We start from the raw sequence: 144,179 nt of genomic DNA, 5'->3' as shown, positions 1-144,179 counted from the left end.
TTCAGAAGAACAAAAGATGTCTTCTTGTCTCTTGTATCCTTTCGATTAAGGATTTTAAGAAGCTCTTTCGTAAAAGTTCTTGAAGAATGATAAACTTGCTTGAATAGAATTAGAACTTTATTCAGTGGCGCGAAAGTCTGATAGGCCTATAGTTTACGAAAACGTAAGTTATTTATATAAATATTTTACGTTAGTTATTTATATAAATATTTATTCATATAATATTTATTCATATTTTAATAAAATCCAAGCGCATCTCTCTGCCCAAACCCCTTTCACAAAGGAAAAAGAAAATAGGAGAAGAAATTCTATCCTAAGTTTGTTCTTTACGCAATTCCGCCAATACTTTCAGGGAGGGGTCCAAAGTTTGATGGCTAATATCCACGTCTTTGTTAAAGGCACTGGACACTATTGGTAAATGTCAAAGACCAGTGTTCTCACTTGCTGTATCTCAACATATATGCACAAAATAACAAACCTGTGAAAATTTGAGCTCGATTGGTCGTCGGAGTTACGAGATAACTATGACAGAAAAAACACCCTTGTCACATGAAGTTGTGTGCTTTCAGATGCTTGATTTCGATACCTCAAATTCTAAACTTGAGGTCTCGAAATCAAATTCGTGGAAAATTACTTCTTTCTCGAATACTACTCCACTTCAGAGGGAGCCGTTTCTCACAATGTTTTATACTACCAACCTCTCCCCATTACTCGTTACCAAGTAAGGTTTTTTGCTAATAATTATTTTGAGTAATTACCAATAGTGTCCACCGCCTTTAATTAGAAATTACAAAATTGTAAGTACTGTTTCGAGGCTTTGCATGGTGTGGAGAAGTAAGAAGAAACTATAAATAAATAGTAAACTTGCGGGTACAACCATGTGTAAATCTCTTATGAGTGAGTGTTGGCTCTGAAAAAGACCAGGAGTGGTCCCGACGTTTCGAACAGTATGCTCTGCTCGTCTTCAGGAAAAGGGAATAGTCTTCGTCTGAGTCGTTTTCTCGTTTCGATTCACGCGGCTCTTGCCCCCAATAAAACAAAGCTATCACATACACATACAAAGGGCGGGGATTAAAACATTAGTATAAACAATCTTTCCCTTCGAATCAAAGTGTACCAAATATCTGTCAGTATTAATCCAAGAAGCTTCGACTTCAATAACGTGTTGTTTATATTTCAGGAAATGCTTTTTATTACATGCTTTCCACAAACTCATAACTTTAAATCAAGATGGCAGCCGGTTGTATATAATAGTTTTATGTGTTTTCGATTTGTGTGTAAGTCATCTCGCTGTGCAATCAATGACAACCTAGATTAAGCCGAGCCCAGAATAAACCACTCGAACTGACAACTGAGAATCATGGCCAAAGAACCCAACACGAAGCCGCGATACTAGTTTTTCCCTTAAACGATGTGGACAGCCTAGGGTGGTGGAAACACTAATAATGACGAATTAGCATCATTCCAATTTAACACTCCAACCCTGTCATTTTATCTGAATGGCATAATATAAAAAAAAAATCACACGCGTTAAATTGTTATCCACCAACGGGCTCGAGTCCGAGGAGGAGTCACTAAATACCGCGCAACCAGCGCTGTTGTCACGGGTGCTTCCAACGCAGACAGCCCGGTCTCCCCCAAGGGTTTTGAGACCCGAGAATGAAAATCTTCGCTCTCTGCAGCTGGGGCGAGTATATTATATTAACTGTTAAGTGTTTAGTGTAACCGTTTCATAGCTTGTGGGGTGATTTTGACACCCTCGGAGCGCTCCAAATGAAATTACTAACAGTCGATGGTTTTAGAGTAGTAAGAGGAATTCTTTGGGATGGTTCGGATCAGGAATAAGTGTTATCACAACGATCATGTGTGTCATCTTCAGTTAGGTTGGCAACCATGTCAAGAGTGAACAGAAGAAATAAGACAAATAAATGCATTGGATCGCATTCGTTCTCCCGCCTTTTCTTGTTTCTGGGTCATGCTGTCAAATGTTTTCGGAAACGCAGAGAGACAAACCCTATAGGCCTTTGGCATATGCCTTGCATGGTCGTGGTTCTGCAAGTTGTAATAGTTTGGTATCTCGGTGTTGAACCATCTCTTTAGACAGCGTGCTCGTATTGATGAGGACAACACTTAAAGACAGTGGACACTATTGGTAATTGTCAAAGACTAGCCTTCACAGTTGGTGTATCTCAACATCTGCATAAAATAACAAACCTGTGAAAATTTGAGCTCAATCGGTCGTCGAAGTTGCGAGATAATAATGAAAGAAAAAACACCCATGCCACACGAAGTTGTGTGCTTTCTGATGCTTGATTTCGAGACCTCAAATTCTAAACTTGGGGTCTCGAACTCGAAAACTACGTCACTTTAGAGGGAGCTGTTTCTCACAATGTTTTATACTATCAACCTCTCCCCCTTACTCGTTACCAAGAAAGGTTATATGATGATACTTATTTTGAGTAATCACCAACAGTGTCCACTGCCTTTAAAGGGAAAGAACATCATCGGTTTTTGAAAGTTGTTTTATCACAAAATGATTAAAACCCAAGAGAGAAAACTATTGTTCTCTTCTTTTGATTATATGGATCTGAGAACAAACCTTTATGTCTTGGAAAAAAACTTGTCTGCCATGTCGGTTGTTTATGTGTGGGTGGCCAAAATTGTCACATGTTTATGTCAGAATTCAACGCGTTTAAACACTCTTTACAAGGTGCGGTAGACTTTCTCAATCTGTTAAATATGTATTTGTTCTTCGAGAGAAATAAAGCAACCGTAATTCTTTAATCTGGCGTTTTGGACAAATCCACGGAGTTGTATTCCCCAATTGTTCCCGAAGCTTTGCCGGTGTCCTCCAACGGTAAAACCCTGCGGGTAGGGGAGAGTCAAATAGCCCTTTGAACTATCGCCGTTATGCTCCTGTAATGTCCGGGGAACTGGCCTTGCACCGTGCACGGCTAACAAATCGCCCCTAACAAGAGAACACCTGGTTGGGGCTGGTATTCGCGCTGAGGGGGAAACCACGGCGGACCCGGCCTAGGGTCATTTACACGGGCCGTTTAAAACCTGTTACGTCAGTATCGTGTAACAAGGTTGTGGCAACATGGACAGGTAGCGCGAAAACATGCCGCGTTCAGGTGACTCTTTAAGAGTACAAAAGCAACCCCCAGTCCCCGGGCCTTTAACCACCCCTGCTTGGTTGAAACACACCGCAGAAGGCACGAGTTCTTTGTGTCAATCTCGTCAGAAAATGCTGTCTATTAATTTTTGTTGCGCAGTTTTGTGTTAGAATGTTGGGGAAATATGTGAAGAAATAAGCCTGGTTGAGTGTGGTACCGACCTACCGCAGGCCTGGCGCACAGATGTGAAGGAGTAACGGGAGGGGGTTGGGAGTTGGCGGTCGAACTCACACGATGAGCGTATTGACAATCAGATAAGGGCAGATTGGGATTCTTCTCAATTTTGAACAACACATATGAAATAACCACAAATTGTGGAAACTTGCACAAATATTTTCTTCCTTTTCCCCCATTTTTTTTTTAAATTCAAAAGTGTAGGCCTACTCATCACTGTATATACATCACATGTTCCATGGGAAACTTGAAAGACTGGTGCTGGTAACCAGGCGAAAGCACACAGTGATCGCTATGCACGAGGTAGGGGGTCAAACAAAATGGCCGCAGATGCACACGCTTCATATAAAGGCCTATATGGCACATGTCGTGTATTATCAATCGCTTTCTGATATAAATGTAGACTATGTGAAATTGTCCCTTCAAAAGGTGTTCACGTTTAAGATATCGCCGAAAATCTGGTGCGGCACATGCACAATCCGTAACTGGAATAAAACATCTGAGAAACATTACTGACAGTAACGCTTCTACTGACAGTAACTGTCGGTTTTTTCATAACCATTTGAATTGAGATGTTTTTCTCAAAAAGTTTGAACTGTCGAATACTGCTCTAGGCTTCTCACCAAACGTTTGTATTGCCATTCTTAAGAGTGATTGCCAAATGTATACCTTCCCTTTAAACTGAAAACACTTCAGTCCATACTTTTTAATTTCTAATTTTGTCAGAGTGCCTGTACGGTTCGCTGTCAAAGGGCTTTTCGAATGCAATTTGATAGAGCACTGTGAAAGATGGAGACCCTAATAACAATGGCTAACGAAGTGATTATCTTACACGTTCATCCAAAGTCTCTGTTCATAAAACAAAGAGACTTCTCAAGTAATGACCTTCTCCAAGTCTCAAACACAATATAAGCCGCTGTCAATTTGGACTTCCATGTAAAATGGGCCGGCTGGCGAGTTCGAGATTCCACCGGCGAGCGGCTGGGCTCAGACGGGGCTGAGTTCAGACGGGGCGATATCGCCCACATCCCCCACTGCCCCTTGTCGCTACACAACACCAATCACCCGATTGCACCGTTGTTTATAACAGCAACCTCATAATTCGCTTAATCATGTATATGCAACTTCTCGGTGTTTACGTGAGGTTTATTAACGGGGATTGTTGATGAACGAGTATCAAGGACTGTTAGTGAAATTTATGTGTTTTTGTAAAACATTACGAGTTTTATGGATGGACAATTACGCCGTCAGGATTTCTTCGCGAGTAGCCCTTTTCCCCAAGCCATATTGCGTAAACTTTAAAGGCAGTGGACACTATTGGTAATTGTCAAAGACTAGCCTTCACAGTTGGTGTATCTCAACATATGCATAAAATAACAAACCTGTGAAAATTTGAGCTCAATCGGTCGTCGAAGTTTCAAGATAACAATGAAAGAAAAAACACCCTTGTCAAAGGAAGTTGATTTCGAGACTAAACTTGAGGTCTCGAAATCAAATTTGTGGAAAATTACTTCTTTCTCGAAAACTATGGCACTTCAGAGGGAGCCATTTCTCACAATGTTTTATACCATCAACCTCTCCCCATTACTCGTCACCAAGAAAGGTTTCACGCTAATAATTATTTTGAGTAATTACCAATAGTGTCCACTGCCTTTAAGCGAGCCACGGTGTACTGGTACATATCTATTTTTTCGAACGTCACACTAATGAACATATTTAAAGGTGTGGAACGTAATTCAAGTTTGGTAAGAAGAACCTATCCCATGTTCTCTATAGTTTTCAATAAACCAGGCACGATATTTGTTCTTTGGAAAAAAGTAGGAGTATTTTGCAGAGTACAGGGTCAGCCCTGTCTACACATGGTGTATGCTTTCGATAGACGTGTCATGCTATTTCAACACAGATTTTTTAAAAAGATTTTTGCATGCGCAAAAACTCTCTGAAATCAGACTGAAGTATGACGTATATCATGCGTGATAAACACACTTTCGGCAAACTTCCACAAGAAGAAAGAAGCACAAAGTTAGCACCAGCCGACCTCTTGTAACGTTTCTCTAACTGTAAATTTAAAATGAAACTTGATTGCTGTGCCGTATATTTCTGAATGAGTTTAAAGTAAACCATAAACCAATAAGACATAAACCGTACAAGGGGGGCAGTGCTTTGTCTAAACTTTCTTCTTCATTGTAAACACGTGGGTAAATCCACTGTTAATAAGGGACCAGATAGCAAGCAAGAACCCACCTGTTGGATTACTGCTTTCACAACAGTGAATGTCTCTGTTGGTTAAATACACAGCAACAAATGAATCTTTGCAAAATCCCTCTTAAAACCATACAGATCTTCGAATTCTTCCCTGGTTTAAACTTCTTGAACCTATAAGCTAAGCCCAAGATTTTGTGAAGATACCAGTTCCCATAGCGTCTGGGATGTACTATAAGATCACACCAAGAACCAGATGCTATAGGACCAACGGTCTTTGACTGCAACAGAGATTTAGCAAAAATGTAAGACACTAATCACGACTGGTATTATAATCAGTTTCTTCCATGGACATAAGTTGTGTCTCTTCATCATGAACACAATAGGCCACAATGAAAGAAATATCTTACGTAGATGGTGGTTTTCTTTAAACTTCCTTGTCCCCCGATTTGCGGAGAATAAGGAGGGCTTACAGAGCCGAACAAAACGGATTACATGCAGAGATTACAACCAACTCTATAGGGGAGGGATTTGGTGTTTCTTTTTTCAAGAAGAATTAAAATTTTGGAACGGTAAAGAGGATTTACAGATTGGAATACGGAGTGATTATTTTCTCTAGTTGTGATTTAGTTCTATGCTGTAGCTGTACACGCACGCCGTCAATGTCTATGTCCCAATTTGTGTTGGCTTCGTTCTGTGTTTCTATATACTGTCCCTTGGTTGATGATGTTCTTTACTTCTTCGCTCCTTTCAGGAGCAAATCGGATTCGCTCTTTTCTTCATCTGTTGCCCTGAAGGCAGACTGATACACCGTGCAACATGGGCGTAATCCTTGACTACGGATTACATCCTAGGCACAATGACAAGTATCAAAATGACCAAAGTACCAGAGAATGGAATGGTCTTCAGTTTAGATCATCCAACAGTAACGTTGCCCTGGAGTGTTTGGGGTTTGCGGGGAAAACTAGAGAGGGGTCTTTCTTTGTCCGGAGTTAAACCGCGTTCTTTTGGTTCGTCCACAAAACGAAGCTGCATTTAAGGGGTATATCTGAGAGAAGATGTTTTGGGGGAGTGTGTATGGATTCCTGGTCATGTCGGGAAACACCGAGCACAATGGCGTATCACAACATTAGTGGTGCTGGAACGCACGTAGTCTGAGAGAGAATGGTGACAGCAAGTACTATCAAATTGTGTAGTCAGCCTTATTTCAATGTTGCATATTGGTTTTGGTCTCTCACCCCTTCATTCATTTGGATAAATCATTAAAAATATTCCATGGCAGCCAAAGGCTGAATTCCAGATATTTTGCACCAGTTTGTAAAAAGATAAAAAGGGAAACTCGTCAAACATGCAGAAAAGGAACACACCAGGGCCCAATTTCATAGAGCTGCTTAGCACAAAAATTTGCTTAGCATGACATTTCTTCCTAGATTAAAACAGGATTACCAACCAAATTTCCACTTGTTGCATTTTGCTCGTTACTGGTATTCAGCTGTTGTTTGCTTATCCTGAAAATCACTGCGAAATTTGGTTGGTAATCCTGTTTTTATCAAGGAAGAAATTTCATGCTTAGCAAATTCGTGTGCTTAGCAGCTCTATGAAATTGGGCCCTGGACCCAACAAAAACAGGAAAAGTGTGCAAGGCAAACCCATGCATCTTACTGTTTCACTTGGCGGTCATGTTGGTGTAGTGGTGTTCTTGCCAGTACCTTCCACCTCTGGGACTCTTGGTTCGAATCCCTGCATTGGTTTTCCCTAGAATTATTTTCGGGGGTTTCCCTCCCACATCTAAAACCGACAATTTCTTGATTGTCTTCTCCCTTCTCGTTTTGGCTCTATATGATCCAGATCCATAACCACAGCTTTGAACAAAAACAATTTCACTTTGAAAATTTGGACTCAATTGGTCGACGAAGTTGCAAGAGAATAATGGAAGAAAAAACACCCATGTCGCACATGTTGTGTGCTTTGCAGATGCCTTGAATTCGAGACCTCAACTGAGGTCTCTTATTAAATTCAAATATTTTATTGAGAAATTACTTCTTTCTCAAAAACTACGTTACTTCAAAGGGAGCCGTTTCTCACAATGTTTTATACTATCAACAGCTCTCCATTACTCGTTACCAAGTAAGGTTTTATGATAACAATTATTTTGAGTAATTATCAATAGTGTCCAGTGCCTTTAAGGCCGACTTTGATTCATGAGATTTGAAAAGTTTCCTTCCAGCTGGCTTTCTGGGATCTGTCAAAATTTACGTTCGAGATTGTTTTCCAAAATCTGGTATAATAGACTAACACGACTTATGACCCAACATCACAACTTGTACCTCTTTTTTATTCATGGCACAAAACACACATTTGTTTCGAAGGTGATAAATTTCTTCGTAATACACAGTTTCACTCTTTGTTTACCTTCAAATTAAACCAAGCCTCGCTGTATAATTTGTGTCCAGTGTTAGTCTTTAATGAATATTACGGGTGGTCCCAACTTTATGATCTGGAAAACTGACAGCCGATTATTTCTTATATTTAAATCCCGGCAGGGCAAGATTTCAAAACGCCTGTCACTTGATACCGAAGTATACGACTGTTGCATGTTTCAAATCGCCTGTCACCGTATAATGTATGATCGACTGTTCGTGTATCGTTGGCACGAGGGAATTACCCGAGCCCCTGAGTTGTAATGTAGTGGCTACATTTTGGTTTTAATTCTATAAACGTTGAGTCGCGGGTGATGTTATAAAAGAGAGGAGGCGGAAACCAGACATTATGATACTTCAGGGCAATGAACAATTGTTACATATTTGAAAGTTCAATCTTGAAACAACAGACCCTTCCTATGAAATTTGAAAATTTCACGTAACGCGTGCGCACTAATATGCATTTTGGTTGGCAAAATGAGGAAACATGTCGGCTAGTTGCGGCTTGACGCGATTGTGTGTCTGCTGAGTGCACATGGCGTTTGCCAACCCGGCAGCAAGGTCTGTACGCGTGCGTGAATGTAATTAGCATATTCATAAGAAGGGTCTATTGTTTCACACCAGTCGTCTTGACAAATCGTTACAGGTTTGAGATAGACTGGAAATGGAAACTTGCTCATTAAAATTCATGTTTCAGCACCATTAGACCTAACAGTATACAGGACCCGGTTCGTTTTACCGAATTGTGCACAGTCTTCATTCCAAATTGCACCTCTTCTCACTCATGCCTTGAGTAGAAAAAAGGGACGAGTGGGTGGAGACTGGAGAGGCAAATGCAACGACCCCCCCCCCCCCACATCACTTTACTTATCATAGATAGACCGCGAAGTCAAAGACACGGACGGCTTCCAACGACCTCTCACGCCCCGTGTTGTAGTCACTGATACCCCGGGTCCTGTTTCACACTTGACGGGCCCTCTCGGAACTCCAAAACCGGAGGCCGTATCCACTCAGTGCGTCCTCAGAGACTGGGACCTTGCTCTGACCCCCATTTACCCATCAGGTTTTGTCCCCAAACATGAAGGAAATCTCCCCTTTTTTCTCTTCTTCTTCTTTGGTTTGAAACCCAATGCTTCGGCACTCATTTCCCTGCTTGAACACGAGTTGAATTTCATCACATTGTTTGTGGACAGTCATTCATGTTCGGCCTTTTACGGGTTCGTCCTTTTCGTACATTAAAAAGTCACCCAAAACATACTCAATTATTTTCTAGAAATCTAATAGAATTTCTTGATAATGATATTAACTTTGGTTTGACATCGATGTGTGTAAGTACTGTATACTCAGTACTTACCCGAGCTCTGTGAAAACAAATCACAGGCATATTACTCGGGTGGGATTCGAACCCACGACCTTTGCAATTCTAGAGCAGTGTTTTGACAATTCTTCAATTAATTTTTACTATTAAAGATCAGCTGTCTGTGCATTAACACCTCGGTGTTATTCTGAGCCAGCGTTCTGTTTATTTTACCCCAACAAAAATATTGTCAAAAACAATTTCTCTCAACATGTACTTCAAACCTCAATTGTTTCAAAACACAAAAACCACACGAACAACCATAAGACGTGACTGGGTGTAAAACCAACAAGAAATCCACCTCCCCGCCCTCTACGGCGTCAACCCGTAAGCTGTCACGTGATCTGTCCCTCTGAACTCTGATAGCTGTCAAGGCGTAAGTAGATACTTTAATGGCCCGCTGTCGTCTGTCAAGAGCTACTGCCTAATTTACACCCAGCTCCTTGGACCCTCTTCCGAGATTGCCCCATAAGGGTTCGTGCCGAGAGGTGAGAGGGGTTTTAATATCTCGTTCAAGCCGTCCACTCAAATCTTATTGGCCACATGTGCGGTATAAAAAAAAGACAGGTTAGACACAAGATGGTAGAGTTTCTTATCAACTTGGGTTGTATTTTTTTTTATCGGGAGCATGATGGCACATGTCGACAGTGTTGTGTTTTATTGAATGCAAGTGTTGTACATGATTCTGTTTTTTTTTTTATCTCTCTTTGGGTGGGTGGATGATGGCGCGGCTGTTAGGGACTGCTGTGTATTTACATTGGGAGATAATTGAAGAGGAACATAATGATCCTGATAATGATGAGGATGAGGAGGAGGGAGATGATAAAGATGAGGAGAAATGAATACATTAAGGAGGGGATGAGGGTGTGGGAGGGAAGGATGGGGTGCTGGGGAGGATGGGTGCTACGGAGGTTTAGGTGCTACGAAGAGGAACATAATGATCCTGATAATGATGAGGATGAGGAGGAGGGAGATGATAAAGATGAGGAGAAATGAATACATTAAGGAGGGGATGAGGTTGTGGGAGGGAAGGATGGGGTGCTGGGGAGGATGGGTGCTACGGAGGTTTAGGTGCTACGAAGAGGAACATAATGATCCTGATAAGGGGGAGGATGAGGAGGAGGGAGATGAGGAGAAATGAATACATTAAGGAGGGGATGAGGGTGTGGAAGATGAGGACGGGATGCCAGGGTATCGAAGATGGGGAGGATGGGGGTGCTGTAAGAAATGTTCCGTAAAGTGAAATGTTCCGTAAATCTCGCCGTTATTTTACAGAATTTCCGTAAATGCAAATCGACCACGTTTGCCCAAACACCTACACAATATAAAGTACATGTAAGTACATATTTTGTTTCAGCCACAACCGTGTACACATGTACAAACCCACGTTAAGGGACTTTATATTTTACGGGATAAAAAACTTGTTCCTTGTAATTTTGCTGCAGGAATACGGAATTGCTTTTCCCGTCAGCAAAATTACGTTTCGACCATTAGTGCTCAGTGTCGTCAGGAAACCGAAGGATATGAAGTGGAGTGTTTTGGACATCTAAATATGTTTGAAGTACTGCTTCTGGGGGGGGGGGGGAACCGAGAAGGGGAGGGGGTAAGGTTTGCCACTGGAGGAGGTACAATTTTACCTAACCCAGACCTCCAAACATTACCAAGGGGGCATTCTTTTGCCCCTCCCATCAAAGACACATCCTAGGTATACCCTTAGATGTCACCAGATGCGATAAAATGACGTCGATGCTGACGTCATTTACCATAAAAATGATATTAAAACTCGCATGAAAAGCCTCTGTTTGACAAGCAAATCCTTCAAAGCATCGACGCTGCACTTTTCACCTCATAATAACAGCCCCGAGTCTCTCTGTCCATATTGTGACATTTTCTAAAAAATGAAAACCCGACCACCAAATAAGAGACCCAAAATGGGGAAACAGAATACTAAATAAAAACCGATCTACGTTTGGGTTCACTGACCATCCATTCACTGGTCCCCCACCCTGGGGGTAACGAGTGCCCTCTCCAAGGTGACAGACAGACTGTCTTCAAGTTTGAGAGAGTATAGGACCCTTGAAACATCTCAACGGCAAAATCACCAAGGGACCGTCAAGAACTTGAAGTTCCTGGGGCCTTCCCCTTTTCCCCCTTCGCGCCCACCAAGGTCTGTTTGCACCGGGGACGCACCGGGCACGTACTTCGTCATGTTCTTGATGAAAATTTTGGCAAATTGTGGGCCAAGCTTTTCGGTATAGAGTTACAGCCCTTTTCTCGCTAAGCCAAATAAAACCGGTGGTTTGACAAACAAGCTCCTCATCAATACAGTCCCAGCCTGTTTTGTTCTGAAATGGCACGCCTGTGAACTCCAACTATATTAAAGGGTGCAGTGTTGTTATTTGGAAGAGCATACTTATAAAAACCATCCTCTTTGTTTCCAACAAGCACACCATGAAAAGAAAGGTGACCCTTTTTACAATTATTAATTAATTAATTACCAGAATGCATTTTTAATATATTTGTTTTTAAAGGTTAGCCTGTTGCCAGGTTTCGGCGGAAAAGGTTTTTATTCTACCAGGAACTTTTTATACATTTGGGGGACTTATTTCGAATGCAACATCGAAATAAAGCAGTGGTGATTTCGGGGTCTTCAAATGTTATTTCCTCAACGTTGAAAGAGTATTTGAGACGGAACTATTTCACATCAGGAGAATTGGTACTGATGTGAATGCTTGTGCCTAATCAGTCAACTTTCAGATTTAAATTAATATAGTTAGGGCCCACAATATCTTTATATTTAAGCAATGGTAAGTTTCAACTCTATCAGCGTCTTCGTTTTGTAACTGGTTTTTTTAAAACTTAAATGCAGGGTAGACTTTTGGTAATTGTCAAAGACCAGTATTCTTACTTGGTGTATCATCAAATTTCTCCAACGTTGCTATAAATTTTACTACGCCACCTATCGTGACTTTTGTGACGCTGAGTTAATTCCTGGCGGCCATTTTGATTTCTGTGACCTCCCCGGACCTTTGGCTTTCGAAGGGTCACCTCACCGTGAAGGATTAGTGTCATAAATACAGGGGGGCACCTCAAGCAAGATTCGCTTGTAAGATTTCATGTGTAACCGTGAAGTGAAGCACTTGAAAGGTATTGGCTTGTTATGGAAATTAACCCCAAGCTCTGAAAGTAAGAAGAGATTTGCTCTTAAAAGTATTCCTGGAGAGATATTTGCAGACTCTGTCAGTAAACTGGAAAGTTGTTTAACACTGGGGGTAAGACTTACACGATTAAGTGTTCAATGACATTTCAAATGACGAATAGGATTACAACACTCTTTTCAATATAGTTTATGACTCATACTAAAAGCTGAAGAAACGAAACTGTAAACTCTGAGCATTGTAAACCTGACGCATCTATATGTGAACATTTTACTCTTTCAGGCACAATTTCTACCTCCATGATCAAACCTATGAGATGTTTTACCTTCATGGTCAAACCTAGAAACGCATCTATTTGAATAGTGTACTCTTTCAAGACACACACAAACCACGGGGATACTTCTACCTCAGTGGTAAAACGTAGTCAGTCAAGAACTTTCACACGAGAACTTGTGACCCAAATCCTTGTTCAATAAAATCACTGACCCCCAATAGTACTGAAAAGCAAATGGACGGTCTTTCCTGCATTCTCTTAATATAAGTGTGTTTTAACTGTTTAACCTTTAGCTCTTTTTAAGGAAATCTTTATACTGTAGGCTACATGTTCTAGTGCAATTCAAACATTTGTAATGTTTTTTACAAATTCTTTGTAATGTTTTTATGAAATAAACCAACAAATAAATATAAGTATGATCAAACCTTGTAAAATAAAATACTGACTCCAATAGTTGTGTGGTTCTCTCCCAAAAGAGTAAATGCCGCTCGTTCTTAGCCAAACTATGTTCTGAAGAACAATAAAAACATACGTTTTAATGGCGGATCCAGTGTATGTGACGTAAATTCTGATTCATTTGCATGACTCCTTGCACAAACTTTGTTCAGTTTGCCCTCAGGTAGTGATAGTTGGATGATGTAGACTTTCGTGACGTGTTTCTACCTCTCATGTATTGTATACAACATTTTTGCGTAGTTTCTGAACACCCTCGTTTCCAATGATTCCGGGAAACCCACTCCCGTGAACTTTATGAAGAGTAAAGAAACTGGGGCCGACTTCACAAAGATAGTCTCAACTCAGGGGTGGATTTCACAAAGAGTTAGGACTAGTCTTATCTCGAGTTAGAACCAGTTACTCGTCATAACTTAGGACTATCCATGCAATTTGTATACTCCTAGAACTAGTCCTAAGTTAGGACTAGTCCTAACTCTTTGTGAAATCGACCCCAGGACTCTTTGGAAATTGTTAAAGTTTAACTCGAGGTATTAAGACTATAGTTCTAACTCTTTTTGAAATCCACCCCAGAGATTTGTTTCTTTAACCATGACACCATTGCACCTTTAATGTTTTGCAGGCTTTAAAGACACTGGGCACGTTTGGTAATTGTCACAAAGCTCCTCACTTGGTGTATCTCAACTAAGCACAAAATAACACATGAGAAAATTTGAGCTCAATTGATCGTCGAATTTGCGAGAAAATGATGAAAGAAAAAACACCCTTGTTGGACGAATTTGTGTGCTATAAGAATAAAAGACTTCTGACTATAGAAGTATTTTAATTTTTCAATGAGAAACTACCTCTTTCTCAAAATCTACGTTACTTCAGAGGGAGCCGTTTCTCACAAGGTTTTATACTATCAACATCTCTCCAATGCTCGTCAATACCAAGTCAGTTTTTAAGTTAATGTTTGTTTTGAGTAATTACCAAACGTTAACATTCCCTTTAATGTTTCACAGTCTTTAATTCCATCATTAGATATCGGTGGGTGATTTTCCTTATACTGGTTTCACAACTGTGTAATGATGTTTATCTTAATTGCCTCTCAGAGTTTTTATAACAGACAGACATAGAGAGAGTATGTTTTCCTTGTGTAGATCTTCCCATTGACTTTCTTGTGTCGAATTATTGTTTATTTGTACATTGTTGCGATACAATGTACAACCCTGAGTGTTAGTTGGTATACTGTAATCCATGTTTTGTTGGCCATGATGGTAGGATAGACCCCCCCCCCCAACCAAGAAGAAGAAATCCTAAGACGAGCTCGTCGTAATCACCATTTCCAATTTGGCATTAATCTCTCCTTGTGAAACTCTAGTCATTAGATCTGGCTTTGTTTCTGGTATAACTGTAACCCCACTGACAGACAGCCGCTCAAAAAAAACCTTCCACTGCTAATCTTGGGCCCGAACACTTGTATATACAAACTCAATTCAGCAGACTATCACATTATATTGAGCGATTAGCCGAAGTGCAACAAAGACCCAATAAGCCGGTGGCGTTGATTGGCCTGTGCTGTGTTGCTGTCGCTTGGTTGCACCGCTTGTTTTGATTGGTCAGTTGCAAACTAAACTTCTTGTTGCACTGATGGGTGATCACCACACACACACATCGCATATACAACGCAAGTGAAGCCGTTGCGGTAGTAGATAGGTGTAGCACACATAAATAATTCTAACTTTCGCTGTGAGAACAACGGTGTGCAAGGCTCCCTCAGTGGTTGGTTCACGAAGGCAAGATTTCTCGTAGTTGAGAGTGAAAAACAAGACTGTACATCAATCTGAATGATTGCCTTCTATAGGACGGTCACAGAAGTGCAGTCATATAGGCGGATGGCTTACCGAAGGTGATACCGGTTGTTTGCCAATTTGTCAGGCGACTATAGTGAGTGTGACATCCCCGTCTCTGGATTAAGGTTTCCCCGTCCGTACGTTCTGCTCTACTAGTGAGTGGTGAGAGTTCATATTTACATCCTCATCAAACATGGTGAAGCTGGAGTGCATGCAGATGCGGGCTGAGACTGCTGATGAGATACGATCCACCAAGAAACCCTTCTCCATTGATCATATCATGCTGGGGAAGAGGGATCCATCTGAGCTGCCGTCCATCTCGCCTCCACTACCCGTGGTCAACTCGACGGTCAAGGGGGACCATGACCCGGACTCCGAAATGACCGAGGACAGAGAAGTTTCTGAAACCATGAAAGATGTGGAAGAGGAGGAACAAGGGAAGGACGGCAAGGAGGAAGAGAAAGGGAAGACCGAGTCTAAAGAAGGTGAAAAGAATTCACCACCAAAGAACAAATTCGGTGAGAAACCGCCCTTCAGTTATAACGCACTTATCATGATGGCGATTCGCTCCAGTCCAGAGAAACGTCTGACTCTGAACGGTATTTATGAGTACATCATGACCAACTTCCCCTATTACAGGGAGAATAAACAAGGTTGGCAGAACTCAATCCGGCACAATCTGAGTCTGAATAAGTGTTTTGTGAAGGTACCCCGGCATTATGACGACCCGGGGAAGGGGAACTACTGGATGTTGGACCCATCCAGCGATGATGTTTTCATCGGGGGCACAACGGGGAAGCTACGGCGGAGATCAACGGCTGCGTCACGGAACCGCATCGCTCAGCTAAAACGTGGAGTCGGACCCCTCACGAATGGGTTCTCCTTACCTATCCGGACTGATAAGCCTTATTCAATGTACTGGCCGCACGGGCATTTGCTACCGTACCCACACCACGGAGGAACACCGCTGAGATACGATGCAAGGTTACCCATGCATCATCCGGATTCCATGTCAGTCCCCGTATCGTCCCACCACTGCGCAGAGACACTTCTCAGCACTTGTCCAACTCTCCCCAAACCCATCCCTAGTGGACACGGCTTCTCAATGGATCGTCTGCTACGCCACGATTCGTCCTCGTACTCCATGTCGATGAGAGCCCGGGCTTTGAGTCTCCCCTCCCCACCACCACAGGGCTCCGGTGGGGTTGTCTGCGCCGGGGTGGGCTCGTGTATCCCCGGCGTGGGCAGCGAGACGACGCCCGCCTGTTGCATACCGCGTTTACCACCCCACTCCCCGCAGTCAGTTAGCAGCTCGCCGTACGATGTATACCACAGTCTGCACAGCTTACCTGTATTCCCTACTGCATTGTTCCCCTTGACTCTTGCCCAATCCAGGCCAATATCGGGGAAATGAGAAACACAAAAAACATTCAAGAAATCACTCACCAGTTGACTGTAGTACCGTCATTGCCACGGTTAGTAACTCACATGGATTTTTGTAACCATAAACCGCAGTGCAAAGTACCATATCAAATGCGGAGGGTGGTTTCCAGTGCTCAATGTTTGCAGCCTTTTTTTCTCTCAAAGACTTCTGTAAAAACCAGAGCGGACTGTTTCAGTAAATCCATGTGAATTTTGGCAAGTATGTGCAATATGTTTTCATAAATAAATAATAAGTAATTACAGTTTACTATAAAATATACAAAATTTAAGACAATCACTCTCTCCGAAATATTTGGTTTTTATTTATGATATTTTGTTTTTGTTTAGATAGCATGCTAAAGTAATTCTCTAAATAGAATAGATTCATGTAAATATATCTTAGAACTTAATTGAATGAGTTAGGAACATTAATTAAGGATGTGATAAAGGATGAAAATCTGGTAAGGTTTTAGAGAAGTAAAACTTCTCAACCATGAGTTATACAAATAACTTTCGGATGAGCTGGTTTATTGAAAATTGCCGACAATCATGTTTATATTTAACAGCACATTGGTTTATCTTTCTTCCCTGGTAACAATGTGGAGTGTTAACTATAGACGATTGTAATTACGTTATTGTATAAGAATCAAAAGACACAAGGATCCGTTGGAACTTTTTGTCATTTTGTTGACGCATTGAGGAAGGCAAACCCACCATGGTTGAAGCTAGAACTGAACAATTTTAAAAGAAGTTTGAGGTTATTTTTTGATACAGTGTTTGAATCGAGTAAAAGTTGCACTTCCTGGTCCAAAGTCGACAGTTCCCATACAAGTAAATATAATTCATTTTCACTGTGTTGGTTGAAGCATCCCCATGGGTGGAAGCAATTTATTTTTTTGAAAAGAAACTTGTTTTGCGTGTGTTTCCAATACGAGTTTCGAAAATCGAAAACCGAAAATATAACTTGAGAATTTTTTCACTTTTACATCATCTGAGACAGTTATTTTTTGATATTGATAATTTTAGGAAGAAGTTTGTTTGATCGAGTGTATTGCAAATACAAGTTTCGAAAATAGAAAACCGAAATTAATATCTGAGAAAAAAAAGTCACTTTGCACCATATGAGTTTTTCTTCCTTCTTGGGAATTTAGGAAGAAGTTTGTTTGATCGCATGTGTTGCAAATACGAGTTTCGAAAATCGAAAACCTACATTATTATGTGAGAAAAATGGTCACTTTTGCATCATCTGAAACAGCTTTTTTGCCTTGAAGAAGTTTGATGGATCGAAAAATGTGTTGCGAAAAATCGAAAACCAAAGTGATTATGTGAGAAAAAATAAAAGTCACCATCTAAGTTTTCCTTCTTCTTGAGAATTTAGGAAGAAGTTTGTTTGATCGCGTGTGTCACATCTAATGTCTGTTTGTGTCGGTGCGTGAATAACGCACGTTCACACTGCACCTCCTTCATTGCTTTTTATCAATCATCGAAGCGTGTTTGGGGGTTGCAAAGTCTTAAGTCTCGTTTCTCAAAACCTCCCCTGTCGGCCCCTCAAGATCCTGCTCTTGTTTGGTCAACTTTTGTAAGACAAACACATTCGGTTAAATGTAAACAGTCATTAAAATTGTAAAGATTCTTCAGTGGGTGCAATTTCTTGTCCTTTTTGTTGGTAACTGTCAGTGACACTGACCGCTAAAACTTAAAAGCAACCCTGCACCCTGAACTATGTGTAATATCTCTTACCGAGAGAGTGGCAGCTTTTAGTGGAGTACCAAACGCCGTCAACTGGGCCGTATTTCACGGCGTGGCTCGGGTGCCTTTTTGGGTCACACACTCTCGGTGTGTGTTAAATGGTCCCCAGTGCGGGGAATGCTGTTAGTTCTTTATTGGGTCACTTACAAACTGTGAAACCACAAATTGAATTATGTCGAAAGGTATTTGAGAACTTTTTCTCAGAATTATTTCATGCCGATGTGAAATTTTTATTTAGTTATAAATTGTATTAAATGCGCACGTTTTAATTTAAACAAAAGTTAAGACGCATGAACTCAGATTAAAGTCACTGATACTTATTATAAAGTAATTAAGGCCTTGTTTTAACGGAACAAACAGAGTGGGTGGTATACATACTATACAAATGACATGTTGAATTAGTTAATTAATGTTTGTTGTTTTATGGTTGATTTAGTGTCAACTAAAATTAACACACAATGCCTGCTGCTTGAGTTTTGGTTAAGGAGTCACATTTCCAAAACGATTATGACCGAATGAATGCACTTACTCGTTGTGTGGAATTGTTTCCCCTTTCTTTTTAAAACAAATTCCAGCGGTTGGCATTATTGTCCGGGGTGACTTAAAACCCGGTACGACCGACGAGCAAATAGCGTGTTTCCGCCCGTGGACCGCCGCAGGGAAAACGCGGTGTAATTCGCGGCCCTTCTCAAAGTATCTGATCAAACTGTAGAATGGCACCTTTGTATCACGGTCAATTGTTACATTCATAGCGAATGATTTGTGATTGAAAACAGTTAAAGGCAACACATAAATTTGAAAATCATGAATTCAAATTGGTTTATTGACTTGTAGGCCCTACTTTTCACTATGTTTAGTGACATTTTATTTGTCATCAAATAGTTTGAGTTGTTAAGAAAACCAGAATTTCTTAAGACGTTTATCATCTTCAAAACATATGCAAGAAATCCAAATTTCAAAGTTTAATTTGTAATATTAAGTAGGCACTATCAAAACTGGCATACAAAATAAATAGTTCCAGCCAATTTGTCAGCCGGAATTCCAAACGAAGGTGACCGAAGTTGCGATGTATTGAAAAACATGATGCCAACATTGCTCGCTTACAATTATTGTCAAACATTAAAAATAGTGCACTCCTAATACAGAAGGAGAACTTCTAAAAGAACCCAAACACAAGTGACATTGTCTCAGCAGTATTTATATTTATAATTACAAATAAACTAGGCATAGTTTTATTTATTCCAAAGTAGCCAGCGTGCTTTCATTCTAAAAGAGAGGCGTTGCATTGTCAATACTCAAAGCAAAACAAAAATGCTGACTTGGCAATTTTGTTGAATTTTTTGTCAACCCGGCATTAAAGAAACCCGGTACATTTACCGCATGATCTGAGGTGCTGACATGTTTCTTAATTCACAAGGAAAACATTTTAGCATATATTTAATGTCACAAATTATTTGAATGATTTTTTGTTGTTGAAGAACAAGCGTTATTATGACAATCAGTTTACTATTATTATAAATTAATTATTTGAAATGCACTATGCACATTTTATTATAATTAATAAAACTCGGAGAATTCACTACGTTCCCTACTTGTATATTATTTATATTTTTTATTTCTTCTCTTCGGGAATTCTTGGTATAACAAAACGATTTATTTAATTGGATTGTTTAATTAATTGCCCTGTATTTAAATTAAGGAAGTGCATTGTGACAAAGTGTCTGAAGTAATGATTCATTAATTGTAAATTGCAAAAAGCCCAGCACAATTTACGAAGGCTGTCTTGTACGGAAGCTTTAAGTGACCATCCGTCGATTTCACAAAGAGTTAGGACTCGTCTTATCTCGAGTTAGGACGAGTTACTCGTCCTAACTTAGGATTAATCTTAAAGTCTGCATGCTACAGTGCAGGGTTGGGACTCCTCCTAAGTCCTAAGATTAGTCTTAAGTTAGGAAGAGTTTTGTGAAATCGACGGCAGGTGTTTCCCAGCTACAATATTGCTTAAGAAAAACTGAATACTTGTCTCCTTTTCCCAAATCATTGAAGAGACTCAGAGTTTATAAACTCAGTATTATCTGGACTGCGGGTGGTCATTTTGAGTTTCCGTAGGCTTGTGTTGTTGCCGTGGGACAATTTTATGCGTAATGGTTAGCTTCACTTGTAATGTCATTTTGAGTTAATGGCGAATTTGATTTCATTAAAAGTGACCCAAAGTTGGGATTATTAAAATGAATAATAACAGAATGCTTGACAAGTTTATCTTGATTTATTTGTATTTGTACATCCAACACACTCTGGTCACTTGGCGTCTTGCATGTTTAAAAACACAGTTAAATATGACAACAGGATTAACTAATACCAGATTGACAGAGCTGACGAAATAGTTGCAGAAAGTGTTCATGTATTGTGTGATCCGGATTTTGTTTTCCAAATATCCAGGAGCCTTCAAGTTTTCTTGAAAGAAGTTAAAACCAGTCGCCATATGGACGAATAAATTGTTCATGTTGTTGCCAAACCTATCTGTATTTCTGGTGATGCACAGAGTCTTTAAAGGCAGTGGACACTATTAGTAATTGTCAAAGACTAGCCTTCACAGTTCGTGTATCTCAACATATGCATAAAATAACAAAACTGTGAAAATTTGAGCTCATCCGGCCATCTAAGTTGCGAGATAATAATGAAAGAAAAAACACCCTTGTCACACGAAGTTGTGTGCGTTTAGATGGTTGATTTCGAAACCTCAAACTCTAAATCTTAGGTCTCGAAATCGAATTCGTGGAAAATTACTTCTTTCTCGAAAACTATGGCACTTCAGAGGGAACCGTTTCTCACAATGTTTTGTACCTTCAACCTCTCCCCATTACTCGTCACCAAGAAAGGTTTTATGCTAATAATTATTTTGAGTAATTACCAATAGTGTCCACTGCCTTTAAAACCCATTGGATCTCAAAATGGAGGTTCCGGGTCTACAATAATAAACGGGAACTTATAGGCTCTTTAGTTCAGGAATTTTCAGTCATTCAGCATCCCTGCATTATTTGTTATTATTTTTTATTATAACCCGCATAAGTGTAAGGAATGTGGTCGAAAATTGTTCGTATAATGATCGCTCGTTTCACAGCGTGATCGTGAGTTTTCAAACACAAATATCCCAACTTCTCTTGCTCAACAAAGTCATCTGGAAGCGATCAATAGACAAAGTTCCATCACAAAGGTCACCAGTTAGCCTATATATCATAGCTCTGAATTTTTAAACAATCGGTCTGAACGATGAACAAACTTAGATTTGATCGTAAGACTAATTAGTTTTGCGTTATTATCTTTATGAAAAGAGCGAGAAAACAATATGCGATCTGAATTATCAACAAACTCTTTCGTTTATTGACTCATTACTGTTGCGTAATATCTTTTTGTTTTCCTTTAATGTGCCAAGAAATACACAAATCATTGAAGTGTTAACACAAACAGTTGATTCTTTTGTGCTAACCAATACTATACAATGACAACCCGCATCACTGAATTATGAGGTTTTGTTTTTAATAGTGATAGGCCCTAAATGAACGTTGTTAACTGTCTCGCCAACAAGTCTGAATAATTAATTACTCTGTGTGATTAAGATAACTAAAGATCCGTCTCCAAGCCTCATTAAAGGCATTGGACACGTTTGGTAATTGTCAAAGTCCAGTTTTCTCACTCCAACCATTAGGGTCCTAGCTCTATGCTCCAACATACGCACATAAAATAATAAACCTGTGGAAATTTGAGCTCAATTGGTCATCGAAGTTGCAAGAAAATAATTGTTGCACAAACATGCGTGCTTTCAGATGTCCGAAAACCACGGAAGTCTTTTAATATTTGAGTGAGAAATTACCTCGTTCTAAAAACCTACATTACTTCAGAGGGAGCCGTTTCTCTCAATGTTTCATACTATCAACAGCTCCCCATTGCTCTTTATTAGGTAAGTTTTGTTGTGCTAATGACAGCCATTGTTTCTCCAGAAGACGATCAGAGCATACTAAGCGAAACGTCGAGTTGAAACCAACGGTTCTTTTCAGAACCACCCCAAGTCATTAGAGATAGTCATTACATGGTGTTACCGCAAACCTTTTCGTATCTTACTTTTTTGAGTAATTACCAAATAGTGTCCAGTGTCTTTAACAATGATTGTTTGTATTGCTCTATGCACAGATGAAACAGTGCATTGTTTCTTGTAGTTCTCATTAACCTTTTGATGTCATCAAAGCAGCTGATAATCAGATTGTCTGCTAAGTCCCTGAATATTTACTGTGTTTACGGACGGGGCATGTAGACGTGATAATTAGCGATGTGGTTAGAAGGGGATTGAGGAAGTCCTGAGGAATGCTAAGTCCCTGATAACGCTTGATGTGTTATGAAAACACTGCAGAACATGTTTGGTGTTTCTCATAATTGGGGCCTTGGTTTCTGAGCCTATAAACGAAAGGGACTCACAAAATGTTAACACCCCTTTCAAATTAGAGCAATTTAGCAAGGATCCCTTGCTAATATGTAGCATGGTTGTGAAATTTAACAAAATGTACCTCGTGTGAAAGGACAACAAGTTTCACATAATTGGGACTTTGTTTCTGAGCCTTGTTGTAATAAATGAAAGGAAATCAAAATATAAAAGCCCCTTTCACATGAGAGCAATTTAGCAAGGTTCCCTTGCTAAATTATAGCATGGTTGTAAAATTTTACAAAAATGTACCTCCTGTGAAAGGACAACATATTTGTGTACTGTCCAAGTTCTCTTGCGAAATATTGTCAAACATTGCTGCATTTAATTTATTTCTCATCAATATGACATTTCATACAGAAACAATGAATGGATTGCTTACCAATTCTGTTATGTTCCCTTAACTGTATTACGTGATAAAGCTTACAACCCAAATCATGTTTTGTTTTTGTTCAACCCCAGCCTATGGTTGCTTAGGTTCGGACCATTTCGCCCTCAGGCTCTTCAACGATCGAAAAAGGAATAAAAGCCAATGGTGTTGTGTATAAACAACAATGACTCTTAACTGTAGATAGAGTGATAGGAAATAGTACACAGTAACTTGGCTGTAGTGAGGTAATGGGACTGACGGAGGAGGGATAGGGATATTCACTGTACAAACCTATGGGATTGCCAATAGCCATCTTAAAAGCAACATTGATATTTGCTGTACAAACCAATGTGAATGTCCAATATCCAATATCGATGCACAAGGTAGACATTTGCTGTATAAACCTATTTGAATGTCCAATATCCAATATCTAAAAAGCAAGATTGATATTCGCTGTGCAAACATTATGTAAATACCAAACATCTAATATCAAAACCTTGCTCTATGATCAAACCATGATCAAACTAAATTGACTGTCATGGTACGTCCATTGTGTGGCTGGGTGCCGCGTCCGAAAATTCTGATAAAAGAACTTGCCCTTCTAACATTTATCTTGTATTGGACGATGGATGCAAATTCCGTTAATTAAAAGACACTGGACACTATTGGTAATTACTCAAAATAATTGTAAGCACACAACCTTACTTGCAATTGGTAACGAGCAATGATAGTAGGCCTATATAAAACATTGTGAGAAACGGCTCCCTCTGAAGTAACTTAATATTTGAATTGAATTCGAGACATCAGCTGAGGTCTTGAATTCAAGCATCTGAAAGCACTCAACTTGTGCGACAAGTTTTTTTCTTCTTCCATTATTCTCTCGCAACATTGACGACCAATTGAGCTCCAGTTTTCACAGAATTTTTATTTTATGCATATGTTGGGATGCACCAAGTGAGAAGACTGATATTTGACAATTACCAATAGTGTCCAGTGCCTTCAAACATGGAAATGCCATATTTTGCGGTTCATCTTTCGGAACTTCCTTCTTGCGCCGTGGGAGATGAAGGACGCCATAGTGAGCCGTTCTGGTGTGGATAAAAAGTGACTTGTGTGGAAACATTCTATTGAGGAAGGAAACCTCCATGACAAGGCGTACGGTGGAAAATGATTGATGCATCTATCAGAACAGTAAATGGTAATTTTAGTTTGTAAGATCAAAAGTATGTGCAAGGGTACCGCGACCAATAAAGATTAGTATTGTAAATTTTGAGAACACAAATATAATTTATAACTCCGCGGTAGTACAGTTAATTACGATCCTATAAGCTAAAATAGTAGTCCCAGCCTATTTCTATAGGTATCAGAAAAAATGTTAAGTTGCATGCATACGCAACTTAATATTTTCACTGAAATTCGGTGCATGCACATAGTAAGCGGATAATGTTGATCGTAAGCAAAGAATCGGTAGTTAGCAGATCCATAAAATTGGGCCCATCAATCATGGTTATAGAAATGAAAGTCATAACCTTATATAGCTCCATTATATCGATTGAAACTGTTGCTTCTTTGTCAAAAGAGGATATTTTGAAGAGGGCTTCATAGTGGATGGGAACAGCACCCCCGGGGTAAAGCCCGCATGACCCCCACCCCTTGAGGCATCCCGGACTCCGGCACACGCAGGACCAGCATGTCTACAAACCTCGCCATTGATAATTATATTTTTATATTTTTAAGAGTCTCCCTAATTTGAAATTGATGAGGATCATAAATGTTGAGTATGCTTAGGAAACAAGTATGTAAGTGTCCACTTGAATCATGTGGGCCTTCCAGTTTTTTTTACCATTTGAGGCATGTATGCTTCGTTTATGAAAACGCAGCGACACCAAGGCATTTTCTCCTTGATAAAGGGCACCCTTTGAGGACATTGTAAATTACTACTGGAGCATTTTAAGGGCACCAAGGCAATGACCAAGCATTGGAGGCATGGAGGCAATCGCCTTCGTTGCCTCCGTGAAGTACCAGGTCTGCATTTATATTAAAACACAAAATTAATTCGTAAATCAATATGCCGATCTTATTTGGTGTTTATATAATGCGCAACTCTCGTTCTAGTGGCACTAGACACGATTGGTAATTACTCAAAATAATCGTAGCATAAATACTTACTTTGTATCGAGCAATGGAGAGAAATTGATAAATGATTGTATAAAACATTGTGAGAAACGGCTCCCTCTGAAGTAACGTAGTTTTTGAGAAAGAGGTAATTTCTCACTAAAATAAAATAATTTCCCACTTCAGCCTGATGCCTTTCTCAGGAATCTGAATGAAAGCACACAAATTGTGCAAAGGGTGTTATCTTCGAAAAAAAAAAATGCCATCTGCATTCCATGGCATTTCCTGACCGGCAAAATACTGCGGGTACAGCACTGTTGATTAGACTTAGAAGTCTGTTTTTTTATTCCTCAATTCCAACATAAAATTAAGTAGTTCGCAATATTGTGTACACAATTGTGCCTGCAAGATGTCTGAACTCTGTGGTTCTTTCGTAAAACATGTCATGGTCTTAAAATTTAGGAATTGCAAAAAAAAAGAACAGCCCAACAGTGTAACTACGCTTTATTATGTCAACAGTTCTCCAGTGCTCTTTACAAAACGAGTTTTATTGGTCATTAACTTGTGAAGTGATGACCAGAAGTACACTTGGCCTTGACGGGTCTGTCTACCTTTGGTAATGAATCTGATAATTAGTGGCAATACAAATTGACTTGATAAGAAGTGCAGCAGCTTTTGATATAGTAGGCCTATAAAGCATTTTCAGAATCATTTCACTTCAATGTCAAATACATCACTTTTTACTCCTCAACAATCTAAATCTGAGAAGCATTACTGACGGTAACGCTTCTCAGACTGTGTGATTCAACGAGGCTCTTTTAAAAATGTGGGCTGTTGTGCCCTTCTGACATTTCACAGGCTTTTTGCACGGAGTGAACGCAGAGGTAGGAAAAAAAACAGAACAGAATCTCCGTCAATAAAAAAAAAAGCTGACGCTCGTCAACGGAGGTGTGACAACTTTATTACCCATGCGGGAAAACAAAATGGAAAACACACACCTGAAAACGACCCCGGCCATAACCGCCTTATAGCAAAACAGATCAGGCTGTTTGGTACCCCCAACGACCGTAAATTTCCCCTCAATTGCCCAGTTTCTTTTGTCTTGTTTCTTACGGACTGCCAACAGTAATGTACGATGGTTGTCAGTTGGGGAGGCAGCGGCCATTACGGCATGTGGGTGATTTGTTGCTTGGGGGTAGATAATGAATAACTACGCTGCCTTCTTTTCGTCCCATTGCGCGGCCTACTTACGGACAGGCTTCGCCACTGATTTACCGTTATCGTATTGACAAATGTGTGAGTTTTAAATCTTAATTTTTTGGTGGATTCTTTCCACTGAATTCTTTCCACTGGGTTAGTTCTTATTTGCGTTAATTATGTTATGTGGGTTTTATCTATGTGTGCCCATAGACTAGCAAGTAACATGGTATGCCGAGCAAGGAACATGGTATGCCCATGATAAGCATGTATAGGCAGTTTGCTATAGCATGATGGTTTACCTTTTTCATATCGACAAAGGTGTGAGTTTAAAATCTTTATTTTTGAGTGGATTCTTTCCACTTGTTAGTTCTCATTCGTGTTATGTCATACGGGTATATGGCCCTTTTCGAAACCACGGCTTCGGCTTCAGACTAGCTAGGTTCCTCAGTTGTGTTGACTGTACGCGTGCATCTATGCGTTAGCTTCAGACGAAAGAACGGAGCCTGAGGCCGAATCCAGAGCCAAAGCCGTGGTTTCGAAAAGGGCCAATGTATGTACGTAACTTGCTCTAACGTACTATGCCTATGTACCCAGTTTGCTTTATTTTCGTGTAGACCCTATAATCACGATATACATGTAATTGTTTTTATAATTCCAGATTGCCATGCTCTGTTGCAAAATACCACTCATGATCGTGAGATAATATTAATCCCTCTGTTTAGTTCCAATTGCCCAGTTTTGTGTGGAGAATTAAATTTGATTTACTCATCAGCTCATTGGGGTCGTCCAAGTTTTATTTTGTCTGCTTACCTTAGTTCACTGCAAAAACATATAATTCACAAAGTTGTCACGAGAGAGAGAAAGGTGACCGTGGCGCAGGGGATATGACCATGGGTCTGGTTTACATCAGAAGCCCGTCCACTGCACTGTGGCCAAGCACTCAAGAAAGCTTGGTGTCTTGGGACACTGGGATATTTGTGACAGAACACCGCAACCTGGTATGTGTAGCTTGCAGTGGCAGACCCTCTCTCTCTCCCTATGCCCTACTTACGCGCCTCGAGAGACGACCCTGACTCTCACCTTCACGTTGTCCCAACATGGGCCAGACACGCCTCCTTGTCAAGCCATGTTTGTGAACTGGGTATTGTCACTGCGACTCTCTCCCTTGCGGCAAACGGGGCCCTAAACTCCATCTTTAAAGGCATGGATGACTTTGATAATTGTCAAAGACCAGTCTTCTCACTTGGTGTATCTCAACATGCATACATATAAACTGTGACAATTTGAGCTCAATTGGTCGTCGAAGTTGCGAGAGAATAATGGAAGACTAAACACCCTTGTCGCACAAGTTGTGTGCTTTGAGCTGCCTTGAATTCGAGACCTAAGCTGAGGTCTCGAATTCAATTCTTTAGTGAGAAACTACCTCTTTCTCAAAAACTACGTTACTTCAGAAGGAGCCGTTTCTCACAATGTTTTATACTATCCACGGCTCTCAATATTGCTCGTTACCAAGTAAGTTTTTATGCTAACAGTTATTTTGAGTAATTACCAATAGTGTCCAGTGCCTTTAAGAAGGATCCTCAAGCTGGAAAAGAACTCAATCCTGAACCCGCAAGGGATAAAACCAGAGAGCGAGTTCAGCAATCTAGTCACTAATAGTCCCTCTTCAGAGCTCTCGCCTGCTGCGAATGGTTTAATACCACTACATCACTCCTAATATCAGCGTCATTCCCGCCATTCCTCATTTTCCATTTTGTTACTTTCCAATTTCTGACACCGGAATCATCGAATCTGTTTTAGGATGTGTTTCATAGAAGAAGAGAAAAAAACTTGAAGATGCCCCGAACAGTTTCTCTCCATTCCTTTTTTAAAAACACTAGCCTTAAGTGATGGAATCTAGTGTTGCATGTAAGATCCTGTCATGGCACGCCAAATGCCGTAACTGAGCTATTTACCGAGGCGTGATCCACCCTACGGCCAGGTCCCGACCGTGCTAAGATGACAATCCACGGCGCAGATAGCTCCCGGTCCCTGGTAACGATAGTTTCTCTTTCCCTATAAAACAAGACATTCGCTCCAGAAAGAGCAGCACAGAGGCTATTTTGTCAGGACAAGCCCCGTTTGTTTTTAGCCTGGAGTTGTCACTTGTCAATAGTAAATAATACACGTGCGAATTGAAGTGTTTTCTAGAATTCGCAAGAAGTATAGAAGAACCTACGGGAAAGGCAGGCAAGGGATTGTTGAACTATAGGGCAATGGGGTTACTCACTGACAATCAAAAGGGACATCAACAACTGGAGCAGCCGAGAGCATTTTGCCTGTTCATGTTGCGATTGGTAACTTTTCATTCATGTTTTAACTACACTCAACATGTGTTCCCATTCGTAAGGCTAAGCCGAGATAACATTGACAATTACGAACGTAATCTGAAGTGCTTTGCCATCAACAACTAATAATGACATGGAAATAGTTGGCACCGCTAACATTGAAGCATGGTCACTTCAAATATTACAACAGGCAATTGCGCAAAGATAATCTGAATGAGAAAGATTTCCAACCTTTAGGTAAATTTAAATGGTTTCACTCAACAACAATAACCAGTTTCAATCTGAAGTTATTCAAACTCCTCCTTCTGAAAAGCAGTCAAAGACTAAAAACAATGTCGCTATAAATTTATTTGCAGCAATCATTCTATATAAGCCTTTAGGAACGTGCATAAAACCACTGACAACATTAACAACAAAAAACATTTCTATTCAGATAAAAGGTCTGCACACGTTTCTTAAAGACACTGGACACCTTCGGTATAATTGTCCAAGACCAGTCTTCTCACTTTGTGTATCTCAACATATGCAAAAATAACCAACCTGTGAAAATTTGAACTCAATTGGTCGTCGAAGTTGCGAGATAATAAAGAAAAAAAGAAAAAAACTTGTCATACGAACTTGTGTGCTTTCAGATGCTTGATTTCGAGACCTCAAAATCTAGTTCTGAGGTCTTGAAATCAAATTCGTGGAAAATTACTTCTTTCTCGAAAGTTACGTTACTTCAGAGAGAGCCGTTTCCCACAATCCCTTTATCAAATATATTTCAAAAGAGCACACTACCGTGTTGAAATGGGAAATAATATTGGAAATAACCAATTCAGGACATGGCATTTGCTTTGACCTTTTTGGTTGAGCGGAAGTAGGTCAAATGTTACGGCCGCTCATGGCCACCACGGGCATTTTGGTGTAATGGTTGTAGTCTGGTCGCTGTTTTATGTTGAAGACACTGGACACTATTGGTAATTGTCAAAGACCAGTCTTCTCACTTGGTGTATACAAACATATGCATAAAATAACAAACCTGTGAACATTTGGACTCGATTGGTCACCGAAGTTGACAGAGAATACTGACAGCAAAACACCCTTGTTGTTGTGTGCTTTCATATGCCGAAAAAGGGCCTGAAGTTTATTTGAGGTAGAAATTACCTTTTCCTCAAAAACTACTTTACTTCAGATGGAGCCGTTTGTCACAATGTTTTACACTATCCAACAGTTCTTCATTACTTGTTACCAAGTGTAAGTTTTTTTAAGCTAACAATTATCTTAAGTAATTAACAATAGTGTACAGTGTCTTTAAACTTTATAATTTCAGAAGATGGCATTGTTCGTGATCCTTCGATAATGCTTCGTAAAATACAAGAGTGTACTTTTGTAAAAATGAAAAAAAAAAAAAAAAAAAACAGAATCTGGAACCATAAGTCATATATCATCATTGCTTATTGTGGAACTTATACAGGAATTGAGAGCACGGGCGTTGTAAATGTTTCATAAACATTCCAAAAGCATGTCTCATTAAAAATTGAAACCAGAAGAAAAAAAATCTTCTTTTGAGACGAAGATAATCTTTTCTTATAATAAGTAGCACTCCTAAGGTGTGTTAGTTCTGAAAGTGAATAAATCGCCTAGTTTTGATTTGTCCTATCCACTTGTCCTTTGTGGTCTATTGTCTAGCTCCCCGTACCCTCAAGCAATGCAATAATACCCTTTCAATGGACCCTGCGCCACCAGCCTGCTGAATAGGATTAGGAATTTGGTGTCATGCAAAATTCAGCTGGTAATCGCCGCATTCTCTTGGAATCCGATCTCAGCATTGATGATCTGATTCGCTGACATTAAGACGGGGCTTCTATTTCGTCTCAAAAATTTCCTTTTCTTTCTTTCTTTCTTTCTTTTTCTGCAAACAACAGAGATCGCCTGAGGTGTCACAATCCTCAAGACGCTTAGAAGAGCTCCATTAGATTCAGATGAAGAGGACAAAAAATGACGTAGATTGATAAATAATTTCTTTTCCAGATTATTTTTTTCCTGCTCTGCAATATCACAGCCCCCCCCCCCCCCCCATTTCATAACCGTTTTTTATTTTTATTTTTTTTTGTGTACTAAGAAGCAGACTCAACTTTTGTCGTCACTGAAGTACCTTGTTCTAGATACATTTTAAAACAATTGGAGCGTGGAGTAAAAATAGGAGAAAATGAAAATGTGAAACTTGGTCAGTAGAGGGCAGTATTTATCCGAATCAAGGTGATGTTCTTTTTTTTTAAACAAAGAACTGATCAGTGCAGACAGCAAAAACACTTAAAGGCAGTGGACACTATTGGTAATTACTCAAAATATTTATTAGCATAAAAACTTACTCGGTAATGGGGAGAGGTTGGTGGTATAAAACATTGTGAGAAACGGCACCCTCTGAAGTGGAGTAGTTTTCGAGAAAGAAGTAAATTTCCACGAATTTGACCATTCAGGTTTAGAATTTGAGGTCTTGAAATCAAGCATCTGAACGCACACAACTTCGTGTGACAAGGGTGTTTTTTCCTTCATTATTATCTCGCAACTTCGACGACCGATTGAGCTCAAATTTTCACATGTTTGTTATTTACTGCATATGTTGAGATACACCAAGTGAGAAGATTGGTCTTTGACAATTATCAATAGTGTCCAGTGTCTTTAAGCGGATAGTTTTTGTTATAAATGAACCTTTCAAAAGAATTTGGGTGCGAACTCGCTCCTCGGTAATGATAATACCGAGAAAATCCCTCGATCCACTAAAGCTAAAGCAGTAGTCCCGGCCAATTTTCTCCCTTCTGCTCAGGCAAGCAGGACAGTTCTTTTTCAGCAGAATTGAGAAGTCTCCCGAATTCCTAAAATCTACTCCGTGGTATATAGTAAAAGTTCTCAAAAGAACATACTGGCAAGTAGATACACACATGGTGTTACCGCAAACCAAATGATATATTGATACCTTACCATGCAATGCCTCAAATCTCATAGTCTAGGGGTGCGTTCGTTTAGCTTCCCTGGGTCGACCCCGGTGTGTGGCGTTCTTTTTTTCTAGGACGAACGTGGGTAATTATCTGCACACATTCGTCCTAGAAAACGAAACCGCCACACACCGGGCTGACCCAGGGAAGCTAAACGAACGCACTCTAGAAATGCCTTCTCGTGTGTATTGACAAAGTGTCACTCAACTATTTACTAAAAGGGCGTTTTCAAAAGTAAATTTTGATTCTCGTAGTATTGAACTCTTAGACGTGTGAATTCCTTCAACAGTTACACCTTCTAAAAAAGTTCTATCAAACAAGTGTGCATCCAAGCTCGATATCAAAAAGGTATCTTGCTGTTTAGAAGGCAGAACATTGAAGTGTAAATCATTGCAATTAATTAAAGGCACATACACTATTGGTAATCTCCAAATAATTGTTTCCATAAAACTTACTTGGTAACGACCAATGGAGAGCTGTTGATAGTATAAAGCATTGTGAGAAACGGCCCCCTCAGTAAAGTATGGTAGTTTTCGAGAAAGAAGTAATGTCTAACTCTTATAAAAGGCTACAGGCCTGAAAATTGTTGTTTTTTGTGCATTTGAAAGCACACAAATTAATGTGCAGCAAGGGTGTTTTTCTTTAAAGCCATTGGACCCTTTCGGTAAACAGTATTGTCCAAGGCCCACACTTCGTGTATCACAACTTCTATATAAAATAACAAACCTGTGAAAATTTGGGCTTAATCGGTCATCGGAGTCGGAAGAAAATAACGGAAAAACCCACCCTTGTATCCGCGCGTTTCGCCGTGTCATGACATGTGTTTAAAATCAATCCGTAATTCTCGTTAACGAGAATTGATATTGTTTGACTGTTTTCTCAAAAAGTAAAGCATTTCATGGAATAATATTTCAAGAGAAGTATTTCACCACTACCTTCTGTAAACCCTGTAAGTTATTTGTAAATCTGTGAACTTTTTTCTTTTTTTTCTGTACCGAAAGGGTCCAATGGCTTTAATTGTTCTCTTTCAACTTCGATGACCAATTTGAGTCCACATTTACACATATTTATTATTTTAAGCATATTTTGGGATACATTATACTGGTCTTTGGTAATTACCAAAGTTGTCCAGTGCCTTTAAGGGTACCCATGAATCGAAATATTTCCCCAGCTTTTCAGCGGGTGGAATCGGCAAGGAGTTTTCGGTCACCGAACACCGAGGGACGTCCATTGTACATTGATATTTTCACTTGACGCATTTCTGCTTCTTTAGTTCCCCGGTATGCAGTGTGTATCAATGAAGGACTGCATCAACAAACAAATATGTAAATATTTGGGGCATATCCACACCCCAGGGGGAGAGTTGTTTGACCGTAAGTGATGGTTTGTTACCCAAGACTATAATAAACGCTATGAATTTGATACCCTTTGTTCCTTCAGCGGTTATTTTTGTAAAGTTCCAGTCTGTGCAATCAATGCACACACAGTGAGTAGCTGCTGAGGCAACTGCCACGAGCACGGAGTTAACAATAATTGGTTGTTAATAGAGAATTTTAGGCTTTAATTAGTTATTTATTTTAATGATCATATAAAGGTCTTTTACCCTGGAGGTGGTGATGGCTCCAGACTATAGGACCCGTTTTTGTTAATCCTCGACGTTTGGCTCCCAGTAGGTGTGATACAAAATTATCCTCGAACTCAAGCCATCCAATTCAAACAGGGTTTGCGCTTAAAAAGTGACTGGTCAGCAGGTCCCAGTTATGCTTGTCATTTGTTCTCCTTTTTTAATTATTACACTAGTCCGTATCTCAAAAGAAATATGGATGCTTTTCGACAATGACTGAACGAGCCAGCTGCACTAGAAGGAAATTATGACTGGTCATTAGTGTTCTAACGAGCATTTGACTAGCGGACCACTGATCCATTGGCAACCACGCAGTCGAAACTATGGGAGCAGGGGTCGATTTCACAAAGAGTTAGGACTAGTCCTAACTTAGGACTAGTCCTAGGAGATATACAAATTGCATGGATAGTCCTAAGTTAGGACGAGTAGCTGGTCCTAACTCGAGATAAGACTAGTCCTAACTCTTTGTAAAATCCACCCCAGGACAATGAGCTCCTTTTCCCAGCCACCACATCATCAACGAGCGATTGTATGGTTTAACTTGTGATATGAAAATAACATTACAGACCATGTACAAATTTTACAAGAATAGTGACCTTGTACATGCCATGACCTTTTTGGCAGGAAAGACACTGGTCACATGGGAAATTGTACATTTTGTGTCATCTCCACACAAATTCAACTGAACAGGTTGTGAGATGTGCCCCTTTCTTCGTATTCAAAATTGATAAAAACTCAACACTGCAATCTCCCAAAATATCAGGTTGGATGTTTCTTTCGTTGTTTGAGGTGTAAACATCAAGTCCAGCCGTCGATTTCACAAAGAGTTAGGACTCGTCTTATCTCGAGTTAGGACGAGTAACTCTTCCTAACTTAGGATTAACCTTAAGGTCTGCATGCTACAGTGCAGGGTTGGGACTCGTCCTAAGTCCTAAGATTAGTCTTAAGTTAGGAAGAGTTTTGTGAGCTCTGTGGCTCTTTTGCAGAAGTGTGGTGTCTTATGGTCCATACCTCGATCATGCAAAGCCATGGGCATAAATCACACTGTATCCAAATTCAACATCAAACTATGAACAACTGTAGTTTCATCACATGGAGCTAAATGAAACCAAATGACATAGCTCCCCGGTCTTTTTGCTCGATGAAAAATAATTGACAGCAACAAGTTGGATATGATTTGGCGGCTAGCCCGGATATTTAGCCAATAGAATAACCTAGAATCAGATATTAATAACACTGTATGCCTGCTATCCCAACGGACGTACCTGCCCCCAATAAGTCTGAAAGTTTTAGGCGGGTTTAATATTCAGCTGTAAATCATAAGAGGTTTAACCTGTCTCATGCGTGTGTCACGGTTTAGGCAATCGAAAATGGGCCTGGTTTACAATGGAACTGTTAGGTGCAATATACAAGTCTGAAACTTACATTTGCCTGTGACTGGTTGTGAATAAGTAATTAAGGATTGTGAATCAGTAACAACGGATTGTGAATCAGTAATAACGGATTGTGAATAAGTAATAATGGATTGTGAATCAGTAATAATGGATTGTGAATCTGTAATATCGCATTGTGAATCAGTAATAACGGATTGTGAATAAGTAATAATGGATTGTAAATCAGTAATAATGGATTGTGAATCAGTAATAATGGATTGTGAATCAGTAATAACGGATTGTGAATCAGTAATAACGGATTGTGAATAAGTAATAATGGATTGTGAATCAGTAATAATGGATTGTGAATCAGTAATAATGGATTGTGAATCAGTAATAATGGATTGTGAATAAGTATATTACGGATTGTGAATCTGTAATATCGTATTGTTAATCCGTAAATAAAGTATTGGAAATATAATTTTGTTGGCATTAATGTGCTGTATAAAAATAACCAACACAATTCAGTAAACCTCCACGTCCGTCCAGCCCTTTGTATAAATCTCCTTCACGATTTCAGAAAGATAACATTGAACTATAATACTTCCTTCTTATGTTATAGGACCCCAAATAAACGTCAAAACCCTATAAAGCAGAGTTGATTCCGTGAAAGTAATCTTAAAGGCACTGAACACCTCTATTAATTGTCAAAAACCAGTATTCCCACTATGGTGGGAATACATATGCATATACAATAAGTATACAATAAGTTGCAAGAGAATAATGACAGAACAATATTGTTTCACAAATTGGTGTACTTTCAGATGCCTAAAAAACTGGCTTCATGTCTGAAGTCTTTTAATAATGGGTGAGAAAGTACATCTTACTCAAAAACTATGTTACTAAAACTTCAAGTCAGTTTTCATGCTTACAATTATTTTGACTAATTACCAATAGTGTAGCTTTAAAAACTTTCACGTCCGTCCAGCCCTTTGTAAATCTCCTTCAAGATTTCAGGAAAGATAACATTGAACCAATACTTCCTTCTTTAGGTTAAGAATAGGACCCCAAATAAACGTCAAAACCCCATAAAGCAGGGTTGATTCAGATGAAAGCAATCTTAACCCCCAAGGCAATCAGAGGTCAAGTTGATATTCATGGTTTATTTCTCTTCATGGTTAATACTGAAGTCAGTCCAGCGCGAAATGGATTGTTGCAGGTTTCCATTCTCGCCTCTCTTCCCAGGATAAACACACGTTAGAGTCAACATCAACAACCATCATTAAAAAAACACGATCAATTGCTATACACGGTGTCACTTTCTTTCACCATACCCTCAAGTTTTGGAGGGGTTTTTATACACTCGAGTTGGCACAGTTTGAGGGTGCTTTTTGCCGGTTTTTTTTTTTTTCGTTTACTCCCCGGTGTTTGTTCAGACGGGAGATCACAATTCTCACCCCTATGGATTTCACGCTTCGTGTGATCAAACAACACATTGGCACAAAACACTGGGGTTGGGATTCAATTGTTGGAAGTAATTTTGCGCGTGAATGGTCTTTTTGGAGATTTTCTGTTGGGAGTGATGGAGAGACTACCTCTTGACCATGATGGGTATTAGATGGTTGGTTCTTGTTCGTCGTGGTATAGTTTGAGCAATGCAGCACTAGGAAGAAAATATACATAAATAGTAAACTTGTGGGTACAACCATGTGTAAATCTCTTTAGTTGGAGTGTTGTCTGGACGTTTCGAACAGTATGCTCTGATTTCTCCGGCAGCTTTCTCCTGAAGACGAGCAGAGTATACTGTTCGAAACGTCGAGACCACACCGCCTCTTTTCAGAGTTAACACTCCCACTAAAGAGATGTACACATGGTTGTACCCGCACGTCTACTATTTATTTATAGTTTCTTCTTATTTATCCACACCAAGTTTTTTTTTTTTACCCATATACACCGATGTATGTAGCACTGTAGCTGCCTCTAGCTACCGGGCAATCCGGTGGTCTAGTTGGTATGACACTGCTCTAGAATTGCAAAGGTCGTGGGTTCGAATCCCACCCGAGTATAATGCCTGTGATTTTTTTTTACAGGACTCGGGAAGGTACTGAGTATACAGTGCTACATACATCGGTGTATATGGGTAAAAACCAAAAATTAATAATACTCATTGCATTGCATCACTAGGAGGGTGGACACACCAGGTGAGGGGATGAGCGAGTTATGAACAAGGGACAGAGGTTACTGTCTAAACACATCTGGGAAGGGGAGCCGTACTCGCTTCTTGGCTTACCAACCAGTAAGAATGTTGTGTTCACTTCTTGACTGTCCCAAAAAACACCCTTGTCACACGAAGTTGTGTGCTTTCTGATGCTTGATTTCGAGACCTCAAATTCTAAACTTGAGGTCTCGAAATCAAATTCGTGGAAAATTACTTCTTTCTCGAAAACTACGTCACTTCAGAGGGAGCCGTTTCTCACACTGTTTTAAACATCCATCTCTCTGCCCGATATGCTGTGACATTTTCACTAAAAAAAACTTTAAATAAAGCCCTTTTCACACGACGGAATAAAACCAACATTCCTAGAGAAATGTTCTCAATGTTTGTGAAATATTACAAAATGAGCTTCGTGTGAAAGGACATCAGGTTATAATTCCTGTCATATGTGGGTTTCCTTCTCTCTGAAGCACCCGCTATTAATCAAGATTAATAGCACGTGCACAAAGCTCACTGACAAAACGAAAATTGTTTTCACTCAACGTAAAACGTGACCAACTAGGAGCGTGAAAATATTGTCCTAGATTCTTTGGATGGTGTACAAATGATAAGAAGGTAGTGAACTTCTTCTTCTTCGACCCCCAACGCACCTCCCAACCCCTCCCTCAAAAAAAAAACAAAAAAAAACAAAAAAACAACAACAATGCAAACAACAAACATAACATTCTCATTTTTGGTTTTACCCATACACCATGTATGTTAGCACTGTACACTCGGTGCTTTCCCGAGTCCTGTGAAACACAGACACGACTTGGATGGGATTAGAACCCACGACCTTTGCAATAAGAGTAGTGTCATACCAATTTCCAAGGTGCTATTCCATCAAGATCATAGCGCACTTGAAAGCAATTAAATGGAAAAAGCTATTCTTTGGAACTTCACGAAATGTAGATGGAGTAACAGACTTCCTAATGACAGTAGGAAGATTGTTCCAAATCATTGGCCCAGCTGCACTGACAGCTTTTTGACCCAGAACTTTGCTTACTCGGTGAACATTCAGCGAGTGAACAAACAAATAAACAAACAAACAAACAAAAATATAAATAAAAGAAGAAAAAAAAACACGTTGTCCCTTTAAATTCCAAGTTGCTCACATAGCTCCCCAGACTCAAAAAATTCTTGAAACATAACCTAGCTTTGTTTGCACGAAATAGATCCCCGCGGCCGAGTTTTAAATTCTTGCCAAAGAAAAGAAAAAGTTTTCCTTATTTTCCCATCAGTGTCTGCTTAACCTAAATATTGTATAAATAATTGAGCGTGCAGGTGTGTGTCGACCGGTCCATGCATAAACTATGGGGGGATCATGTGAACCTATTCACCAAGCTATTGGTATAAACCCGGCGTGTTTGCCGACAAAAACTTCACACTGAATGCTTCAAGTTGAACCGCTAGCGTAAACACTTTTTTAGAACGTCAAACCAAGCGAGAGTAACAAACTTGCTATTGGGCCCCTGTATTATACACAAAACCACAGGAGTTCTTTGCATTCAAAATAATGTCTCGGGTGAAATTTCGCCAAAAGCGGCGGATAAGTAAATATCAATAATAATTTAAAGAGTGCAAGTTTTGGGATAATGAACGAGTCGTTATCGATAGGGTAGGATCACTGGTGCCACACTCTTTCAGCTTTCTGCCAAATCACCTGAATATCAAAAGTAAATTGCACTGGGTGTATTTATTTAAGCTGTCGAAAGTTATTTTTCTCAGTACTCTTTTAGATGTCTATGTGTATAGTTATCCATGCGTTGTGGTGAGCTGAGTGATATGCTCCCCCTCTTTTTGCAAAATGTATAGCCACGCCTATTGAACGGCCAATTTGTTCATACTTACTCCATGTCTGTTAATAATAAAATCTCTTAGGGCAAGGGCCAAATTTCATAAAGCCATACACATAGCCAACAAATTGCTTACTTCAAAACAACTTTTTCTTTTAGCAAAATAGGTTTCCAGCCTAAACACCACATTGCTGCGACCGGTACCTCGGTATTTGCCGAGCCAAGAAATTCGCTAAGCAGACTAAGTCTGCATAACAGCTTTACGAATCTCAACAGTGTGTTATAACACAACCAGTCTCTGGTGACACCCCCCCCCCCTCCCGACTTTACATGGACATTTTTCAACAAGGACCCATGAAATCACTGATTTGTAGAATTTCTAATTCAAAACGAAAGTGTGGCCTTGAGAAGACGTCTAATCACCACGCCTATAACCGCAGATGTTTCCTGGAAACATATGGAACAGGTAAACCATAAACTGCTCAAAATAGCCTTCCAACAAGTCGTTCGGGACGGTGTAAATTTACACATGCAAGGGGATGTCAGTATACACTGAACAAATTGATCGAGTTCACAGTATTGCGGCAAATTGTGTTCCATGCTGTAGCGCCAAACTAGGTAACATTTTATGGGGCATAAGGGGATGCACCATTTTTTGTCTAAGGGGGCCAAACTTCCACTTGCCTGATGCAAACAAATATACAATGTCTGCGTGTAAATGGGGAAATGGTTTTTGAAACATTGATATAATCACACTTAAGCTGATGGAATTTAACATGCTCTGGTATAAATAGGGGGTACTAAAATCAATGGGCGACCCCCCCAGCCCCATGTGTCCCTAGGTACGCCACTTCATGGCAGCCCTTTTCATTTATGATTTAATAGAGTTAATGTAGTTATCCATGAGAGCAAACACCTTACAAATTCTCAGACACCCCTCTTTCCCGTGTTTTCTCGTGAGTGTTGCTTGCGGGACGTGATGTCCGAGCAAAACATCTCTATCATGGTTCAGACATGTTAACTCACATATAATCAGAAAAAATAGTCGGACTTCTTTTTGGGGTGTAATATAATCAGTATGCTTTACTCACATTGCAGACATGGAGCGCGACATGGCTTTTTATAGGCAAGGAAAAAGACAAGTATTCTTCATGAACCAGTTTGCCCTAAAACCCAATCTTAATTGTCCAAAAGGCAAAGTATACATTTGGTTCGATTGCTTTTATCCTGGGTGCTGTCTAACATGTGAAAATTTCATTTCAAAGGGTGGTAGCGTTTTCGAGAAATTGCCGAAAATCCGGAGCAGTTATGTCCACGCAGAAACAACATGAGAAACATTTCTGACAGTAACGTTTATCAGATTCAAACTTGGGGGATACAACTGATATTTTTTTCCCATAACTATACACTACTACGATGTGAAATGATTCTCAAAATATGTTTTACTATCGAAAGTTGTAGGCCTACTTCTGTTACCAAGTATATAAGTGTTTATTGGCAATAATTTATAGCAGTGATACCAAACGTATAGTCAATACCAGGCCATGAATATGAAATAGAAAAACTTCACATGTATGAATATGAAATATGAATCTAGCTTAACATGCCGCAAAAGGTTACTGGAACAGTCCATCCAGAATTGACACAGTTAATTAGACAGATTTCCTCTGTATATAATTACAAACTGAACTCCTAAAAACAATTTAGTACTGCGTCCCTACTCTGCTTTCTACAGGCAGGTTTTATTCAACAAGGAAGGGAGACCTCACTAACCCCCCTAAGAACCCCGACATATACATAGCGGTTGCATCATTAATACACTCAAGTACCATCCTAGCTATAAATTCAAAATGACACATGAAAGGAAACTCTGAAATTTGTTTGGCTTATAAGTGGGAGTATTACAACAACTCCGGACCGCCCCTTCCTAATTCACGGGATACGCTGTAAATGGGACCCAGATTCTGCTCGGCGTGTCGAGGGGGGATGATATAGTCCATATGGAGCTGAAATACCCGGTAGGCCTTGTACTGAGTCATGGCTCTTGTAAGAAGTGTGGCTGGAACTTCAGTGGTCTGGTCTGGATTTGGAGGTTTCTACTTTCATAGTCCATGGTTTCACCTTCAGGTATTGTTGTTACAGTTATGATATTTAGTAATGTACAGTAAAATTATACACTGTTGGCAAATGTATGTGCTCTAGAACAAGAATGTGTGTGTTTTATAAGCGCCAGGTTCATAAAAATGATGTTGTTTTGCGTGCCAATGTCCAAAATAGAATTTGTTTTTTTGCCAGATTCTGAAAGGTATGCACTGCCTTCAAATCTCTCAGAAGTGATCGGTGTGGAATAAGAACAATTCCTTATCCCGTTGAAGAGTTGCTAATGCTGTGCACAAACACACAGTGTGTTGTTAGGTCAATAGTGACATAAATGTTACTTAATTTTTTTTTTATACAAGTTAGAAATCACACAACAAACCACACCATTTCGAGGGATATTTATGTGAATCAATATATTTTACTTGTAAAATCTCTTTCCAACCACAATTATTTAAAAACATCAAAAAGCGATAAATATGGCGGAAATAGCCCCAAGCGCCATGTCAGAGAAGGCAACGTGTCCTTTTAACTCCTATCATTGCCTGGAACTGTGACACCAAGGCTTAATAAGAGGTTGAACTGGTTTGTGGTGGTACAGTCATTTATAAATGCCATCGTCATGGTCAACAAAGTTACACTTTACAGCAGGTCAGGCTTGTCGTGTGCCTGTCTCTTGTTGATCTGCTACAACTCAACGAACTACAGAAGGATGTGATTCAAAAACATATCTTACTTCAGGTTGGGTTTGCACGCGTTGTTAGGTAATTCAAGCAGCCAAAGTGGCGGCAAACTCTCAAATGAATCGCTAGACAACACTTGAATTCTTCAGCTGCCAGTCACGAGGGGGCGCTGTCATGACATAATATTGATATACTAAACAAAACAAAAACAACAACACGAAAACCATCGCGAAAACACAAGAAAATTTCTTTTACGGTGCTTCAAAAGTTTCCTCATCTTTCAATAAGGGACCGGCAGCCGATTTCACGAAACGCGATCCCATCTCGAGTTAGGAGGACGAGTAACTCATCCTAACTTAGGATGGGTTCAATGCGTCCTAACGTCTATGGACACGGAACTTAACTCGTCCTAAGTGTTAAGATTAATCCCAAGTTAGGAAGAGTTCTGTGAAATCGACGGCTGGACATAGGATTACTTCAAAGGTTCCGTAAGACTGCCAAATGGCGCCAAATATTACCTTCAAGTTTTACGAGTTAGCCACAAGTCACGAATTGTATGTTGCAAATAATGCATGTATTTTATACTATAGAATAATTGATTTCATTGTACATGTACATGTACATGAGATGACCTCACTTGGCTATGTACATGACCCATAATCTGACTGGGGAAGAGGGGGTGTATAAAATTGATAAAATCGAAACTTTGTTGATGTGCATTTCTGCCTGTTACCGAGAGGAAGTTTGATATAATCACAAAATAAATCGCAATAAGAAAAAGCTGCACTGAAAATAAAATGTGTGTACAATATTAGTCAATATTTTTTTTCATAACCTGACTCATCAAAATATAATCTAATTTAAAAAAAAGTGCGTTCTCGACAAGGTTTGCGTACGACAGTCTAATCTCCCTTAATGAGTTACCGGTGGTTCTGGAAAGAAACAGTGGTTTGACAACTCGACGTTTCATCAGAGGTGTGTAATGGTCTTCAAGGTACCTACATAGGGGTGCGTCATATCATGTTCATATGTAGGTTGATACTGTGTTTGAACTTCATCAGAAATGTTGTGGGTCATGTTGATTTGGTTTGAAATGGTTTATTAAAAGCAAAGACCATCGCCTTTTTGGCGAGAGTTATACTTTTAACCTTTATGCTCTCCTGGGCATCCCAGTGTTGTTTTACTTTTTTCTTTTAAAATATTTTTAATGTGTGTACATGTATACTTGTGAATGTTTTGCCCGAATAAATATTCTTCTTCTTATTATTATTATCGCAGCCAAAGGCTAACTTGCAGTCAAATTACAAAGAGATAAATATACAAAATTCACTAATATAAAAATATGTAAGACGATTAAAAAGAAAAAGGAAAAAAAAGAATATGACTATACATGTAAATTAATTTCGTTTCAGTCTGTTTGTTTAGATGATCATCAGGTTAACTTTGCAAACTCCCATCAAGGGGATATAAACACCAACCAACCAAGCTAGCAACAGCCAATCTCCCACACATACAAATACTGGTCCAACGTCTATAATGAATTGCACAAAAACCTGCGACAATAAAAAGACTTATGATAGTCAGTTCACGATTAAAATGTTCAACTCCATAAAAGAAAAACCCTCTCACTACACAAAAGCAAAAGGGAGGTGTGATTAATTGGTTCACCTCCATTTGAAAGCAAAAAGGTAGAGCAAATCTACCTGGAAAACCCGTCTGGCAAATGTCGCTGTAATTCGGCACAGATTTTCAACCGAAAAACACCCACCGTCAAAAAGAAGTGAGAGTTTGACCCTAACTTGGACTCCCATTAGCCAACGTGTGCGGTGTGTTTACCAATGTTTGCACTGAAGCAAGCCGACCAGAACATGCGAGATCTGTTTTGCCACAAACTTGAGAGGAGGTGGGGACGGTATAGCAACAGTTTGGACCGCGCTAATTTCAACAAACACTAACAAACACTCTCAACGGTGGAATCCCCACAGGGATTCAAATGTCCGTCAGCCACTGCCTTGACGGGAAACATCGGGTGTCAAAAGTAGGTCTGATTTATGGAACGGCTACAGGACAAGAATAATTATTTTTGTGGGAGGGGAGCGTGATTTGTTTTGACTGGCTATAGAGAGCGAGATCACTCATTTTACTAATCATGCAAAAAACTTTTGAGGGAAAGGAGATTTTGTGTATTTTTGTGTATTCTGTGAGTTTTGTGCAATAATCGTAGACGTAACAGGCACTGGACACGATTGTTAATTCCTCAAGACAATTGTTAGCATACCAAACTTACTTGGTAACGAGCAATGGAGAGCTGTTGATAGTATAAAACATTGTGATAAACAGCTCCTTCTGAAGTAACATAGTTTTTGAGAAACTTGGAAATTAATTTCTCTCTCAAATATTAAATATTTTGGGACACACCAAGCAGGAAGACTGGTCTTTGACATATACCAAACGTGTCCAGTTCCATTAAAGGCAGTGGACACTATTGGTAATTACTCAAAATAATTATCAGCATAAAACCTCACTTGGTAACGAGTAATGGGGAGAGGTTGATAGTATAAAACATTGTGAGAAACGGCTCACTCTGAAGGGACGTAGTTTTCGAGAAAGATGATGTAATTTTCCACGAATTTGATTTCGAGACCTCAAGTTTAGAACTTGAGGTCTCGAAATCAACTATCTAAACGCACACAACTTCGTGTGACAAGGGTGTTTTTTCTTTCATTATTATCTCGCAAGTTCGATGACCGATTGAGCTCAAATTTTCACAGGTTTGTTATTTCATGCATATGTTGAGATACACCAACTGTGAAGGCTAGTCTTTGACAATTACTAATAGTGTCCACTGTCTTTATACCAATTAATTTGTATGGGAGAGATTGTTTGATGGCAGCTTGTCGTTTATAATTATCCCCTTGTGTGAGCAAAGGAACGACTCTGTAAAAGAGAAGAACATCGCTGTTTGGGGGAAGTGAACTCACTTTTATCATCAATATTTTTTCATAAACACACCAATAACTTTTATTTTAATGAACGCAATCATACAACAAACGCATAAAATTGTCATTAAAATAGGGAACAATAACAATATGCTGCACACGTGTATTTTCTACGTGCGTGTTTTTACAGCATGTGGATTTTTATTAGCTTACCAAAAACGAATGCTCTCACAAGTTTATTTGTTCAAATAACAAATTCTAAACTATGCAAAACGAGAAAAAAAAACACAGTTAAAAATTAGACCAACTTACAGGGTGGCAAATTCATCATGTATTAATTCAACTTGTGTAGCAGACAGGTAATTGCCAATTACACGAACACCGTCATAAATACGTCACACACAAAGCGTTATTATTCTTTTTTTTTAATTTAAATTGATTAGTGCACGTGCGTGCCTTTTCGAAACTCCGGTGGTTTCAGGTCAGGCTGTACGCTCCAATACCGCACCCTTGGGGTTTTTTCAGACACTGGACACGTTTGGTAATTGTCAAAGACAAGTGTTCTCACTAGGTGTATCTCAACGCATTAAAAAACAAACCTGTGAAAAGTTGCTGCGCAGCCAAAGTTCCTGACAAATCACAATGGTACAGTATACATGTACAACATATATATGCACAAAATAACAAAACTGTGAAATTTGAACTCAATTGGTTCTCGAAGTTGCGAGAGAATAATGGAAGAAAAAACACCCCTGTCAGTTATTTTTATTTGACACATGATTGATGAGACGATGATAAAATTAATGAGCGCAAAATGAGACAGCTATAATTAATCTTCATGTAGCAATTATTGTTATGTCACCGGACAAAGGAGTAGTATTTCCTGGTACAGGCAATTAAATTATGATAAATGCTACAGTTGGGTTTGTGTTGCAAATAGTAAACAAGTTGTATAAAGCATTTTAAAAAAAAATTCGCTGTCTTTTTTCTTTCTTCTTCTCTTTATGCAAGAGTTCACCCACACCCAGAAGTCACTCTATTGTATGGGGCTACAAGAAGACAAATTATTAAAATATGTAAAAAGAACTCAGGGGAGCTGATGGTAGGAATGGATTTTTCTCTTAAAGCAGTCTAGATTGTAGGGTGGGGGAAACATGCGCCAGGCAGGGAGTTCAAAAGAGGTGCAGTACGTGGAATAAAGCTGTTGGAGTGGCTCATTGTTCTACAGCAAATCAAGAGTGTACGGGTGAGCATGTATGATACTTTACGAAGGCAACTGAGGCGAAATCCACAATGCCCCTTAGTCATTGCCTTGGTGCCCTTGAAATGCTACAGTAAAGATGTGCGATTTTCTCATAGGGGTGCCCTTCACAAAGGAAAAAAATGCCTTGGTGTCTTTGCCCTTTCAAAAACGAAACGTACCTGGCCTGCTGAGAAAAAGCAGAAAGTCTGGTTTCATGCTTGTGTTCTTGTGTCAGTTCAAAGTTTCTGTATCTGTTTTTAATAATATGCACAACGAAAGAATTTCAATTTCGTCTATCGAGCTTGTTGTACATTTTGCTTGCAAGAAAATCCATTACGTCATGGATAACAAGTATGTGGAAATAAATATGCAAAACATATTATACATATGCTACAACAATTCCATGAACAGTTCGAGGTAATGAATATTCCAAGAGGCCACGCACGTCTGAGCCATTGTATAATGGCACAAAGAAAAACAATTGTGGACTAACTTTGTACCTTCATCAAGTTTTGTTTCAACAGGCACACCATACCAATACCCCAATCTTCACAATGTTTTGAACTCGATCTCAATGTTTGGTTTTTGATCCCTCCCAGGATTACACCCGCTCGTTACGACCGAAACTAAACGGGTTATGTTCCACACAAAATCCGGGATTTATAAACCAGAGTATTTAAACTGACATGACGTGATGATGACCATATGGCCATGGAATCCCAGCACGTAGGGGGAAAAAGAGAGCGAGAACAAGGGTCTTTTTGAGCAGAAAATTATTCAATATATTGGTTGGTTTTTTATTTGCCGAAATTGCAATTTTGATGAGTGTAGTAGTAATGTCTTTGAAAACGCAGACGGTTGAGTGAGTGCAAGCTAATATTAATTGTATGCAGGGCAGAATGGTAACATGTTATAAGGTGGCTCACGGGATTGCTTATTTTCTGGGACACTTCTGGCATGTTATTGCTGTATTTTATACTGTTTATAATATACAAAATTATGAGAAACAAAACCCTCTGAAGTAACGTAGTTGTTGAAAAAGCGGTAATTTCTGACTCAAATCTTAAAAGACTTCAGGCGTAAAGCCCTTTTTCGGCATCTGAAAGAACCAAACACAATAGGCTTGTTTTTTCTCTTGCAAATTTCTTATTTTGTGCATATATGATGTTTGAATACACCTAGTGAGAATACTGGTCTTTGAGAAACGGTTCCCTCTGAAGTAACGTGGTTGTTGAGCGGTGATTTCTTCCTCAAATGTTAAAAGACTTCAGGCGTATAAAGCCTTTTTTCGGCATCTGAAAGAACAAAACGCAACAGGCTTGTTTTTTTTTTTTTTATTCTCTTGCAAATTTCTTATTTTGTGCATAATATGATGTTTGAATACACCTAGTGAGAATACTGGTCTTTGCGAAATGGTTCCCTCTGAATTTCTCCCTCTAAAAGAATTCAGACGTAAAGCCCTTTTTCGGCATCTGAAAGAACAAAACACAACAAGCCTGTTTTTCTTTCTTTCTTATTTTGTGCATAATAATTTTTTATTAGTTGAATACACCTAGTGAGAATACTGGTCTTTGAGAAACGGTTCCCTCTGACGTAATGTCGTTGTTGAGCTTTGGTTTCTCCCTCAAATAATTATTAACAGAATTCAGGCGTAAAGTCCCTTTTCGGCATCTGAAAGAACATAACACAACAAGCCTGTTTTTTCTTTCTTTATTCTCTTATCTCATTTTGTGCACAATGTTTGGTTACACCAAGTGATATTAGTAGTACTGGTCTTTGACAATTACCATACGTGTCCAGTGCCTTTAAGTGAAGATGTACGTTTGGTAATCTCAATGGCAAAAGAAACGGTTGGTTACAGGTTAGAAGCATTTTGAGAAACATTGCACTTCGAAAAAAGATATTCAGTTTTACAATTTTATGCCCCAAATTTTGGATCTGAGAAGCATTACTGTCAGTAATGTTTCTCAGAACTTGTACTCCAGGATTATTTTTTTCTGACATTTGCTCCTGATTTTCGGCGATATCTCAAACGCGACCATCTTTTTAAATGAAATGTCCACATCAGGGGTAAAGAATATAATAACATGTTTTGTTTTTGTCCTTTTTAGGCATAGGCCCTTTCGAAATAAGAAAGTTCGGACGCATGGCTGTTTTTACGGTGATGATATATTGCTGTATCAAGAATCGTTATTAGTTTTTCTGTGTCCATCTATTTCTATTTCGAATTCTATACATCCATGTTCATGAATGAATTCTTCCTCCAAGTGCCATGCTTTTATTGCACATTCATACTTGAAACCAAGTGCCAATAACCCTCACAAAAATATCAAAAATAATATGACAAGGAAATTAATTTACCCGGTGTAATTGTTGTTCAACCTTACTCGGCTCTGATAACAATGGGAATAGATTTTATGCAGGCTTGTAATTATAATAGCGATTAAACTTGTAGCTAGGGGTAATTAAAATCCCTCTCAATTCTAAATCAGTTAGGAATGTTTTTTAATTGCCCCGCACCATACATCGCTAAATGTAACACTGCATGCGTGACCAATTATTGTGGTGTTGCTGCCGATAGGCGGCGCTGTTCACTCTATTGACAGCAAGCTGCATGCACATCATGGCGACTGCTATACATCGTCCACGATTTAACATTTTGAAGGATTTTGATGTGGAAAGGAGCCAGATAACAAGGCAAAACATCAAAGGAACATGTTAGCCAGCTTACGTCCACAGCCCAGGGAGCTGAACAATTTCGGTGAGGCTTAATTTGTTTTCACTCGGCCATTACTACATGCTTTCACAACCCATACTCTGCTTACAGCACCTTGGGGCAAAATGGTCTCGTCTGATTGACCTCTAAAAGAAATCGGGCTGTGTTTACATTTAGACTGAAAACAAGCAAAGGTCAACCACTCCTGGCGGCTTCCCTATGGTTCCAGAGCTCTTATCGACTTATCCAATCAATTCATATAAAATATTTGGGGAACGAAACTTGAGAAAGTGGCTAGATTTTCACCATCCATGCAGGCCCAGAGGCCCACACACATGGTGAGGCAGCGAGCCGTGGTAATTTAGCCTACGGGGGTAGAGGCCTGGGAACACCGGCGAGAGAACCAGCTCTAAACACGGGGGACCGAAGACAGAACAATCGGACTGGTCAATAGAAGGTCTCGTGCATATCAAAGCACACATGCCATGTTGGCTTTCAACCAGATACATACAGTGTAGGCTTACATAAATAGCTCTGGGGCTGATGACTGCAACTCAAACAACCATGAGACGTTCTGATTGTGTGTGACGGGCCGAGAAATTAAGAGCCATTATGTTTCAAGATGTTTGATAGGGAGCAATTCCCCGTTTAGCGCGACCATTTATACCACGGTTGAAGAATACCCATGGAGAAAGAAAGCCTCCATGTTTATACTCGGCAGATTCACACGACAACAATTTAACTGGGGTTCTGAGCATGGTTGTAAAATGTAGCAATGTTTGATCAGATTTTGCAAGTTTGGACAGTAGAAAAAAATATTGTCCTTATACATATGAGGAACATTTTGTAAAATTGCACAACCACGCAACAATTTAGCAAGTGACCCTTGCTATATACCTCCTGTGTACACACGACAGCAATTTAACTGGGGTCCCTTGCTTAATTTGAACATGGTTGTAAAATGTAGCAATTATTTGATAAGATTTTTCAAGAGAACTTGGACAGTAGAACAAATATTGTCCCTTTTCACACGAGGTACATTTTGTAAAAACTGACAACCATGCTAAACAACTTAGCAAGGGACCCTTGCTAAGCTAATCTCGTGTGAATGGGGCATAGTAGTGAGGCCGTGCTTAGGGGACCGTATGGTAGTGTAGACGAGCATGATTTTTGAACATTTGTCTTTTAATTGCAGAAACCGACAAACAGTTAAGCAAAAGAAATGCACCATTAGGCCTATGTTATAATTGGCTGTGGTTTTCCATACATAATTTCGAGACCCAAGAACGGTCTCAACTGTGAATAACAGTTCAAAGAAAAACCATTATGTGCCGCATTCATTTGTACTTTGTCCATCTGTAACCATTGTGAAGTATGGTGCTTCTTACATAAGCCACTTTCAATCTGCTTAATTACAGAAATTGATTAGCTCAACAAAATTAAGCTTCCCAGAACAAGGAGACAGCCCAACATCCACATTCCACATTCCTGCTCATTTTATGCATTAAGCAGAACATTGTTAAAACATTAATATTGCTTGAGCAGCTGTGTGAAATCGGGCAGTGGCCCTCTGTCACCGGGCGTGCTCGGTGGTCTTTTTGGTGGGGACATCTGCTCTAAAACACGGGGAGCGTGGGGTCGAGTACCGCCCGATTAGTCGGTGATTAGTCCCTACACATGACTCTGAAAGCACAAGTTCATCCACCAATACACATCAGTGAAATTATGGAACAAAAGAGAGTATTCTTAAATCCCAAGGTCAAATAAAATCATTTGTAAGGAACTTATAATATAAGCAAAGAACTTTTAACATCTGCCTAGAACTTACAAAATGTTGTAAGAACTTATAAAATATGACAAGAACTTATAATGTGCTGGAAAAAGTTATACAATACGCAAATACCTTATAAAAGTGCTAAAGAACTTATAACACAAGCAAAGAACGTATACAGAACTTAGTGTAATATTTATAAGAACTTATAAAGAATGTGCTTATAGAACTTATAAACTAACTGATAACTTATAATGCTCTAAAATGTGCCAATGACATGCAATGTCCTAAGAACTTATAAAACGTGCTAAAGACTTATACAATTTGCAAAGAACTTTTACAAAATGCTAAGAACTTGTAAAACAACAGGATGTTATGATGCCAAGTAATTTATACTGGTAGCTGGTACTTTACAACCTGCTCGGTAAATGATTATCTGGACCCTAAAAACGATGTTCAAATTTTAATCTAGAATCAATAAAAAAGGGTAATAAAATACCACGTTAATCTAGTCAATTTAACGGTATGGTGGGAGGGACTGGGCTATGAGGGCCTAAGTGCAGAAAAACAATTTTATTGCCCCGTTTTCGCGCGTAAATTATGCGCCACTTTATTTGCTAATAATTTTGGTATGCTGCCATACTGAAGCTCAGAGTTAATTTATCAAGGATACAGGCTGTTGCCTGAGTATGCAAGCAAACCTCCCCCAGTTGTCAATTTGCAGACCATGTTTTTTCAAAATATATTGGCCCAGTTGTAGACGTGTATTCCCCTCGGACTTCACTTGGCCGCATTTGTTTATGATTTGCCGGGGCGCAGTTTCATAGAGTTGCTAAAGCAGAGGATGTTGCTTTATTTTCTGCTTAGCAGACACGAGCAGGATACCAGTCACAAATTGTAAATGTGACATGGTATTTTGGTAACCGTTTCTGGTAAGCATGATTGTTTTTGCTTAGCCGATGTTGTTCTTTAAGCAGCTCTAAGAAATTGGCAGAATGATGCCCTGTGCAAAAATGGCAAAATTGCAAAATTGTGTAATTTGTTTTCGCCAATAAACCTCTCGCCGAAACATTACACATTCTTTATCAAAACATGACTGTAAACAGAGCATTGTTGTGACGTTTTGTTTACATCTTCCAGACCTATGTTTTAAATAAAAATAAAAATTCTGTTTGGTTGTTCACTCTCTCCACAGACATGTCCAAAATCAGCCATGTGAGGGCGTGTGGCGGTAGCCAATAAGCCAAGGTTTCACAAGGGTCGGGGAGCAAATAAAAACCACATGTGAGTCGAGGTAGGTAAGCTATAATCTTAATAATATACATATCATTCAAAGTTCAAATAATGTTTTGAATAAATTTAAATGCACCCAGACAGATCAGGGCCCTACTTCATAATGACCATAATCACAAAATCTTGCTAAACACATACAAATCTTGCTTTGAAACAGGTTCCAGCGCCAGTCAAAATTCAATACTTCCAAGTGTGACAAATTCATCATTTTATTGTTTCCATAAGGGCTCTACAATTACACAAACTCGAGCCTTTATTGACAAGTAAATTGTATGGCAGCTCATTTGTTGTGCAGTCTACTTTCAGAAATATGTTCGAGAGGCTGAAGGACCTTTTAAAGCAATTGGACCCTTTCGGTAAACAGTAAGTCCCACACTTCGTATATCACAACTTTTGTATAAAATAACAAACCTGTGAAAATTTAGGCTCAATCGGTCATCGAGAAAAGTAAAGCATTTCATGGAATAATATTTCAAGAGAAGTCTTTCACCATTACCTTCTGTAAACCCTGTAAGTTGTTTGTAAATCTCCGAATTTTTTTTCTGTACCGAAAGGGTCCAATGGCTTTAAATGTATGATGATTTCGTCAAAGTTAATTACGGTTGCAAAAAATTAACTGGTATTCCTGGAAACTTGCTGTCTGTACACGTACTGGTAACTGTAGTCAAAGTATTTACTGTGTCGTCGGTTAAAGATGTATCGAACAACACTTTTATGCCCCTATCTAAATTAATTTAAATGTTAATTGCTATTATAAGTTTGGATACGGAGTAGGCCCTATATATGAAAAGCGATCGTTTGAAACCTTGAATGACTAAACCCACCAGTGCACTGCAATGGCAATTAATTAGGATTAGTGACGATAAACTATTACAAGAATTGTGGCGAATAAAACGTGAAGGTTAGGGCAGTGTAATTATATGAATATTCATTAAATAATTACTTTGAAAGTTAAACGATCCGATAAAAAAACGAAACCTGCAGCCGGATGAGTTGATTATACATTTAATTACTTGTCGTTTATTTCGAACGTCTGTATCCGGAATTAACATGTTGAACATGATAGAAAATTAATTTGTAATATTTGAATTGTGCTTTCCCGTCATCCCATAGCCTTGGGTAATCAAAGAACAATAGGACAATTATGACAAATGACAATATGGTTGTCCTATAGGAAGTACACAAATCAAATGGATTCTTGGCAATTAAAGGAACACGTTGCCTTGGATCGGTCGAGTTGGTCTTTGAAAAGCGTTTGTAACCGTTTTTTATAAAATGCATATGGGTAGAAAGATGTTGTAAAAGTAGAATACAAAGATCCACACAAACATGCCTCGAAATTGCGTGGTTTTCCTTTTACCTCGTCGACTAACACGTCGGCCATTTATGGGGGTCAAAATTTTGACTCCCATAAATGGCCGACCGTGTTAGTTCGCACAGTAGAAGGAAAACCACGCAATTTCGAAGCAAACTTGTGTGGATCATTGTATTCTACTTTTAAAACATCTTTCCAACCATATGCATTATATAAAAAACGGTTACAAACGCTTTTGTTTTGACCAACTCGTCCGATCCAAGGCAACGTGTTCCTTTAATGGTGGCCCAGATCGGCGTCTCAGAAATATGTACTTTGCAAGTTTAATTGAATACTAAAAACGTTATACCATTTCACCAGGCACAACATTATTGAGAAAGAAAAGAGCCTTTGAGCCTTTTTATTTTTAATTCAGTTGTTAAAGACACTGGACACCTTTGGTAACTGTCAAAGACCAGTCTTCTCACTTGGTGTATCTTAACAAAATGAGGCACAACATAACAAATTTGAACTCAATAAATTGGTTTTCAAAGTGGCGAGATAAAAATGAAAGAAAAAACACCCTTGTCACACGAAGTTGTGTGCTTTCAGATGCTTGATTTCGGGACCCTCAAAATCTCATTCGTTGAAAATTACTTCTTTCTCGAAAACAAGATTAACTAGATTCTCTCTTTTAACGATTTTGTATTTTTAATGCCAGTAGTGCTTTTATAGTTTTAACTGCTTGTATAGTTCTATATTTTTATACTTTATGCCATGTTTTAATAATGTCCATCTGTAATGTCCCTTTTTGTCTCTTCTTAAATTGTGGCATCAGGAGATTAAAACTCGATAGTAATTTAGTTTACTTTTTAAAAATCCTACAGGGGTGCTGCTTTTTCGTAATTTTAATGTAAAATGTTCATGTTTGTTTTCTTACTGTTCTTATTGTCTGTGCTTGTATTTTTGCCTGTGAAATTAATCAATGAAATGAAAATAAATGAATTTGTGAGATAATAATGACATAAAAAAACACCCTTGTCGAACAAAGTTGTGTGCTTTCAGATGCTTGATTTGTTCTAAATCTGAGGTCTCGAAATCAAATTCGTAGTAAATTACTTCTTTCTCGAAAACTACGTTACTTCAGAAGGAGCTGTTTCTCACAATGTTTTATACTATCAACCTCTCCTCATTACTCCAATCAAGAAAGGTTTTATGATAATAATTATTTTGAGTAATTACCAATAGTGTCCACTGCCTTTAACACAATTGAATCATTCTAAATAAAACCAAATGTATACTTTGCCTATAAACAATAGTTTTCCGTGGGAAGATAAATGTTGGACCAAGATCCTGTAGTTTGTCATGGAGGTGTTTATACTTTGGCAAAAAAGGGAAATAACAATATTGGAATCTAACCACAAAAACCGACTTAATGAGAAGTTGTGACAGGTCGCACTAAATAAAAAGAAGAAAATCAACACCTCCAATGGTTTAGAACAAAACGAAACCAAGACGAGGAAAACCAATGGGGAAATGAGGGGAGAGGAGAAAAACCACCAAAGGCCAAATGGAGGGGAAATAGTTCCCGATGATGTACGACTGACATCGGTCGATGTGGGTGGCTAGGAGTCGAGAATTGACGGTTCATGGAATCGTACGTTTACGCTGCCTCGTCACTAGCTTCTCGTACATTCCGAACACATGGGACTTGAGAAAATTCTTGGACTGGATGCGTTCCCATTCCTTTCTAGGTATTTGCTTTTAAATCATCTACTTTTAGAAGTGGAATAAATTTATCTCCCATTCTTTAACATTTGTTCAACAAACAAACCATAAATTGTGAATATTTCATGTGTTAAGACATGGAGCTTCAAGTTTTGTTTAGCTCAACGGTTTACAGACAATGTAACATTTAGCTATACCATGGTGATGGCTAAACACAAGGAGTGGCCTTGTACATTCCACAGCCTTTCTGGCAGGCAAGATACCACGCTGGTCCTATGGCTCTAATAAATCAGACGGGTGGTTTCGACGTTTCAATCGGCCTACTCAGTTAATTGTTCCATGGTATACTCTTCGTCTTCGTGAAGTCATTAGTACTATGTGACAATTATTTTTTCGCAAATGGAAATATCTCTCAATTGATACTGTGGCCGCCATGTTTTGAAGCCTTCAGAATAGAAATTATTCAACCCAATCTTGTTTCAATACCGTACCTTGTGGTCGATTTCACAGAGAGTTAAAAGACTATATATTTGGTTTGCGGTAACACCATGTGTGTATCTACTTGCCATGTAAAGTTTGTTCTTAGAGAACTGTCTTTCTTTATTCTACTACCGCGGAGTAGATTTATCGTATGTTCGGGATACTTCTCAGTTCTGAAAAGAAACTGTCCTGCTCTTTAACTACTACCCGGGTGGAAGGTATAGAAACATTTGCTTGGACTACGTACCACACAGTACTATACCGTAGCTTACAGGATCGTAATTTCACAAAGAGTTAGGACTAACTTTTTTGTGAAATCCACCCCTGAACAGGTATACTCCAACCACATGAATCCCACCGCTGAAAAATGACCTCCTCGTACATTCACAATAATCAATCAAAGGATTACACTATAAAAACAATACACACAAACGCCAATGTGCAAGTCATGAAAAGTGCACCGTACTTCTCTTGTCACATTTCAGGCCTCCGTCGTGGCATTTATTGTTGGTGTCAACACATGGCGGTAAATAATTCACCTCTCAGTTTCCTCCATAAATTAGTGACCCAATTCTGTTGGGTCTATAGAATGTCCTTATACACACTGATTTATTGGTGGTCAGTGCTGGACATTAATCTGAATTACTGATGGTGCTTTAGGTTTGGGGGTCGGTCATTCATTATACCTCTCACACACTTTAAAAGAAAGCCAAGGTCTGGGCCCGTTTTACGGTGATCTGGCTGGTGGGTGCACACCACACCGAAACATTCTGGTTCTGGTTGTGGTGAATACTGATCTCCACGTACAAGTGTACATGTACATGTATATGGATGTTCATGTACACATGCAGGTGACTGAGCCTCCCCCCCCCCCGAATCTGATGATGTTACCCATGTCCATAGCTTGAAGTTTTCACCTAAAAATACCAACGATTAGTGCTTGGGTAATATACTGTGGTTGTTTCATTCAGCAAATGATCTTGTACTCCTATACTAAACATTTTTTGTTTGCAGAGTTGCAGCCTGTTGTCTAGTTCAATTTCAAACCTTTTTGGTCTTGAATGTATCCAGTGCCGAGGTCCGGGTCCATTTTACGGTGACCTGTCTGGTGGGTGCACACCAGACCGAAGAAGGCCTCCATTTGCCCGTGGACTCCTCCTCAAATTGTACCCCGCTTGAATCACTGGTACTTTTCTACAAGTTGCTGATAAATAAGACTTGAATTGTGCCAGTAGTGCTAATACATGTACGTGTATACTGAACTATTGAGGAAGAAACCACTTTGGCCCGTAACTGCACGTGAGCAAACTAAAGTGAGTTATGACGTAAGAGTGCGTCATGATCGCTGATTGGTTTAAAGTTTCATGAATGGACAGCGTCATGCAATGACGTGTGATGAGCTTTTCTGCACGCTTCAAAATGGCATAAGGTTGGGTCTGGATTCTCTGGAAGAACGCTTCCAAAGTCAATAGTTGCTAAGCACGATTCTTATTAAGAGCATTCAAGAATATGTTTTGTTAGCCAAACTATAGAACGTGGTTTTTACTGCATTGTGACTGCCCCCCCCCCCCTCAGCTTGTTTGTCCAAAACAGCACATTTATTTAAGCAAAGTTTTCTACTTTTAAACCAAGTTAATTTTGAACCCACTTCATTGAGGGACCCTTTTTACTGGTGGGCTACGCAACAAACAAGGAGTGGCTTCAAGTCAAAGTAATTTGTGTGATGTACTCATTAATAAAAGATACGAGTCCGTTGAGAAAGTTGGGAAAACAAATCACAATTCTGTAACCTCATGTTATTGTAAAAGCGGTACAAAATACCATTGTATTCAACGCATTTCAAGTGTTGTTTTGGTATAAACATCTCTGTGATGTTGCCAGCAACCCACAACAACAAGAAACAATGTTCTTAAATTTCACCTCTGCCTAAACGTTGACTTTCATTGTTGTTCAAAAATCATGATGACACATTCAAGAAAGCAACATCTTGTATCTTACACTTGGAGTAAACATAAATCCATGACCCGGGGTCAAATAGTTCCAAAACATCCACACACGTCACGCCATAAGTGTGGTCTCCACCAACAAGGCACTTTAATCTAAAGACAGCAACTGTCACATAACTGTCACCACAACATCCAAGTTCAAAAAGGGGCTAAGTGCACCTTTTAATAGACCCGTGTGGTATTACTAAACGAAGTTCGTAGAAAGTAAAAAGGATGACACTAGTTGACCCCGGTGCTGTATTCCTCTGAGGGGTGTTATTCAGTCAGTGCTGGGGTCAGCCACCCCCTTGCTCCTGATTAAATAAACTAGTTGATTAGTCTGGTACGGGAAAACGTTGATCACCGTGTATAAGTCACTTCAAGCGAGACAGTTCTCACCTGGTGTACCGTTAATTGTTGCTAGTTCTCGGCGGAGCTTTGGGCCTGCTACTCGGCTCTGTGTCCCCCCTCTCTTCGCTGTCATGTAGTAGGGGGGTAATTGCGTGTATGATAGGAAGGGAAGATTAGATAAATTGTGATTTCCGTCTTGACAACTTGGTCGGGAGGGAGGCATCTGTGGAGCGGCTGTGTTCAGACATACGCCATCTGAGCTAATGACAGATTCAAACGGTCTGGAAGTTCAGTGAGAGTTCGTAAAGTGAGATGCACAACAAACCAGTTCCCAGTTCGTTATTCATGATACAAAAGATCATAGCCCCTCAATCTCAAACTAACACATTGACGTTCGCGAAAGGAACTGTGTGAATCCTTTGTGAATCCGTAATCACATGATTGTATATCCGTAGGCGTAATAACGAATTTGAATCCGTAATAACGATTTTGAAACCGTAATAATGGCTATAGCTTGTGGGTCATTACTATTAGTGATTGATGAAACGTCATAATAACGGATTTATATCCGTTTTAACGAATAGTGAATCCGTAATAACAGATTATGCATTCGTAGGCCTAAAGGACTGAAAAGAGGGTGGGAAAGATTTTTTCTTTTCTTTAAAACCACTGGATCACCTCTTTAACATGTATTAAACTAATCAGCGCCTAGCCGCAAATATTTGATGGTGAGTTTGGAAAAGTTTGGTAAACTACTCCTCCGTCAATTATTTGCCGGGCCCGGGTGTAAGTTTATTTGACGGGGGCGAGTGAAGCGATGTGCCCGTCAGTCCGCAGTCGTTTATGGCATGTTTGGAGTGGGGAGATAATTGGCTTGCTTTGGGGTTGATTTGTGTTTATGCCAGGGATGAGTTACGGGGGGCAGGAGGAAGGCAGGATGAGGCAGGAGATGTCAGATGGATGAGAAGAAAGGGTTAAAGGCACTGGACACTATCTCAAAATAACTGTTAGCATAAAAACCGTCCCTCTTTATGTAAAAGAGTGAAGAAAAACCACTCGTTTTGTCCACCGATACCACTCTTGCAACGAGCCATATGGCGGGCAACTCTTTTAAAGTGAAAGGCGGGTACTTTCAACTTGATTTAGAGTGAAGTTCTTTCAGATTTTACTTTTAAATAGTGACACCGATTGACTTTCACTCTCAAATGAGCCAGACTGACACAACTTGGACACTAGAGATATGTTTACTCTTTTACATTATGAGATTACAACAAGAACTGGAGAGCTGTTGACCATTATAAAACATTGTGAGAAACAGCTCCCTCTGAAGTAACATAGTTTTTGAGAATGAATGATTTCTCAGACACTCAAATATTAAAAGACTTCACCTGAAGCATTCTATTATGCATCTGAAAGCACACAAAGCTGTCCAACAAAGGTGTTGTTTTTTCTTTCATTATTGTCTTGCAATAATGAACAATTGAGCCCAAATTTTCGCAGGTTTGTTATTTTATGCATATGTTGGGATACACCAAGTGAGAATACTGGTATTTGACAATTACCAATAGTGTCTAGTGTCTTTAACGCTAGAGACAAATTACCCCGTGTGTGTATATCAGTTATCAACCACATCTCCTTGCAGAAAAGTACAGTCACCAACCAGTGTATTTTATCAACCTCCAATTAGTGGGTTTTGAAAACGTAATTAATGGTCGTAGCATTTGCGTCTACTGTTTAGAAACTTACTCTGACATGTTTGAAAAATGCTTGGAATTCGAGGTATTAGGTTTTTTCTTTTAATATCAAAGGGTGATGAGTTTACGTGTGGTGTCAAGAAGAGAATTGATAACGATAACATTTACTATAGCTGGAAAGGGTATACATTGTTGCCAGCAAATTGGTCGCATGTGATAGCAAGTATATAGCCTACATGTATGTATGATGTGTTGACCTACTAAGCTTCGGTATTGGAAAACAGGAGACTGGACTATGTGTGCATCCCGGCCTCTGTTTGAAATGAGCAATTTAAAAAAAAAAACCTGTTCACTTCAAGTAATGTGGTAATTTAATAAAATATCAGTTTTTATGCCCTAAAAGTTTAATCTGAGAAGCATTACTGCGGTAACTCTTCTCAGATTGTGTATTCCTTTGGGATTATTGTTTCTTCATGGACATATTCGCTCCGGATTGTCGTCGACATCTCAAAATGCGACCATCTTTTTGCACACATATAATAGTTTTATTGTGTGAACCTTGTTTACAATAAGTATGACCATGTACATTCTTTCAGTATTCTGGCAGGCAAGATACTACACTGGTCATATGGGAAAGCTGACATTTTCTGTCATAATTTCCACATAAAACTAAGAGTTATGAAAATAAAAGCTGGTTAAGTTTTGAGATGTGCCCCTTTCGTCATATCAAAAGTTGATAAGAATTAGACAATGCAGTCTCTATGAAATATAAGATTGTATGTTTTCTTCCATTGCGAGCTGTGTACAAATCATGCCTGCAGGAAGTCCAGGCTATGTGGCTCTTTTGTAAACATGTGATGTCACACGTCACATCGTCTATAATACAGGATTAAAACAGTCGAACTGTTTCATAAATCTAAGGTATATTTTGCCTTTAAAGTGACACACGGTCGTTGAGGCGCTTTTGCCTGTCCGAAATTCACTAATATTGCCACCTCAGGATTCACTGCTTACATTCCCACGTTAAATATTAATACATGTTGTCACTGTTGTCACTGTCATGTTTTCCCTGATTACACAAAGAGAAGGCAAAATCTAACACAGCCAACCTGACAGGAAAAAAACCCCATAAAATCAATTAACATGAGACCGTTTATTAAGTTCCCATGGAGGACAAAAAGGGACTACGTGGTGGGATTACATGGACAGGTTGAAAGAGGAACAATGGGTTTGAGTGGGATTAGTCAGATAGCCGATGAAAACACAATTAATAATTAATTTAAGTGGCTCGTAGTGATGTAAATAAACGGTTGAAGGACAGTACTGGGCGCAGGTGGGGTGCAGTTTCGGCAATTTGGAACTAGGTACGCACCCAGCAGGTACGTATAAATACAATGTGCCTTTTGAAGCCCAACTAGCCGACCATAGATGTACGAGAACTTTCGGAATGCCGAACTAGTAGCTGGCTCGTTCAAAGTACGTGTAGTAGTGGGGTACTCTGTGCGTTTTGGAAATAGGTACGACCCTGTGATCATGTGCCTTTTGAAGCCTATCTCTGTGACAAAACCGTAGCATTCGGGTATATGCATAGATGTACGAATACGATCTGAATACCGAACTAGTAGCCAGCTTGTTCAAAAAAAAAAAAAAAATCCAGATAATGAATGCGCCCGACCCGTTGACCACGTGACGGCGTAATTCATGTGACCGTTATATTCAGGTATACGCATAGATGTACGAACACGATCTGAATACCGAACTAGTAGCTGGCTTGTTCAAAGAAGAAAGAATTGTGAAAGAGTTTGCAATGATATTTAATTTTGCAAGTACCACTGGGAACTAAAATGTCTTTTTATAGTAACTGCTCATAGTTGTTAAAAATGTTTGTTTTCCTGGTAACACGACGTCATCAATTGTAACATGACGTCACTTTAAAGGTGCAGTTTTACCAGATCTTAAAACAGAGCAATAGCTGTTAGGTCAAGCTTAAACCAAGCTGACATGCCTTCAAAGTTTGTCACTATTTCCAAATTACTTTCATTTCATTTTCGCCTATTCTAAATTGTAGGTTTTGGAGACTAAAACTCCTGCCCTAATTTTCAACTCGATGCTCTCATCAATAAAGAAGCGTGTTTGTGCTTCCGGAATTAGGTGATTCGCATTTCGAAACCATGAAACTGTTACGAATTGTAAACAGAAAGTAGAATTCCAAAACACAATTACCCGCGAAATGGTCTCTCATTTATCATTTGTGACAAATTGCCCGAAACTTCGTGAAGGCCAAAGCTCTGAATCACGGCAGAGCGACGAAGCGGCGTCCGCTAACATTGTTTTGTTCTCCGTTGGGGAAATTGTAAACTGATGAAAAGAAACGTCTTCAATTATACAGTTTGTTTAAATTATTCAGTTTATGGATGACAATGAAAGTTATTAAAAAAGGTGTTCATGAGAAACTTAGGTACAATTTGTTACAAATAACCAGAAATAACGCGCTGACTAATAATTAATAATAATTTAAGCTATAGTTAACTTTGGTATACCTTCTAGGTGGTTTCAGCTTGATTATGTTAGCATTGGTAATTTAACGTTTAAAATAATTTATGTTAATATACCTTTGTCAAAACAAATTATAAACAAATTTTGAGTACAATTTAAAACAAAAGAGTCAACAGAAACTAAGCTGAATTGCTCCAAACAATACTTATATTAGCCAAAGTGCCCCATGCATTAGCAAGCTAATTACTATCAATTTGTCCAACAACAATAAAGTCAGTTGCTTCAGTATGATTCATTATGTTGTGAAACTCTCATGTCATTTTCATTATCTCCATTTGTTTAGACACTTCGCCATCGCATACTCCGTAAATATTTACTGCGAACTCAATCGAAGCGTGATTGTCTCCCCCTTCTTGCGGGGCAATCCAGACGGATAACACCCACTAAGCTTCGCCCGAATACACGCTGCAGGGTCCAAATCAAACTGATATTCATAGTTCCACACTAGATACATAAACACATCCTGGCCAGAAAGCGATTGGCAAAATACACAGCAGATTGTCTCCCCGTGTATAGAGCCCGTGGGCTCTTCATCAAAAAATGCCTGGAAAATAATTAGACTCCACGCGACAGAAAATTAGCCAATCATTCAAAGTAGCTGTGTATAAAAATTATCCCCTTGCTATATGTAACTGACACGAGGACGAGATAAACATACCAGTAACTTGTTTATAGAAGTGCCGATAGCACCACCCCAGTTGACGTCACATTAATATCAATCTTAAAGGCACTGGACACCTTTGGTAATTACTAAAAAAGAATTACCATAAAAACTTACTTCCACACAGAAAAATTGAATTTGAGAAAGTCTCCAGGCATGAAACATGGTTGGTGACCCATTTCTGTTGAAGGCTCAGGACACCTTTGGTAATTGTTCAAAAACCAGTGATCTCACTTGGTGTAGGCCTACCCCAACATTTGCAAAAAATAACAAACCTGTGAAAATTTGAACTCAATTGGTCATCGAAGTTGCAAGAGAATAATGAAAGGAAAGACACCCTTGTTGCACAAATTAATGTGCTGTCAGATGTTTTTTTTTTTTACTCAACTGGTCATCTAGGTTGTAAGAGAGTTATGAAAGAAAGAAACACAAGTGTTGCACAAATTTATGTGTTTAAAGGCTTCAGGCCGGAAGTCTTTTATTTTTATTTGAAAATTACCTCTTTCTCAAAAACTACGTTACTTCAGAGGGAGCCTGGTCTTGTTTTGGTGACATGTCCACATCACGGGAATAACAATCCCCAATATGAAAACACAATCTCAAAAAAACGTTACGCGGTAACGCTTCTCAGATTCACATGTTCGAGCGGAAACTTTTTTACATAACCACATTACTTCGTAGTGAAATGTTTTTTAAAACGCTGTTGTTTGCTTCTAACCAGTGGTTTGTATATTGCCATTAATTTTAAGGGTGATTATCAAACATATACCTTCCCCTCTAAAGGCACTGTACACGTTTGGTAATTGTCAAAGACCAGTGTTTTCACTTGGTGTATCCAGTCATAACCATAAAATAACAAACCTGTGGAAATTTGGGCTCAACTGGTCATCGAAGTTGAGAGAAAATGATGAAAGCAAAAAAACAACACCCGTGTTGGGCGAAGTTGTGTGCTTTCAGATAGGAATAAAAGACTTCTAGCTAGAATTCTTTTTATATTTCAGTAAAAAAAAACTACGTTACTTCAGGGGGAGTCGTTTCCCACAATGTTTTATACTATCAACAGCTCTACAATGCTCGTTACCAAGTCAGTTTTTAAGTTAATATTTGTTTGGAGTAATTACCAAACGTGTACCTTCCCTTAAAATTATCTCTGAAACCAGGTTGTCTGGCAAGCGAAAGCGCCCACTCCTTCTTTCATTGGACCAATTTTAAATATTTGCACCATTCAGTACGGATGTTTGTATCTTTTCATGGTGAAATATTTTAATTGCCAGTCCGGAAAGTAGATTTCACTTTTTAATATTGTGATGGATGGGGATGCTATATCAAAATGAAATGAAATTGAAATTGAAGGGAACATTCAGGGCTTACATTTATAGAGCTGCTTAAAGGCAGTGGACACTATTGGTAATTACTCAAAATAAATATTAGCATAAGACCATACTTGGTAACGATTAATGGGGAGAGGTTGATGGTATAAAACATTGTGAGAAACGGCTCCCTCTGAAGTGCCATAGTTTTCGAGAAAGAAGTAATTTTCCACGAATTTGATTTAGGGACCTCAAGTTTAGAATTTGAGGTCTCGAAATCAAGCATCTGAAAGCACACAACTTCGTGTGACCAGGGTGTTTTTTCTTTCATTACTATCTCGCAACTTAGAAGACCAATTGAGTTCAATTTTTCACAGGTTTGTTATTTTATGCATATGTTGAGATACACCAAGTGAGTAGACTGGTCTTTGACAATTACCAATAGTGTCCAGTGTCTTTAAGCAGCTAAAGCACAATTTTGTTGGAGCTACTGTTTGTGCTTAAGCAGCTAAGCTTGTGCTTAGCTATTTTTTGTGATAAAGCAGCTCTGAAATTTGACCCATATGTGACGAAATGAAGAAGTCACAAGGCACAATTATTTAGCTTGAATAACTTATTGCAAATGTTCTAGTACTTAGTGGCGATTTTCGCGATCATAACAGCTAATTTGTTTTAATTTGCATCGGGGACATAGAATATTAAGTTTGGTTTTACCCATAACATAGCTAATTAGTTTTTATTTTTTTATTATTTGCTTAAAAACATTATTCGTAAAAATCAGTTGACGAAACTTGGGTACTACTTGATGGGGTGAAGGGGGTGTGGTGCGGGGGGGGGGGCGGGGGGGGGGGGGAGGGAAGAGCAAAGAACTATTAAACCTCGTACTTTTCACCCAAGCCAGTGATTATAAAAATGACTGGCGAATGTAACAATTAATTGGCCTTTGAAGTTTGCAATCCCACAGCCCCGGAGGCAACGGAAAAGAAACCCGTGCCTGTAACGTCAAACTTCATTACGACCCCTCGTACACACAACCTTGAGGGTAATGGCCTCTGACAGTTCTTACGTCACGCAATTGACGCCCTCTTTGTCCCCCTTCCTCCAGCTGTCAGATCCGGTTGTGAAAATCATCCGTCAACAATTACTATATGAGTGTTTAGGACCGAAGATACAACAATAAATCAGAGACGTTTAAAACTCATTTTTCATGCTGTAAAACTGTCCCGTTGCTTTTTCAAGGAAAACACATGTTTGAAAAGCTGTTACCCATCCGGTAAAGCGACAATCAATCTGGTTAGTGATGGGTTGGGAAGTGATGGGTTTGGAAAGTATACCTCTGAATGCCCCCTGTCATGTCCTATGGTTATATTTTCACTTGAAAAAGTGACCTGAATCTTTAAAGCCATTGGACCCTTTCGGTACAGGAAAAAAAAAAGTTCACAGATTTACAAATAACTTACAGGGTTTACAGAAGGTAGTGGTGAAATACTTCTCTTGAAATATTATTCCATGAAATGCTTTACTTTTTGAGAAAACAGTAAAACAATATCAATTCTCGTTAACGAGAATTACGGATTTATTTTAAACACATGTCATGACACGGCGAAACGCGCGGATACAAGGGTGGGTTTTCTCGTTATTTTCTCCCGACTCCGATGACCGATTAAGCCCAAATTTTCACAGGTTTGTTATTTGATATAGAAGTTGTGATACACGAAGTGTGGGCCTTGGACAATACTGTTTACCGAAAGGGTCCAATGGCTTTAATGCTATGGAAATTTCGTTCGGGTTTATTATAGCTTTTGGTATTTGTTTCCATTTAAGTTTATAAGCTTGATTGAACAAACTATTTTTTGCCGACAAATTTAAAGTATCATTGTTATGTTTCGGATAAAGAAAGAAGATACACATACAAACAAAACCATCATCAACAAACAACAACATCCTTAACAAACAACAACGTCGTAAAAAAATAACTTCATTAACAACCACAACATCAATATACATCATTATCATCGTCATCTAACAACTCCATCAACAAACAACAACATTCTCGGTATACAACAACTTGAACAAACAACATGATCAACAAACAACATCATCATCCCCATTAACAAGCAACACTTTATCATTAAACAAACAATCACTATAATAAAAAAAAAAAACAAGTTCATCAACAACAAATTCCATCAACAAACAACATCATGCAATAAACAACAACAATATCATAAACAAACTTAAAACATCATCATTATCAAATCATTTATTTAACAAATCGAACAAAATGTTTTTCCAAAGTATCTGCTCCACAATACACTGGTGTGAATTCTCCACTTCAGAAATAATAAAAGAGAGAGAGAAAAAAAAATAGAGAGAAGGTTTTGGATTTTGATAAATCGATTGTGTGTCTACGGTTTGTCTCGTCATTCCACCGAGATCAGCCCGGTGAGTGATACGACGCGTCTCCCCCCAGCCCCGTTCAGACCTCGACTGACACGGTACAACTTTCTGCCTCAAGACGGAACCCACCTGGCGTAGTACGGTCACCCATAGAGCTCTTATGGTCCCTCCATGACGTGGGTGCTCACACGGCAAGTGCCCCCGTCTCCCCCCTCGTTGCTTCACCCCTTCGGAACCCCATCGACCGGTGATTGCCCTCCTTTTATAGGGTCACATCATCACACAGACTGTCTACAAAATAGTGTCAAGATAAGTCCTCACTGATATGATGGATGTGTTTTTGAAATGGGTTACGGAAATTTGGACTCAAAACTATTAGAACTCGTAAACTAGCCTAGTTTTTTTTCTAGTCTACTACTTCAACATTTAGTCAATTCAAAACACGTGTTGGGCATTCTGGAAAGGCTTGAGGGTCTATAGGTCTAATAGTGCATGGTCATTTTTGCTGCACACCGTCATTTTCGAGGACCTTGGCCAAGTTGAAATGGGGATAAACACTAGTCACTTATTCCGTTTTCCCAGTACATATAAAACTAGGCAGTGAATTTAAAGTGAAGTAAAGATGACTTTTTGTATAAGTTTGAAAAATCATTTACTGATGCAAAGCCAGCACATCATGTGCAAACAAAATTGTAATAAACCTAAATCCTCTTTTCACATCACCCAAAATACTAGGGGCTTTCCTTCCGCTACTTGACCCCCCCCCCCCCCCCGCATATCCCACCCTACCCCTACCTCACTCAAGCTTCCTCTCCACCTGAAACAATACTTTTCAATTAATGTTTTTCTTCCCTCTTCCTTGAAGGAATCCACATTTTGCAAAGACCCACCCCTTCCCTTCATGGAATGGGAAAGCACACACTGCAACGCAACCTTTGAAATTCCCCGATTCATCTCTCATCATTGAGGGCGCTATAACTCAGGAACGTGCAGCTGCACCAGGGAACGTTGTGAGTCATACAACAATGAGGCTAATGCGTTTCTGAAGGTTTTGAGATAGTTTTTCTCGAATGTGAATATATTTAAAAGGGACATATTTCACATAAACTGTTTTCTCTAGTAGTTTGAAATTATTACGATTACTAAGCTTTTAAACTAACTAACAATGATGTTTTATCCTTTCCAGTTCTGTATAACTATAATACTACCAATCTTCTTGAATGTTGCAAGGTTCTACAATACTCTGTACCGAATGTCAACCTTTCAGTTCACTGGAAAGCTTTTAGACTGCAAATTAAAATAATTACTGTTGTCAGTACGGTGCAATCCCATGCAATGTCTGCGCATTATAGTACCCTGTTTTATGTCATCCACATTTCAGTTTACAGACAAAGAGAACAAAAATGTCATTCAATAAACTGAGAACAACATATCGCGTGTAATATGACAGAATTCTGTTTACCCCCAACCCCCGGATATATTGAACTACGGAAGATTAATGACCAATCAGTCCCATTTATTTATTTCTCGTTCGACCTCGGAAACATTCCCTAGTTGTTTACAGCAATCTTTAGTTGACCCCCCCCCCCCCCCAACACCCTTCTACCCGACACACACATTCGTCATTAGACCTGTCAGGACTCCACACTTTCCCTGCGATAATTATAAACATTTCCCGTGTTTGAAATATCCAGATAAATTGTTGTTGCGATGACTTTGGGTTTGTTTGATATTTCGGGATGGGGACGTGTGAGGAATGCCTGCCACCCAATGATGAGGCGGGCAGATAGTAAACTTGTCAACAAGTCGTTATAGCGTTATACACTCGGTGTCTCCCACTTCGGCAACGCCACCTCCGGCCGGCCGCGACAAAAGATCTGCTCGCTCGCGAGAACACTGCTCTCGTGTGCGAGGCTCCTGGCTTCCCGACTGGGCCCAATTTCTTTGCTAAGCAAAAATTGAGTGGGGCACCAGTCACAACAATATAAATTTAATGTAATTTTAGCTGGCAAGAACGATCGCCAGTAACGCGAGAATCGTGGAGAGAATCGGCGAGCGCCATCACCGCAAACATTTAAACGACTTGTCATCAAGTCTAGGCAGATGAGATGAGTGGAGAAAACAAATAATATTCCCATCAGGCATAAACTGATGATTGATTGAACGTGTAAAATAAATTTAAATATTTCCCAAGCGGGCTGAGAAACCAAAACAAAGGAAGCCCTCGTTATGGGGAGGTAGACCCAGGGGGTTGGGGAGGGGGATGTCGTAGGTCATTTTAAAGTATATTTTCTTTATTAAGGTGCCTCCGTAAAACAAAAGACTAACTTATAGAAATGAAAGCACTATAATTGTCTCAACGTAAACTAATTTTCTTAATTTTTTCATTGAAAAAAACCCCGAGAGTATTGTTTGAGATTGGCAAATTAGTGTATGTTACTATTGAAACCTACGTGAATAATTACTTTTGTATCTTCCAGTTTATTCGGAATTTTTTTTATAGGGGTATTGTAACTTTGAACACTGTCCATAAATGAGAACGCCCTCTATGTGCAAATTAGTTTTTGGAAGCTCTGCGCTTGCGTAGCTCGATCACTCATGACGTAATCAGCTTTTTGCACAGCACCGCCATTTTTAAAGAGAATGAAATGACAGTCAACATGTCTCTACGCTTTTTGTCAAACAGATTCAAGATTTTACTGAGTATAATGGACACAACCATCAGAAAGGTGTGACGGTGAGTTACTGATTTGTTTGTGAAGATGATGATTTGGGTTTTAATAAATTTGCACACAAAGAATTAAACGAAACTTGAGGACATTTTCGACACTAGCCCAGCCAACTCCGTCCCGCGTGGTCGTCCAGCTCCCAGGGGCAGGCAGCGGCCGGCCAGGCCTATGCGGGCACCTGTGTACCGGTCAACTCGGTCCCAAGCCAACTCGGTCCCAGTCTGCATCTCCATCTCCATTGGTTCAGTCAGCAAAACATCCTGCCGGATACATCTACACTAACTTGCGTCAACTCGATCCCAAGCCAACTCGGTCCGAGTCAACTTGGTTCCAGTCAACTCAGTCCCAGCCCAGTCAACTCGGTTCCAGTCAACTCGGTCCCAAGTCAACTCGGTCCCAACTCCCAAGCCATCTCGGTCCCAAGCCATCTCGGTCCCAAGTCAACTCGGTCCCAAGTCAACTCGGTCCCAAGTCAACTTCCGTCCTTCGACCAACCTTAATGTTTTTAAAATTATTTTATTGGTACTATTTCGTGCGTGTAAGTGAACTTGATAATAATTTATTATGTTCGTGTAAGTTTACTTACTTTTTGTTTTGAACCAATCTTAATGGGTTTTTTTATTTTTAATTGGTAGGTCTTTATGTGTTTTAATTTTATTACGTGTTAGGTAACTGGAAAGTTTTGTTTATTACTATTTTTAACCAAACATTAAGTTTCCGTATGGCGCCACCACTTTTTCATTCGAAATAAAATAATATAGTATCTAATTTACCTGATTGATATATCCCTTTTTGTAAAAATGAGCGAAAAAGTGGTGGCGCAATACGGAAAGTTATCCATATCATTTATTGTATGTGTTTTTTGAGAAAATTTGTTGATTAAATAATAAAATAAACATCTCAAAGAGTATTCAATTTTAATGTTTGTCAATTAATGTTAATGGTTGAGAGCCATACAAAAAACAATAATGTGGTTAAAAGCAAAGAAACATTTGAACTCGTTGTTTTTCAGTTGAAATTTAATCGCCCAACATTATTTTTTTCCAATTCAAAGAAATTTCCGTCAACCATACGGACCGAGTTGACTTGGGACCAAGTTGACTTGGGACCGAGTTGACTTAGGAGCGAGTTAACTCATAGTTCAAGACGACAAGCTGTGAGAATTTTTCACGATTTTTTACACTTGCTAGGGTTTTTGAACAGAATGAAAACAATTTTCTGTATCCTGCCACCTCTTGTTCATGCGTTAGTAAATAAATTAATACATAATTTACTCAATCAAATACTCCTCTTGGATATGGAGTCTTTTACTCAGATGAGTGGTAGTACAAATTTGTGAAAAGTGGCAGGATACGGAGATCTGAATGCTAATTTTCCATTCTATGGACAAAGGGGTAATTACTCAAAATAATTGTTAGCATAAAAATTACTTGTTTACAATCAATGGAGAGCTGTTGCTAGTAGAAAACATTGTGAGAAACTACTCCCTATAAAGTATAACATAGTTTTCGAGAAAGAAGTAATTTTCCACTAAAGTATTTGAACTTGATTTTGAGACCTCAGAATTAGATTCTGAGGTCTTTAAATCAAGCATCTGAAAGCACACAACTTCGTGTGACAAGGGTGTTTTTTCTTCCATTATTATCTTGCAGCTTCGAGAACCAATTGAGTTCAAATTTCACAGTTTTGTTATTTTGTGCATGTTAACATACACCAAGTGAGAAGACTGGTCTTGGACAATTACCAAACGTGTTCCTTTAACCGAATCCCGTAACATCAATACACCCACAGTAGACATGCAAAAAAAAAAACCGTAATGTGACGCCTTTTTTGGTAACAATTATCGTTTAAATATAAGGCCTGTTTGGCACCCTCTTGTGTTAGAAGAATTGCTGCTGCTATCAAAGAAAAGTAACACCCTTTTTATAAAACATTGTCTTTGTTTGTTTGCATTTAGGCTAGCTACAGACGTGCCATAGTCGGATGAAATCTACCTACCCAAAAGAAGCATCATCCATGCTGCCCAGTGTCAAGGTTCAACGATGTCTTCTCCAGCAACAGGTAAGCAACAGTTCAACATGTGGGTGGAATAAGTAATACCCTCAAATGTTCCTTATTTAGACTAATTTACAATCTTGGTCTAACAAAAGCCACTGAAAAAAGGTAAAGCAAACATTCATGTTAAAGAATCAAGTCTGTCTTTATTAGGCCTTATAGCTAACCAATATTATTTTGTGATGTTAATTTCCAATTTCCTTATGTGAAAGGGGTAAATTACAAGCCAATGTTGCAAATTGACATTGTATTCACCATCCTTCCAGTACAAAATTGTAAACATCTAAAACATCTGATCACATCATTCTGGGACAATCTTTTTTTAATATGGTTATTGTTTCAACCACCTAAATATAAACAAGTGCTCTGAGATTGCCTGTAGTGCGCCCTCATATGGTCAAATTGAAACCACACACCCTTTTCACAACAATTTGTTCTCATTTGTTTACAGTTGGGCTCGCTACAGACATGCCAATGTCAGATGAAGTCTACCTCTCCAAAAGGAGATACATCATCCGTGCTACCCAGTGTCAAGGTACAACAATGCCTTCTTCAACAGGTTAGCAACAGTTACAGCTTGTGGGTTTAACAAATAATAGCCCAAAATGTTCCATGTTTGGACTCTTTACAATCTTTGCCCAACAAAAGCCATTATAAAAAAAGGTTTAAAAAACATTAACGCTCTTAAGAATAAAGGATGTCTTCATCATTATTTAAAGGCACTGGACACCTTTGGTAATTGTCAAAGACCAGTCTTCTTACTTGGTGTATCTCAATATATGCCTAAAATTACAAACCTGTGAAAATTTGAACTTAATTGGTCGTAGAAGCTGTGAGATAATAATGAAAGAAAAAACACCCCTGTCACACAAAATTGTGTGCTTACTGATGCTTTGTTTCGCTATCTCCAAATTTTATTCTGAGGTCTCAAAATCAAATTTAAATGTTTTAGTGGAAAATTACTTCTTTCTCGAACACAATGTTACTTCAGAGGGACCTGTTTCTCACAATGTTTGATACTATCAACAGCTCTAAAACTGCTTGTTACCAAGTAAGTTTTAATGCTAACAATTATTTTTAGTAAATACGAAAAGTGTCCAGTGCCTTTATAAAGGGAGTGTAATGACCAAAGTCCTCAAGTGAGTGGATAAAATACAAGTCTCTAACCTCTCGCTAAAGTGGTGCAAATTGTTATCGTATTCACCACCCTTCCAGTACAGAATCGTCAACATCCAGATCGCACCATTCTAGGACAATCTTTTTTGATATGGTTATTGTTTCAACCTCTTAAATAAAAATCAGTCGTGACACTTGTGTCTTAGAGCAAGACTCTTAACCATTGCTTCATTCTTCGGATGTGACATAAAGACGTTGGTCCCGTGTGTTGTTTAACACACGTAGAAGAACCAAATGCACTTATTGAAAATAGAAGGGGTTCGCCCCAGTATTTCTGGTTTGATTGGCTGCATATTGCCCCATAGCACCTTGTAAACCATAACAAGTGCTAGATCTTAAAGGAGTAGATCTCATAATTCAACAGTAGTCCCACAACCTTGCAGGAAATACTGTATGTTAAACCGCCTTGAGCATCACTGAGTGAAGGACAAGCGCGCTATATAAGAAGTCACTACACAACTGATTTTGAAATATTTTTTTCAGTTCTAGACTCCTTGGGCATTCAAGATTAGCTTTGGGAAACTGTGACCCCCCCCCCCCCCCAGTTACAACCCTTTGAGCTTTAAAGGTTAGGCAGGGGTAACCATGACCTGATGTTGACCTAGATTTATGTTTTACAATTTCATTTCGATTTATTATCAAAACCAGTTTCAGGTTTTGAGGCACACATATAAAAAGGGCCTGCCAAAGATCAGGAGTCTTCTTGAAATCTTGAAATCAGATCAACAATAAAGCTTTCAAGCACTTAATCTAAGCAAAACAACATGGATCAGCCTTGTGTTGTTCACACACACACCTAATGTTTAGTTTTTATTTGTTTTCATTTAGGTCAGCTACAGACACGCCATTTTAAGATGAAGTCTACCTCTTCAATAGAAGATACTTGATGTACGTGCTGCCCAGTGTTAAGATAAAACAATGTCTTCTCCAGCAACAGGTAAGCACCCAGGCCTGTATGCTTCGTTGTTGAAAGAGCAAGGGCACCAAGGCATCTTCTCCTTGGTAAAGGGCACACAATGAGGAAATTGTTTAGCTCTACTGGGGCATTTTTAAGGGCACCAAGGCAATGACTAGGGAGCATGGAGGCAATCGCCTTCAATGCCTCCATTAAGTATCCGGCCTGATCACCAGTTTCAACATGTGTGTTCAACAACTAATATCCCCAAATTTTACTTGCATCTTGGCCCAACAAAAGCCACGAAAAAGGGTGGTTTGAAAATTCTTCTGTGTCAACAGCCACTAGGTTATAAGTAGGCCTACTACAACATAGGGCTTGATAACTCAGTTGGTAGATCACAAGCACAAGCTTCAGTAGCTTATGGGTTTCAATGTTTAAAACAAAAAATGGTTTGTGTTTTACCCCAATATTGATGTGTCGTACACAAGTTCTGTGACCAAAATAGACCCATGACCTTTGTCATTCTACAGCAGATGTCCTACAAATAGACCACTTAGCTTGACAATGTAATTAAAACCGGGGCCCAGTTTCATGGCTCTGCTTACCGCCGAATTTTGCGCTCACAATCACGATTCCCCGCTTACGTGCAAGCGCCGAATTTCTCCCCTAGCCTTTCAAGCATAGAATGCCTAGTAATGTTGAGTACGCACGCGCAGGAGCCAAAACTCGGCGTTAAGCACAGAATTCCCTGCTTATGTAATGCCGATTCTGAGCCTCTCACCAAGGTGACCTCGGTTCGAAACCCGGCCAGGGCCATGTGTGAGTTGAGTTGTGCGTTGGTTCTCTACTGTGCCACGAGGGTTTTCCAGACCATCCAGCATTCCTCCCTAGGGAAAAATCAAACACTTTTGATCTCTGGCTGTGCTCCGTGGTCATAATGGGTTGATGTGGCTGGCAGCTGAAGGCGCCCTTGCATGCCTGCTTCTCGAACACGTTGTAGCTGCGTCCTTCGCAATTCAGCTTTAGCTGCGAGTAAGGATGATTAGCCCCCCCTCCCCCTCCCAAAAATTATTATATATGAGCACAGCATAGCTACAATTGTGAAACATCACCACACCCCTAGCCTTGCTCAAGGCAGTCGAATTATTCACTCTGAAAAAAGACCGCCGCTGTATAAAAACCCACCCGTATTCACTGTGCGTAACATCGCACGACACGATGCCCCCGTACACTATCCGCATGCGGAGGCCGTCAGACCGACAGCCTTGTAGGGTCTGTGTTGAAGCCACTGACCTCATTACTATAATAAGCAAAGAGTTCCCACGGTCAGTTCATTACCATAATGCCCGCGAAAGACGAGACATGTCTACATCAAACACCACCACCACCACGGACGCTCAGCGAGCATGATAGGCGTGCGTCATTGGACGTCAAAATGAATAATTCATTTGCCTCACATCCTGTGTTGTCTGATAGGTCTGACGAAAGATATACATATTCATGGCAATTTTTTCCACTTGTGGAAATTTTTCAATACAACACATTAAACCCGGAAGTTACAGACCCGAGAAGGCTGTCGGCCTGACGGCCTCCGCATGCGGTTAGTGGTACGAGTGCGGATGACTTGTGTGCACAGTAGGCGTACGATGTGACAGTTTGTATACGGGTGGGTCATGCGGTGTGATCGCACGCACCACGCACAGGGTATACGGGTGGGTTTACAGCGGCATCTTTTCGGAGCGAATAATGCGACTGCCTTGAGCAAGGCTACCACACCCCTGTCACACGATGTTGTTTTTAATTTGTTTTCTAGAATCATAATATTAAGTTTAGCAACAAACATGCCATGGTCAGAAGAAGTCTACCTATCCATACTACCCTTGTTATTATTTAAATATTAAATAAAACATTGTTGTATTTTCTTTTTGCATGATACAGCGAGTGTTGTGGTCTCCACAGAGATCTACTCATCAACCAAGTAGATGTCATGAGACCTGCAGTTGATGAGCTTCCTAACAATGTACAAAGAGTCCGGGAAATGAACTGCTCTCTCCTTGATAACAGGTAAGGGAAACTTCTGGGTCCTGAACTTTAGAACAGCTGTTAGTTCATAAGTCTATCATAGTTTCCTTAATTCCTTGGCAAACTTGCCACTTTTCGTCTATTGTACCTCCTACTGGCTACCAAAATGTAAAGTTGAATGACATTTGTTGTTGTTGGGGGGGGAGTGATACTGCTTGAAGAGGATCAAATGTTTAATTTCCCTTGCATCAAAATGTTAACGGCAAGAACGAAAGTTTGCTGTAAAAAAAACAAGTATAAAGCCAGAACTTGTTATATTACTTCATCCGTTCGGTTGTGTGGAATTTGGTCAACTTTTTACAGCTGTTTGTGGCCACTTTGGGCATTTTGGTACAAGCAGTTTCCAGCCACTATGGTCTCTAATAAATTAAAACACTTAAAAACCTGTGCCAATGTGTTGCATGTAGTACACAAATGGAAACTGTACGCTGTGGCAGACGGCAAGAAATCGGGGGATTTGTTCGATCTCGATCATCTTTATCTTTTCATTGAGTACCTGAAAAAACTAAAATTACATTTTTTTAAAGTCACATTCTAGTTATACCTTAATAACAAACATTTGTTTGTCTTAATTTGTAGATAATGTCTACCTGTCAGACAGAAGATCTCCAAGACCTGCAACTTCGTATAGTCAGCCCACTGTCTACATATTACCAGTTAAGATGTGTGAGGGTTGCGCAAGAGGAAGGTAAAATACCTGTGGTTGTTTTACACTAACATCAAAGGGTGGTCTGTTTTTGCAGCACTCATACCAACAGAATATCTCGTCACATGCCACAACATTTTTGGGGATGAATGCCGGCACCAGCCTAACCCGAAATGCGAGGTTCGTCCCTTCAGATTAATTACAGATTTAAAAAATAGGAAACATGTTTTTGATTAACAAAACCCCTTTACCTGTACAAAAATACAATTTCAAATAATTAAAAGGCTTTTTAGTACAAACCATTGACATTCATTCTCAATTTAAACCATGAACTAGAAATGAAATTAATTCCCATCGTATGATGACAAGTAAAAGATCTGGAATGTGCTTAACACCTTTCCTGACCTAAACAAAAAGTTTAAAAATTTAGTTCAGGTAATCAGAACCAATTTATTTAAGGTATACTTTGGAAAAATTGAAATGTATAAATTGAGTCGTCAATTGATGACAAGGGCAAATAAACGCCCCTAGTTAGGGCTAGTTCTTTTGAACTCCTTTTATGTGTCATGTTACATCTTAGGACATCTCAATGTTTCTTTTTTACAGCATGAAAAACTGATTTCCTAAAACTTAGTGTGTCGTAAATATCTTTCATTACGATCTTGAAAGAAAGTTTGAAAGAAAAACTAATATTATTGAAACCTCAAGGTCTTCAAGGCATTTTATGCAATGAAGGAATCATAAATTAGCAACAAGATTTGTTGATTTCATTTTTTTTAATTGTAGACATGTTAATTAATGATGTCAGACAACTCGTCAGATGTAATCTTACATTTAAGTAAATGTTCTTGTAAAAAGTAGGTGCACCATTTGCAAGCATGCACACAACGTGTGTATTTTGAAAAATTAACTGTTTCTCGGGGTGGCATATTTCAGAAGGAGTGGCCTTAAGATTTTAGAAAGATAGTTGTTTTTTTACGAGGAGGAAAAAAATATAGATTGCTTGCAAGGTACACTTATTTCACTCTACAAACTTAAAGCTTAAAAAAATTTAAAGTAAACATACAACTCGATAGTTATAAGTAGCCATATTCTTTGTATTTAATGTGGACTTAAAGGCACTGAAAACTCATATTATTTACTCAACATACAGTGTGGGTGTAACTGTTAGCAAAAAAACTTCCTTGATGAGGAGCTTGGGAGAGCTGCCGATAGAATACACTGTTTTGAGAAACGGCTCCCTCTGAAGTAACATAGTTTTTGAGAAAGAGGTCATTTTCTCACTCAAATATTACGCAAGGTGTAAGTGCCTTTAAGAGGTGTTATTTGCATATTGGACAAAGATCTTAGAGGCAATAATTATTTAATATTAATGAAAAGCTGGATATTAATGTCATTAACAAGTCTCATCTTATTTAAAGACACTGGACACTATTGGTAATTGTCAAAGACCAGTCTTCTTACTTGGTGTATCTCAACATATGCCTAAAATAACAAACCTGTAAAAATTTGAGCTTGATTGGTCGTCTAAGCTGCGAGATAACTATAAAAGAACAAAACACCCTTGTTACACTATATTGTGTGCTTTCAGATGCTTGATTTCGAGACCTCAAATTCTAAACCTGAGGTCTCGAAATAAAAATCGTGGAAATATTCTTCTTCCTTGAAAATTATGTCACTTCAAAGGGAGCTGTTTCTCACGATGTTTTATACTGCCAACCTCTCCCCATTACTCTTTACCAACTTAGGTTTTATGCTGATAATTATTTTGAGTAATTACCAATAGTGTCAACTGCCTTTAACGGCTGGCAAAACCCTAATCTTTAAGTCTCAGTGTTTTGATATTTTCTTGATATCAATGCAGATAAGTTTCAAGATGTGCTACATTGCAGATCTAATTTGAATTGACCAAATAAAAACCATGATTTAAGTAAAAGTAAAAAGTGTTACTAGCAAACAATCTAATGCAAAAGCTTTTTCTGTAATTTCTACTATTTGGATTTTAAATTGTGTCCAATTTCATATAGCTGCTTAAGCACAAAAAGTATCTAGGCACAACATAATTATGCTTACCAAAATATGGTTACCAGTCTAACTACCATGCTGTGTAAACACTTTGTGACTGGCATGGTAAACTGCTCATTTCTGCTAAGCAGAAAACTGCTATGTTTTGGTAAATAAAACAGTAACGGTTAATCTTTCAAAAGAAAATTAAAACTATTGTCTTAGGCTGATAATGTGAAGATTACTTTGTTGTGCTTAGCTACAAGAACTGTCATTACAGTGCATTAAGCATCACTCTGCAAAAGATTCAAAGTTTTTGAAAAAAAAACTAAATTAGGCGATAATGTTAAGATTTCTTTGTTTACATTGTAATATACTATTAGAAGTTTGAGTTGTCAAATAAAATGATTCTATAAATGAAACATGAAATCTCTCTCATTCCCTTACTTTAATGTGCTATTGTTTTACATATAATGTGTTGTAGATTATAAGTACTAAAAGTAAGACATAGAACCCTGTCCCTATCCTTCAATACAAATAAGTGATGACAATTAAATCTACATTGTGAAATGTACCTAACCTTTAATTCAAACAACCAGGCCCTACCTTTAAATTATATCTACATTGTGAAATGTCCCACACCTTTAAGCCAAACAAGGGGCCCTACCTTTAAATTATCTTAGAATAAAACCACTTTAAAACACAACATCTGATAGTCCTTCTCTAGTCCATAAATACTTTGACTAAAAAGTACCACACCTTTTATACGAAAAACCCCTACGAAAAAACCTTAATATGAAAAACCCCTACATTTAAGAACAACCACTTTAATAAAAAAATTCAACCCCGTTAAATACTTAAATTAAAAAGTATCATACCACATCTTTAATACGAAAAACCCCTACCGTCAAATTACATCTAAGAATAACCACTTTAATAGAAAAAATCCACCCCATTGAATACTTTAACTAAAAAGTACCATACCACACCTTTAATACGAAAACCCCTTCCATTTAACTACACCTATAAGAATAACCACTTTAATAACAAAAGTTCCACCCCATTATTACTTTAATCTAAAAAGTACAATACCACACCTTTAATATAAAAAACCCCTACCGTTAAGTTACATCTTAGAATATCCACTTTAATAGAAAGAAAACACCCCATTAAATACTTTATTAAAAAGTATCATACCACACCTTTAATATGAAAAACCCCCACCGTCAAGTTACATCTAAGAATAACCACTTTAATAAAAAAAGTTCCACCCCATTAAATCCTTTAAGTAAAAAGTACCATACCATACCTTTAATATAAAAAACCCCTGTCGTTAATTTACATCTTAGAATATCACTTTAATTAAAAATATATGTATATATATATATATATCTTTAAACCTAACCCACCGAATCTACACTCCAACAGATACCACCCCCTCCCCGGAATACCAACCATCTCATCCAAATGTACCCCCTAGTCCTCCCAAACTTTATCATGCCCATCTCAGCCCAACCCTCCTATCCTCAACCCAAGTCCTCATCTCAACAACTCATTCCATTACTCCTACCATCACCCAAGCCCTCATCCCAAACAGTCCATCCCACTCTCCTACCATCACCCCAAGTCCTCATCCCAAACAGTCCAGCCAAATACTCCTACACCATCACCCAAGTCCTCATCCCAAAGAGTTCATCCCATCATCACTCCTACCATCGCCCAAGCCCTTATCCCAACCAGCCCATCCCACTCTCCTACCATCACCCCAAGTCCTCATCCCAAACAGTCCAGCCAGTTACTCCTAACATCACCCCAAGCCCTCATCCCAAACAGTCCAGCCAAATACTCCTACACCATCACCCAAGCCCTCATCCCAACCAGCCCAGCCAGTTACTCCTAACATCACCCCAAGCCCTCATCTCAAGCAGCCCGTCCCATCACTCCTACCATCACCCCAAGCACTCATCCCAAAGAGTCAAGCCCATCATCACTCCTACCATCACCCAAGCCCTCATCCCAACCAACCAAGCCCACTGGCTGACCAGCAACCTCCCAGCCCCTTGCCCAGAACTCAGAGCTGAGGCAACTCTTACCCTAGCCCACTGAGCAACCTCCTTGGCCCCTCAGCACTTAGAAATTTTACTCCTCCAGCCAAGCTCCAAGGCCCTTGGTAGGCCCTTGTAGCCCCTTGGTCAGCTCTCAGATCAGCTAGAAATCCAAGGGTTGAGCCAGGGAAAATAAATTCTGAAATATTTTCTAAGTCAGCCATTTTTAACTTCATCACTCCAAAAACCGTTAGATTTTTATAACAGCTCAGTAGCACAGCAGTGAGAGAGAGTGCTTACAGAGTGGAAGGTCCCCGGTTCAAGCCCTGCACATTTTTGTTAGAATTGTAAAAAATTCTTTATTTAATGGTAAAAAGGGTCCCCGAAGGGATTTGAACCCACCCTGCTCACAGCTCCAGGATTCCTGGGGCTGTGAGCTAGCCCGCTGCGCCACGGTGGCTCTTGAAAAAAATTGCTCGGAACTAATATTTAAACCTTAGAATGGATAGGTCAAATAAAAAAAAGAAATGTGATGAACCCTATGACCTTTGACCTTAGCACGAGTCACAAGAAGAAAAATATAATAAAGACATGTATGTTGGTGTACGTTAAATGAAGGTTTATTTGTAGAACAAAAATAAACAACACAAATATAACCAGATGTGTTTAACAGGTAAAACTATAGACAATTAAGACTACATTACATATTAAGTAGTTTAACATTAGAAAGTTACATAAATAAACAATACAAATATTACCAAATGTGATTAACGAGTAAAACTATAGAACATTAAGATTACATCACATCTTAAGTAGTTTAACATTAGAAAGTTACAAAATAAACAATACATGTACAAATATTACCAAATGTGTTTAACGAGTAAGACTATAGACCATTAAGATAACATTACATACAATGTAGTTAAACATTAGAAAGTTACAGAGTAAATGATACAAAATACTTAACAGAATTATTTTAACTTTAATTTAGAGTGTACTTTAAACACAATAAACGCTTTATCTTTTTCTTAATACCAAATTGCTCACACAAATTTGTTTCGCAAGTAAATGTAAAGACAAAAAATAAAAGTACTTAAACATTTACAAACTAAATAGTACAACATATTAAACAGAATAATAGACCTTGTATCATTTAGTTCATAATTTTACCTAAAAATTGTATTGGTACTTTATTTTAATATTTTAAGTACTAACAAAATTTGCCCCCCCCCCCCATTTTACTCTGTCCGAGTTGAAACTACACTGAGTGTATGCAATGCAAGTTATTTTATACATACTCTAATATTCATAGCATAATGCATAGTTTTAAAGCTAATCTGGTTACTGTATAGAGGGTGCTCTGATATTTCTTAAAGTACAATACAATAAAAAGTTGTTTTATAATATCAAAGAATTACTTAAATTTTATTTATAAAGTCAAACGTATGATCATTCGCTGTCCTTTTAACGCATTGATTAAATATTCACAGATATTTATGTCAAAATTTATTTTCTCAACACTGCTCTTGTATTACACAATACCTTCCAGAAACGAGGCTGTTTTTTTCGTACGGCTTAATCAATCAATGCATCGACCCGTATATACGTATTTCCGATCTCGGCAGCGCTCATTCAAAAACACAAACAATATTTTCTTTGGCGACGTTACTCATAATTTTTAAGTACCATACAATAAAAGTTGTTTTATAATATCAAAGATTACTTAAACTTTATTTTTAATAGGATCATTCGCTGTCCTTTATTCACACTGATTAAATATTCACAAATAATCATGTCTTTATTTTATTAACACAGTTCTTGTATTACACAATACCTAACAGAAACGAGGCTGTCTTTTTCGCACGACTTAATCAATCGATGCATCGACCCCTATAAACGTATTTCCGAACTCGTCAGCATTCGTTCATAAAAAAAAACACCAATATTTACTTTGGCGACGTTACTCATAATTTTATGAACATGTAGTGCCTAGTTTGAGCCTATATTACGTGTTGTCAAACCCTTTCAGTTTTATTTTCATTACACTTGATGAATTGTTAATTACATGCCTCATTAATTTAACATTTCTTAAAGTACCATACAATAAAAGTTGTTTTATAATATCAAAGATTACCCAAGATTACTTAAACTTTATTTTTAAAGTCAAACGTAGGATCATTCGCTGTCCTTTATTCACACTGATTAAATATTCACAAATAATCATGTCTTTATTTTATTACCACAATTCTTGTATTACACAATACCTTACAGAAACGAGGCTGTCTTTTTCGCACGGCTTAATCAATCGATGCATCGACCCGTTTAAACGTATTTCAATTTCGTCAGCGTTCGTTCATAAAAAATACTTGTTTTATTTCATTTACTTTTCCATATAGTGGTGAGATTTAATCTAATATTAAAAAAAACAATCATAATTATTAATTTGGAAGACAGACTCAAGCCCCAACTACAAATCATTTATATATTGTTTTAATAAATATCATGGTTAATTCATGGTTAAAGCCTCAACTACAAATAATTTATATATTGTTTTAATAAATATCATGGTAAATATCATGGTTAATTCATGGTTAAAGCCCCAACTACAAATCATTTATATATTGTTTTAATAAATATCATAGTAAATATCATGGTTAATTCATGGTTAAAGCCTCAACTACAAATCATTTATATATTGTTTTAAGAAGACAGACTCTGTTGTTAACAAAGCCCCAACTACAAATCATTTATATATTGTTTTAATAAATATCATAGTAAATATCATGGTTAATTCATGGTTAAAGCCTCAACTACAAATCATTTATATATTGTTTTAATAAATATCATGGTTAATTCATGGTTAAAGCCTCAACTACAAATAATTTATATATTGTTTTAATAAATATCATGGTTAATTCATGGTTAAAGCCTCAACTACAAATAATTTATATATTGTTTTAATAAATATCATGGTAAATATCATGGTTAATTCATGGTTAAAGCCCCAACTACAAATCATTTATATATTGTTTTAATAAATATCATGGTTAATTCATGGTTAAAGCCTCAACTACAAATAATTTATATATTGTTTTAATAAATATCATGGTAAATATCATGGTTAATTCATGGTTAAAGCCCCAACTACAAATCATTTATATATTGTTTTAATAAATATCATGGTTATTTATTCATTGTGTGATTGCCTAACTCTGTAATTTGTTGTAACACCCTTGTTATTATGCCATTTGTCTGTAACAACCTTCAATACAATATAAGCCTCAACTACAAATCATTTATATATTGTTTAATAAATATCATGGTAAATATCATGGTTAATTCATGGTTAAAGCCCCAACTACAAATCATTTATATATTGTTTTAATAAATATCATAGTAAATATCATGGTTAATTCATGGTTAAAGCCCCAACTACAAATAATTTATATATTGTTTTAATAAATATCACGGTAAATATCATGGTTAATTCATGGTTAAAGCCCCAACTACAAATCATTTATATATTGTTTTAATAAATATCATGGTTATTTATTCCTCGTGTGATTGCCTAACTCTGTAATTTGTTGTAACACCCTTGTTATTATGCCTATTGTTTGTAACGACCTTCAATACAATATAAAAATGTTGATATTGGTCGCAATATCTTCAACGCGCGATGACTTTAAGTCCACCGACTCAAACTCTGACACCACCTTTTTAAAAATTTTCATGTATGTGGTGCACAGAAATAAATGTTAATTATTTTTAACGTTCTTATATTTAAGTTAGTTTTCGATTCAATGCAGTTAGTAATGTAAAACATAAAGTTTTAAGTAAGATTAATATTGGTTGTTAATTTGTTTACATTTTGAATTTTGTAATATAAATATTCATCAATTTATCAATTTGAACAATGTCATCAGTTGCAACATTTATATGATTTCTTAAAGGTTAAAAATGATTAAACAACTAATAATATAGAACTTGGGTTAGCATTTTTAAATTTTAAGAGTAAAATATTCACAACAAAATCATTGTAAGTTGTGTTTAAGGCAAAATACATTTAAAAACATTGATTAGTTTAATTAACTTATTATTTGTAATTTGTTTGTGGTTGTCCGTATTTTTGTATAAAACATGTTTGTGTATATATAAATATATTATTATTTAAATCGTGGAATTTACTTCAATTATTTTTATAAGTTAGTGGTGGGATTTAATTTAGTGTTAAAAATTCAATCATAATTATATGTTTTTGTAGACAGACTCTGTTGTCAACAAAACCCCAACTACAAATCATTTATATATTGTTTTTATAAATGTCACGATTAATTATTTCTAATTTGTTGTAAGACCCCTGTCCATTTGTCTGTAATGTCCTTCGATACAGTATAAAATTATAAAAACATTTATATACAGTATAAAAACTTTAAAATTAGTCACAAAATCTTCACCACACAATGACTTCCGCCCACTCACACTCTGAGACAACCTTTTTAACAAACTTCTTTGAAGTGATGAACAATAAAATAATAATCATATTTTTAACGTTCTTATGTTTAAGTTAGTTCTTATTTCAATGCAGTTAGTAGTGTAAAACATAAACTTAATTAAGTTAGATTAATATTGGTTGTTAATTGTTTTATATTTTGAATTTTGTTATATATTCATCAATGTGTCATTTGAACAATGTCATCAGTTGCAACATGCAGTAAAACATTTATATGATTTCTTAAAGGTTAAAAATGATTAAACAAATAATAATATAGCACTTGGGTTAGATCTAGCATTTTTAAATTTTAAGAATAAAATATTCACAACAAAATCATTGAAAGATGTGTTAAAGGCCTAATATATATTTAAAAAAACATTGATTATTACTAATAATTTATTATATGTCATTTTTTTCTTCTTTAGTATATTTGTTTAAAACTTATATTTTTTGCATAAATAATTGTATGTAATGTGTATAATTTTAGGGATTAATTTCTTTGTTGTTAGATTACACTCTTGCTATCTGTTAAATTTTGTTATATTTACATTTGTCTGTGAATTATGAAGAAAATCAATAACACGATCCAGTGCATTAAGTCTTTTACACAAACAAGACCCCTATACGAGGAAACATTTCCGCAACGATTTCAACGTGCTCGCTCGGCGCATATTCAAACCTATCAGCAGCAACCTCGTTTCTTTACCAAAAAATTTAACCAGTGAATACTTATTTGGGGTCTACAAACAAGAAGCCAAAGGTCTTGGCTTGGTAACGCCCACGTTAAACATAACAATTCACAAATAGTATTTCATACAGTTAAACATAAAGTTATGTAAACACCTGTGATAACGTTTAACATCACAATTCACAAATAGTATTTCATATAGTTAAACATAAACTTATGTAAACACCCATGATAAAGTTTAACATAACAATTCACAAATAGTAACGCATATAGTTTAACATAAATAAGTACACCACTGCCAGCATTTTATTTCAGTTTCAAACTTGGCTTATCTTTTGGGGGAAGTTATTCAACATAGTGCTATCTTTGCCTGAGCCTAAGGGAGTTTGACCGTAAAGAAGCAGCACACACTTCCGCACAAGGCAGAAGCGGCACACACCTCCGCATCAATGCAGAAGTGGCACGCACCTTTGCATGATAAGTGCAATCTCACAATGTCACCATTAAAGGAGCTGATACTCCCATGATAAGAGACAGACTATAATGGGATACACTGCAAGACATCATACTGGGGTGAGATGCCTTCAAAACGCTGTCGTCTCCCAAAGCTGATGTATTTTTTGTTGCAAGATTAGGGTAAGGGTTATTCTGTTCTATTCAATTTTAAATTTAATCTTTCTTTTGGGAGGGAGGGGGGGGGGAGGTTCTCCAACATAGTTTATTGATGTGCTTTTTTTGCCTGAGCCTATGGGAGTTTGACCGTGAAGAAGCAGCACGCACCTCCGCACAAGGCAGAAGCGGCACACACCTCCGCATCAATGCAGAAGTGGCACGCACCTTCGCATGATAAGTGCAATCTCACAATGTCACCATTTTAGGAGCTGATACTCCCATGATAAGAGACAGACTATAATGGAATACACTGCAAGACATCATACTGGGGTGAGATGCCTTCAAAACGCTGTCGTCTCCCAAAGCTGATGTATTCTTTGTTGCAAGATTAGGGTAAGGAATATTCTGTTCTATTCATTTTTCAATTTAACATTTCGTTTTAGGGGGAATTCTTCAACATAGTAAATTGATGTGCTATCTTTGCCTGAGCCTAAGGGAGTTTGACCGTGAAGAAGCAGCACACACCTCCGCACAAGGCAGAGGTGGCACACACCTCCGCATCAATGCAGAAGTGGCACGCACCTTCGCATGATAAGTGCAATCTCACAATGTCACCATTACAGGAGCTGATACTCCCATGATAAGAGACAGACTATAATGGGATACACTGCAAGACATCATACTGGGGTGACATGCCTTCAAAACGCTGTATAGTCTCCCACATTTTTTTGTTCCAAATCCTTGTTTGTGATGCACAACATATAATATAGATATATATTCCAGAACTAAACTTGTTTCACATTAAAGCTTATAATTATAAAACTATTTAAGTACAATATTATACATAAGTACCATCGCAATGATTTTTTGTCATCAGCTTTCTGAGATCGTAAGAGCCAATTGCACCGCCCCATAAGGGGACGGGTCCGGTCCAACTTCAGCGCCAGGATAGCCTCCTTTTTATTTGTAAGCATACCAATAAAAGAAAACAAATTTAAAAAGGGGAGAGGTTACCAGCACTTACACCCTTAGCCAAGATCCTCAGCATCTGGCCATAAAAAACCCAGAAATGATCCGCTAAATAAAGAATTGAAAGCACAAGAAGTGCATTATAAATTTGAAACATATTTAAAAAGGGGAGAGGTTACCAGCACTTACACCCTTAGCCAAGATCCTCAGCATCTGGCCATAAAAACAACATTAAATTGATCAGCTAAAACAAAAAATTAAAAGCACAACAAGTGCATCATGATTTTGAAAACAGATGAGTTTTCAGACGACTCTTGAAGGAAGTGACTGAAGTACATGTAGCTTGGCGAACAATAAAAGGAAGACTGTTTCATAAGGTTGGAGCAGCATCAAACCCCATAATGCGAAGTACAGACTCTGTGGGGGTTAGACACTGTGATGATGAGCGAAGACAACGAGGAGGTGTATACGAGTTTATAAGTTCAGGTTATAAGTTCAGAGATACATGCAGGAGCGAATTTGGCTTGAACTTGATCGGCAGCCAGTGGAGACAGCAAAGAATCGGGATGATTTCTTGGAGACCGTGCCAAATGGCTTTGCAGCAGGGTTCTGAATACATTTCAGTTAATAAACACATTTAAAATACCTTACTGTTGAAGACAACAAACGCGGTTGTTACATCCATAATTGCTTGCAGTTTAGATGTTTTGACGATAGCGATGTTTAATATGAGTTGCTCTCCCTTACTCTGAGTATACATGACGACATCAGTAGTGGTGATTCCATTCTTCTTTTCAGGAAACTATTCCCTTTATCTCCGTCTCTGAAAGGTCAAGTTTGAAGACCAGAAATTAAAATCTGCCATCAATTTTAAATGCACAATTGAACCAACAGCTACAAATTTGGCTTGATGATTTAAAATGAAGGTTGCCTAGGTATTTTCCCAAAATCTTTCTAAACCAAAAAGAAACTAAATACAATTCCAAAGACTTTTAACTCTAAATTGAGTGCCAAACAGCAGACATTTGTCCTTGAACAAATAGTAATATGCAGCAAAAAATGACACTTATTCAACTTATGTTTAAAACAGTGGACACTATTGGTACCGTTAATTACTCAAAATAATTATTAGCTTAAAATATTAGCTGCTGATAGTATTAAACAATGTAAGAATGGGCTCACTTTCTGAAATAATGTATTTTTTCAAGAAATTAAGTAATTTTCCAGATTGTGTGACAGAGGCCTGCACTCAAGAACTGACAGTGAATCGACATCGGCAACCAGTTGCATAGTAGGCCGTCATCAGCAACAAGTGGCTAAGAACCAGGGGCCTGCCGTTCAAGAAATGACAATGAACGGACATCAGCAACCTGTGGCATAGAACCAGAGGCCTGCCAGTCAAAAAACGACAGTATTAAATTGGACATCAGCAACCATTGGCATATAACCAACGGCTTTGGCTCAAAAACGACAGTGAGTCGTCATCAACAACCATTGGCATTGAACCAGAGGCCTGCACACAAAAAAAGCGGTGAGCCAACATCGGTAACCAGTGGCTTAGAACCAGAGGCCTGCACTCAAGAAACTACAGTGAGCTGACCTCAGCAACCAGTGGCGTAGAACCAGAGGCCTGCCGTTCAAAAAACGACAATGAGCAGACATCCACAACCTGTGGCATACAACCATAGGCCTGCTGCTTAAGAAACAACAGTGGAGCAGACATCAGCAACCTGTGGCGTAGAACCAGAGGCCTGCCGTTCAAGAAATGACAGTGAGCAGACGTTGGCAACCTGTGGCATACAACCATAGGCCTGCTATTTAAGACATGACAGTGAGCAGACATCAGCAACCTGTGGCGTAGAACCAGAGGCCTGCCGTTTAAGAAACGACAGTGAGCAGACATCAGCGACCTGTGGCATACAACCAGAGGCCTGCCGTTCAAGAAACGACAGTGAGCAGACATCGGCAAACTGTGGAATAGAAACAGAGGCTGCGCTCAAGAAATGACAGTGAGCAGACATCGCAACCTGTAGCATACAACCATAGGCTTGCTGTTTAAGAAACAACCGTGACCAGACATCAGCAACCTGTGGCGTAGAACCAGAGGCCTGCAGTTCAAGAAATGACAGTGAGCAGACATCTGCAACCTGTGGCATACAACCATAGGCCTGCCGTTTAAGAATCGTCAGTGAGCAGACATCAGCAACCTGTGGCATAGAACCATAGGCCTGCCGTTCGAGAAATTACAGTGTGACATAGAACCAGAGGCCTGCCGTTCAAGGAACGACAGTGAGCAGACATCGGCAACCTGTGGCATACAACCAGTGCCCTGCCGTTTAAGAAACGACAGTGAGCAGACATCAGCAACCTGTGGCGTAGAACCATAGGCCTGCCGTTTAAGAAACGACAGTGAGCAGACATCAGCAACCTGTGGCGTAGAACCAGAGGCCAGCCGTTTAAGAAACAACAGTGAGCAGACATCAGCGACCTGTGGCATAGAACCAGAGGCCTGCCGTTCAAGAAACGACAGTGAGCAGACATCGGCAAACTGTGGACTAGAAACAGAGGCAGCGCTCAAGAAATGACAGTGAGCAGACATCGGCAACCTGTGGCATACAACCATAGGCCTGCCATTTAAGAATCGCCAGTGAGCAGACAACAGCAACCTGTGGCATACAACCATAGGCCTGCCGTTCAAGAAACGACAGTGAGTCGTCATCAACAACCATTGGCATTGAACCAAAGGCCTGCCGTTCAAGAAATGACAGTGAGCAGACATTGGCAACCTGTGACATAGAACCAGAAGCCTGCCGTTCAAGAAACGACAGTCAGCAGACATTAGCAACCTGTGGCATACAACCAGAGGCCTGCCGTTCAAGAAACGACAGTGAGCAGACACCGGCAACCTGTGGCAAACAACCATAGGCCTGCCGTTCAAGAAATGACAGTGAGCAGACATTGGCAACCTGTGACATAGAACCAGAGGCCTGCCGTTCAAGAAACAACAGTGAGCAGACATTGGCAACCTGTGGAATAGAAACAGAGGCAGCGCTCAAGAAATGACAGTGGCATAGAACCAGAGGCCTGCCGTTCAAGAGACAACAGTGAACAGACATCTGCAACCTGTGGCAAACAACCATAGGCCTGCCGTTCAAGAAATGACAGTGAGCAGACATTGGCAACCTGTGACATAGAACCAGAGGCCTGCCGTTCAAGAAACAACAGTGAGCAGACATTGGCAACCTGTGGCATAGAACCATAGGCCTGCCGTTTAAGAAACGACAGTGAGCAGACATTAGCAACCTGTGGCATACAACCAGAGGCCTGCCGTTCAAGAAACGACAGTGAGCAGACACCGGCAACCTGTAGAATAGAAACAGAGGCAGCGCTCAAGAAATGACAGTGGCGTAGAACCAGAGGCCTGCCGTTCAAGAGACAACAGTGAACAGACATCTGCAACCTGTGGCATAGAGCCAGAGGCCTGCTGTTCAAGAAGCGACAGAGGCAGTGCTCAAGAAAAGACGGTGGCGTAGAACCAGAGGCCTGCCGTTCAAGAAACGACAGTGAGCAGACATCGGCAAACTGTGGATTAGAAACAGAGGCAGCGCTCATGAAATGACAGTGGCGTAGAACCAGAGGCCTGTGCTCAAGAAACAACAGTGAGCCGACATCAGTAACCCTTGGCTTAGAACCAGAGGCCTGCCCTCAAGAAACAATAGTGAGCCCACATAGGTAATGAGTTGCTTAAAACCAGAGGCTTGCACTCAAGAAACAATAGTGAGCCGACATCAGCAACCTGTGGCATAGAACCAGAGGCCTGCCGTTCAAGAAACGACAGTGAGCAGACATCAGCAACCTGTGGCATACAACCATAGGCCTGCCGTTTAAGAAATGACAGTGAGCAGACATCAGCAACCTGTGGCATACAACCATAGGCCTGCCGTTTAAGAAACGACAGTGAGCAGACATCGGCAAACTGTGGAATAGAAACAGAGGCAGCGCTCAAGTGAGCAGACATCGGCAAACTGTGGAATAGAAACAGAGGCAGCGCTCAAGAAATGACAGTGAGCAGACATCGCAACCTGTGGCATACAACCATAGGCTTGCTGTTTACATTACGTGTCCGGCCCTCTAAAACCCGACCCGACCAAACCTTGTATCTGGTCGGGTCGGGACGCATACTTTTGGAGGTTTTTAAAGTGAGAAAAATCAGCTGGGAGTTGGGGGATTAAGATCGTTATCACCACTAATCCGATAAGGTTTGACAAAGCCATCCTGCCTGAAGGAATCCATGTGGATTTATTTCAATTGAAGACTAAGATATTGATTGTTACAATATTTAAAATGATTAGAATTGTAAAAAGTTACTTGGTTTTCTTTTTTGAATGGTAAAAATCCATTCATGAATAGCAAAGAACGGTTATTGTTTGTGTCGACTTTCGTTCCGCCGGCTACGCCGTACGTGCGCACTAATACTGTTTATAGATAAAGTAGTGCTGCTAGGCCCTGTCCGTGACAAACATGCATGCGAACGTTTTTTAAAGGCAAACTTGTTCTTCCAATTAATTTTACAAAATAAAACATCTGGAAGAAGTTCTATGAGTGACAAATAACTTGTCTTTTTAACCGCTGCACTGGCCCTCGAACGTCAGCAAACACGAATAGAAATAGCACCAGATTTCACGCACAACAGCAGATTTCAAGCCCACTAGTCGTTGTTCTTTGCGTGCGACACAAAAATACAAGAAACTTTGAACGCTAGAGGGCGCTTCAGAACAATGCGATAGCGTGAGATTAAACGCCCTCTATTGGTAAATTTACGCGAACTAGAAACACACACGCCTTGAGAGAACGACTTGACGTGTCTGCACATGCTCCCCCACGATGCATGCATAATAGTATACCTTACATAACGTACATACATACATCATGTACAGCATAGTCGTCGCGCACATGGATATATATCTTTCTGTCAACATCGCCCAAAACCGAGCAGTTGCGTGGGAATTTTAGCGTCTCTACGACAAACTACACAACCAGCATGACCAATAGTAGCCGTATGAACAAAAATATTATTTCATTGTGTATTGTAAGATTTGTTCTTTATTTTGTTTATTTTGTTCAGTTAGATGAATGCTTTCTTTTTCTGTGGGTTAGTTTTTAGTGCATATTGGGTATAATAAATACGATAGTTAGGAGGCAATCGATTGAAAATTGAAATGGACAAATTGGAAGAACTGTTTTTTTGTCTTTTTTTTCCAAATTGCCGTCGGGCCCTTCGCAACTTTTTTTATGATTGCCTTGATGCCCTTTGAAATTTTTGAAAATTGCCTTGGTGCCCTAAATTTTTACACACAAAAAAGGCAAAAAAAACCAACTAAAGTTACTATAGGCTGTACTATCTTTGCCCTAACACTTTAGCCCGCTTCGCAAATTTATGTGTCTGCAGTTTAAGCGATTTTTAAAATTTTGCTGTTAGATACTAAATTTATGGACTGCTATGCAAAATTTTGATTTAGCTATACAAAAAAAAAAATGCGTAACGGTCCATGCAAAAATACTGGACGAAATCGTTCCCTGGTAAACTTAGAATGCTTTTAATAAAAGCTGGCCAAGAGCGCATGGGTCTTGTAACGTTGTTTTGCGTCATTTCCCTTTGAATATTAAATACTGTAAGTACAAAGTAGTCACAGTTTGCAAAGAAAGCTGCAATTATAGCATCCATACTGGGCTTTGAACTGCTTACAATACCTTTTGCCAAAAAAGAAAAGGAAAAAAAAACACTTTTGTACATGTTTATAATGTATAATGCCTGATCAAAATCTAGAAGCAATGTACAATAAGCTTAATTTACCCATTAATGACAGAATTACGTAAAAAGTACTAATTTTAAAATACACATACTGCCAGTTATTGCCATTGCCAATGGCCATTTCATGTAGCTTTTAAAAGTAGTTCCAGAAATCATCCAGTCAGGCCCGTCCAGAGCAGGTTGTTTGTTTAAGGGATTAAAGAGATTATCACAGTTGGATGCCAGGACAGTGTGTTTACTTAAGGATCCTCCAAAAGTATGTGTGAAACCAGCAATATTTTTTAAAGGGCTGGACACGTCATGAAGAAACAACAGTGACCAGACATCAGCAACCTGTGGCGTAGAACCAGAGGCCTGCCGTTCAAGAAATGACAGTGAGCAGACATCTGCAACCTGTGGCATACAACCATAGGCCTGCCGTTCAAAAATCACCAGTGAGCAGACATCAGCAACCTGTGGCATAGAACCAGAGGCCTGCGCTCAAGAAACAACGGTGAGCCCACATAGGTAACGAGTGGCTTAGAACCAGAGGCCTGCACTCAAGAAACAACGGTGAGCCGACATCAGCAACCACTGGCTTAGAACCAGACGCCTGCACTCAAGAAACAATGGTGAGCCGACATTAGCAACCACTGGCTTAGAACCAGACGCCTGCACTCAAGAAACAATGGTGAGCCGACATCAGCAACCACTGGCTTAGAACCAGACGCCTGCACTCAAGAAACAATGGTGAGCCGACATTAGCAACCACTGGCTTAGAACTAGACGCCTGCACTCAAGAAACAATGGTGAGCCGACATTAGCAACCACTGGCTTAGAACCAGACGCCTGCACTCAAGAAACAATGGTGAGCTGACATCAGCAACCTGTGGCATACTATCATAGACCTGCCATTCAAGAAACAACAGAAAGCCGACATCAGCAACCAGTGGCTTAGAACCAGAGGCCTGCACTCATCAACCAATGGTGAGCCGACATCAGCAACCTACGGTTATGCCTGCACTTAGGAAACAGTGGTGAGCCGACATCGGCAACCAGTGGCTTAGAGCCAGAGGCCTGCGCTCAAGAAACAACAGTGAGCCGACATCGGCAACCAGTGGCTAAGAACCAGAGGCATGCCATTCAAGAAACATGGTGAGCCGACATTGGCAACCTCTGGCATAGAACCAAAAGCCCGAGCTCAAGAAACTACAGTGAGATGACATTAGCAACCAGTGGTACTTAACCAGAGGCCTGCTGTTCAAGAAATGACAGTGGACTAACATTGGCAACCTATTGCATAGAACCAGACGCCTGGGCTCCAGAAACAGTGAACCGACATGTGCATCCTGTGGCGATATCAGCAACCAGTGGCATATAGGCCTGCCGTTCCAGAAAACAGTGAACAAACATTGGCCAGCTCTGGCATAGAACCAGAATCATGCGCTCCAGAAACAAGAGTGAGCTGATATCAGCAGCAGGAATGTGGTTGCTTGCTTTAAAAAGCATAGAACCAAAGGCATGTCGCTCAAGTTATGATAGTGAGTCATCGTAAACCACTTGCATAGAACCAGAGGCCTGCCGTTCAAGAAACAACAGTAACTTGTCATCAGCAACCAGTGGCTTAGAACCAAAGGTCTGCGACCAGTGGCATAGAGCCGAAGAGGCCACACAATTTAAGTTGCAATTGCCATGCCAAGGGGCAATGAAAAGCTTTGGTGGCTTTGCGTTAAGAGTCTCACTGTTGATTCATCTGGCAACCACCAGCGTTGCAGGGGAAAGGTGGCAGGGGGACTTGGGGCACTGTTTAAAGAGCATCATGCATTCTACGCATTTATTTGGTGTCAGGGGTAACTGATGAGTAAACTTTTGTGAAATTACCTTCTGCTGGAGAGTGTCGCTCCTTCAATGTAGGCTGGTCTTGGACGTCTACTTGCTGATGTCTTCGGAGATGCAGAACATTTTCTGTATTACGAACAAAATGCACAATTTATAACATTTAGTGTTTAAAAACACATCATTAAAACAACGCTAGAGATATGTATAGTCTGATAGATAAAATGAGAACGGAAGTGACTTCACTTTAAGACTAACTAGTTACATAAAAAAAACTGCAAAGCTTCAAGGCAACAACTGCATTGAAGTAGTTTTTGCTACCAAAGCTCATGAATTTTGTTTATGTAGTTAAGTCAGTCTTAAAGTGCTACCACTACCTTCCCTGTTTATCATGAAAACATTCGGTTTGATAATTTGAATACCTCAAACTTATTTCTTGTTTTCCCAATCAAACCTAAATAAATACGAAACATCTATTTAAAGCAACAACAAAATTATCGAAGGAACCGATGAACAGGAATATTTCGATTGTTGCAATTAAACCACACAAGAGTGATTGGAGGGGGGGGGGGGGTCTCAATTGCTTGAAACAGTTATCTTGAAAATAAGTGCTGGTAGAAAATCTATTGTCAGAAAGTTCTCTTTGAATGAAAACTTTTGTTGCAAGTTGCATGCACAACAATAAGAACTAAATACTGAGAATTGTCTTGCTATTTGAGTTTAACATGTTTAGGAGTTTCCCGACATTATTTAACCCAGAAATAAAAGCACTACCGAACCTGTCAACCCTGAAAGGTTTTTTGCCAAACAAATACAAATATCTCCAGATGAATTGTTATGATACAAGAAATGACCAAACAAGAGCATCAACATGCATTCTGCACATTTATAAGAAATCAAGATTTAGTTGTTGTGAACTTACCTTTTGCTGGGGAGTGTAGCTCCTTCATCACCGGCTGGTCATTGAAATCTCTTTGTTGATGGGTAGATGTCTTTGAACGACTGCAACACAACAACAACAAAATGCCTATTTAAACATTGCCCAGTACTCAAGATGGCAACCGCTTGAAACAGTTCTGTTGAAAATTGATGCTGGTATGAGTTTTAATTATCTTTGAGCTCTCTCTCAGAATGAAACTAATTTGCGACAATTGTTTAAAGAGCAACATGCACTCTACGCATTCATTTGGTGTCAGGGGTTCCTTTGTAAAAACAAAGTACAAATATCTTTGAAAATACAAACATCTTTGAATGAAGTGTAATCATACAAGAAACAACCAAAATAAAGAGCAACACAATGAATTCTGCACATTTATTATGCATTCTGCACATTTATCAAAAAGCAAGAGTACACTTGTTGTGAACTTACCTTTTGCTGGGGAGTGTAGCTTCTGCATCATCGGCTGGTCTTTGACATCTGTTGACGAGTAGATGTCTTTGAGATCCTGCATCATCGGCTGGTCTTAGACATCTATTTGTTGATGGGTAGATGTCTTTGAGATCCTGCATCATAGGCTGGTCTAAGACATCTCTTTGTTGACGGGTAGATGTCTTTGAGATCCTGCATCATAGGCTGGTCTTAGACATCTCTTTGTTAATGGGTAGATGTCTTTGAGATCCTGCATCATAGGCTGGTCTTAGACATCTCTTTGTTAATGGGTAGATGTCTTTGAGATCCTGCATCATAGGCTGGTCTTAGACATCTCTGTGTTGACGGGTAGATGTCTTTGAGATCCTGCATCATAGGCTGGTCATTGACATCTCTTTGTTGACTGGTAGATGTCTTTGAGATCCTGCATCATAGGCTGGTCTTAGACATCTCTGTGTTGACGGGTAGATGTCTTTGAGATCCTGCACCATAGGCTGGTCATTGACATCTCTTTTTTGACGGGTCTTTGAGCTCCTGCATCATAGGTTGGTCTTTGACATCTCTTTGTTGATGGGTAGATGTCTTTGAGATCCTGCATCATAGGCTGGTCTTAGACATCTCTTTGTTAATGGGTAGATGTCTTTGAGATCCTGCATCATAGGCTGGTCTTAGACATCTCTTTGTTAATGGGTAGATGTCTTTGAGATCCTGCATCATAGGCTGGTCTTAGACATCTCTGTGTTGACGGGTAGATGTCTTTGAGATCCTGCATCATAGGCTGGTCATTGACATCTCTTTGTTGACTGGTAGATGTCTTTGAGATCCTGCATCATAGGCTGGTCTTAGACATCTCTGTGTTGACGGGTAGATGTCTTTGAGATCCTGCACCATAGGCTGGTCATTGACATCTCTTTTTTGACGGGTCTTTGAGCTCCTGCATCATAGGTTGGTCTTTGACATCTCTTTGTTGATGGGTAGATCAACCGACTGCAACACAACAACAAAATGCCTATTTAAACATAGCCCATTATTTAAGCAATTAGTTTCAAAACATTTAATTAAAGCTGCAACAAAATTATTGAAGGAACTTTTACTTATGAACATTAGGCTGGTATGAACTTTAACTACCTTGGTCTCTCTCTAGCAATTTGCATGCACAATTGATATAAGCGAAAACTAAGATTTTGTCTCCATATGACTGTTGCAAATTTTGATTTTTTTTTAAAATCAAAATAAGCAACATTAACTCAAGATGGCAATCGCTTGAAGCAGTTCTCTAGAAGATTGATGCTGGTGTGAACTTTAATTACCTTCTGAGCTATCTCTTTCTCTCTCTCAAAGTAAAACTAATCTAGCAAACAGCAGGTTGAATCAACTTACTTAAAACCAAGAGTATATTCACCCTTTACTAGGGAGTACAGCTTCTTCATCATGGGCTGGTCTTCATCATCTACTTGCTGATGGGTAGATGTCTATGAGCTTCTTCATCATAGGCTGGTCTTCATCATCTACTTGCTGATGGGTAGATGTCTTTAAACTTCTTCATCATAGGCTGGTCTTCATCATCTACTTGCTGATGGGTAGATGTCTTTGAGCTTCTTCATCATAGGCTGGTCTTCATCATCTACTTGCTGATGGGTAGATGTCTTTGAGCTTCTTCATCATAGGCTGGTCTTCATCATCTACTTGCTAATGGGTAGATGTCTTTGAGCTTCTTCATCATGGGCTGGTCTTCATCATCTACTTGCTGATAGGTAGATGTCTTTGGAGTGCAAAGGCTGACTGCAACACAAACAAAACATACAATTTGCAGCTTTTGTTTAGGGGCAATTCCAAGCAAACATGGACATGACACCAAAAAATCAAGTTTTTGTCACAACTTTCTTTCCCCTTAGAAGTTATAGCTAACATACAAAACCAATTTATTTTTAGTTGTTGACAAGGAATGAACCCAATTTTACCAAATAAGAACTCAGCTTGGGCTCCACGTAGGCATGGCTAAATTGAGTGGAAACGTGTAATGCGACTAACCGTAATGCGACTAACCATGGTTTTGCCACGTATACCTAAAAGTTCAAGTTGCTGACTATTTATAAGTATCCTGTTGGATACTAATGTATAAGAGATGTGTGCTAAATGTAGTAAAACCTTTGCAAGTTTTTTAGTTTGAGGAAACTTTTGAATTGAGACAAGTGTATTTTTTATCATGTCCTTTTTGTGTAATGCGACTAACCGCTTTTTACAAAGCTATAACATCCAGAGTACAACGCCCACAACATTTTTAATATCATCACTTAAAAGCCTTGGGTGTCAAGTACAAATCAGTCTATAAACTTAGTGGAAATAATATCTCACATAGAACTACTAGCACCAAGATCAAGAAATGACACTAAAAAGTGTAATGCGACTAACCATGGAATCGCCCTTAGACAAAATAATACCTGTTTAGAAAAAAATATAAATTTGTTTTTGTTTTCAATAAAAACAAAACAAAACAAAACATACGTTAAAAACAGCAAGGCAATGATTGTATAGAGCTAATGCACCTTAGAAATACTTCAAAGCAACAGTAACTCAGATGTCAATTGCTCGAAACAGTTCTCTTATGGATTGGTTCTGGTATGATCTGTAAATATCTGTGAGCTCTTTCTAAGAATGAAAATCTAGCAAAGTCTATGCATAAGTTTATCAACCAAAACTTTTAACATTTGTGATGATAATTGTGTAACCATTACCAACCATGGGGCGACCTCACCCAAAAAACACCCAGGGACTCTGGATCAATCATCAAACAAGATATAAACATCTTATGAAGGAATTGTACTAATGCAAGAATACATGACTGATTCATTATCGAAAGAGGGCACCAAAGTATTTTCTCCTTGGCAAGAGAAGTGTTGTAAATATGTACTGTAATGTTTCAAGGGCATCAAGGCAATGACCAGGGGGCATGGAGGCAATTGACTTCATTGCCTCCGTGAAGTATCGGGCCTGTGTTTACAAAAGCAACAACATGCATTCTGCATAATTATTACAACGCTCCATTTGGGACATGGGGTAAAAACTTCAAGTATACTTTTAAGGGATTCACCTTTAACTTGAGAATGAAGCAGATCCTTCACCATAGGGTTGTTTGGGACATCTACTTCTTGAAGAGTAGGTGGTCCTGTAGATGTTGAGCATGACTGCAACATAAACAAAAGTGCACAACTTGCATTAATAAGACTTTCCCATAATGTCCCTTTATAAACCTTTTTTGAGGATTTGTTTATATTTTTGTCGACACACGACACATTTGGTAATTTTCTAAGACCAGTATTTTTCAGACAATAATTTATACTATAAACAGCTCTCCATCGATTGTTACCACGCAAGTTTTTATGCCAACAATTATTTTGAGTAATAGTGTCCGGTGCCTTTAATAAAAAATAAATTCGAACTAAACCACGAGCCAGCCAGCCAGCAAACTTTGAAATGGTAGCAAAACAACATAGCCTTAGAGGGAATTGTAATGCTGCAAAAAAAATAACTGATATTAACTTCTGCTTAAACCAGAGCAACAACAAGTGGCCGTCTTAGATGATTTCTCATTTAAAAAGAAATTCTAAATTTTACAGAGCTCAAGTTGGGACCAAGGCGTAAATATCAGAACCTTTCAGGAATTCCATCTTTACTGGAGAGTGCAGCTGCTCTATCATAGGCTGGTCTTGAACATCTACTTGCTGTTGGCTAGATGTCTTTGGAGAAGCCAAGCCCGACTGTAACACAAGCAAAACAAACAACTTGACAGATTTAGTGATTCCAACATTATTACCATCATTAATACAGTTGAGTTCAGTAAATTTACTATTACAAGTTTTGAGCAACTTTTCAACCTACAAGGAGTGTAAAAGACCAACATTAAATGGTGTTTGAAGCTGTGCATGGTGTGGAGAATAAGAGCAACTATAAATATAAATATTAATAGTAAACTTGCGGGTACAACCATGGGTAAAAACTCTAGATATTGAAGGAGTGGTGGCTCTGAAAAGAGCCGGTTTGGTCTCGACGTTTCGAACAAAAGAGCCGGTTTGGTCTCGATGTTCGAAACGTCGAGACCAAACCGCCTCTTTTCAGAGCCAGTTCATCAAAAGAGCCGCAAGTTTACTATTAATATTTATATTTATAGTTACTCTTAAGACCAACATTGTTAGCAGCCAAAACAAACTGTATGGAGGAGGTCATGCATATCGGAATCATTTCAATTGTCAAAACAATCAAAAGGAATATTTGGAGACGTAAAATGCCTGAAACAACTTGAGGATTGGTGCTTTGTCAGTGAGCCTAATGAAACTGATCTAGAAAATGACAAACCCTCACCAAATGCTATTAGTTTTTCTTGATACTTGTGTTTAACACTGGAGCATGCTAATATATTTTGTTTGAAATCTTTAAAACATACAGATATCACAGCATCAGTTGCTAAAGTATTGTATTTCGATTTTAATAATAATAATAAAGACTTGTAAAGGGCACATATCCACCCTGTTAAGGCGCAGAATCTCTGTTTTGTTGTATTTAAAAAAGAAATGCCTCTGTGCCAAAATGTATATTGACACGTACATGTACTTGTTTAGTGTTTTCAACCGTGCTTTTTTGAGCAAGACATATTCAAACTTAAGTGTAACAAAACAGTACAAGCAATTTTATGAGAACATTTTTGCATTGACACAATGACATGTGAAGAAAAATACTTTGCCTCATTCCAGTTCCTGAAGATTGTCCACTTACAGACATCACCCTCTGCAAAGAATCATACAACATTGAACAGTAAAGACTCAATAATAAACAAATGTAAAATGCAGAAAATTAGAGTTTTTTTGAGTTTTTTTCAGCACTAGAGAAGGAGACAAAAGAGCAGAGTTTTGCCTTATGTGTAAAAATAACATCTGATTTTCTTCATCAGACAGACATGTGAATTCAGATGAAAGTCTAAAAAATCTCACCCCCAACCCCCCTCCTTAATAAAAAAAGTCTTGTTTTTGTTCAACTTTCATGGATTCAGGAATATGAAGACAAAATCAAGGACAATTAACCTTTTGGGGTAAAATGGCCGAGCAGTCTATTATACCGGGCATCGATTTCAAATTGTTTGATCAAGTTATCAATTTTTTTAAATTATATCTTCAGCCCTTTCATTATTTGATTCCTGTGACTTGCCTTCGGTCAGATGTTCATGAAGTTTTGTAGATAACTGTCCAGCCACCCATCCCTCTGGTACATCAGACTCAGAATCTGGCTACCCGCAGAGGTGGTTTAGTACCTCTCAAACGGAACAACATTTAAGATTAGTGAAAAGATAAGTTTTGTCATCCTTGGTATAAAATTACCTTTGCTTACTGCGGAAATTCGCACTTACCGCCATCATTCTTTGCTTACAGGGTGAGCGCCAAGTTTGCAGTATACATGTAGCTCTGTATACCCAAGTGAAAAATGTTTATTGGCATGACGTTAACAAGCAACAATAAACTCATAGTAAGCAGAGCCTTGAAATTGGGTTAGAACTACTGGTGCTGGGTGAAATGTAGCAAGGTCTCTTGACATATACCTAGTTAGTACATAAAGTCAACATTAAACTACATCAACATAATTATACCTTCCCTTTAAAAAGAGATTACCATTTTGGCAAGAATACATTCAGTAATCACATCTTGTTCTCCTTCTTACAGGGCTCAATTTCATGTCTATTGAATTCTGAGCTTTTGATCACCATAGTGCCGGGTTTCTACGCTAGCTGTGTTTTTAGCGTAGTACGTGGAGTACACACACACAAGCCAAAATTTCGCGCTTACCCGTAAAATACCCTTGACATAAGCACAGCACACTGCGTCCACAAGCTCCGATTCTTTGCTACAGTAAGCAGAGCTATAAAGTTGGGCTCGGTCTGAGTGTCTTAAGATTACTCTTGATGTGCAAGTACATGTAGCTACACACAAAAACATGTCAGGACTTCTAGAACTTGAGTATACTTCATAGTCCAACTCTGCAGAGCAAGGATTGATGTTTTGTTTCCATGCTTGGATATCACTTTCATGTACTGTCGTGGAGCTGACTCTTGTGTTTCAGTTTACGGTAGTCTGGCTCCATTTCCATCACACGTTAAATGACTCATGAAGTTCAGGGTTTCTCCAAGCTGAAGCGTTCCCTCAAGCTGTCTTGGACATCAAGTCTTTGCCTTATACTGCACAACATCACATGCTGGTTGCTTATCTTTGCAAAGCAATTCATTAATTCATTGATCTGCAGGAATGTGGCTGTGTTCCTTTCTGGAGGGTGACACAGTGTTCATGGTACATGTTGTCATTATAGATAGTCCTTCAGATTTTCTCCTGGTCTGACAGTTGTACTTCACCACTCTGGTGGGGTGACAGCATGACTTGCATCACTCTCAGCATTATCAGTTGCGTAGGTTCATTCCAGGTATGCACCTCAGCATAGCTGGATCACTAGCAGTCCTAAAACATCTCCACTCTGGTTGGATGACATCAGTGGCTTATGGTTCACTCCAGGTGAATGCTTGAACACACCTCAGCATAGCTGGATCACTACCAGTCCTAAAACATCTCCACTCTGGTTGGATGACATCAGTGGCTTATGGTTCACTCCAGGTGAATGCTTGAACACACCTCAGCATAGCTGGATCACTACCAGTCCTAAAACATCTCCACTCTGGTTGGATGACATCAGTGGCTTATGGTTCACTCCAGGTGAATGCTTGAACACACCTCAGCATAGCTGGATCACTACCAGTCCTAAAACATCTCCACTCTGGCTGGATGACATCAGTGGCTTATGGTTCACTCCAGGTGAATGCTTGAACACACCTCAGCATAGCTGGATCACTACCAGTCCTAAAACATCTCCACTCTGGTTGGATGACATCAGTGGCTTATGGTTCACTCCAGGTGAATGCTTGAACACACCTCAGCATAGCTGGATCACTACCAGTCCTATAATCATCTCAACTCTGGTTGGATGACATCAGTGGCTTAGGTTCACCTCCAGGTGAATGCTTGAACACACCTCAGCATAGCTGGATCACTACCAGTCCTAAAACATCTCCACTCTGGTTGGATGACATCAGTGGCTTATGGTTCACTCCAGGTGAATGCTTGAATACACCTCAGCATAGCTGGATCACTACCAGTCCTATAATCATCTCAACTCTGGTTGGATGACATCAGTGGCTTAGGTTCACCTCCAGGTGAATGCTTGAACACACCTCAGCATAGCTGGATCACTACCAGTCCTAAAACATCTCCACTCTGGTTGGATGACATCAGTGGCTTATGTTCACCTCCAGGTGAATGCTTGAATACACCTCAGCATAGCTGGATCACTACCAGTCCTATATCATCTCCACTCTGGTTGGATGACATCAGTGGATTATGGTTCACTCCAGGTGAATGCTTGAATACACCTCAGCATAGCTGGATCACTACCAGTCTGTTATCACCTCCACTCTGGTTGGATGACATCAGTGGCTTAGGTTCTCTCCAGGTGAATGCTAGAACACACCTCAACACAGCTGGATCACTACCAGTCCGTTATCACCTCCACTCTGGTTGGATGACATCAGTGGCTTAGGTTCTCTCCAGGTGAATGCTAGAACACACCTCAGCATAGCTGGATCACTACCAGTCCTATAAAACATCTCCACTCTGGCTGGATGACATCAGTGGCTTAGGTTCACCTCCAGGTGAATGCTAGAACACACCTCAGAATAGCTGGATCACTACCAGTCCGTTATCACCTCCACTCTGGTTGGATGACATCCGTGACTTAGGTTCACTCCAGGTGAATGCTTGAATACACCTCAGCATAGCTGGATCACTACCAGTCCTATATCATCTCCACTCTGGTTGGATGACATCAGAGGCTTATGTTCACTCCAGGTGAATGCTTGAATACACCTCAGCATAGCTGGATCACTACCAGTCCTATATCATCTCCACTCTGGTTGGATGACATCAGTGGCTTAGGTTCACCTCCAGGTGATGCTTGAACACACCTCAGCATAGCTGGATCACTACCAGTCCTAAAACATCTCCACTCTGGTTGGATGACATCAGAGGCTTAGGTTCACCTCCAGGTGAATGCTTGAATACACCTCAGCAATAGCTGGATCACTACCAGTCCTAAAAGATTTCCACCCTTTCATCAGATGCGGTTAGCAGCTAAGGGATTGCCTCCTCAATGCAACAGTCAAACACCATGATTTGGTTTAATGTAGTGTTACATTTATTTCCAAATTGACCACTGCAGTAGGCCTACATGTACACATAAACTACAAGGCAAACAATGAGGCACAGAAAACATCATCTGCATCTTACTTGTGTACAATAAAGTTAATAACAAGAATCATTAATGTATTTAAAAAAACATCTGCTGTTACTTTCCTTTCAAGATAATTTTTTTAACAAACAAACAGAAATTCAAAATTGCATATGTATTTAAAACCAGTCCAAAATTTGTTTTATTTTTCCCCATGATAATTATACCTTGATTTTATAAGTTACTTGCCTTCAGGTCAATACAATCAAACTGTGTTTCACAAAACAAAAATCTATCTAAAGGATTACGACTTTGACACAATAAATAACTTGGGGGTCAGTTAACTTAGTAGCACCACCCTTAGCAAAAGTCACAGCCTTAATCCAAGATTTGGATACGGCCAAAGCACATACATGTAATAATAAAACCAAATCACTTGTTGGGGTCAAAGTTTTTTTTGGTCAATTTTATTGTAACATAAACCATAGTGTATTTGGCTGTGTCCTCTCAAACACTCTACTCATCATGCACACTGGAAATTTGGTCTTCTACATGTAGATGGTACATGTACACTACATGTCGCTACATGTAGTCTTGTGCAACTAGTGAAATTTTTTAAGTGACGAATTGCACCTCAACTAATCATGACTACGAGCACTAGATATAGTCGTGACTAATCTTTTAATTCCCAAGATGTGTTGCAGCATAATCAGGCATGTGAAAGATCATGGAGCGGGTCATGGAGAAAAAACCCACAGTAAGCTTGTCTGGATTTTGGGCCAGCGCCATGAGTCTACATTAGCCTACTCAGCATAGACAAAGCATACACAAACAAATTAACAGAAACATAGGCCACAATTCTAGCATGATAACCATGGTTTCGACGACTGCCATATTAATTTAGTTTCCCTGGTCATGTAAGCGTATCCGGCGCATGAACAAAGACCAAATAAATAGAGATCAAATGCAAACATACGGACATCAAGTGATCGAAGAACATGCGTGTCCCCTCGTCATGTTGGTTTTTTAAAACAGTTTTTTAGTAAATCACCCTGTCTTGGTGGAACGAGACAATGACAAGTAACAAGAATAATGCATCTTAGCATTTTACTGGGTCTAGCCCCCAACTCATGTGTCAAAATAATATTACAAATGAATCTAAACGCCAAAATATATCTTTGTTTTTAGGCAACCTCTTTCCTGATAAATAACATCAAAAAGAGGTTAAAATTATAGCTTTCAAAGAAAATGTGCCTCTGTTTGTTCAAACTTCTTTTTCTCATTTTCATTCTTTCGTAGTTTCTACTTTCACAACTTTTAAACCAAACAAAGTACAAGTATCAATGTGGAGTTTTAACAGTATTAAAGCATGATGCTCTTTTCAAATGTATAGAAAAAGCAAATAACCTCGGTCGACAAACTCATTTTGCTTGATATCATCACATTGTGGCATTAAGACAAACATTCCCAGTTGGACAGAATACACATCACAATAATGAAATGAATTGATTAAGGTGGCCGAGTGGATTAGAGCACCGAACTCAAGCTCTGATGCTTCTGCTCAGCATAGTGTGGGTTCGAATCCTGGTCGTGACACTTGTGTCCCTGAGCTCGTACTTAACTATAATTGCTTCTCTCCACCCAGGGGTAAATGGGAACCTGTGAGGGCAGAGATGGTTCTTGTGATTGGTTTAGACGAGTAGTGCATATATTGCACACAGGCTGTATACTCCCCAGGGAGCTGAGATGGTTTAAGGAATGATTTAAGGCCTATTGACCAGGGGTAATAATGTCGGAAGTGCTTTGAGACACCCCTCGTGTGTAAAAAGCACTTTATAAAAACGGTCTATTATCATTATTATTTAAATCTGGCAAATTTATTTCCTTTACACACTATAAGAAGTATCAATAAATCATTAGTGTACAATCCAACAAAATTAGGGGATTTTGATGAGAAACACTTTAGTTTCTTTAAGACTATTCACAGCTGGACAAAACAAATCACAAACAAATACAGAATACAAACCAGTTGAGGCTCATGTTTACAAATTTATTTCGTATGAAAAGGGAGAGTACATAATTACATTATTTGAGAGGGAAATTATCTTTGCTTTTTGGATAATTCATTTATGAACACTTCACAATGTATATTAAATGTTTAATTACATTGAGACATGAATAAGTTTGCAGGGCCAAATTTCATAAAGCTGTTAAGCAGAAAATTCTGCTTAGCACTTTTATTGGCTGAGCAAGAACCGATAGGAGTACCAGTCCAGCAAATGGTAGCATTGTTCCGGCCGGTAAGCTATTTTTGCTTTGCAATTTTTGTGCTAAGCAAATATTTGTGCTTGCCAGCCTAATGAAATTGAACCCTGGTTTGGTAATAGCAAACATTAAATCTTAATTTTTCATGCATCTCTGCAGTTGAATTGCCTAAAAGTTGGTTGTAAAATAAAAAAGCACTGAGTGACAAGTCCAAAACTGTGAGCCTACTATTACAGGCAGTGGACACTATTGGTAATTACTCAAAATAATTATTAGCATAAAACCTTACTTTGTGACGAGTAATGAGGAGATGTTGATGGTATAAAACATTGTGAGAAACGGCTCCCTCTGAAGTGACATAGTTTTCGAGAAAGAAGTAATTTTCCACGAATTTGATTTCGAGACCTCAAGTTTAGAATTTGAGGTCTCGAAATCAACCATCTAAACGCACACAACTTCGTGTGACAATGGCGTTTTTTCTTTCATTATTATCTCGCAACTTCGATGACCGATTGAGCTCAAATTTTCACAGGTTTGTTATTTTATGCATACATTGAGATACACTAAGTGAAAAGACTGGTCTTTGAAAATTACCAATAGTGTCCAACGCTTTAAGCATCAACTGAAGAAGAAAGTTTTATAAATTGACTCACCTGGGCAACTTGAGGTTGTAGCTGTAACACGCTGTTCCTTGCCTACGTGCTTGCATGCTTCACACTGGAGGGACACATCTTTTAGTGGTAACAAGCCTCTTTCATCCAAGTCGGTTGACACTGCATAAAAAAAAGTCGAGAAGATAACATGATGCTGCATGGGCCCACAATTATAACAAAAAAATCATGTAGAATTTCAACTGTGTTTTTAGGACATAGGTGACCTGTTGAAACTTTGCTAAAATTTGTTACCATTTTTGGAAGAAGGAAAAACAAAGCATACAAATAACACCCCAAGATTTGTATTATCACCAATTATTCTATGATCAAGGTTGTAGTCATAGTACATTGTAAATTAACAGGGTTGTCCACAGTTTTTGCTGAGCAGGTGAACAAAATTCAAGTGGCCGGTTTGAATACTTCTTTTAAATTGGGGTCGCGTAGCGCGATGCCATTATGCATGGGGTCCTGGGCCCACTGTAGGGCCCTGGGAAAACTTAATGTCAGAGATACTCTCTGGTGCCATTTCAGAGACATTTCTTGGACCCTTTAAATTCATCTGAAATTATTTAAAAGTAATAGAAATAATGCAGTAAAACTTGTCCACAAAATATTGTTGGGCCCCAGTGCTGTGATACATACTAAGTGAAGAGGTAATTTTTCCCATCTGTTTTCCATTCAATCTAGAATTATTCGGTCATGAAGCTGATATTTTGTATTTTGGTATTTATTTTAAACAAATTAACTAGTTTAATAAATTTGATTAATTAATCATTATCTCACAAATTCGACGACCTATCGAGCTCAAATTTTCACAGGTTTCTTATTTTATGCATATGTTGAGATACACCAAGTGAGAAGGCTGGCCTTTGACAATAACCAATAGTGTCCAGTGTCTTTAAACAAATAACAACCCTGTGAAAATTTTAGGTCAATTAGTCGTCAAAGTTGCGAGATAAGAATGAAAGAAAAAACACCCTTGTCACACGAAGTTGTGTGCTTTCAGATGCTTGCTTTCGAGACTTCAAAATCTAATTCTGAGGTCTCGAAATCAAATTTGTGAAAAATTACTTCTTTCTTGTTAACTACTTCAGAGGGAGCCGTTTCTCACAACGTTTTATACTATAGTAAAAACAGCTCCCCATTACTCGTTACCAAGTAAAGTTTTATGATAATTTTTATTTCAAATAATTACCAATAGTATAATTAGTGTCCACTGCCCTAAGTGTCTTGCTTAAAATCAGATACTTTAGTATTGTTTCATATTGAATAAAAAAATGGTGGCGTGATACCGAAACTTTTCCAAAAAACGGATAACTTTCCGTATGGCGCCACCACTTTTTCACACTTTTTTACAAAAAGGGATATCTCATTGAGGTAAATTAGATACTATTATTTCGGAAAAGTTTCCGTATGGCGCCACCACTTTTTCATTCGAAATAAAATAATATAGTATCTAATTTACCTGATTGACATATCCCTTTTTGTAAAAATGAGTGAAAAAGTGGTGGCGCCATACGGAAAGTTATCCATTATTTCATATCGAATGAAAAAGTGGTGGCGCCATCCAAGTTACCATCCAAAATAGTACACACGTGTGATGACTGGTCACTGGTGAGTGTGCAGTTTGACTGTGGTCATTTCGCTTATTTTTGCTTAGCAGAAAACAGTTAAATGAAAAGCAACTATTTTTTATTTAAACAGTTCCAATGAAATTGGGCCCTGATTACATTACACATGTTCAAAGAGCATTACAAATTTGGAAATATTTCTGTTAAAATAAAAGTCTTTCGGTCGACTTGCAGTCTACCACTTAAAAAACAAATTTCGCTGGCGAAAATCCCGACATCAATATTTTTGTAATCTTTTCAGAAAAAGCTATGCCAGAGAACCGGTTTTAATATTTTAAGAGAAGTAAGCACCAACATATATTAATTGTTATTCTGCATTGCACATAAAAGAAAAACTGTCATAAAATGAGGAAAATAATGGAATTTTACCTTGCATACTGTTCGTGCTTTTTTGTCACATGCTTTTGCCTCGTAGAAAAACCCCTTGCTTTATGCGCGCGCACGTTTTAAAACCCAGCTTGCCTGAACACATCGAGGCCAGCGGATATAAAAACAGGGGACCAGTCTCAACCTCTCACCCATGGTTTCCAGTAGTGAGAAAGCGATCAACTACTTACTGCGCGACACACTCTTGGGACGAGGTTAGATTTTAGCAGTTTGGTGATTTGACAATTCGTCATTCATTGCCGAAGTAATAAAAGAATCGATTCTTGTTGAGAATCGATTCCAACTCCATGCAACTTTTGCCTATAGATTAGCGTTACATTTGCAAAAATTAGTGTTCTTTCAAAATATCGACTCCAGTAATCGGTTAGTGATTCAGTTGCTTATATTATTTGAAAGTCGTGATCATTTTTGAGAGTATACCACTCATCTTATATACCGCCCCCTATTGACAACTCAAAATGTATAATCTTACTTATTCGGCATTTTGGACCATGGAGGAGGGACTGAACATGCATAATAAAATTCACATAAAGAACCTTATTAAAATTGTATCATGAGAACATTAACACAATAATAATCAATCAATTAAACACCAACTAAACACTAATACTTTGTTGTATTATTCATAAATAAGTGATTATAAATCAGGGGTTAACACGGGGGTGTTCTCTTTGAGAAATCCATCCCCAGGGTTCATTCCACCTGCTACGAATCTTCTTTCATACTTGACAGTATACAACTCACTTCATTTGACAAGCAAATACAAAATAATCCATACAATATGCCACCGCCCTTAATTTTTTAACTTAAAAGTAAATCACAAGAATTTGAAACTAGAGGGCGCTTTCCGAAATAATGTGTACATAGACCTTTTCGCAAATACCGGGGCGCGCGCGTAAAGCTTGGAATTAGGTGCATTGTGGTCTAGCTGATTACAAATTTGATTCATATATATCCCACAATGCACCTCATTCAACAGTCTGCGCTTGCGCATTGGTATTTGCGATAAGGTCTATGTAGTAGTGGTGGGTCCACTACTTATGAACCTCGGTCTTATCAATCAATCAATCAATCATGCTCTTACTCTTATCAATGCTTAGGAGGGGGGCCTATATGTGTATATGTGGGCCCACTGAGTAAATGATGTCGTAATGGTTACATGAATACTGAACCATCAGTAGGCTAGGCCTACACAGAATTACATCCATGCATGTAGTCGCCACAGGACTATAATCTTTGGGACATTGTGTCTACTTGGGCTTCACGGTGGTCAACTGCAAAGATGGAACAACCCAAAAAAGTAGGTCTACTTCTTAGATAAATAACGTTTCAACCTTATACAAATCGTCACCGTTTTTAATGATTTTGTAGGGACGGTCATGTTAAAAATGCATGAACAGAACAATTTGGAGATACGCATTGTATTTTTATTCCAAACTGAAATCTCAAACCTTAAACCATTGGAGGTGGAAAGGTCAAAATGTTACAATGTTCAAGATGATCAAAGGGTAAACAGTAGTTCTGTCCTTTATAGCTTTGATACCATTGTGTAAATTTTATTATCATAGGTTTTCTAAAAAAAATGATTGGTTGCTACGTGGTTCAATTCGTTTCTTATTCCTTTTGTTGTTAGTCCTCTGTATAAATGTCAACTAAATATACCTGAACATCTGACCTCACACTTCGAGGGTCGTAAAATATGCACCAGATCTGCCGTTGAGCTCATGTCAATAATCACCTTTGACCATGCACACATCATTTCACTTGTCATGTGGTTAGACAGCATGACTTCAATCACAAGGTTGTGTGTTCAAATCCCCCAACTAACCGCTGATTTCACAATGACTAGATTAAATATTGTCGTCTAGTTACGGAACCACAATTTCTTGATTTGTGCAATTCATAATCATAGCATTAAACCAATGTTTTTTTGAGAGAGATTGGCTGTTGCCAGCTTGGTGTTTATAACCCCTTGTGCGAGTTTGCCGAGTTCCCTTAAGGGGAATATCATCTAAACAAACAAACAAACAAACAAACAAAATTGGCCTTCATGGTTCTGGAGATCACAGTTCTCATCATATAATGTATATGTGTGTACATTTATAAGCCAACACCTGCGTCTTTATCCTTGTTGATGAAAACATGGGACCAGTCTAATCATCAATAAGGCATTTATTTGTAAAAGCGCCTAATGGGAAAAACCTCAAAGCGCATAAAGAGATATTAAATGAGAGACAGGTACACATTACAAATAAGCAGATTACAAAAAATAGCTTTGAAAAACAAAATGAGTTTTCAACAGAGACTTAAAAAACAATGTAAAGAACTACATGTATCCTGGGAATATGCACAGGAAGACTATTCCAAAGAAACGGTGCAGCATGTGAAAAAGATCTGCCGCCATTAAAAAAATGAAATAAGCTCTGGTAGTTGTATGATAGCAATGACTGTTGAGATGGTCGTAAAGTCTGAGTAGGGGACTAATGGTGAACAAGTTCAGATAAATAAGCAGGAGATTGACTGGTTTCAGCCTTGAAAGTTAACGTATTTTTTGCTTTAACTGTACAAAACTTCATTGGGAGCCAATGCAATTGCACTAGTGCTGGTGTAATATGATTGGAACGAGGCAGATAACAAACGAGGCAAGCAAGCAGCAGTGTTCTGTACATGTTGAATTTTAAGGAGATCTTTATCAGGGAGCCCATACAGAAGTCTACTATAATAAACACACAAATGACACTATGACGTAATAGCAACACTGAGGGCGCACTTGGTACCCCTGTATATTATACCAAAGACATTTTTATATTTCTTCTTTGAAGGGATTGTTGGAGCGTTTGGCTGAGGGGGTTGTGGTGGGTGATGGCAGCTTCATTTTGACCATGGAGAAGAGGGGATATGCAACTGCTGGTGCATGGACTCCGGAGGCTTGTGTCCTACACCCAGAAGCAGGTTAATTATAGGATGACATCATCAGAAGAGTTGTGTAAAGTATACAAAGCTCAATTTTCATGACGTCTTCTGGGATGTTGCTCTGAAAGCATTGTTAACAGTGATATAGATAGATTGCACATGACCCCATTAACCACCATCTTTGATGTAAAACAATGGAAACATGTACGCATGTACACATGCTGCGCACAACTCTCAGCCAATGATAGCCTTTCACGCGTACACGATTCCTCAAAGATGGCAGTTAGCTCATGCAAGTCTATTGAGAGTTTTCTTTGTTCTCCCATTAATTGCACATCTCCATTGGTTTTGGACGCCCTTTCTATGCCAAAACTCAATCGGGTGTTAGAGTCGTCAGTTTGGTACCTTTTGGCGAACTCCCATTGGTTTAATACATACTTTCCACCCGCGGACCTTCATCCAACTGGGAACCCTATTGTCCACTTGTTATAGGTCCCTGATTTGAATTTGTACACAAAACCATCCACACGCAGTGTTAGTAAATTTTGTATACCATACTCATAGATCCTTTTCATTGACTGGTGGAACTCGCGTCACGCGTCACACTTTATTTTGCAATGTTATAGGCCTGTATGCCGCGATTCGTAAATTGCAATCAATTTATATAGGTCTGGAGTTCTATATTGATTATAGGAGTCCTATATTGATAAATATAGAGTATTTTGATACTTCGCAGCGTCAAAATGAAAAATAACGGTTCTCGTCTTTCCGAAAAAATAATTGGGTTGGTTCACCCCCCGCGCCCGACAAGGTTGGTGTCTAAGTGTCTACACTGAGTCAGCCACTATTTAGAAGGGGTTTTTAGATTTCTCAGAGTTCTGGATGGACAAGATTTTGTGTATCATTATTACGTGTTTCTTGTGAAACAAATGAATCATCAAGGATCCATGTGGGTGTTATAAAACAAATTTTATTCAACCCCAAAAATCATTCACAAATTTACCCAGTCAGTTTCCCTATTGATATCTGAAACAAAAAGTCGCATCCCGTTAAGGTGATCCCCTAGCTGCCGCTTCCTAGGTTGTATCGTAATTTGGGTGTGATCCCTGGCAACACGGCAGTTAACGGTTGTATGGCTTCTGACTGGCACCCCCGAACAAAGATATTGACAAAATCGGGACACTGCCAATATAGGGCTAGATAGCTCAGTTGGTAGAGCGCCGGCACGTTAATTCGGAGGTCGTTGGTTGGAATCCCACTCTAGTCAATTCTTTGTTCAACCCCAAAAATCATTTACAAATTTACTCTGTCAGTTTCCCTTGTGGTTTATATTGATATCTGAAACAAAAAGTTGCATCCCCTTAAGGTGATCCCCTAGCTGCCGCTTCCCAGGTTGTATCGTAGTTTGGGTGTGATCCCTGGCTACACGGCAGTTAACGGTTGTATGGCTTCTGACTGGCACCCCCGAACAAAGATATTGACAAAATCGGGACACCGCCAATATAGGGCTAGATAGCTCAGTTGGTAGAGCGCCGGCACGTTAATCCGGAGGTCGTTGGTTGGAATCTCACTCTAGTCAATTCTTTGTTCAACCCCAAAAATCAAAAAAAAATTCGAATAATTTCGTTTCTGCTTTGTCTCAGAATATAATAACTCGGTGAAGAATCCATTTCACCCGACCTCGCCTCGCGGAATGGCACATTTCACCTTTTGTTTTCTGCGACAGTGCACTCATGCATCCAATATTTGTATTATTTATATTCCAGACAATTGGTAACTAGTAAATAAATAATGAGCAATGCACTTAAAACAGTATAGCTTATGCAAAGATCACTATTCAAGGGAAAGGCGGCACTGTACATAAAAAAATAGTTAGCACCATTTAAAAAGTGGCTGTACATGCTGCAAGGACAAAGCATATTTGTCTCTTGGTTTCCACAAAATTGAGAGGAAGTGGAAAAGATGCCCAATACTGATTGTGTGTTCGTGTAAACAACAGGTTGCATCTTTGAGTCGTGTGTTCCAGGTGAGAACTGTCTTTGTTTGTTTCAGACTTGACTCTTGTCTGGCGGGGCAACAAGGTGAACAATTTAACAGTTGCAAATTCTCGTCGACCTGTTGCTTCATTCTACAATCATGAAGTATACTGCTGTGGTAATTGTCACTTTGATAGTGTTTGTCATGCGGTCTGTTCAGCCGGTCGCACATGCCGTCGGTTACGGCCCTTGCATGGCAGGATGGCAACTGTGGGAACGGTCGTGCTACAAGAGGTTAAACTCTCCCCTTAGCTGTATTAAAGGTGTGAGAAGCTGCCAAGACCTCCAGGCACATCTTGCCACACCTAACTCAAAAGAGGAACACGATTTCCTTTTCGACTTGGCAGCGCCTGTGTGGATTGGTTGTAGTCCTACTAGTGACGACAATGAAGGGTTTTGGGAGTGCATTGGAGACACCAATGATGTGAAGTATCGTGCCGAATGGCACCATCATAAGAATGCAATGTCTGCAGAAAGATGTGCTGTCATCAGTAGTATCTATCCCAAATGGCATAAATGGAATTGCGTTAACGTGCTGAAAAATGTGGTGTGTGAACGCCCCCTACCTGTCGCATCTCTCACTTGCTTTACATTGTAAACAATATCTTTTGAGGAGGGGGTCTGTTAACATGAACATCACACTACCAGGCTGTAGAATTCTGCCAGAGATCTGTCCATAATCACCTTTGACCTTGTATCGTTTCACATGGCCTTGTCGGTTCTGGAGATTCGCAGTTAAATCAGACGTACATACATATAAAACCATTATACATGCCCTTCTGACACTGGTGAACAACTCGTTCATCTCAAAACGACCACAAGATATTCGACAAGCACCAACTATTGGGATTTACGGGTAACATCATCAGGGGGCTCACTTTATATGTATACTTTGCAGCTCATCACCTGTCTGAGTAGATCCTGATATGTGGAGATTGTGCATAAAAAAATTACATGAACCAGGACCAGAATTACTGTGTGGTGAGGTGGATTGAACTGAACGTTCCATCTGAATACCTTAGATGCAATAGAAGCAGGGGGGGGGGGGGGGAGGGGGGTAGTGTTACCCCAGTTGCTGCCTGAATGACTGTGATATGGGTCACTGTGCATTGAACTCACAGCGTTTCTTCTTCATGTGTACCCATTTGGAAGCTGGACTTTGAGAATATAAATTACCAGAGTAATGAAACAGTTTTAATGAAATAATTTTCAATGTTGTAAACTTGTTTTTCCATTTACACTCACATAATGTATATTTACTTTACATTCACATTTAAGCTATTCATTGGTATTATATAGCACTGCAAAGGACTTTTTTATTAGAAGGGTATTAATTGAGTATTTGGACATTAAATGAATCCCAAATCACTGTGAATGAAGATGATTTATCAAGCTACGAGCAAGAGAGACTGTTGAAAGTATGAGAAATGGCTTCGGCTTTGAAATATGAAATAAAATTATGTTTAACACCATTCTATCGTGAATTTCGAGATTTGTTATTCCCCCTTCCCGTATTCTCTTCTTCTTCTTTCTTTGAAATTCATATTTTAATTTAATGATTGGAAATAAACACAATGTCATCCAGACACACCGAGTGAACCCCTTCTCTTAGCGATGAGATGTACTGGGGTCTTTTACTTGAATTGATAGCTGTCAATATCAACACACCGAACCGACAGCTTTTAGTCGCATCCGAAGGACGAAGCAATAATGGTTAAAGTGCTGTTTCTTGTGATGTTTGACTGTGTGCTTTTTACTTTTAATTGTATTTGATTTCATTTTTGATTGTCAAGTGCATTGGCATTTTTGGAAAGTGCACTATATAAATTCATTTTAATAAATAAAATGAATGCCAAGACCAGGGCCCAGTTATTAGAGCTGCTTAAGCAGAGAATATTGCTTTAAAAATGTTCTGATAAGCAGAAACAAGCAGGATACATCAGTCACGAGTTGTTCTTGGAAATATGTACATGTAGTTTGGCTATTAAGCTATAATACCATTGTGCTTTTTTAGCTACTTATTGTTCTAGAAAACTGAATGTCATTGGGCCAGGTCTGGAATCCACACTCTGCTAAGCAGAAACACAAGAATAATGACCCTATCTTATGGTCTGTCATGGCCCAGCGGATAAGAGCACCTGGCTCAAGCTCTGATGTATCTGTTCAGCAGAGTGTGGGTTAGAGTCCAAGTCATGACGCTTGTGTGTCAAGCAAGACTGTTGCTGTGTTCTTCGGATGAGACGTGAAGCTGTTGGTCCTGTGTGTTGTGAAATGCACATAAGTTCGCCTAGTGTTCCTGGTTTCATTGGCTTAATATAGACCTTATGCACATGACGTCATTTCAGTAGGGCGCCCTCACCTAGATATCAAAAGGAGGTTGTTCATTGGCCAATCCTGTGTGTCGCGCGTACAAATCTGTGCGTTTCGATTGTTTCGTCACCATTTTTCCACTAAGATGGTTGCTGGATGATGTCAATGCATAAGGTCTATTGCGCAGCATTGAAGACCATTACATGATGCTATGTAAAGGAATTGGTCTTATACTTCCAGTTCAACAATACATTGAGCATCACCAAGTGACGGATATGTTCCTTATAGAAGCCCTTATTATTATATCCTGATCACAAAACTGAATAGATCTTGGAGCCCTTAAAAAAAAATAACAACTATGAATTTATGTATGAAATGTTTGACAGTTCGCCAGCTTCATCGAGAGTTCATACGAAACGGCTCTGACGTGTTGCAGACATTTACCTTCTACTCATCAGATGAGCAACTACAGCATGTGGCCTCAGCCGTGTATGACAACGTACCGGCCGCACAAAACAACAATATCAACATGAAGACTCTGGTAAATAATGTTGTTGTTGTTATTTTTGTTGTTGTTGCTGCTGCTGCTGCAGCTGTTGTTGTTGTTGTTGTTGTTGTTGTTGTTCCCAGAGGTGGAAGGAAAGGCAAGACCCCTCTACACCAACATGACCTTTTGGTGGGGAGGTATTGTCAGCAGTGAGGGATTTGGATAAAGAATGGAAAGTGACAATTAAGGCTCCCTTGCTGCCCAGGATTACCCTCTAAACACTCACTGGCAGAATTGAACCATTTCTGGGCCAAACTAAGCCGGAATCTTATTAAATCAAATAGACCTTATGTGCATTGACATCATCCAGCCGCCATCTTAGAGGTCAAATGGTGACGAAACAATCGAAATGCTCAGATTTGTACGCGCATCGCACAGGAATGGCCAATGAACACCCTCCTTTTGACCTCTAGGTGAGGGCGCCCTATTGAAATAGCTTTATGTGCATAAAGGTCTATTGCATTTAAAATCAGGTTTAGGCAATTTGACCATTTTATGATCCATTTTAACACAGACTCCAAGTCAGCCTGACCCATAAGTGGGCCAGGTTCTAGTGGACCAAGAAGTGGTTCTGGTGCCACGGGACCAAAAAGTGGGTCAGGTTCAACGGGACCCAGAAGTGGGCCAGGTTCCACTGGACCTTCACTATTATAGCAATCGAGATAAACCCGAGTTGAATGTGCATAAAACTCGGGCAAAATTATTAACTTTTGTTTGCGTGTGTGGACAGTGCAATTATTAGAGATGAACTTGCATTCGAAGAAGCATTAGGATTTTGTCATGTTTTTGTCAATGTGTTGTCTGTGTTTTTTCACAGACTGCTGCAGAAGTCAATGCTGCTGCCATCGACATTGCTCAAGGTGTGGCACAAGAGGGCGGTGCACTAGTTGCTGGCTCGGTGTCTCCTTTATCGGAAATCAGCTTTCATAAAGGCAAAGAACACTCACAGATCGAGTTCAGAAAGCAGATGTCAATGTTCAAAGAGAAGGGTGTGGATTTCCTTCTTGGCGAGGTTAGTAGGAAACATTTACGCCTCTCTCAATATTTATGCATGAGGTACGTCACAATGCTAACTCAAAACGAGTCGATGGGCGCAGCCACTGCAAGTGATGGGGGAAGTGCGCCAATAGCCTCTTTTGGGGTAAGAATTATGATGTCATGCATAAGTATTAAGAGAGGCGTATATCAGAATCAAAGAGATAATGCAATCCAAGGGAAAAGTCTGTGCAAGTTTCTAGCGTTGCACACGTTTAATGTGGGTGAAAAACAAAGTACTTGCAAACCGAATTTCCTAAAAGTGTAACTGGGAACCCAAAGTTCCCACAAATGTACACAAATCCGAGACTCGCATCATTGTATCTGTAGAGTTGTTATACCGCCCTCTATTGATTGTAGTTGTTAGGTTTATTAGTTTCAATCCAAGATGTCTGACCAATAATAAACGTATGATATCGTGAACCAGTCTAATCAAACATGTCTAAGTGTCTCAGTGGTTAAAGCCTGAACACCACGGTCTCCGGGAACCGGACAATCCTTAAAATGTTACTTGGTACCCAAGGTTCTCGAAAATGTGTCTAGGCGTCTGGGTACCCGAAGTTCTCAAATCTAAGACTATCATGAATGTTAATGGGAACCAGAGGCCCGCCAAAATTAACCCTAGGTTCTCAAAAATGTACTTGGGTACCACAGGTCCTCAAATCAAAATTTCTCATTAACGTATCTGGGAACCAGAGGCTACCAATCAGGTATCTGAGAGCCCTAGATTTTAAAAAATAAATATATGAAACATGACTTTCTTAAGAAAATATATGGGAATTTGAGGTTCTCAAAGAATGTATCTAGGAACCCAAGGTTCTCAGAATCTATATAAGGGTACAATGTTTTCACAAATGTTCAAATACACGTTTCTTGCGGAAAAAAAGATGAACATCCCAAAGAAATAATCATATACTGTTCAACAACTATTTAAGCCATAAAGCCCGGTTCTTACTTCCTGCTAATGCGAATGCATTCACGTCACAAATTCGCCACGTTTCGGAAGAGCACATTTCAACTGATACAAAATGTTCGCGCGAATTTGTGGCGTCAAACTTCGTTTCGCATTTGAAATTGCAGGAAGTATGAACCAGGCTTCAGACTAATAAAAAGAAAGGTAAAGAGAAAACAAGAAAAGACCAAATGACCCCTTTTTACTTTTGAATACCAACAGTTTTTTAAGAAAGTGGAAGAGGCTGAGTGGGCGATAGAAACCATGGTCGAGATGGGCATCCCAGTAGCATGTACTATGCGTCTACCTCCAAGTGGTGACCACACTGGCGTCTCCGTTCAGGATTGTGCCGTCCGAATGGCTAAAGCAGGTAACTTTATGGAATAGTAATTTTGGTTTTACCCTACAGTACTTTCCCCGAGTTCTCTTTTAAATAAAAACACAGGCATATCACTCGGTATACTCATGCTGGTGTCATGAGAGAGTGCATGCATTGCAATGAATCACAGTACTGCCTTTCGACAAGCTTTGTATTTGACTCCTAGCTAGTTGTCCTAAATTATTCGTTTGCCTTTTTCCCTGATGGCCACCCCCAAACAAGAAGTTTACATTGTTGTGTCTGGTGCCCCACTCAACTTTTGCTAGGTATTTTTTGCTCAGCAGCTTTATTAAATCGGAACCTTGATATCCTTGTTTTTTTTTGCTAAGGTAAGATAGCAAGGCAAGCCATACAAATGATTTCTTCATTTTGTTTGTTAACGTAGGTGCCAGCCTAGTAGGTGTGAACTGCTTGTATGATCCATCCATCTGCCTCAAATCCATGGCCCTGATGAAGGAAGGCCTGGAGAAGGCGGGACTCCAGACGTATCTCATGGTCCAACCTTTTGGTTACCATTCACAAGATCCAGGCACCGAAGCACATCCAATGGGCTACGAGGCGCTACCACAGTTCCCTTATGGTGAGGCATTTAGATGGTGCTTGAGTCAATTTCGCTAGACCTTTATCACGCAGTCACAATATTGGTCATGTTCCCTGTTTCCAATAACAGCATGAATGTTAAGATTCATTGCGCAAACATGGAACCATACTACTATTGTACAACCTCAGTTTGGTTTCAACGAGTTGGAATGGAGTAAAATCAAGATGGCTATACCATGATAAAGGTCTATTCAATTCAATGAAATCCGTATATGAATTCCATATACTTAAAATAAGAAAACACAAATTAGGACAAATTTATAGCAGTACAATACAATCAAATTAAAAATATTATAAGAAGTGAGTCAGGACGATGTGCAAGTAAGCTGAAGCTTGTGAGGAACAGACTACATTTTATTATGAGACAGATAACTTTGTGCAATTTGAAATTAATAAGAAAATCTTATTTTCCTGAATGATGTTCAAAACAAAACCAAAACTATTCAAACTGGCCTCAAAAGTCTATAGAGGTATTCCAAGACCAATGACAATAGATGAACAGGAGACCCTCTGTTTAACTACATACCTGGTTCAATGTAGCCTTTTGTCGAGACCTTTTTGGCTTGGATAGCTTCGTAGAGCTGCGGTCCCATGCCACTGGAACCCGAGACAACACTCACTTGTGGCGAAGCCAGGAGGGCCCTCATGGCTGCGCCACGAGCGTGTTTGGTCTCCCATTCCAGTCGCTAAGGACCGCAGTTCTACGAAGCTATCCAAGCCATGATGGCCTTGACGAAAGGCTAATAGGTTTGCTGACAAGTAAACTGTTTTCTCTTTTTGTTATGCAGCAATGGAGCCTCGTGCTTTAACCCGTATTGATGTTCATCATTTTGCTAGAGAGGCTTATGAGCTGGGAGTTCGTTACATTGGAGGATGTTGTGGATTTGAGCCACACCATATCAAAGCAATAGCAGAAGAGGTATGCATCACTGATATTCTACTTGTCAATTGCAAAGCCATTGAACACTTTCGGTAAACAGTATTGTCCAAAGGGCCACACTTCGTGTATTACAACTTGTATATAAAATAACAAACCTGTGCAAATTTAGGCTCAATCGGTCATTGGAGTTTTCACAGGTTTGTTATTTTATACATAAGTTGTGATACACGAAGTGTGGGCCTTTGGATAATACTGTTCACCAAAAGTGTCCAATGGCTTTAAGACAAAATACAGGATTGGTTGTTCACACTGCTCTATTCCCTGGTTACAATCTCATTCAGAAGGGCTTGGTTTGGTTAATACTCACAAACCTAGTTGGCCTTTTTGAGGTATGGTGGACGCTTTAGGAGTACACCGTATGACTTGGGTGTATACAGACAAACTATTTACTCAAACCTCATAGTGTTGTAGTATTGTGTCTGCCATATCTCAAAAAGGCTTATAGGACTAGTGGCGCAGTAGTGTGCCCACTCTCAAAATGGCGTTTGAGGTTACTTTGTTAGTTAAAGTCATGGGGAAATGATTTGTTTTCGTTTTGAAAGATGATCAACTTAAGAATAGACTTTAGGAATTTAAAGCCTACTTAATTTCATGCCGTCCCGTCCAATACACTCCTACTAGAAACCTCCGTTCTGCTAACAAAGACACCCTCGTTATCCCTAAAGTTACCACCAAAGCATAAGGTCAACATAGTTATCAATTTGCTGCACCTCACTTATGGAACAATCTCCCTCTACACATCAAACAAGCCACCACGATCTCAAGTTTCAAGACTCTTCTCAAAACATATCTATTTAAATCTTCATATGCTTAAGTATTCTTTTGTTTTCCTCTGAGCGCTTAGAGACTTTCTTTTGGAGGTGTTAGGTGCTATAGAAGTACGGTTGTTATTATTATTATTATTATTATGCCTGAGAAAAATGTGTATAAAAAAATTGGTTTATTGTGTTTTCCTTTTGTCTGGTTGGCAGTTGGCTGAAGAGCGAGGTCACCATCCACCTAGTGCTGGTGCCCTGGGCTCGTGGAAAAGTCTTGCCCTCTGTGCGGTCAAAACTTATGCGGAAAAGTAAGTGAATCAACCCTGAACACCCGCCCCCTTGTGTTGTGGATATTGAAATTGTGGATATTTAGATTAAAAAGGCCCCGTTCTACCCCGTGAATCATTTTGGATTCATTAAAAAAATTATCAACGACATGGTTTCCTCCAATTGCGTCCTTGAGCAAGTTGCTTTATACTTGCTTCTCTTCACCCAGGGGAATGGGGTAGAGGTTGATTGTGTATGAAAAAGCCTTTATAGCGCCAAACAATAAAATTACAGGAATTTTATTGACCCATTGACCACTAATGTAAAACACAATAATACGGTTGTTGTAAAATGCAAAATGTGCTATAAAGAACCAGTTATTATTATTCATTTTATTGTTAATTTGTTTTCCAGGGCCAACTGGGAGTATTGGGACAACTTGACACCAACGGCCGGCCGTTCTATCGAAGCATTCTCAGATCTTGCACCAGCCAGCTTGATTGTTTGATCGATTTATTGATTGATTGATTGATTGATTGATTGATTGATTGATTGATTGATTGATTGATTGATTGATTGATTGATTGATTGATTGACTGATAGATTGAGTGATTAATTACCAGAATGTAATTTTCCATCAGATGTTCAGTTTATTCTGTTTCAAATGCCAGGATGATCAATTAAAGCAATTTTCAAAATAAAATACCAAAGGGTTTGAAATCAGGAAAAAGGATAGGAGAAAAAAAACCTTTAATAGACTAACCCCAGAGTGGTTCTGAGCATAATGAATAGAATATACAGACTTTATGATTTTATAACTGAACATGATTTCAACAACAGGGTGATAGGGTGAAAAGGTTTAGCATAGATTTTCTGTGGGAAAAACTCCCCAAAACTCACACCATTAGAAAGAACATGAAACATGTGGCAAAAACCTAAGATTTTGAAAACAAAACAAGTTACGATTTAAAAAACTTTAATAAAATAGCCTATACATTCCAAACATTTTATCAAAGATGTGTGTTTGCAGTCTTCCCGCAACTGATAAGTGATTAGATCGGTCATGTATTCCAGTGTCAAAGGGAAATCTGTCACCTGGAGATTCTGTGTGCCCCCCCCCCACCCCCTTGTTTGGAACTACCATGCACTGAAGAAGGTTGGTTCAAAAGGCGTTTTCAGAAGAAGTTTGTTCACAGTTCGCTGTATGGGGGGGGGCAGAATCTCTGGGTTCAGAGTATCCTGTAACACGGGGGTCTGAAAATTATGTAAATAATATTTGAAATAAAAAAAATTGTAAGTCTATAAATGTGAAACTTGAGCATATAATTGGTCTCTAGATATTTTTGTAGGAATTATATTTTTTTCTGTTTGAATGTTTTTGCCTTTAATAAAAAATAAAGCTGGTGAACTAATAATAATTTCTTTTTAAGTTACATGAAAATAATCAGAAAGAAAATGCTGTTCCATGAATTATAATAATTTAAAAAAATTCTCTAGTCTGCATCGCAATAGAGATTTAAAGATAAGTATTTAAATAAAAGTAACTTTTATACATAACAAATTATTGAATGTTGTAATCTTTTGTTTGATTGTAAACTTTGTGCCGTTAAACTATTTTAATAGTTAAGCGAAATTAATTTGCCCAATAAATGTAAAACAAATTCAGGCATACACCCATTTGAAGCCATTAGATGATAGGCATACCGCCCGGGGGCCTATACAACAAAACTAATTAATCATATGAAAACTTCATTTGGAAATGTGGTCACGTTTTTAAGATATCACCGAGAATCCGAAGAAATGCTCAAGCTGAGAATTAGAATTGCGTTTCAATAGATTCAAATTTGGGGGAATGCAAACTGATATCCTGTTACATAACCATATTATTGAAGTGAAATTTAGCTTAAATACCCATAACCAATAGTTTTTATTGCCATCAATTTTAAAAGTGATAACCAAACGTAAATATTTCCACTGAGAACTTTTTATAACAAAAAAATCCAACGATAACCCCATTGTGGGAGTGTGGCCATCTTGCAGACGACCACGCAAACGAACGCAGTTGAACTAGGCTATTTTGGCGGGAACTCTAAAAGAAACGGAAAAAGTGACGGAAATAGCGCCACCTTCGGTCACTTATAGACATTGTGTACGTTTACACGCACTAATGCACTCGACTTCAGTGACCCTGGAACCACCTGCCTAACGACCGAAAAGAAGCCGGGTATTTGCCACTGTTTCATGGATATAAAGTGTGCACACATGCTGATAGTACACAGCAATGGCTTGTCTGAAAAAGGTGCGTATTATTACTGTGTAAATTATTACTTTTTTACCTTGAAAACTTACTGACTTGTTTTGATTTGTTTGCATACACCTGTCCGCTTGTCATTGCTGGATGTAAAATTTACAGTAAATACTTCTTCATGTGTGCTACACATGATGTACATTAGCCCACCTTGCTGGGTCTCATCACTGTCGCCATGTAATATGAGACCGATGTTAAAAGCGGAGCCATTTACAGGGAATCCATTTACAGCCCAACAAGGTGGGCTAGATGTACATGTAGTGTGTACATTGATTGTCTGTTAGTGTAAAACAATACCACTTTCTAAGTTTCTATGAAGTCATTATTTGCTTGTTTGTTCAAATCCTACATCAGCACCTGCTTTTCACTCGTCTGTCATGTCTGCCTGAACGGAAGTAATTGTGCCCTCGGTTGTATACAATACAAGACCAAGTATTCTGGGGCTATATGTAGGCCTACTCATTTATTTTTGAACAACTCTGACATTTGCATTTACTGTACAGAACTACAGACTGTACGGAACTGCAAATGTCAGAATTGTTAAACATAAGTAAGGGGGGGGGGGGGTTAGAACCCCAGACTGTGTAACTGCTTGTCAATAATGTTTGTTTTTGTTCCTACCAGTTAATTTACAGTTTGACTGTTCACTGTTGTATGCATTGCGTGTTCATGTAGCGCATCGTGTGACTCACAGCTCAGGGAATTATACACAAGCCACACAGAGTTTCCCCCCCATTGATTTCAAGAATGAAAATGCAAAATGAAAATGGCCTTGCCCTTTCAACGAAGAAATTCCAGGCCTGGTGGCTCACACATTATTGTTGCCATATTTTATTTGTTGTTGTTTTACTTATTTTTTTACTATCCCCAACTCAAATCGTTGTTCTTCACAGTGTTGTTTGTTTAATGTCTAAACTGAGTTCTTGTTCATCTGACAATGTCTGAATATTATAAAGTGGACTGATTGACTTGTCAAGGTTACGTTTTTCTCAATTGTTGTGTTTCAGCTGCGTGGGTGGACTCGCCACTTTGTGAAAACGGAAACCACAGACGTTTTCAGGAAATTCATGTAAATCAAGTGTATAATGTACATGCTTTGGTCGTCTCACTGAGACAAAAGTTATTTTCTAATTTTTTTTCAAAAACTATAGCACCTCATAGATCAGCAAGTAATTTTTTAAAGGAAGCTTGATACCATCATTATCTTTTAACCGTGTAATAAGTGTCATATTTAAACCTGTGAATATTTGTGTGTTTGTACAAACTGAAGGGTTTTTACTTCCAAGTTGTTATTATTTTGAAGCTTTTATTCTTTGCAGGGATTGTTGGAGCGTTTGTCTGAGGGGGTTGTAGTGGGTGATGGCAGCTTCATTTTGACCATGGAGAAGAGGGGATATGCAACTGCTGGTGCCTGGACACCGGAGGCTTGTATTCTACACCCCGATGCAGGTACACATTGACTCTGACCTACAGGGTAGGCCTGTGTGTTGAATTCTTCCCTTTCTTTTGATAAGTGGCCCAAAGATGTGATGAGGTGTTCATTACTAACGATCCTTACTATAGGAGCTACACTTTCCTATTCATCCTTACTCTTGGTGCAGAGCGCGCTAACCAAAAGGTTCGAAGCAGGCTTCATCAGACCTACTGTATGTCCTTTCTCAGTGGTCCGCTGAGCAAATGCTAGTTAAAACACTCAAGGACCAGTCAAACTCTCTCCAAATGGTTCGTCTGGCTGGTCTTCTAAAACAATATTTCTGGTCCAGTAAACATTTTGAAATACAAGACCGCTGGTCTTGTGGATTCCCCCCCCCCCCACACCCCACAAATTTGAGCCATGGACCAAAACTCTTTCGCAAGTGGTCCTGCTGGATATAGTAAAATTACAAGCTGAATGGGCCTAATCCTGGACAGATGGTTTTGTAGTTTTGAAATACAACAGTCTTGTACTTTCGAACACTTGTACCACATATAAAGGAGGCCTTCTTTTTACTGTAATGACATCTTACAATGTTATAATAATTTGTGTATCTTCATATATTTTTACAGTTCGACAGCTCCACCGTGAATTCCTGAGAAATGGTGCTGATGTGTTACAGACATTTACATTCTTCTGCTCAGATGAGCAACTGGCACATGTTTCAGATGGCATTAACAACAAGAGAAATTTAGTAAGTTAAGGCAATTTTTAATATAAAACCTTTTCACACTACTCTATTCCCCGGGTTGCCCGGGGTAATGACCTGCCTTTAACCCAGGGCCAAATTTCTTAAAGCCTGTAAGCACAAAAATTTGCTTAGCATGAAATTGCTTCCTTGGTAAAAACAGGATTACCAACCAAGTTTTCATTTGTTGCATATTTTTTGATACTGGTATTTAGCTGTTGTTTGATAAATCCTGGAAATCACGTGGACATTTGGTTGGTAATCCTGTTTTTACCAAGGAAGACATTTTATGCTAAGCAAATATTTGTGCTTACAGGCTTTATGAAATTGGGCCCAGGTCTGACCCCAGTCTGCCTCGGCAAATGGGCGTACCCCGTGGAGCATTGGGGGTATTCATGAAACATGCAGCTGGAACACCATGGAATAGCGAGCTGGTGGGGACAGTGGGAAAGCTCTCTAGGATAGTGGTGGGCCTTCCCAGGGCTGTATTTTACAGGAATAAGAGATACAGTCTGAGAAGGGCAAACAAGACGTAAAAGCCACTCTTGGTAAAGTGCTACAAGAAGAAAATATTGATGAAAATAATTCAAGGGGATGAAGGTCGAAATTGATATTCCTCTTAAAGGCACTGGACACATTAGGTATTTGTCAAAGACCAGCATTCTCACTCGGCATATCCCAGCATATGCATAAAATAATAAATCATTTGGAAATCTTTACTCAATTGGTCATCGAATTTGCAAGAGAACAATAAAATAAAAACACCCTTTTTGAGTTACGTTGTGTGCTTTCAGATGCACAATAAAAGGCTTCAGCTGAAGTCTTTTATTGTTTGAGTGGGGAATTACCTCTTTCTCAAAAACTACATTTCGTCAGAGGGAGCCGTTTCTCACAATGTTTTATACTATCAACAGCTCTCCATTGCTCGTTACCAAGTAAGTTTTTATGCTAACCATTATTTTGAGTAATTACCAAAAGTGTCCAGTGCCTTTAAGCTTTTCAAGTGATGGAAATGGCACTTGCAAAATGAAAAAGGCCTTGCCCTCTCAAAGATGAAATTCCAGACTCGGCTCTTATTAAATCTATAATTTCATGCTTTATTGCCAGACTGCAGATGGAATTAATGCTGCTGCTGTTGACCTTGCCAAAGAAGTGGCACAAGAGGGCGGTGCACTCGTTGCTGGCTCTGTGTCTCCCGTGTCCCAAGTAAGTTTCGGGAAAGGCAAGAAGTACTGCCAGGATGCTTTCAGACAGCAGCTGACGATCTTCAAAGATAAGGGTGTGGATTTTCTTCTGGGCGAGGTATGTAGACAGACTTTGGCCTCCTAGGCTAGAGCTCCACTTGGGAGATTTGGAGGATTCCCCTCCCCATTTGGGGGATTCCGGTGGGGGTCCATAGCAACTTCCTACTAGAATTTTTCAAAAATAAATCCAATAAAATTGATAGTTTTAAAAATTATAACTTGCAGGGCTTGATTTTTGTGGGAAGATCCACAAGACCCAAGGGTGTGTTGCTGAAAATGTTCTATTGGACTGGGGTTCTTGTACAAGACTAGAATCAAATTGTGAACAAACTTCCATTTAACATGCATTTAAATGTTCTTGTTTGAACAATAATTGTACTAAGACATAATAGAGACGTTTGATCTCATTTGTCCTTCATTAGGCTATTAAGTACACTTAAGTAGAATTGAAAGGTGTTTTTAGACTCAAAGTCAACATTTGAATGTTATGTTTTAGTTCTGAACATGCATTGAGGTATATGACTTGTTATTGAATTGAAAAACACAAGACTTAAACCACTGGCCTCAGGACTGCCATTCAGTGTAAAAATCAAGCCCTTACTTGTCTTCAAACAACCTATTTAACTTAATTTAGTTTGAATTTCAAATGTAGTATCATTAACTAAAGGCTTTTTAAATGCACAGGGCTGAGGCAGACTGGGTCTAAGTAAATATGTACATAATTTTATATCTCATATATTAATCTATTTCTTATCTTTTTTTCCGGGTAAAACTGTGCACAAACTTTGTGGTCTCCCACTGCAGGGCCTTGAGAAAAAGCAAATATTCAATACAAAGTGTCTTGAAGAATAATAAAATAAAAAAGAACAAATAAACAATAAATACTATTAATTAAACAAATAACTAAAGAGTAACAAAGTGGGTTCAAAAAATCATCCCAACATTTCAGCATGAATCTCAGGGTTTTCCCCTAACATTACCAGTGACTGGCCAGCGAAACAAGTTAGCTTGTCATTTTAATTGCCCGTCAGCTTTTCACTGGTCCATATTTTCAAATATGGTCCGATCCATATTTTCAAATATGGTCCATATTTTCAAATATGGTCCATATTTTCAAATATGGTCCATATTTTCAAATATGGTCCATATTTTTAAATATGGTCCATATTTTCAAATATGGACCACTTTGAGTGAATTCTGACTGGTCCTGATGTGTTTTAACTGGCACTTGGCCAGTAGACCACTGTTAATGGATAACGCAACTGCTCAACTCTATGTATTTTCTTTCTTTTCATCTTCTTCCAATGCAGTTTTTCAATAATGTGACGGAAGCTGAATGGGCCATTGAAACCATGGTTGAAGTTGGAGTACCAGTGGCTTTCACCATGCCATTACCCCCAAGTGGGGATATTCTTGGGGTATCTGTGGCAGAATGCGCTGTCCGTATGGCAAAAGCAGGTACGTTGTCCGCTTGTAACATACTTCAGGTCCTCAAACTAACAATAGTTTATCATAAAATCTAACTTGTTGAATAGTAAACAGTTATTGGTAATTGACTTTTGAACCTGTTTAGAATGTGTGTGTGTTTTTCATTAAATTATACTTCTTATATTTTTGCACTTTTGAAAATTGTTGTCAGGCTGTCCAAGTCAAATTCCCAAGTGAGGCTATTAAAATACTTTTTCACATGATTCATGCTGTTTTCCTATATCTGATATGTTGTTCCCTGTTGTGTATCTCTCTACCTTTTCTTCCATATTTTCATTGAACCTTTGTGTAACTTGAATTGTGATATTTTGCTATGTGAATATTTGCATTGATAATTTTGTTAAAACTTTGTGCATTTTTGAAATGTATTACATTTTTTCTGTATTTTCAAATTTTCCTTGTCCACCTCACTTACATGTAAGAAGGAGTTTGACTCAGACAGTCCAATAAAACTGTTCTTAAGTGTGAAAATATCAGAACTACAATTAAACGATAAACACCTTTGTGCATTTACTGCATTTTTTAATTTTATCATTTTGAATTGTAATGTTTTCATCTATACTTTCTCTCTGCCTTTCTCAAATTGAACCTTTGTACAATTTAAATTGTAATATTTCCATCTATAACTTCTCTCTGCCTTTCCCACATTGAACCTTTGTACATTTTGAATTGTAATGTTTTCATCTAAACTTTCTCTCTGCCTTTCTCAAATTGAACCTTTGTGCATTTTTAAATTGTAATATTTCCATCTATAACTTCTCTCTGCCTTTCTCACATTGATCCTTTGTGCATTTTGAATTGTAATATTTCCATCTATAACTTCTCTCTGCCTTTCTCACATTGAACCTTTGTACATTTTGAATTGTAATATTTCCATCTATAATTTCTCTCTGCCTTTCTCACATTAAACCTTTGTGCATTTTGAACTATAATGTTTTTACTTATAACTTCTCTCTGCCTTTCTCACATTGATCCTTTGTGCATTTTGAATTGTAATGTTTTTGTCTATAACTTCTCTCTGCCTTTCCCACATTGAACCTTTGTGCATTTTGAATTGTAATATTTTCAACTATAACTTCTCTCTGCCTTTCTCAAATTGAACCTTTGTGCATTTTGAATTGTAATATTTTCAACTATAACTTCTCGTTGCCTTTCTCAAATTGAACCTTTGTGCATTTTGAATTGTAATATTTTCAACTATAACTTCTCTCTGCTCTTCTCAAATTGAACCTTTGTGCATTTTGAATTGTAATATTTTCAACTATAACTTCTCTCTGCCTTTCTCAAATTGAACCTTTGTGCATTTTGAATTGTAATATTTTCAACTATAACTTCTCGTTGCCTTTCTCAAATTGAACCTTTGTGCATTTTGAATTGTAATATTTTCAACTATAACTTCTCTCTGCCTTTCTCAAATTGAACCTTTGTGCATTTTGAATTGTAATATTTTCAACTATAACTTCTCTCTGCCTTTCTCAAATTGAACCTTTGTGCATTTTGAATTGTAATATTTTCAACTATAACTTCTCTCTGCCTTTCTCAAATTGATCCTTTGTGCATTTTGAATTGTAATAATTTCAACTATAACTTCTCTCTGCCTTTCTCAAATTGAACCTTTGTGCATTTTGAATTGTAATATTTTCAACTATAACTTCTCTCTGCCTTTCTCAAATTGAACCTTTGTGCATTTTGAATTGTAATATTTTCAACTATAACTTCTCTCTGCCTTTCTCAAATTGAACCTTTGTGCATTTTGAATTGTAATATTTTCAACTATAACTTCTCTCTGCCTTTCTCAAATTGAACCTTTGTGCATTTTGAATTGTAATATTTTCAACTATAACTTCTCTCTGCCTTTCTCAAATTGAACCTTTGTGCATTTTGAATTGTAATATTTTCAACTATAACTTCTCTCTGCCTTTCTCAAATTGAACCTTTGTGCATTTTGAATTGTAATAATTTCAACTATAACTTCTCTCTGCCTTTCTCAAATTGAACATTTGTGCATTTTGAATATTAATGTTTTCATAAATAGCTTCTCTCTGCCTTTCTCACATTGAACCTTTGTGTAATTTGAATTGTAATGTTTTTATCTTTATCTCTGCTTTTCTCACAATAAACCTTTGTGTATTTTGAATTGTAATGTTTTTCATATATAACTGCTCTCTGCCTTTCTCACATTGAAGCTTTGTGCATTTTGAATTATAGTATTTTCATCTACGTATAACTTCCGATCTTTCATATTCATATTGCATTTGAAATGTAATACTTTCTTATACTAACAGATCCTTTAGAATTGTAAAGGAATAATTGTCAACTTCATTAGTTCCTTATTCACAATTCACTCTAAACAGATGTGCATTATGATTTGTTATTTGTTTGGCTATATCTTTCTTTCCTTGGTGACTACATATAAACCTTTGGCCATTTTGACTTCCAATATTTTCCTCTCGATCTTGGTATCTTCCCCCAAATTTAATAGTTTCTAATTCTAGCCCCCCTGCCATAATTATATCTTGATAGTTGAAATGATTCTTGTTGTCTTTGAATGTTTTATTTGATTTGTAATTTTGCTATTGAATGCATTTGTTTCACATTGAGGTTCACGGTTCATGTATTACTCACAGAAATTTTTTATAGGTTAATACAAAGATTTAACTTTACAGTATAGATATCAAGATTTAGTTCTGGTTAACTAGTTCTGGTTAATTAATTATTGATTTATTAGGCCTAAAGTAGTGTTGTATCAGATGTTTGTAATTACTAGCAACTACTAGGACAAGAAATAGTTATATCCATTTCCACCTTGAATACCCGGTTTTATATTTTTTCAAAAGAGAATTCTAGAAATGAAAACTTGTTGTATTATGCTGTTAAATTAGTTTCCTTAGAAGTTAGTTTAGTCAAGTTGGTTTACAAACAATTTGTTTTCACTGTAGAGTTTTTCCAAAGAGAAATTGTGTATATTTTTAATTTATCCTAGAGGGATGTTTGACATTTTATATTGTGGTTGCCTTCGAAATGCAGGTGCTAGCGTTGTTGGCGTTAACTGCATCTATGATCCAGCAATCAGTCTAAAATCAATTGCCTTGATGAAGAAAGGCCTAGAGGAGGCAGGACTCGAGACCTATTTGATGGTCCAACCATTGGGCTATCATACACAGGACCCTGGGATTGAGAAGTATAGGACCTATGCCGCACTACCATCATGGCCTTTTGGTAAGACCATGAATTCGCTGACTTTCTTAGTAATATGTTATATAAGCCCTGGGAACGACTGGGGAACTAGTGTTGAAGTCCCAAGTATTGAATGCTTAGTCGAGTCGCGACTACTCGTTTTCCACTACTTGGGTAATCGTGCTGCTACGACTACCACAAAAACAGATGTGACTACCTGCTTGGTGAACGGATTATGTCGCTCACGACTATTCACAAAAACATTATTTATGAATCACAATCAGACATCAGGGGCACAATCCTTCAATCCATTCAGCGTGAATGTTACTATATTGTGCCTGTGGAGAACGACATGCCACAATGCCTCTTGTGAAATATTAGTCTATTGAGGCGCGACTTGTTGAGTAGTAAATTGCACTAGTTGCCTATGCCTATAAGTAATATTAAGTTTAATGTCTCATTTCCCAAAACACACCTTTGAAGGGCTGGCCTGATACTTCACTAGGCTAAGGAGGCGATTGCCTCCATGCCCCCTTGTCATTGCCATGATGCCCTTGAAATGCTCTAGGAGAAATTTACAATTTCCTCATAGGGTGCCCTTGCCTTGGTGCCCTCACCTAGGTGCCCTTACCCTTTCCAAATTGACGCTTATACAGGCCTGGAACGAGCAATACCTTTAAGTAAAAAAAGTATGGAAATGAAATATCAGTTTGAATGAAGTATGCAAAAACCATTACAATAAAAAATCTTCAAGTCTGTATGAAGGGGGTACAAAAACTAGTGGTTAAGAGCATCAAATTCAAGTTCTGGTGCTAAGTCACCAGAGTGTGGGTTAGAATCCCGGTTGTGACACTTGTGTCCTTGAGCAAGATACTTTACTATAATTGCTTCTCTTCACCCAGGGGAATAAATGGGTACCTGCGAGGGTAGAGGTTGATATTGTGAATGAAATAGCCTTTGGAGTGATCTAAACGGTTGCCACGGTTGTGCACTCTTAAGGGAGCTAAGAAACATTACAGAGATGTTATTGGCCCTATGACCAGGGCACTAATGTAAAGGGCATTACGGTTATTGTGAAATGCGCTATTTAAGAATTGGTTATTATTATTATTATTATTATTATTATTATTATTATTATTATTATTATTATTATTATTATTATTATTATTATTATTATTATTATTATTATTATTATTATTATTATTATTATTATTATTATTATTATTATTATTATTATTATTATTATTATTATTATTATTATTATTATTATTATTATTATTATTATTATTATTAAAGTCAACAGAGGAACAGAGACCCTGGCCTCTCATTAATGTTTTCTCTTTTTGTCATTTAGCAATGGAGCCTCGTGCTTTAACCCGTATTGATGTTCATCGTTTTGCTAGAGAGGCTTATGAGCTGGGAGTTCGTTACATCGGAGGATGTTGTGGATTTGAGCCACACCATATCAAAGCAATAGCAGAAGAGGTAATGCATCACTGATATTCTACCTTTTCAATTACTTATTAAAGACAAAATATAGGATTGGTTGTTTCCAGTAAAAACTTTGAGTATATTGCTGTTAAACATTTGAGCCCTTTCTCACACTGCTCTATTCCCTGGTTGCAACTTCAGGAATAAAGGCAGGCCCTTTCACATTTGGATCGCTCTACTCCCAATATACCCCTGCAGATGGGCATACCAAGGAATAGCCACCCCTGCTCTGTAGTAGGAGTTAGCAGTCAAACCCAGGGGTATTCTTAAAATTTGCAAATGGAGAAGTGGATAAGAAACCTTGATGGGGACAGTGTGAAAGTGCACTATGGTAGCGGTGGGGTAAAACAATCCCCTGGGGCCTTCCTCGTAGGCTGTATTCAACGGGGATAAGAGATACAACTAAAAGGTCTCAGTGTAATGCTGTGCAAGATTCTTGAACCAGGCCATTTTCGAGCTAACCGCAACCAGAATACAGAACCAACAACATAATAAAATGGACTTGCCTGACTTGCACATTATTAATATAATAAAGTTGTTGCTTTATTGTTGGTAGCTGGCTTTAGAGCGAGGGGGCTTCCACCAAGTGTGAATGTCGGTGGCTCTTGTCTATACTCGGAAATTACACACATGCAATGTCTTTTCCAGTTCATTGCAGTGCACATCCTTGGACTAGCTTATATAAGCTAACCCCACCAGACAATGTTTGAGCCAATGACACCCATAAAACAGAACCAGCAACTTAACAAAAAGGACTTGGTTGGAGAGCCTGAAAAAATGTTCATTATTAGTTTAATTAAGTTGTTATTTCTGATTGGCAGCTGGCTGAAGAGCGAGGGCGTCTTCCACCAAGTGCTCCTGTCGGTGGCTCATGGAAAAGTTTGGGTTTGAGTCACATCAAGTACTGTTCTAAAAAGTGAGTATTTTGAAATTCAACATAATTATTGTAATGACTCTAATCATATTAAGCTTTTATGTCGCTTCCAAAGTTGTATTGTAAACCTTGGTGTGATCCTTTGCTACTCAGCAGTTACAGGCTATACGGATTCTGACACCCCTGAACAAAGATGACAAAATAGGGAGTGCTGTGACTAGGGTAAAATTTAAAGGGGACACAAGGGAGCTGCACCAACTTTCTAGCTAAGGACACCTCTGGCCAAGTTTCTATCTGCCCTTTTTCTTAAACATCAATGCCCCCCTCTTTAAGTTACGCCACTTAGCATACATTAAGCTCAGCTGGTAGAGCACTGGCAGGTTATCCCGGAGGTAGTTGGTAAATTTGTTCTTTGTTCAATCTCAAATTATTAAACAATTACCCACAATCAGTGTCCCTTGTGCTTTATTACTTGATATTTGAAAATATAAAGTTGCATCCCCTTAAGGTGATCCCTTGGCTGCCATTTCCCAGGTTGTATGGTATATTCAGATGTGATCCCTGCACGGTCAGCAGCAGAGCGTGGGTTCGAATCCTGGTCATGACACGTAATTGTGCCCTTGAGAAAAACACTTTTAACCATAATGGCTTCGTACAAAGTTTGGATGGTAGTGCATCTTGCTCTACCAGCCAGGCTCCTAGTGGATGATACCCACACCTACATCCATACGGAATCCGAATGGGGGTAACCCTGGAGTAGGTGGCAACGTGTCCCGGTTGACAGTTGATTTGAGTTGACAGCCCCCAAAAATCTGATCAAAAGTGAGTTTAAAAGATGAAGAGCACTTGGTAAAAAAGAAAGTCTGAACCGGTTTGTACAAGTAGAAAGAGATGGTTCCTTCTGATAGGAGAATGCGAATGAAAGAGTGAAGGGGATGAGTTGGATTTCTTTAGCTTTGTGCTAAACCTATAATTAATCTATCTATTTCAGAACCAATTGGGAGTATTGGGAAAACCTGAAACCAACAACAGGACGAGAGCTTGATGCATTCACAGAGTTTATGCCCGATGACTAATGAACCGAGGGACTTGAGTTCAGGTGATGGACACAAAGATGAACACAAGGTAGCCAAGGTCAAAATATTCATAATGCCTGCAAGCACAATAACCGGCTAAGCACAGGAAAAGTACTGCTTAAACAGAAACAGGTTTCCAGCCGAAATTAAATTAAGTTTACCGTGTTGTGACTGGTGTCCCACCCATTTTTTGCTTAGCAAAGAAATTTGTACAGCAATATTTTTTGCTTAAAAAGTAACTACAGAATTGGTAAGAAACAAAAATCGTGAAGATCACAGATTTACATAAAACTTACACGGTCTTATGATGATGATAGTAGAAAACCTCCCTTGAAATATTTTTGTCTGTTCGGAGTTTATCACTCAGTGAGCGTTTTTTTTCATTTTTGTTTTGGCATCGATGCAATGCAAAATTTTTAATCTGTATTTCACTATTCTCTCGTGACCCAGATGGCCGATCGATCTCAAACTTATACAGGTTTGTCAGTTTATGTATATGGTGGATTACATAAAGTGCTTACACTGCCAGCAATTTTTTTTGCTAGCAAAAACCAATTCTGTAATATTGCTTTAACAGCTTTATGAAATTGGACCCAGCTCATAATGGCATCTTGGAATGAACATAAGAAGTAAGATTAATAGGAAATTTTGTGAGGTGGGAATACAAATTTATTGAAGTTTGCAATGACACCATGAGCATTAGAACTCATGCTTACTAAGCGAGTTCGTAGGGCAAAGCTCACGAAAAGGCATCTGGTGCTTACTGCATGAAAATGCTTATGGGCAATTCCATGCTCAGTCGCATTACACTTTTCCATGCCATTTTTGGATCTTGGTGCTGGTAGTTCTGTATGAGATATTTTTTCCACTAAGTTTATAGACTGATTTGTACTTGACACCCAAGGCTTTGAATTGATGGTATTAGAAACGTTGTGGGCTTTGTGCTCTTGATGTTATAACGTTGTAAAAAGCGGTCAGTCGCATTACACAAAAAGGACATGGTAACAAATACACTATTCACAATTCGAAGTTTCCTCTAACTAAAAAACTTGCGAAAGTTTTACTACCTGAAACACACGCTCTTGTACATGAGTATCCAGCAGGATACTTATAAATGGTCAGCAACTTGAAATTTCAGGTACACATGGCAAAACCATGGTCAGTCGCATTACGGTCAGTCGCATTACAGTTTTCCAGTCAATTTAGCCACGCCTACATGGAGCCCAAGCTGAGTTCGTATTTGGCAAGATTGTGTTCATTCCTTGTCAACAACTAGAAATAAATTGGTTTCATATGTTAGCTATTACTAAGTGGAAGGAAAGTTGTGACAAAAATTTGATTTTTTGGTGTCATGTCTATGGTTGCTTGGAATTGCCCTTATCCATGGTGAACGCGCAATGATTTTTTATTTTTTTTTAATTAATTAAAGGAACACGTTGCCTTGGATCGGACGAGTTGGTCGATAAAAAAGCGTTTGTAACCGTTTGTTATAAAATATGGTTGGAAAGGTAATTTAAAAGTAGAATACAATGATCCACACAAGTTTGCCTCGAAATTGCGTGGTTTTCCTTTTACTGTGCGAACGAACACGGTCGGCCATTTATGGGAGTCAAAATTTTGACTCCCATAAATGGCCGACCGTGTTAGCCGACGAGGTAAAAGGAAAACCGTGCAATTTCGAGGCATGTTTTTGTGGATCATTGTATTCTACTTTTACAGCATCTTTCTACCCATATGCATATTATAACAAACGCTTTTCAATGACCAACTCGACCGATCCAAGGCAACGTGTTCCTTTAAATTAAGCAAAGTTTTAATCAATGACATTTATTTTTAATATTAATGCAATTTTTCAAATCAATTCGTTTTGAATAAACAAATGATCAAATCTACAAAATTATATAACAGAGCCATTTATATATGAAACATTAATCAATGACATTTTTTTTTAAAATGAATGCATTTTTTCAAATCAATTCGTTTTGAATAAACAAATGATCAAATTTACCCGGTACATAGTTTTCAATTGGACAGGAATTGTATTCAAAAATATCAGAAATAATTGAATTGGTTAATTGACACTTGTATCTAATTTATGCCTAGTTTCAAGACTTTTGTATGAAGGGTAACTGCTGTACGAGATAATATATTGGTTTGGTTTAGGCTATTTGAAGAAATTGTGTTATTGTAAACTAATTTTCTTAGCTTGTAAAATACAAATAACAAAGTAAAGCTTCCATTCTTAAAGGCAGTGGACACTATTGGTAGTTACTCAAAATAAATATCATCATAAAACCTTTCTTGATTACAAGTACTGGGGAGAGGTTGATGGTATAAAACATTGTGAGAAACAGCTCCCTCTGAAATGACGTAGTTTTCGAGAAAGAAGTAATTTTCCACGAATTTGATTTCGATACCTCAAGTTTAGAATTTGAGGTCTCAAAATCAAGCATCAGAAAGCACACAACTTCGTGTGACAAGGGTGTTTTTTCTTTCATTATTATCTCGCAAATTCGACGACTGATTGAGCTCAAATTTTCACAGGTTTGTTATTTTATGCATATGTTGAGATACACCAACTGTGAAGACTAGTCTTTGACAATTACCAATAGTGTCCACTGTCTTTAATTAGATTTAGAAATCAGTTTTAAATTGTTAAAAGAATTTTGTATGATATAAATGCTTATTGTTGACCGAGAAACATTTATTTTGTATTGATAATTTTGCCTTCAAACCTATCTTAATAAAAATGTTTCTAAAAGTGCATTTCTCATCCATACTTTAAATGAAGAACACATATTTTTCAAAGTAAAAGGACATTTTATTTAACAAGTGCAATTTTTTTAAATCAACAAATTTTAAAGAAACCACCGATAAAGTTTACCTATATTTCAATTGGACAGGACTTGTGCTAGAAGCTATCAGAGCTCAAAGGGAAATAATGAATAGGTCAATTGTCAGGATAGGATGAAGACAGCTGTATGAGATAAAAGGTTAGTTTTAATGTAGGCTTTAAAAACAAAATTGTTGGAAACTTATTTTCCAAGCTTTCATTAGGAATGTGAAAGACTCCCATACTTTTGTACTAATTTGTAGACGTACTTGTACTCTGAGGGCTCACACGCATTTTATATGATGCGTGTAAAAATAATAAATCTTGTGATCAGACTAGCTTGATGTCTGAGTCAATAGGTCCAGGTTAAAATCTGGGTCATGACCCTTGTGTGAGCAAAACCCTTTATCGCTTCCCCATGCCCAGGAGTAGATTACCTGTTAGTGTGAGACTATCCCATTGGTCGCATACTTTGTAGGTTGCTAGAGAGTGATTTAGGAATACTGAAGGTGCAATGACCAAAGGAAAGCAATTTTGTCTAAGTCATTGGGTATGGGTTTAAACCCTGGTTTTTTAGCAAGATTTGCTTCTCCTCAACCATGCAGGAGTACAGGGTTACTTGCATGGTTAGAGATAGTTGATGTGAATGATGACCATCACAAGAACCTATTAGCTACTTCAACATATTCTTCTTATGATGTAAAGTGATTTAGGAATACTGAAGGTGTAATCAAGGAAAGTAATGGTGTGAAATGATTTGATGCTTGTAGCTGAGCAGTCTAGTGATTGGCCTCAACCCTGATGTCTGGGTCAATGGGTGTGGGTTCAAATCATAGTCAAGAGCAAGAATTGCTTCTCCTCACCCAGGAGTACAGGGTTACCTGCGAGTGTAGGGACCCATTGGTTCAGGAATTCATTCAGGAATACTGAAGGTGCAATGACCAAAGGAAAGCAATTGTGTCTGAGTCATTGGATGTGGGTTCAAATGCTGGTTATGAGCAAGATTTGTTTCTCCTCAACCAGGAGCACGATGTTACCTGTGCGAGTGTAGAGATTGATGATCTGAATGATTAGTATCACAAGAACCCATTGGTTGCATACTTCTTAGGAGTTGATGTTAATTCAGGAATACTGAAGGTGCAATGCCCTAGGGAAATAGTTATACAATTATTTGATACTCATAGCCAAGTTGTTAGTGATTGGACTCAGCCCTGATGAGTCAATGGGTTTGGGTTCAAATCCTGGTCATGGGGAGAATATTGCTTCTCCTCACCCAGGAGTACAGGGTTACCCACAAGTGTAGAGATTGTTGTCATTAATGCATGATAAGAACTTGAGTTGAGATCATGTTTCAGGAATACTGAAGGTCCAATGACTGTACCAGGGGCAAATTGTGCAAAATTACTTAATGGTAATTGATTTAAAAGCGCATAATAAGTCTGTAGATATGGTAAGTTTTTTTAATTTTATTTTAAATAAACCACCAAACGGGTGTCATTGCAATTAATAAATATCTTTGGTATATTGTGGGTTTTTGCGGGCGCAGTGGTTTATTAATAAGTGATTGAATTATGACTGAATAAGACGGTGTTTTTATAAATTTGAGTTTGGAAGTATACTCCCATCTTATTCGAAATCTTGATGTATGGTTATCTTGGTTTATATGGTTGTTTTATATTTCTCAGAACTTGGACTGGTATAAAGTTAAGCCTTGACATATAACTTAAATGATACTTATCATGATTGTTAAATCTTGTAATGGATTTTCTTATTAAATAAAATAAAATAAATACTTTTAATGGCAATTACAAACTACAGCTGCTGATCATCGCAAGACGAATATTTTTCTCCCCCCCCCCCTGCATTTTAAAAACTGTTTTAATACTGGAAACAAATGGTCTTTAAGGGTCATTTGCGGTCACAACAGTTACTACCTCCATGCTTATAACTTCACTCAAATCTATTGCCACTTTGCAATAGCGACCTCTAGCGATAGCCCACGTCGAGAAGCAGTGCCTCGGCGTCGGGTCTTATTTTCTTTTTTCTTTTTTTAACGTTATGAGAAAGACTATTTGTGTTGAAACGTAAGGCCATAGTTAATAACACACTGTTTGAGGGCATTCTGCATTGGAAGACTTCTATGTCTATGTTTAAGAGAAACATAATTTTTGTTGTCAGGTTGCACTTTTCAAAATAATGTCTCTCTCTACGCCATCGAGTGTTCATTGGTTGGCAGAAATTGTGTGATATATGCAGCAACTCTTTGCAATGGTGAAGGAGTTTTTAAAGCGATTTTATATTATTATTTAGGCGACCTTTTATGTGTTAGTGCGCCCTCTATCGCTCTTGAAAATTCAAACAAACACACAAAACAACACCCTAATGAACGAACAAAAATCTCAATAAACACCCAAAATAAACCAACAAACCCCAAACAAACCTCCCCAAAAAATAAAAATTAAAATAAAATAAATCCAGACATACAAACTGGTTCTAGAGTGAATGCAGCCTATCCATCAACAAGATAGAAACAAACACAGAATCCATCAGAATTAGTATGTTCGGCAATGGAGGAATTAAATTATTTCTTCATGGTTCGATTCTCCAGTAATTGGTGTCTGTGGATCACTGTGTCCCCAAGTCTGTTGTGTAGTTAAAGGCAGTGGACACTATTGGTAATTACTCAAAAATAATTATTAGCATAAAACCTTACTTGGTAACAAGTAATAGGGAGAGGTTGATGGTATAAAACATTGTGAGAAACGGCTGCCATAGTTTTCGAGAAAGAAGTAATTGTCCACGAATTTGATTTCGAGACCTCAGATTTAGAACTTGAGGTCTCGAAATCAACCATCTAAACGCACACAACTACGTGTGACAAGGGTGTTTTTTTCTTTCATTATTATCTCGCAACTTTGATGACCGATTGGGCTCAAATTTTCACAGGTTTGTTGCCTTTACCTCTTTATCATATGCATATGTTGAGATACACCAACTGTGAAGGCTATTTTTTGACAATTACCAATAGTGTCCACTGCTTTTAATACACCGTGTAACATTTGCCCCCCTCATCTCCAGGAGAACGGCGCCTGAAACATGGAAATGTAGAGCACTTGGCGTAATATCTGTAATGGTTGAGTTGTATTTGACCAGCCCCGAAAATCAATCAGAAAACCGACAGTTCTAGTTCGAGTTCAATGTAACGTGAGGAACCATATTACTGTCCAAAGATGCGTAAGAGTGCCGTGGTGTTCTATAAAACAAACGTGTCAAATTCATGTCTGCCTAGAATGTAGGGCTTTATTTAATAGGCCTTCAGCAATGTAAACGCAAAATGGCGAACGGCAATCTCAAAATTCCATATCAATACAGTTTTCTTCTCTGAAATCAATGCTGAGGAAAATTAACCTCGATGTGCATGAATAACCATTGTTTTTACACTTGAACTACTCCTTCTTGTTTCCACCAAACATACTAAGTGGAAGGATTGCAGACTATATGTTCATATTGAAAGGTTGACACTAAGTTTTATTGAAGTTATACTGTTAGATCTACAGATTTTACTCAACCTGAAATAATGCTGAATATAAGAAGTGCCTAAAGCTAGTCCAATATTAAGATGATGTTTATACTATTATTACATAGCGTCACAGAGCCTGGTTTGAGGGCAACTTAGACTAGTTTTACATACAATATGAAGACTGAGATACACTGTAAAGCAGCTGTTTGTTTTGATGTTGTGTAGTCGTTACAATTCCCTTTTTCCATTATGCAATAGTATAACTCAAATTCTTTCAAAGAAATGTCATGAAATGTAATATAAAAGTTTACTCGTTTTGTGCCGTTGTATTTGGCCATAAGTAGGGCTACACTGTGATGTGCTTAAATAGATATGTTTAAGACAGGCATGATATTGTGATGTATTTGCCCTCAGAAAAATCTTGGAAATTCATATTAAGGCCTGGAAAGTCTATTAGAGCCTTCACCTTGTGTATTATGAAGGCAATCCCTTTTACTTGATACAAAGTTCCCGCTTTGTTTGAAGGACCAAACAGCATGTCGGTTACGGGCATAAATATGTGGAGGCCGTTGGTCCAAATCCCCCTAAAAAATGGTTTGTTGTTCAACTCAAAATCTTTTACAATTTACCCAACAGTCAGATTCCCTTGTGGTTTATTTTCGATTTTCGGTTTATTTTTGAGTAATGTTTTGTAGGCTACATGTAACTTTTTTGGGGGTAAATAGATTCATTTTTAACACCCTTAGTTACTGTCGATAGTGAACATTCAAAGTCTTAAAAACTATTCCATCCCATTCTCCTCGATCTCAAGGCTCTCAAAATGAACCACCTTTCTCTTGTGAGTCAAGGCCTCTCGATAGAGCACATAGAGCCCCTTGTCCCACTCTCCTAGGACCACGAGTACCTTCAAGGCTGAGCATCCTTAAGCGAGCCCCTTGAGCAGCGTCCTGTGCCGTCTTAAAGAAAGTGGTTTGGGTCAAAAGCCCGTCGGCGCGGCTGCAAAATAATATGCAGTAGTCGGCATATATCCACCCTGCTGCGTGTTCAATGTGCAGAACAACAAAAACAAACCTAAAGAAAACAGATACCACAAAATTATTAATCCTAGAGAAACGAGTATCGATAAAGCTACTATCTCAACAAATGTGTGAACAAACTGATGATGAAATTAGCATAAGAAAAGTATGAGAAGAAAAATATGGAGTACGTTTGTGTGGGACTTATTTTATATCTGGATTGTTGTTATCGTAAACTTGAAAGATAAGTTGATTTTCCAGTAAGCATTGTCCACGACCTTTTTTTGCAAAGGTTGCAATGTAAAGTCATTAGCATTTGTCACCTTTTATGTTGATGCTTGGGTGCAAAGTCACGCACCTACCTATGAAAATAATTATAGTCACCTGGAAATATAATTTTTTTTTCTTTCAAACATAAGAGTATATGCTTACGAACAATAAAACAATTTTTTTAGTAATTGTTTGTCACGATTTATATGTTTAAAACATATATAAAGTTGTTTGGGGGCTGACTCCGCCTACCCCTTTTGTGACGTCAATCGAGGCTGACTTTGCCTGCAATGCGTATAGTAAACACACGTGCAAAGTACATGTACGTCCAAGTCGTGAGTTGGTACGTTTCAAAAAGTGTTTTTCTGCATTCAGCAGTCTTTTTTTGAAACGTACAAACTCACGACTTGGTCCGTACATTGTACTTTGCAATTGTGTTTACTCTACGCATTACAGGCAAAGTCTGCCTCGATTGACGTCACGAATAGCGCCCTCTCGGGTCGGGGTCTACTCTTAAATTTGTAAATAACATAAGAACCGATTTTTTAAAACCTTAGTTAACTGTTTATTCACATTCCACTCATCGAAACACATATATTAGTGACAAAAGCTTTATTTTGAAAAAATACCACTTCCAGGTGACTTTATATATGCAAATTTATTCGTGAATGTGTCGTCAAAGTTATGTGGCAAAAGAACAATGTGGATTGCGTTTGTGTGGGACTTATTTTGTATTTGACCTTTTTAGGGGGCTAAATCGAAAAAAGAAATTGAGGGTTGTTATAACTTTCACGGACTGCATCATGGAATTGTTGAAGAACATTGCAGTGTTTTTCAAGGGGTTTTCCCGTTTAAAATACTTTGTTAGTGTTTTAGACGAAATGGAACATTTTGTAATAATTTAGCTTGCATAGTTTTTGATCTTTCAGATTGAATTTTGTAATGTTATTTTCAACAATAAACACAGTTAAAGTTCTTTATTGTTGCAGAACAGCGAGCAAAGATGGGACTAGATCTGATGTCTTTAGGGAAGCTATAGCTGGCTCGATCTAGTGATTCCGATAAGGGTCTACTTGTTCTTGGTTAGGTTGTAACTAAAAATAAATCACATAAACGTCATCAAGGGAAACCCAAGTGAACTGTTACTGGGTAGTAGACATCAATATTTTGACCATTTTCTTTGACGTATAAATGTGAACGATAAAGGTTGTTTTTCAGTGGATGAAGGTGCTGATTGGGCACCTGAATTTGCCCAATGGTGGGCTCAAAAAATACAAAGATAATATGGGATTCACCAGTATAAATGAACAGGATACTATCTCACACTATCTTTACTTCCAGCAAATTGTACATTTCAACCTTACATTTGCTTTCGCATAATGTAACCCCAGCTCCGTAACTGGGTAAAAA

General features: G+C 38.7%; 4 protein-coding genes and 1 long non-coding RNA gene across 10 annotated transcripts; 4 read left to right on the top strand and 1 right to left on the bottom strand.

The window, feature by feature from the left end:
- The first annotated feature begins 14,867 nt into the window (after window positions 1-14,867).
- Window positions 14,868-20,432, top strand: LOC139943429 (uncharacterized). Its single transcript, XM_071940243.1, has one exon. It carries the CDS (start codon window positions 15,243-15,245, stop codon window positions 16,461-16,463), a length of 1,221 nt encoding a protein of 406 aa, XP_071796344.1. The 5' UTR covers window positions 14,868-15,242; the 3' UTR covers window positions 16,464-20,432.
- A 48,132-nt stretch (window positions 20,433-68,564) lies between these two features.
- On the top strand, window positions 68,565-77,859 carry LOC139939395 (uncharacterized). 2 transcript variants are annotated; one of them, XR_011786302.1, is made up of 6 exons: window positions 68,565-68,669; window positions 70,619-70,722; window positions 71,168-71,251; window positions 72,721-72,829; window positions 74,729-74,854; window positions 75,452-77,859. It is a non-coding gene; the product is annotated as an uncharacterized lncRNA (long non-coding RNA). The 2 variants fall into 2 exon arrangements; XR_011786301.1 differs by having other exon boundaries at window positions 71,168-71,275.
- A 2,514-nt stretch (window positions 77,860-80,373) lies between these two features.
- On the bottom strand, window positions 80,374-108,666 carry LOC139943387 (uncharacterized). Of its 5 annotated transcripts, XR_011786816.1 has the most exons (12): window positions 108,556-108,666; window positions 106,556-106,675; window positions 100,524-100,626; window positions 100,063-100,106; window positions 98,977-99,082; window positions 98,416-98,509; window positions 96,705-97,106; window positions 95,325-96,311; window positions 94,878-94,957; window positions 94,001-94,084; window positions 84,974-87,151; window positions 80,374-84,902 (listed from the first exon to the last, which is right to left on the bottom strand). XR_011786816.1 is itself a non-coding variant. In XM_071940208.1 (11 exons), exons 8-11 carry the CDS (start codon window positions 95,465-95,467, stop codon window positions 87,123-87,125), a joined length of 336 nt encoding a protein of 111 aa, XP_071796309.1. In that variant the 5' UTR covers window positions 95,468-96,311; window positions 96,705-97,106; window positions 98,416-98,509; window positions 98,977-99,082; window positions 100,063-100,106; window positions 100,524-100,626; window positions 106,556-106,675; window positions 108,556-108,666; the 3' UTR covers window positions 80,374-87,122. The 5 variants fall into 5 exon arrangements, 2 of the variants coding, with proteins under 2 accessions (XP_071796309.1, XP_071796315.1); XM_071940208.1 differs by having other exon boundaries at window positions 80,374-87,151; XM_071940214.1 differs by lacking the exons at window positions 100,063-100,106; window positions 100,524-100,626 and having other exon boundaries at window positions 80,374-87,151.
- A 946-nt stretch (window positions 108,667-109,612) lies between these two features.
- LOC139943351 (betaine--homocysteine S-methyltransferase 1-like) lies at window positions 109,613-122,814 on the top strand. The gene is made up of 9 exons (XM_071940184.1): window positions 109,613-109,873; window positions 111,396-111,525; window positions 116,219-116,373; window positions 117,197-117,391; window positions 118,589-118,736; window positions 119,131-119,325; window positions 120,134-120,264; window positions 121,257-121,351; window positions 121,725-122,814. The coding sequence occupies exons 1-9, from the start codon at window positions 109,856-109,858 to the stop codon at window positions 121,816-121,818; spliced, it is 1,161 nt and encodes a 386-aa protein (XP_071796285.1). The 5' UTR covers window positions 109,613-109,855; the 3' UTR covers window positions 121,819-122,814.
- Window positions 122,815-123,487: 673 nt separating this feature from the next.
- LOC139943362 (betaine--homocysteine S-methyltransferase 1-like) lies at window positions 123,488-139,691 on the top strand. The gene is made up of 9 exons (XM_071940190.1): window positions 123,488-123,609; window positions 124,938-125,067; window positions 125,665-125,786; window positions 126,888-127,082; window positions 128,335-128,482; window positions 131,540-131,731; window positions 133,044-133,174; window positions 134,002-134,096; window positions 135,046-139,691. The coding sequence occupies exons 1-9, from the start codon at window positions 123,592-123,594 to the stop codon at window positions 135,128-135,130; spliced, it is 1,116 nt and encodes a 371-aa protein (XP_071796291.1). The 5' UTR covers window positions 123,488-123,591; the 3' UTR covers window positions 135,131-139,691.
- Window positions 139,692-144,179: the final 4,488 nt, after the last annotated feature.

This window comes from Asterias amurensis, chromosome 1 (assembly GCF_032118995.1).
Source record: "Asterias amurensis chromosome 1, ASM3211899v1".
NCBI classification, from domain to species: Eukaryota; Metazoa; Echinodermata; class Asteroidea; order Forcipulatida; family Asteriidae; genus Asterias; species Asterias amurensis.
This window is presented reverse-complemented; position numbering and strand designations above follow the sequence as displayed.

Coding starts and splice junctions, on each gene's coding strand:
- LOC139943429 (XM_071940243.1), top strand. CDS start 15,243: ATGGTGAAGCTGGAGTGCATGCAGATGCGGGCTGAGACTGCTGATGAG.
- LOC139943387 (XM_071940208.1), bottom strand. CDS start 95,467: ATGATGCAGGATCTCAAAGACATCTACCCATCAACAAATAGATGTCTA. Junction 94,085..94,877: donor GCTACACTCCCCAGCAAAAG/GTAAGTTCACAA, acceptor TTCGTAATACAG/AAAATGTTCTGCATCTCCGA. Junction 87,152..94,000: donor GCGACACTCTCCAGCAGAAG/GTAATTTCACAA, acceptor TTGACCTTTCAG/AGACGGAGATAAAGGGAATA.
- LOC139943351 (XM_071940184.1), top strand. Junction 111,526..116,218: donor TGTCCTACACCCAGAAGCAG/GTTAATTATAGG, acceptor AATGTTTGACAG/TTCGCCAGCTTCATCGAGAG. Junction 120,265..121,256: donor TCAAAGCAATAGCAGAAGAG/GTATGCATCACT, acceptor TCTGGTTGGCAG/TTGGCTGAAGAGCGAGGTCA.
- LOC139943362 (XM_071940190.1), top strand. Junction 127,083..128,334: donor TGGATTTTCTTCTGGGCGAG/GTATGTAGACAG, acceptor CTTCCAATGCAG/TTTTTCAATAATGTGACGGA. Junction 128,483..131,539: donor TGTCCGTATGGCAAAAGCAG/GTACGTTGTCCG, acceptor TTCGAAATGCAG/GTGCTAGCGTTGTTGGCGTT.